Raw genomic sequence first — 136,497 nt, 5'->3', positions numbered from 1 at the left:
CAGCAGATATCTCTCACATTCAAATTAGCCAAATTTATTTAGCAAAATGTTAAAAGAACTTCGTTAACTAAGGCCTGCAAACCTTTCTTTAAATCAATTCTTGAAGAACAAGTGGCTACGGTGGAAATAAGTTTACCACTGTGAAAAAGGCTAGTGCTGCTTCCTGTGTAAGATCACTTTTTTAAGCTTAAAAAGTAGTTATGTCTCTGTTGACCCTCCCCCCCGCCCCTTTTTTTTTTTCCTTTTGCTTTTGGTGGAGCTTTCTGACTGTGACAGACACACCAACACTGGGGCTTTGCGCCTGCCTAGCCTCCCAAAAATCCAAACATTCCCTCCCTCGTCTGACTCATTTTTGCCGCAGACGGCCTCCAAAATTCAGAATGCCCAGGATTGCTCCCACACCAAAGCGGCCACCACTAAAAGCTCTCACTGGGCCTCAAATAAGGGATCAAAAATGGAGAATTGTGGTCACCGAGGACCCATATTGATATAACTGTTCCACCAGCCCCATCTGCGATTCCACCCTCATCCTCCTCCCAGTGCTGCGTTAGGACCAGGATGCACATTCTCTGCACAGCATCTCGAGTTCAGTAATTTATGATCTGCCAAAACTTCCAGGCTGAATTTTTCTCATGCCAACCCACTCCCATAATACATGGAATTAGCGTCAGCAGCACAGGCACAGGATAACTCTCCAAGATGCTTCAGTATCTTTGCCTTTCAAGATTTACCCCGAAGGAAAGTAGGGAACTCCTCAAGTTGCATACGGATGTATTGCAGGAGCTTGCATAGATCTCTAGGTGGAGGAACAAATCTCTGGGTGGAGGAACCATGGGCTGCTGGGACGCCTCTTTTTCACCGCTCTGTTTTGGCTCCTGTTCTCAGTGTGATGGTAACTAGCCAATCTTTTACCGTTTGCTTTGTGGATCCGAAGCTTTGAGAGAGAGGCTTATTTACAGTACTTCTTCAACAACTGTAAGCTGCCCCTCTCTGACTCATGGTAGAAAACTTGTAAACTCCTGGAGATAAAGAGAACGTGAAGGATGACCACTGACGTTTATGCCCTGTATGATATTAGGCTTTAATAATTTGCAGTGGCTCTGCTATCTTTCCTAGGTCCTGTGGAAGCACACACCTCACTCTCGCAGCAGTGCAGGAAAGAGCCGCTGAATGCTGATGCCTAAATCACTGTGGGTGATGTGTGATTCTACTACACTGGCAACACAGACCTCCACTAATATTGTGTAGTGTCTAATCTCACAACAAATGCACAAAATGCCTTCAGCAGGGAACATTCAACTGGTTGATGGTTCTCACGTGCACTGTGGGGATATTTTGGTGGGATCTGGACTGTGGCAGGATGGCAACAGAGCAGAGGGCTTTGTCAGCAGCGGCTCTCTCCTGCTTGTCAGCTTTCACAGTCTAACGTGCTTCCCTAATTCTCTTCTGCTCCTTGCTCTAGATGTCAGTTTTTCCCTTTCTCCAGGCTACTGGATTCAGTGCAGGATTGAGCAGAGAGGTGCAACATCTAGGGAACAAAAGGGTGATCTCTTTCACACTGAAAAAATCCCACATGCCAAGTCCCATGGTTACTTTATTGCTGAATTCTTCCTGGCTGGGGATCCTCTCTTCTATAAGGAGATGCCAATTTGGATTTCTAGGCTGTGCTTTAACAATACTGTGTAATAAATGCTTAGAAGCTGGTCTCCTGAAAAAAGACAGAAAAAACACCACCAACAACAAAAAAACCAAAACCCCAAGACTTAAACAGTGCATCAAATACAACTTGAGTATGACTGCATTATTTGTATAGTTCCACAGGGCATGAACACCTCTAACAGTTTTTCTTCCTTGAGAGCAATTAATTCACTTTAGAGGAAGACTAATTACAGGTAGTCGAGTTTCCCATTAGCGGAGCACCGACTTCTCCAGCTGCTGCCCCTAGCCAGGTACAGGGCTCTTGCTTGGCACCCCTTTTTCTCGCTGGCTTTTTTCTTCCCCCACTGTGTGCTGTTGTGCACAGGATAGTGCACTGAATGCTTAGGCCTGCTTGGCCAGAAGAGAGAGGAAAAAAAAGCAGAGATAACAGGCGCTAACCTGCATTTCAGGTTCCAAAGCCTTTCCTCCTTGTGTGTCAGCGGACATCTGAACAGTGAAGATGACAGCCTCCTCCTGGTGGACCATGTCCAAAGGAACATCTAGCAGGCCTGCTGTCTCTTTGGAGTAGGTAATGAAGAGTTATTTGCCAAGCTGAAGACTAGCTTCTTGCTCATATCGAGGTGTCCTTCATAAGTTTACAACAAATCTGAGTAATAATTGAAGTGGCTGATGCCAAATCTTCAGCTTGAGCACTGATGACAGCACAAGTAACCGCGGCTGTTGCTGCGTGGCTGGGGTGGCCCTGGTCCTCCCTCTGGTGCAGCTGGCTCTCCCAGGGAGTGTTTGATACCATCACATTAGCGGCTAGCGCTTAAGGGAACAGCTAGCAAGAGCAAAGCTTCAATAAAAAACAAAACATCCTCTCAAAGCCTACATTTCCAGACAGTCTTATATACAGTGTGTTTAATTTCCACCTACTAGAGGCTAGAAAGGAACCCATGCAGCAACCCATCTGAGGATTTAATAGAAAGGAGACAAGAACAATAAGTATTAAGAGTATAAAAAGACATAACCCTATGGAAGTTACAACTGGACTAGATATTGCCATTCTAGCTGAAAATATTCCCTGATAAGGGAAGTTCATGCTGGGACAGAGTCACCTAAGGCGGTGGGAGTGTAGGATCTGGATTCAGTTCCTGCCTCAGCCTGAATGGGTAACCTTGGACAGAATATTTAATCTCAGTTTTCCATGTATGAAGATAAGGCTAATGAATACTCTTTTTCCACCATTTTTTAATTTGTTCTGTTCCAGCTTTGGAAGCCAGTGGGTGATTTGCAAGAGGATCTGTGAAGGATGATTAAACAACTTTATAAATCTATAAGTAAGTTTATAAAGTCTATACCACTACCGACAGATGCAGAACATACAAGAGTGGCCACAAGCACACAGGGATATCCTTAAGGACTGGTTTATCTGGTCCCAAGCAGATGTTGTAGGAGAGGACCTGTTTTCAGAGAGCCCAGTTCTGGAACTAAAACACCAAGAGGTTTCTTCCTCACGCAGACAATGAAGGAACAGACAGCTTGCTTCAGGCCGGGGAAGGGGCTGAGCGCCATTTCTCAGCCGGTGCTTATCCCACCCCAGCCCTTATGTCCCCACCCCAATGCTGATGGGAGGACCCCTCCTTGCTGAGCACCTGTGCAGTGCCTGCAAGCTGCACATTGCAGAGCAGTTGGAAACACATGCTCAAACGCCAACACTTCTTCAAAATATTACAGAATCCATACTTCAGCATTCCCTTAAACTTCTGGGGTTTAGTGCATCTTCGGTCATACCACACAGTTAGTCAGGCTCTCCAAAGCCAGAGAAACCTGGGACCTTTGCTACAGAAATCAGGGTCACTGAGGATGGTGGTTATCCCTGGGTTAATCAAAAAGCAGTTGTACAGCCCAGCCCAGAGGCTGGCCATACAGTCTAACCCACAAACCTTCCACCAGTAGCACCCAAGTGGGCTTGGGCTCTCTCTCCCCCCTGCCAACCCCCCAGCACAGCTGCCTGCCGCTGAGCAGGGGTCCCTGGGCTGCAGCCAGCCTCCCCTCCCCCAAGCCAGGGGCCTGCTGCCGCTGCTTTGGGCAAGGCCTGGGTCTCCTTTCCTCTCCCGGGCCCAGGAAAGACAAAAGACTCTCCCATTTCTCTGCTCCCTCAGCCAAAACCAGGGCTTGAGCACTTCTAAGCTTGAAGCACTCGTGCAGCTGAGCACCAAGGAATGACAGCAGGGAGCACTCCGAGGACCCCCACCCTCTGCCCTGCCACTCACAGGGGAAGGGGGAGCGAGAACTGCAGCATTGGGCCTCCCAGGGACTCAGCAGCTGCTTCCCCTGCTCTGTGGCAGCTCTGAAACCCACCGACCTGGCTGTGCTGCAAGCCCAGCTGCTCCAGTGGCTGCCTAGGCAGGTAGGACTGGGAGTAACTGGCATTGGGTTTGGGCTTTGGGGAGGGGAAGTTTTTCGAAAGCTTGAATTGTGGCCATTGTATTTTGTTCTTTGAGTCCTGTGGGAAGAAGGTGCTACTTGTTCCCCTGATTTTTACTTCTTTTTAAATGACCAGAGTAGTCCAGAGATGAGCGAATAAAAAAATTGATTTGTTCCTTGTGAGGGTCCCCAGTGCCCACCTCTGCACGGGGAGCACAGAGGAAGAGGCACCCTAGCATCTGTGTTTGGTTCTGCCTCCTGCCAGCCAGCCCCCTTCCCTCTGTGCTTAACCCCTGCCTTGCCATACACCACCTATCCGTGCTTTCCAGTCTGCTACCTTTTATTTTCTTTTCAGTTTGAGAAACATATTTCTGTATTGCTCCCATGAGGAAGAGTCAGTGGAGCCTTCGTCCAAGGCACAGCCATGCTGCAGCACAGCACTGGCTTCAGGTGAGCCTGCACAGTGGCCACCTGGTGCAGTGGACAAACTTGGGGGGCTCAGACCCTGCACCCAGGCACTCCCTGGCCTTTGCTGCCAACCACTCTGGGCTGGGTCCAGGTGAAACACCAAGTGATGGTTTGGCATCTACTCTGTGTACCTCCAGATGAGCAAGGGGTAAACACTATGTCACTGGCTTTCCATGCCGGTGTGCATCTCAGCTGTCTCCAGAAGCAGAAAAGTGGAGGTTTATAGCTCAGAGCGTGGTGCAGTGACACAGCCAGGTCAAACCCCGTTCAGAGAGGACTCGTAAAATCCTGAGCCCTGGCTGTGGAAGAGACAAGAACAGGGAAACCAGGAGGCTGATACCCAACTAGGATGTATCAGAATTTCAAACTGGGAAAACTTTGGATGAAATCATTCTACCTGAGTTCCCAAATGACAAAAAGAAACTACTTCTCTGGGCAATAGTGGATTTCCAGCTACTCACAGAGAGGAGTTGCTCATCACCTGTTGGAACAGCACAACATGGGTGCAAAGGCCAGCAACCACCTGCTTCTTCATCTTTTTCTTTGTGACTGTTGCAAGTAGTCTTTGACTAAAAGTATCCTTAATCAGTTGAATTAACTAATGGAGGCAGGTAGCTGGGAAATTGCGAGACCTATGAAGGACATGCCTGTTTTTTAGATGAACTCCCCACAGCAGGCAGGTCCTTTCTTAATTATTTCCTCTTGTAGCTTCTTCAGAGTATTTTTCCACTGTGGGCATTGTACAGTTCTCCCTTTTTACGGTCCTTGCCATGGCCACTAGCATCCCACTTTCTGGGGTATTGTAAGTTGTGTGGGAAATGGGACAGCTAAAGGAAGACTTAACTAAACTTTGCTGCAAAATGGGCAGGTCAAAACTTATCAAAAAGCAAACTTTGTTTTCTACCCATGCACCTATCCCCCTGTGAAGGGTCCTGAGCCCAAAGCCCATGAAAGAGCAAGCAGAAGAGCTGATGGTTTCATCATGATCATCATCATAAGAGATGAGGCACCTGCCTCAGAGCATGGGGATTTCCATGCAGAAGTGTACCTCTGGGGAGGTAGAGAGCATTAACATCAGCTTTGGACCTCAGCCAGGAAAGAAAGCAGATATGAGAGAATGTTTTTCAGTGAGATGGGCACCACAGAGGTCTGGAGGAGGCAGATCTTCAGGCATCCTTCAGGCATCGTCACGGAGAAGAATCCTACAGTAAGGCTAGAGATGAGGGGTAGGTTAATAACAGACAAATAAGAACTGTCATGTCCTGCCCGTAGTGACATGTCTCTCAAACACATTTCTTGTTGCTCCACTGTGACATGAGGAGCAAACCAGCAGCTCCTTTCCCCTACCCTGTGTTCGGAAACGCGCTGATGGTCCGTAGCAATTAGGACTCATCCTTCCAGCAGGAGACAGCAGGAGTGAGTGAGGGAGCATGGCTGTGATTTCAGTTACTGCCTAGCACTTCATGTGTCACTGGGGGCAAGATGCAGCCTTTGCCTGTCTGTGCAGGACCAAACTCTGCTCCAGCCTGGATTCAACCTCTGTTCTTTTTTAAAAGACATTTTTGGCTTTTTCTTGACCAGAACATCTGATGACAGCTGTCCTTTAAGGAATAGGTGCAGTTTATGTAAACACCTGTGACAACTGTTAGTCTGCAGAAACACAGGTGCTGCAAAGGGAAGGGAAGATGAGGATGGGAGAAGGAATGTATCCCACCACTCACTTCCTGGAAACAACTGCAGCTTTTCTGGGTCACTAGAGCAATAGTCTGGGAAGTGTAGCAAAACAAAATGTAGTATTTATTATGTTCTTTTCAAACAAAACTGGTGAGGTTCAGCCATCCTAAGCAGAGGGGTTTTATATATATAAAGTGTAGTAACCCTCCAAACGGCAATGCTCAGTTCCAAGACCCCATTGCCTGGAGTAATCACTGTTAGAGAGTCACCTCACTTCTGTTTGTCCCTCCCCTGCCACAAAAAAAAAGCACTGAACAATATTTTTAAACAGCGAGCTTTGAGGGTGACACAGGTGTTACCCTCTTTAAAAAAAATTTTAAAAAACCAAAACAACAACAAAAAATCCAAATTACCAAATGCCCCCTTTGAGACAGTTTCAGTCTGTCTCTCTACCCAGACAGTCCGTGTTACCCCAAGGATGAGCTGGGCCGGGTTGGCAGAGGATGAGCAGAACAGGTCTGATGGCTTCCCACCTCTGCGCTTTGTCTCCCGAGTTGAGACACTGTTTTGCTCTGTGGCTTCTGCACTCTGTTCAGGTCCTGCCTTAGGTGATGTTAAGCAAAACTGCTGACACTCAAAGCATTTAAGATATCCTTTTTGTAAGGTGTGTATTTTCACATGAATAAAACCCATTCCCTGTGTTAAATATTTTTTTTTTTTGCAGAAGGCTGAGGAAGCAGGGAAGTTTCTCAGGAGTGGTCTGTGTGTCAGCTGAGTGCTGCGAAGGTGCTGTTGCTACCTTCACAAGTTTGGAAACATGGTTGTTACTTGCAGGTGAATTGAGTACAGGAGTTCCCCTTTAGTAACATCATAGCAAAGTTTGCAGTCTTACAGGAACCGTGTGGTTCCCATGTGTAACCGGGACAGTTTATGAGCACAAAGTTACTCAGGTGTCTGATGGACAGGAAAATTATGTATACCCCAAGGACACCAGAAAAAAAACCTCTCCAGCTTCTCTAAGAGCTTGTTCCCTTTTGGGAACTGGTCTGGGTGAATTTTCCTGCAACACCTTCTGCTTTCTTACCCTTTCTCCCCTTGTCCTGTAAAGCAGACAGAGGGAGGGAGCTCAGGGAAAGCATCCCTGGAAGCACTGCTGATAGCTCGTGTCTCCTGCACTGCTGGGCTCCCTGTTTACCTGGGACAGACCTACAGCTGCAACCCTCCAGTGCCTGTTGTGTGTGTCGCAGTGATCCCTGTCCTGCTCAGGACTACCATCTGGCTTCTGCCCCCTGCCCTCCCAGCTTGTCCGGTGCCGAGAAAGGGGCAGCACTCCCTGCCAGCACAAGCTTGTAAACTACATCCATGTGTCACCCTGAGATTTACATGGGCTACAGGTGATAAAGTGATGGCAGTCTCTGGCAAAGTCTGGGTCCCAAAGATGAAATCCACTCCCTTCTACAGATTCTGAAAGAAAAAGTAACTCCTGGCTGCTGCTTCTGTCACAGCACACAGCACAAGGAAGCTTAGCAAACCCGAGGGAGAGGGCTGTTACTGTCTTTAATTGAACCGAGAGCAGCTGTCGATGGATCCAGCTCTAGGCTTCACCACCCGCTTACCCCACTGAGACTGGTGAAACAGATATGGGGAGGTAACCAGGGTCTAAAAGCAGCATCTCTGCTTATCTCCCGCTGAGCCTCGTGAGTGGCAGAGAGGTTTTCCACTCAAATACCTACCCAAATAGCTAAAATCATCCTCTGCGGCATGTGGAAATATAAACCTTTATTTTCCCGCCTCCTAAAGCCACCTGCTGTTGTCTCCTCCTGTTTTCTACTTTTAGCTCATTAGATCCCTGCAACTACACTGTGCTGTCTTACTGCCTTTTACCGAAGGCACGTCAGAGGCAACTAAATGCATCTGAGCAGCTGTTTGACCCGTTTGCTACTGAAAAGCAGGGCGATGAGTGTCCAGTCCCTGTTGAATAACAGCCCCAGGGAAGAAGCAGCCCCAAAACTCTGACGGCTCCAAAAGGTCTTTTTGTCACAGTCTCCTAACTTCTGGGTGAGAAAGATGAGCCTCCGTGGCTATAGTGATAATTTTATGAGTTGGCTTCTTAAAGATCATCACGACAACTGCTTACTGAAGGACGCTGCCAGCTTACTTTCTTGATGGTGATATCCATGCAAAAACTTCCTATAATCTTCTACTAATCATGAGGAATGTGAGTGAGACTCTGAAGAGCTACCCAAGGGCTACCAAAATTTCACCATGTGCAATAGATCAGGCTTAATCAGGGAAGGCTCCACTTTGATCCCCTTCCTTTGCTGGGAAGGTGGTGTTCCTCTCTAACAAGAGTGTTATCTAAATCAGCATCACCTTTATACTCAAAATACAGTTCCCCCTTTGCAAAGATGGAAGAGAAAAAGTGTCATGGAGATGGGATAGAGTTAGACAGGCAGGATTTACTGGTTGTCTGGGAGCATGGCAAAAGCCGAATGGCATTCATGAGCCTCAGCGACAGGAAGAATAGTGAATACACCAGAAGCAAAGAGAGAAAGGAGGTGTAAGGAAGGAATTTCTCATTGCTTTGCTAAACCATACTGGAACATGGGTAAGGAGAGGGGAAAACAAGCTGCAAGGCTGAAGACAGCAGTGTAAACCAGAAAATTCAGAAGTAGCTCAGGAAGTTACTGAAGAAGCAGGAAGGAAAAAGGAAAGGAAAGGTATGCAGTGGGTGCAGGGAACACATGAATCTGGAGAACAACAGTTTGTGGAGAGATAAAATTCAGGGACTCACCAGGGGATGTTCACCCTGCAGTGAGAGCAGGTGGCTGTGGAAATTTTGTGACTGCTGTCTATGGAGGAGAGTGGCACTGAGCAGGACGAAGATGCAGAAGATATTATGCTTGCCCTGGAAGTCACCTCTGGCAGTGGATGACACTACCTGGACCTTTCTGCTTCGTCCACTTTCCACAACCAGTGCTAAGACTTTCCCTGCCTGCCAAGCCCTCCAGTGTCCCCTCGACTCTCTGCAGCTCAGAACTAAGTCACCTCCTCACCTCCAGCTACAGTAAAGTTTCTTATTACAGAAAGTAGTTTTGTGATGAATCCATTTGTATGGTATTCTGCTGAGTACAAACTATTAACATTTGAATCAATAACCATGGAACTTGTGAAATTTAAAAACAACAGGAAGATTTGCAGAGAGGAGAGGTGATGTTTATAGTTCTAAAGGGTTAGCAATAATGAAGAAGCAAAACTTTGGTTTCAGAGAACACTACAGAAATAGTCTTATTTTTCTTCTTGCAACTAATACATTGTTTTTCTTCTGGAGTCAGACAACTCTTTAGTTACTGAGTGAACAATATGGATTTTTCACGACTGCCCTCCTCCTCTTTTTCTTTCCTTTATGCTGGCATGAATTCGCTCTTCCTGTCAGACATCGGTTACTGCAAACCCACAAAGATCTCATCTGCTTTTAACTTCCTCCTCTCGGCTCAGGGTCTGCATTGCTTCTTCTCCAGCATAGTGCCAATTTCTTGCCAGAAACCAGCTCTGCTGAAGCTAGCATCTGCTGGAGCTGGAGAGCACGCTGACCCCAGCTTTTCCATCAGCAGCAGCTCCCCAAGCCCACAGCTGTTCCACCCAAACCTCTGGTGAGACATTACTGCCACTGGAGTGCTGCTCACAGGAGATCAGTCATCAAAACAGACCTGTAAAATATCCAAGAGCTGTCTTAGAAGAAGAATTCCCTGAAGGGACTGCTCAAGCATGTTATATTGAACTGGTCCTTCGCTGCCCCTTGGTGCTGCTTCTTCTCTGCCCTCTCCAAAACCTGACTTGAACACACTGGGTTTCCCCAGAGCGGCAGTAAGGCTCCGGCAAACCCTGACTTTCACCAGATCTGTTCTCAGAGGCAAGTGGGAGCCCTGCAAACAAGGACACCTGCAGAGGCACAAGCAGTGCTTTTCCCCAGTAGTTCATTGCCTAAACCACAATCATATTGTGTTGATGGGAACAAGTGTTGCACCAGGTACTGTGCAGGAAAGTCTAAAACCAGGGTGCAGCTAGAAGGCAGTGCCCTGCACAGGGGTCCTCAGGCACAAATCTTCTATACAAATCTTGATAAAAGACTTCACTTTCTGACTCTATCCCTCTGGCATGAATCAGGATGGCAATAGGATAAAACTCCTGCCACAGGACATGGGTACCAAACCACAACAGGATGGAAATAAAGCCCCCTTAAGGAGCAGAGAGACAGAGGCACAAAATACTGTTTAGTAAAGAGAAGAGGGGAGGGATGCAGGTAGGGAGAATGGGAGATAGGGGATAGCAGCTGAGGAAAGAAAATGGGGTGGGAGCTTAAGGTCAGTTGGTGAAAAGGGAAGCAGTGTGGAAAAAACCCATGAAACAGGAAAGACATGACTACGAGTTGAGCAAAGGGGAGTAGAGGCTAGGTATGAAAATAAGCAGTACTGGAGGTTTGTCTTGCTTTTTCTGTGTAAATACACATCAAACTTCACAACTAGGCACCCGTGTTGAACAGCAAGGACCCTGTTGCCCTGAAAACACCAATGTGAAGCCATTAGGAAGGATAGGGCTGCATTCTATGAAAAAAAGAGCTGCCGGACAGATCTGCTGTGACTGTGACTGTGACAATACCCTCGGTGTGTTGAATCCTACCTGTTTGTGGAGTACAGGTCTCACAAGGTGACTTGCTCTCTGTTTTAGTGCTTGCCACCCTTTTCCCTTTAGCTTTTGCTGAAGGAAAAGGAAACACTCTGAAAATCATTGCCTAGAACATCAGTCTTTCTAGGATCAGATTTACCTATAGCACTTGGGAAGGATGGTGTGCTTTATCTATGCAGGGATGTAAAATCCACTTTCTTGGGAACACCACACATGTACACGCTTTTCCTCTGGCTCCGCTATCTTCTCTTCAAGACCACAGCCAAAGAAAATAAGAGAAGCCAGCACCCCTGCTAGGGGCATATGTCTGAATAGGCACAAGCTTAATAATGTCCCGATTTAAATATGTATAGACCCAATTGTGAATTGTTGATGTAAAGCACGCACAGACTAAAGCATTTTGGGGTGGTTCGGCTTTCCCTTGTTGGTGAGGTTAGGGCACCTTCCATGAGGTCAACGCAAAGGAAAATATTGGTGTCTTATCTTCCCCCGCTGCTTTGAAACCAGGATCTCTGCTGGTTTTATGCCTGGTCTTTTGTGGCTACTGCAAAGGAGCATCGTCCAGAAGGCACCGTGTGCTTGTTCTCCGGCGGCTGCCGCCCTCCCGGCCCTTTTCCAGCCGGGGGCCCCCCGCCGCAATCTGCCAGCCCTCCCCGGCCCCGGGGCGTGGGCAGGGGCTGCGGGCGGGGGTGGGGCAGGGGCTGGGGAAGGATTTCGGTGGGGTGTGAAGGGACCCCGGGCGGCGGAGGCGGGGGGGATGGGAGAGCAGCAGGCAGCTGGGGAAGGAGGGGCGGCGGGGGGCCTCGGGGGGCCACGCTGGCGAGTCCCGGGGGGGGCCTCCCCGTGCCCACGCTCGCGCCGCCGCCCCACGACAGGACCGGCCGGGCAGCCGCCCCCGGCCCGCCCGCAGCCCGCGGGGGGACGCGCGAAGCCCCACCGGCCATTTTTTGGAGGGAGAGCTCCCTGGGCTTTGTCTGGGTGGCTGGCGGGGAGGGTGGCGCGCCCCGCGCTCCGCCACCATGTGGGGCTGGAGGCTGGGAGCGGGCCAGCCCTAGGGGGGACCAGGGGGGCGCGGGGGGGAGGGGGGCTCCCGCACCGCCCCTGGCTTTTCTGCACATCCACGCCTGCGGGCTGAACCTCACACGGTATTTCAGTGCATGAAAACCCGCGTTTCCTCCCCCCGCCATAAATCCTCTGACTGTTGTTGGAGGGGAAGGGAGCCCGGAGGTGATCCCACGAAGTGTCCGACAACCCTAAAGCCACCTTTGCCCCCAGCAGCCCCACTCCCTGCTTCTCCTCACCCACCACTCCTGCTTTGCCAAGGTGTCCAAAGTGATGTCAACCCTTGGCATCTGCTGGTGCAGCTCTGGTGTAGCTCTCCCTCAGCCAGCCCTTCCCTTCCCCAGGCAGAAAGATATCTTCCCTGCTCAACCTCCCCAAGTTCGATGGTCGCCATATGCTTTGGCAGGCTCAAAGGGGGAAAAGAGAGGGGAAAGAGCCATCTATTCATTTGAAAAGCTTTCCCACTCGTTTTTTGGGTGCGTTGTAGGGTTGTCGCAGTCAACATCCCGCTCAGTCAACCGGACATAGGTGAACTCAATACACCCCAAAGAGTTTTCTGTTCAAACGCCCGGCTGTGGGAGGATGGTGCCTCTGTAAACCCAAGCTCCACCGCTGCCCTTCAATTATCTGTCAGGTTGGACATGTGTCTGCGGAACCTGTTTTATGGGCTTGTAAATGCCATTAAATCTGCTGGGTTTTAGCAGGTAGTGCACATTTCTGGCCAGCCTCTATTCAGAGTCTTCCACAGTAAAACAGGAATATAGAAAATTTACATTTCGGAATTAAGATGGTATATCTGGAGCCACCTATCACCCCACAGTACCAGTGTAGATTTCACTCCATTGGTGGGGCATGGCTGTTCTTTCTGAAAAAATGCTACGTGATGAGTGGGAAAAGGATGGTTTCCCCCATTCCCAAAGAGCAGTTCTCCATGCCTACAGGCAGGTGTTTTGGGATGTGTCAAAGGAAAGGCAGCATTTAATCTGTGATGCTAATGAGCTGCACTGGCCACTATTGCTCTATTTTAACTCTATAACTTGGTGGCTCCAGTCAAAGGCAGCCCCACCACCTCTATCCAGGATATTTCTTACAACACTACACTGTTGAGCTTTTTTCCTGAGTATTGTTGAACTTCTTCAAAAAAGAATTTTGCAAGACAGGAACCCATTCTTATTTTAGGTCAGCTCCTTACGGTTATGAGATAACATTGACCACAGCTGAAAGGGGTTTAAGATTTTGCATTTATATAGTCTCTCCTGGTGCTGTTTTCTGTTTAATTTAGTTACGTATAGATCAGAGTTTAAAATGGCAACTAAGCGTAATGTGGGTTCTCACTCCAAGGCAAGGAAAGGTTTTCATCTGTCACTTGATTAGTCACTGTCAGGGATTTCTAATGCAGTCAGGAGTACAGTGTTTTGCCATATCTCAAACTTAGTCCCCATTTATTTCAGGGATCATGTAAAAAAGGTTATGGAAAAGAATGTGTTTCCTGGAAAGACTAAGTGCTGTTTTCAGTATTGAACTGTGAGAAAGGCTTCACTCCTCCTACAAAACAACAAAGCACCCCCTTTGTTTTACTCTGTTGTTACTCGTTTTTTTTTTTTTTTTTTTTAAGATTTCTTAATTTTAGATGTACTTAGATGTATTTAGGAATGTTTGTGTCCTTAAAGTGTACAATAAAGATACAGTCAATGAAGTTGGTTTTGACATTACAAGATTTTTTTTTAAAAAACCTCTTTTTACTAACCGATTTCCTGATTAATAAATTAACACTTTCACAACAACAAATTAATACAGGAGAAAAACTATACATACAAAATGTAAGGCAGATGCAAAAGAAAATATTAGCTTTATTAATTTAGAAATTCAACAGTTTTGAAAATAAACCCTGGATTTAGTATATATTCTTAAATTTCATGAATGGGTTCTGTATGTACGGTGTTTACAGCCAGAAACAGTCATTTGATAATCAGATCTCAAAGGTGTTCAGAGTTTTCCACTGCTTGACCTACAACTTCAGAACTGCAGAGCAAGTCCTGGCTTGTTTTGCCTCTCCACCAGGCTCTGCAGAATTTTTGAGATGAGACTATCCGTGCGCAGATAGGATGGCTTATCCTATGTGTTTGCAACAAGATGTCCAACATTTAAGAAAAAACCCAACCCCCAACATTTTGTATAGGAATAAAACTAATCAATTGCAACTTTATTTGCAGCAGATGGAAACAGTGCGTGTCTGCACAATAGGGTTCTTGTGGGGATTTCAGGTATAAAACCCCATATCTTTTTCAATCCTTTTTTCACTCATAATTTATAGAGAAAACAAAATCTTCCCTTAGGCTACAGTTTGTCAAGTTCTTTTTTTTTTTTTTCTTCCTGCTCAAAACAGTTTCTAAGCTGTCTGGAAGGATGTATGGGGCAACACGCATTTTTCTTATTGGAAAAGAAAGGGTTGTTCTCTCTTTCCTAATTATTAAGACAACTGAACTTTGAAACTTGACATTTCGCTGCTTCTTGTTGGAATACACCCATGAACCACTTCGAAGTTGGTTTTGAACCTCTGCAAGTTACTTACAGGACATGGGGAAAACCATAAATTAGGCTGACAGTATTTGCATCCAGAAAGCTGATCTGGTTTGTTCTTTCTTCAAAAGCCAGCATTTGAAATTCCCATTTGCAGCTCACAAGCATAACCTTTTAGCCAGGCCAGGGAGCGATTTCCTAAGAAACCGAGTGGGCACCTGTTGGCCTTTGACTTAGCAGAGCCAGGAAACATTTTTGTCTTATTCTTTCCACTGCTTAACTCCCTCTGCCCGCACTTTTCTCTTTCTTAAAGTAAATAACCACTTGCTGAAAACATGCACGTTCAAAACTAGGGGTATTTGGGCCAGTTTAACTTCCTAAATCTTGAGGCAGCACTAAAAGTGTACAATTAAAATTAAAAAGTCAGGACACAAAACAGTTACATTAAATCAAATAATTAGCCTTTACTACTGATATGAAATATCCCCATTTATTCTTATCACCTTAGAAATACATATTCAATTATTTTGATTTTTTGTTTCTTTTTTTTTTTCCTTTAAGAGAGAAAGGTCTTGATTTTTAGTAACTTGCTAGTGTTGCAGGAAATTTAACTAGAATTTCCTGAATTTCAGGGTTGAATTAAGCATCCTGGACACTCAGTTACTCAATTTAATTAAGCTACTTTACATCTATGTTTCGTTATCACCAGAACTGATATTTGGATTTTTTTGTTTTGAAAAAAAATTAAGATAATATTTTGGCTAGAACCATATTTCAGTTCAAAATTAGGATTTCAGCATTCAGTATTAATATTAGAAACCCCCACAAAGCTAAAACAAAGGGGTATGAACACTACTGAATTTTCCTGGATTCATTATTTCATGTAAGAGAGTAGATTAAAGCAAGCAATTAACTTTTTTTTTTTTTACCCAAAGAACAAAAATAAACAAATTTTGGCATTTCTTTGCCAACACAACTTTGACTATTTTTTTTTTTTTACATTGTTAACTTATGGCAAATAAGGCAGGTATTAGCCTTGCTGTTGCCTATGAGAATGTTTCACTGACTGTTTACATATAGGCTAGGGCTTTATCACAGGTCTGATGCAAGAAAGCTGAATTTTTTCTCTGGCCTCTGTGACCCCATTATGGTACTTTGTTAGTGTGTGTTCTGCAGGCTCAGCCTCACTCCTACAGCACGACTATACATTCAGACAATGGGCTCAAAACAGGCTTGCAAAAAAAATAGCTTCAAACTAGACTTACAGACTTAGGTTTACCCAAATATAGAATTTGTTTCATGTTTTCCTACTTGATTTTTTTAAACTTTGGTTTAAGTGGTACTTTAAAAGCTCAGATAAACTGTTTACTGTGGCAAAACTTTACAGAAACCAAAAATATTTCTTGAAGAAAAACTTGAATCTGAAATCTGTAGAAACTACTGCTTAGTCTAAGATATGTTTTTGTGCCTCCAGTTGTATTAAGGATTGCCCAATTGAGATGTAAATCGAGCTTTAAAACAGGAATTAATTAGCATGAAAGTAACACTATATGTATGCACTTTAATATTGTCAGACTAAGACTTGTATTTATTTTCACAGGCTGTGCCTTATGGGGATGCAGGGGATTTTTGTTTTACAGATCTCTCTTCTACTTAAATACTTACTTTTGCAGAAGTTTTAGTTACTTGACTTAGCTACTTTTGGCAATAACTGGGCTGTACATAAAATGTTTTAGAAAAAATAAGGTCAAACTTCATTGACTAATTATCTGTCAAAGAACCATAACTTGGGGAGGGGGAAATATAGGTATTTCCTTTTATAAGAAGATTGTGCCAGCCATTTTATACTGACAATACCTACCCAAACAGACCTCTTGTAACCGAAGTTCCCCAACATTTTATACCTAAAAATATGTGCAATATAGGAAGGTAACCCGTTGCAAAGGAAACAGTTATATGGTATGGCTTTCATGAGAAACACAAAAGACTTAGCCTAATTTATTTTAAACCAGATAAAACTAACTGAAACAACCTAATGAAATTATTCAGATATAAGCACTAATGTCTGCAGGAGGAGCCAACAATCCTACAGCTCAGCCTTCAACCTCACAGGTAGTTTAAAATTGCCATATACTCTATAATTCACGGACTCAACTATTCAGTCTGTTTAAGAAACAGAGCAGAAACAAAAACCAGACTGTGTTTAACATGAGGTTGCTTTCTGATCTTGAGAAAAATAATAAGTAGCAAATGATAAAATATATACTGTGCTGGGAAAACACATTTTAAATACAAACATTCCTGACCACATTCTTCAAAGGATACATGTATTAATGGCCAATTTAAACAGCTATTTTCATGAATGTAACATCAAAATTGAAACACTTATTCCTGGTGAAATTTGTAAGAGTCATAACCAAAATCTAAACCAAATTATTGCCTGAACTGGAAGGCAATGAATTCTTACCAGCCTCAGGCAACGGAATAAATACATTTTAAGATATTCAACCAAATGTAAACAAAAAAATTTGTAAACTATGAAATGTTGCGGCTAACACCTTCTATTTTGCTTTAATATGACAAAATAACAAAATTATATCCAAAATATGACTTTTAAAAAAATATTAAAACCAAAATGTTTCAGAGTTTCTTCAAAGGCCAGCATTGCACCAGAATTTTTAGAGAAAAAAAAGAAATGGAGATTTTTTTTCTTATTAATAAATAATGGCTATTTGGAAGGAAATCTGGACATCAAAATCTAATCAGTACCAGGTATAAAAAGCAAATTTAACACTCCTTCCCTGTAACTTTAAGATATGGAGGGTCCTGGGGCTGAATTCACCATAGACCTATGATACTGCTAGCTGAAAACACCACTATCGTACCAGTAAGGCAAAACAGATTCTGGAGAGGAGGGTCTCATTGTTCTCGCCAAAGGGATTTCATGCTTGGGTTGCTGCCCCATTTTATTCCCTTACTTGATATTTTTTTCCCCCTTGGTAAAAGATCTCCTTGATCAAAGGAAGAGCAAACAAGAAATATATTCTGATTTCTCTAAAATGTACAAAACTAAAACAAAACAAAACCAGAACAGAAGAACCATCTGAACCAAGTTAAAATACACTTATCGGGTGAGAAACACTTTTGCTTCTGAAATACCATCTTCATTTGCAGTTCTCCACTCCTTGTAAAAGCCCCACAAAATATTTTGTAGCTAGAGGAAGCCATATTGGCAATTCTTCCTGTCACTTGATCAAATAAACTTCTGAATTTGTCTGGCTGCGTTGTACATGATATATTTATATTTTCTCTACGTTCTCTTTCCACCACAATTGCAAAGATCTCAGGTTTCAGATATCAAACTGAAATATGATAAGTTCTATTTTGAAAGTCCCATTTTGAATCCAGCTGTGCCAAGCAAAGTGAACACTGATGAAAAGTTTATGTATATACATTGTCAGAAAAGACTGTAAGCTATTTTCATGTAATTTAAATGTACACGGTCAGATTCTTGTTTTGCAATATCTGCAAGTGTTTGAAAGCTAAAAAAGAAGATAAACTGAGCAATCAGTACGTGAATAGAGAGATCCCCAGACAAAATGGAAAAAATAAAATACTCACTTTCAAATCAGCGTGCAGAGAGTCACAAGGTTTTAGATACCAGAATACTTATTTAGAAATTGTTTGTATTATTTTAATACAATAATACCGCGATACCACTGCATAACAAAATAAAGAAATCCTGTAAGTTTCTGGTAGGCAAAACAGCACAGGCAGCTAACCTCTTTAGAATTCTTATTTTTTATTGAAAAAAAACCAACAACAAACCAACCAGCCCAAACACAAAAACGCTCGAACAGAGCCGGCTACAATGTTTTACCTCAAGCTCTAAAACTTCCGATGCAACCGTGTAATTTATTTGTTTCACTTCGCATCCCGCGCAGCCAGCCGCCGCGCTCCCGCTTGCTAATTCACCGGGTTTTGCAGGGTGTGGGGGGTTGATCAAAACTTTCCGGTGGGGGAGCGCAGATCCCCGTGCTCCAGCAGGCACCGTGCACAGCGCCTTCCCCGCCCCGGCAGCCTCGGCGGCGACGGGGGAGCCGAGCTGAGCCCGCGCCCAGCCCCGGGAGGCGAACCGGCCGCCGGCAGCAAGCGGCCGCCGCCTCCCCGGGCTGCCCGGGCGGTGCGCGCTGGGGGACGGGCGGCCGGACCCGCCGGTAGCACCGCTCCAGCGCCCGGGGACACCGACCCCACCGGCTGCGGGGGGCCGTCGCCGCCGCCCCCCGGAGACCCGCCGCCACCCCACGGCTCCCCGGTCCGGGCACCCCGCGGGGCCGTTCAGCCGCACTCTCCGTTCCTGTAAGACGCCGCCGCCGCTTCTTTGTTCGCCGCCCATCCCGGCACAGCTGCGGCGCGGCGCACGGGCCCACCGCGGAACCGGAGGCCCCCGGAACCGACACCTCTGCGGCGTGGCACCCACTTACCGCCTTACAAAGCCCCGGCCCGCCGCCGGGAGGGAGCGGGCTGACTCTCCCGTCCCTGCCCTCCCCTGGCCGGTGGCGCCGCGCCCCCCTCCCTCCCTCCCTCCCTCCCGCCGCGGCCGCCGCCGCCCCCTCCCCTCGCCCCGCCCCGTCGCCGAGCGAGCAGCCGCCCCCACCGCCCCCGCCGCGCGCCCGCCACCGCCGCTTTCGCGCCACGCGCCGCAGTGGGCCGGGCGCGAAAGCCAATGGGCGGCCGCGCGCACCCGCCCGGCAGCCAGTAGCGCCCTCGCCTCGGCGGCGGGCGGCGCTGGTAGGCGCAGGGCGCAGCCAATGGGAGCCGGCGCCGCGCCACGCCCCGCGCCGCTTACTACGAGTTACTATGGCCGCCCGCGGCCGGGCGCGCGGGGCGGCTCCGCGCCCCCGGGGTGGCGGCGCCTCGCGGCCGCGGGGTGAGGGGGGAAGGATGGAGGGAAGGGGGGAACGGCTGTCCAGTTTTCCCCATCCCCCCGTCCCGTCGGCGGCCGCCCCGCGAGGAGCGGCGTCTCCGCGCCCGCGGCGCAGTGCGGGGCGGCGGTAGGAGGCAGGACCGGCGGCAACGGCGTCGCCCCCCGCGCCGTAACGGCGGGTGGAGGCCGGCAGCCCCCGGCGGGTGCTCGCCTGGCGGCCGTTAGGCCCCGCGGCAGCGCGGGAGGCGCCCATCGCCCCTGCGCCCCGCGGCGGCTGCCCGGCCCCCCCCCACACCCCCCGCCCGCGGCGTGGGCGGCCGCGCCTCAGCCGCCAACCCACGGGGGGAGCCTTCTGCAGCAGCCCACCCCCCCACCCCCCAAGAAAAGAGAGAAGACATTTAATGCTAAATATCGAAGCTGCGGACGATCCAACGTGCCACTCGCCCACTGCGCGCGGAGGGGGGAACCTCGCGGGAGCGGGGGGGCTGCTGGCATCGGGGCGCGGGGTGGTGGGGAGCGCCCTGCCCACCCGCGACCGTGGAAGAGCAGGGGTGGGTGGGTGGAGGGGGTGTGGATGGACACGGCGGCGGCTTTCGGTGTCTCACCCCGGAGGTGGGAAGAAGCACATGGTTGAGTTTTAATTCTAAATGGCAGACTGTCGTAAAAGCCCTCGCTAATTGAAGATGGGCTTTGCTTCCTTGTGTAGAATGTCCATGTAAGTATTTCAACCTCTTCTTGGTTTGTGTGGGTGATAACCATAAACATTTAAAATACGGGGGGGGGGGGGGGGGGGGGAAGGAAAAAATTTATGATGCTTTTTCTTACAGAGGTGGCTCAAAAAACACGTTACCTGTGAGAACACACTGATGTGTGCTCGTGCATTTGATTTCTGACTGCCAAAATAAATTACATCTCAAATTGTAAAACTATGTTCTCAATAACGTTAAGATTGGGGAGTGCCCAACTGCTCTGAACCGTGCTCATCTGTACAGGGAAGCGGAGATTTGTCAGGCAGCATGAGCAAGTTTTTGTTGTTGACTTGCCTTTTTTGGCATTCAAGATTTGGATTTACTCTTGAAACCACTAACCAACCAACTTACACTTCTTGAGGAAAAAACCTATACATTATTTAGCTTTACAGAAAGCTTGTTAGCAAGATGTTTTCCGAGTATCAAACAAAAAAGATAAAGGGGGGTGGTTTGCTAATAAGCAAGGGTTTTTTCCCAAACAGCTGATTACAAAGTGGTTTATGAGGTTATTGGACAACTGATGCATATTGTTATCATGAACTCTCAATCATCATTTCTTTAAAAAAAACCACCAACCCCAAACTTCCAACAAAATAGATGATCAAACCAGAATATTAAATGAAAGACATACACCCTGTTTAGCAGTTTTAAGAGGAAATACCAGATAATGCTATAGACCAACCATGTAGAAATGAGCACATGCAAACTGCATCATAGATTCAGTAGAAATCAAATTTATAAAGAATGCAATTAATCTGCAAGAACAGCTACTAATTCCTTTCACAAGTTTAACTAAGAATTCAGTAGTTTGGAGGGGGCTGTTTTTAACTTGGGCAGGCAATTGTTTGTTTTAGCCAGACTCCACAGGATGGGCTTATAAAATACAAATTCATTTAGGAAAAAATGCCACATCCAGCACCGTAAAGTCATAAACAGGTTAAGACTAAAAAAAAAAAATATATCTATGTATTCCCAAGATAATTATTTGCTAATTTTCTACAAAATGGAAGTTGTGATTAAATTCTGATGAGCGGAACACAAACCACTCGCTTTCCTCAATCACAAGCTGACAATTAAAAGTTCATAAAAATGACACCAAGATTAAACAATGGCTTGAAATCACAAATATTAGCTTCTCGGTATGCCAAGCGCTTGGATGCGTGCAACAAAAGGGCCGCATTTCCAACTTACTGCAACATTCACCCATCTCCTGGTAATTTCACAATGGTCTGGGGTTCCAACCCTCATGGTAAGACATGTCTCCTTGCATCATACCACCACGAGCAAAATCTTCAGCCTTGCCCCGCGTCCCCTCCCAGCCCTTCGTACCAACACCACCACCGCCGCAGCCGAGCTGCAGCGGCCGGAGCGTGGGTGACAAAAGCTCCTGCCTTGCCTTGGGTACACGGTTTCCCAGAGGATTTAAATCGCCCCTCTTTAATTGTACACTTGGTAGAAGTTAGGCACAAAACTGTGAAGCGTTCCTCTTCACTACGGATTTCCAGACGTACCACAGGACATGGGGAAATCCATTCGCTGCTCGCTAATAAAAGTATTTAACCATTTTCCATGGATATACCTATTAAAACGTACCGCAAGAAGCCTACCGCGGAATAAATGAAACCTTCGGCTAAAGTGCGTGGAATTATTAAACAAAACCTACTAGATCGCTACATTAAACACAGTGCTGGCTTTCATTTCCGTATCCTTTCTTCATCTTCAGGCAACATTTTGTTTGCACTGGAAAGGCTCCACACCCCCAAACCCCTCCCCCACAAGCCCACCATTGTATCCGTACGAATGTGGAGAATTATGAATGGTTCCTTAAACCGGGCCGGGGGAGGGGGGGTGGGGGGGGAGAGGAGGGGGGTCGCCAAATCCCTTTGTGTGCCGTTACCAGCCGAGGGCAACGGTGCCTTCGCCTTTCCCCCCCGCGCCGTCCACCATTACCCAGCTGGGGAAGGGAGCGCTGTCCCCCCGCCCCTCCCGGGCCAGGCAGCGCCGGAGCGCGGCTCCCTCGCCCCAGGACTCTCTCCTTCCCCATCATCCCCCAACTCTCCTCCACCCCTTTGTCTTTTCTTTTTTTTTTTTTTTTTTTTTCCCCATACGCCCCCCCCCCCCTTCCTCCTCCTCTCCGTAAGGCTCAGAGCAAGGGGCACTGCGAGTAATGCAGAAACATTACCATATGGGGCTCCTCCGAGGTTGGAGAGACCCTCCGTCCTCGCCCCGCGCAGCCCCCCAGCACGCAGCCGCGGCCACGCTGCGCGGGAGCGGATCCCCGCTCCCCCCCGCCGCCGCCTCCCCCCACACCCGCGCCCCCTCCCCCCTCTTCCTCCTCCTCCCGCCCCCCTCCCTGGCCCACGGTGCCGGGGAGCGGGATCGCCCAGGCACGACCCCAATGAATAATCCCCACAGCCTGGCACGGCGGGGGAGGAGCGGAGCGGGGCGGGGCGGGGGGGGGCGGGCATTGCGGTGCATTTTCCCCTCCCTCCCCGGGATCACACCCCACTCGCACGGGGGGAGGTGCGGCCGCCCAGCCGTTTTTGGGCGGCGGGGGCGCACGGAGCGGACTCCCCCGGCGGAAGGGCAGAGGCGGCGCCCACCCAACTCCGGTTTCCCTTTCCCCCGCCCTCCGGCCCTCTCTAAACTTGTCCTGTCCTGTCCAGCCTCTCTCCACTCCTCCCCCCCCCCCGTCCTTCACCCCGGCCCTCCTCCTCCTCGGTGAGTGTGTGTGCGCCCCATCCACTCGCTAATTGAAGAGCTGGGATTCCTCACGTGAGAAGTTGATTTGTAGTTTGAACACGTGGCTCATTCAAAAAGCCGGAATATTCAAGTAATTTTTTTTTTCTCTCTCCCTCCCTCCTTCCCTCCCCCTTCCCCTTCTCTGTTTTTTTTTTTTTCATATTGAGAGGCGGCGCCTGCACGCACGTAGTGTGACATTTTCATAGTCCGCCTGCTGCTGCCAAAGGGGCTTGGGGGCAAGACAAAAAAAGTAGTTGTTTTTTTTTTTTTTTCCCCTCCTCCTTTTCCTCTCCTCAGCCCGCCATCCACGGCCCCGGCGCTGGGTGTTTCCCCCGCGCCCCCCATGCGCCCGGGTAGCACGGCAGGCACTTAGGGCTCCCGTTTGGCTACGCTTTTTTTTTTTTTTTTTTTACCCCTTGAGAGGGAGGGAGGGAGGGACACAAGCTGCAGATCTGATTTTTTTTTTCCCCTGTCCTCTCTCTCTCTCTCTCCCTCCTTCCTCCATTGCATTTCGTTTTATTTCCCCCCTTCCTCCCCACCTCCTCTCGCAAGACGAGGGTTGCAGCCCGCGGTGCGCGCCTCCCCGAGCCGCCAGGAAGATGAACAAGCTCTACATCGGCAACCTCGGCGAGAACGTCAGCCCCCTCGATCTGGAAAGTCTCTTTAAGGACTCCAAGATCCCCTTCTCGGGCCAGTTCCTGGTGAAGACGGGGTACGCCTTCGTGGACTGCCCCGACGAGAGCTGGGCCATGAAGGCCATCGAGGCACTTTCAGGTGAGCGGCCCCTTCCACCTCCCCCACCCCCCCTTCCCCGTGGCCCCGACGGCTCCCGCCGCCCGCGCTCCTCCGCGGTCGCGGAGCTGCTGCAACGGCGGGCTGGGCCGCGCTGCCGGCCTCGGAGGGAGGGGGGGGGGGGTCCATGCTACCCTGCCCCCCACCCCCAAACCCCCCAGGTGAGGTGCAAAGTGTTGTTTTCCTAACGCGGCCGGAGCCGCCCGGCCTTCCCGCGGAGGCTTTGCGCGGGGTCTTGCGCGGCGGCGGTCCCCCGGGAGGGGCCGGCCCGGCGTGGCGGGGGAGTGGGGCCGGGGAGGGGCGGGAGCCTGGGCCCACGGACCCGCGGAGCGGCGGCTCCCATGTTTTTCCACACCCCACGGCCAGCCCTGCCTGGCCGGGGGCTTTCGCTGCGTGGTGGGGTGGTGGGTGCAGTGAGGGGGGGGCGCGCTGCGCTCCGCGGGGCAGCGGCTGCACACCCGCCCTAACCCCCCCTCCGCGTTGGGCACAGCTGGACCACCCCCCCCCGGCAGTCCCACACAGGGGCCGCCTCTCCCCGGAGCGGGTTGAGACTCCCCGCGGCTTGGCGCAGGCCGCAGGGCTGAGGGCGAGCCGCCGAATTGCCCTAAACTTGGGAGGGAGGGGAGCCCTGCCTGCCCCCCCCCCCGCGCTGCTCTGATATTTATTTCGGTTTCTCTTCGCCGCTCTCACGCACCCATCACCGCCTCCAGCAGCGCGCCGGCTCCTGGCGCCGACATCCTGTTTTTGTGTGCTTTAAAAAAAAAAAATTAAAAAATTAAATTTTTTTCGCGTGAAGCGGCTTTGCGGAGGTCTGCTGGGAGAGGCTCCCTCGGAAAAGATGGGCTCGGGCCGTGCTCGGTGTCTCGTTTCGGCTCCTTTCCCGCCCGCTTCCGCGCACAAACCGCCCCAAGTTGGAGGCCCGGCGGCGGCGTGGGGGGCGGCGAAGCCCCCGCTCTCCCTCCCCGAGCCCGGGCCGAGCCTGGTTCCCGCACTCGGCGTCTCACGGGTCGCTTTGAGCTCGGGGCGGAGGAAGGGGCGCCGCCGAGGGCAGCCCCGGCTCCCCTGCGGCAGCGGCTCGGCCCCGGGAGCCGGGGCTGCGCCGCCTTCCCGGGCGGCGGGTCCCCGCTCCTCCGGTGCCCGGGTTGCTGGTGAATGGGCTAACGTGTTGCGCTCCCGTTCCCTGCTCTACATCCCTGCAAACCCGCTCCGGGAGACGGGGACGCGGGGGACGCACAGCCGCGCTCAAATATTTTTCCGCTTTCTGTTTTATCTCTGCAGGTAAAGTGGAGCTGCATGGGAAACTCATAGAAGTTGAACATTCAGTCCCTAAAAGACAAAGGTAATTTTTTTCCCTCCGCTTTGCTCTCAGTAACCAAGTGAGAAGCAATTTGAAAAATGCTTAGGTTTGTGTTTCTCTTCCTTGTAGATAAATGGACCGCTTTCTTAAACCCACAGGCGTGCACTCTGTGCTATCTTCGAGGTTTTCTAGAATCACCCCATGTATTTCTAATGTAGTGTCTTGGCCGGGCAACAGTGGTAGTATTTAATTTATTTTTTTTAAAAAAAAGCCTTTTTGTGGGAGAAGCAAGTTGTTATAGTCTGATGGCAAACGATTGTGAAGATTTTTAAAATTTAAAGTTCCGTGAGAAGAGTTAAAATCTGGGTGTTAGCAGGAAATGAAATGTGGTGTTGTGAACTGTATAACGGGCAAGCACATAAGCTTTACTCCAGCAACAAAAAGCATCGTGTAAATATAGTGGTATACATGCTTGATTTTTTTTTTTTTTTTAACCCTGCCATGTTGGAGTCTGCAGCATTTTGTAGGCACGTAGGAGAAGTCTCATCTGTATTTGAGAGGATTTTTTCATCACTATTTTGAGCTGGTCTATAGAAGCAGCAAGAGAATGACTTCTTCCCAATAAGGACAGGATTTATGCATCCTTAATTTCTAAATGTATGTTTAATTTCTGCAAGGTAGTAATTTTTTGGGGCCTCATGTAAAGAAGCAATACCTGTAATAAAGCAGGGTGGTATTTTTATGCTGCCTATAGCAATTCAGCCTGCTTCTTTTGCAAATATTTAGATTACAGAAAACCTGGCGTGCACTAGAGAGTAAAAGCAAAATAGATCAAACTTTCCACGTGCTTGTTCCTGTACTCCATTATTCAATCTGGGAAGTATGTCTGTCTCTAACTTTGTTAAAAGGGGCTTCTAATATTTCAGGGTTATTTTTAAAACTGCAGTCGTTTTTAAAGGAGTTGATCTGAAAAGGTGAATTAGCTGTCTTGATGGGCATTATATCTTGGTATTTTGAGAAATAGAAGTGTAATCGCTGTTTAGTGTTGAAGGAAGGCTTCACTTGAGGAAGTATGGAGGATTTTTGCTTTAGTTAAGGGAGGGGGTGACTCCTCTCTGAACCAATTTACAGCGTGCCAAGCTTTTATGGTTATATTTATTTGATACTTTTCTTTGGAAATTAATATGCTGCATGTGCTCTCTCATTTATTATGCAAGGTATATGGCTTTGATTTACAGTAGCCTATATTTCAGATGTTTTGTGTATATAAAAATACTGTTGTAGAGGGAATATGTATTTTTAGATTTAAGGAGAAAATTCCATGGGCCATAAGAAATGATAATTTCCTATTAGCCTCTGTAATAAATTTATTTATTACAATGCTGATTAATCTTAAGCTTGCACAAGTAGTATTCTATTTATGCTGTTGAAAACAAAATCATTTCACTTATAAAAAGGTAAATTTTAAATCACTGGTGGCCCCCTCAACTTTTTTTTAGTCATTGTTCAACGTGTTTAAAAGTATTTTCCTATTCTTTCAGCTGACAGCTGAATTGGTGTAAAAGTCCATTCTTCATATTGCGTAGCATGTCGTCATATTTGCCTGTGAATTAGCAATTATCAGAAAGGTGCATCAGTCTGTAACTTGTTGAAAAGGTTTTTGCACTGAATTTGAGCACTTTTCTAGCCATGCGTTGCCCGCATATAGGCATAATGAAAAAAATTGCAAGTGTAATTGTATCTGCATACCCATATTGTTTTTCCCAAAGCCCTTATTTGTTAAACCATTGTTTGATCGTGCAGTATCATGTTGGAATGTATCAAATATAGTTCAGATTTATATTGCTGTTTAACAGAAAACTAAATTGCATTTCTCGTAACTGCACTTCCTTCCCCTTTGTTTCTGCTCCCCTCTCCCAAAATCAAATATAGAAAGCCAGTTAAAATTCATTCAGTGGCTTCCATATGTAAGAGTGACCCTCTTATTCCTTTTATAGATGTCTAACACTTTTCTTTTTTTGGGGAGTGCGTGTGTCAAAAAGTTGGAGATTTTTTCTATGTCTCTAAACATTGCTTACTAGGCGTATATTTAGAGTTGTTAAATACGTGTAAAACAACAGTTTTTAAACATGGAGCCTTTTGGTGAAAATGGTTATTGAGGTGCTTTCAAAGTAACTTATCTGAAGTCTTTGTATCCCTTTACCCAGGGGAAAGGTGTCAGATGCAGTCGGGGTGGTGGGGGTGTGTGTGTTGCTCACCAGGCCCACCCAGTGTGTTTGCGCGCTGCAAGGCTGGGGAACGTTTTCCAGAGAGCCCTGGGCACTCCAGTGTGTGAGATACGGTTAGAGCAGTGACGCCATTTATTAAAAAAAAAAAAGTGAATGTGTCAAGTCTGTCTTTCAGAATGAGCGTACAATTAATGGTTTGGTCAAATGACTACTTCATAAGAGCAAAAGTTTTGTAGCGCACTGAAATTATTCAATACATTGTATTGACCTCTGCTGCTGTGAGACTGCTTCATAGAGAGTCCTAGCTCCCCTCCCTAAATATTTTGGGTTTCTATTTTTTTTTTTAGCAGAGTGTGTATGTTATCACTTGCAAAGGTAGTTTGTGGGTATCTTTCTCCAGAGGAGGTGGAGGTGCATGGGAGGAAAGGGTAAGGGTTTGGTAATCCATATCCTTGTCGTATAAAGGAAGGTCAAGAGGTGGTGTCAGCTAGGGTTGCCATAAAGATGAGCTGAATCCAGAAAACAGTGGAGTGTGCCTGGCTTGTTATTTAGGGTGAAATTCTTGGGCCCGGTAGTCACTGCATTCCAACCCTTGCTGGATCTCCAGATTTGAAGTAGGCACACCCAGGTTTGCAAAATTACCTTCCTACCTGCTGAGGAAGGAAGGAGAGATAGCCTGTGTGTGGCTTTCTCCTTCCCCTCCCCCTTGGAAACATTTAAAAACAGACAAGGGGATATGCTGCAGTTGAAAGAAGGGGCCTGGTCAAGGTTTCCTTGATGGAAGGGTGGAGAATTATTTTGGGGGAGGTGCAAAGTATTTAATAAGCTCGGAGTAGATTCCTGACTTACTACTGAAATCTCAAGGGAATGCCAAAGGAATGCAGTATTTCTGCATTCAGACCCCTTGTTGTGGAGGAAGGCTATTGCAATATTTAAAGGTTTAGGTCACTTTATGCAAAAGTTGGAGGAGGCGTTGCAATAATTGACTGCTAGTCACGCTCTGCGAGAGAAGGCAGGGCACTGTTAGTTGTGATTGCTACTTGGATGGGTTTTCTTCTTGCAAAGCAGTGATGCAGGAGGAGGATGGTGGCAGCCCATAGCATATGTGTGCCTGGGCCCATGAAACTTGTGTCGCAAGGCTTTGGGTACTACCTCGCTGCAATCCAAGAGCAGCTGGTATCTCACAAGGCGATGTACGCTGCAATCTGATTATTCAAATGGCCCTGATGTCACTTGTGTGTGATGAGGGGGGAGGGTAGGCACTAACTCTGGGCACCTGGGGATGTGCCTGGCACAGCCTCCTGGCCCTGAATCCCACCTTAAGGTGGGCTTCCCACCCAGACCTGGACCACCACACCTGCTCCTGGGGCCTTCAGGTGCCCAAAATGATCACAGTACCACAACTGTGGTAATGACAAGGTGGTTTTCCAATCAGAAGGTTAATTTTCTGCCCCCACCCTCCCACCCCTGCCTTGAGGGCTCTTTGAGAAAATAAATTCACTACTTCTTCTGGGGGGTTTGTTTGGGAGAGGAGGAGGAGAGGAAGGTGTGCCTTGTAGGTAGTGCTGTCTTGTAACAAGCTGTGCTATGGGGAGTGCAATGACTTGCCATCTGTGCTTCACCTCTAATGCTGAAATATATGAAGGATGATTTAAGGAAAACAGGCCCGAAATGCTCATGTAACCATCTCTGTTCCAGGGGTGAGTGTTACGCTGTTGGATGAGCATCGGACTGTGTTGCTAATTTTCAGTACAATAAGGGTTTGTATCTTGTGCCTGTAAGACAGTGGAGAGCAGCTATGTGAGGCTAAAGTATGTATGGTGGCTACAATGGCCACAGTTATTAAAAGAAATAATTTAGTAGCGTTGATTTTTTTTTTTTAGTTTTGCTTCTGTAAATATCAAGCAGGGAGAAACATGCTGAATGTAAGAACACATGATAGAAAATGTAGTTTATTAGCTGTATTCATGCTCTTTTCTGCGGAAAGAGGCGGAGGACCACGCCTGGGTCCAACTAGGATGTTTTCGAGAGTGAAGGGCCAAAACTTTGCACAGGGATTTCGGGTTTTGATTCTCTGTTTCCACAATTGTCTTTGCAGATGTGAGTAGGAAATGAATTTTTTTCTTTTTTATTTATCTTTGAAAGCTTACAATTAGAGTGGGAACAAACCTGGATAATTGTGGTGATTCCTACATAAACAATGAGTTGTTATGGCAAGAACAGATAATTCTTCACTAACCGTGTTAACTGTTATGTTGCTGGAAGTTTAATTTTTATAACTCTGCATACTGTTTGATAATTAAAAAAAATCATTCTTGCTGCAGTTTTTTTAAAAAATAAGCTGGAGTGTATGAAACACAGCTCTGAATGTATGTCCTGAAAGGTTGGTCCTGCTATTTTTCCTACCTTCCCTTACAGAAGGTGTCCTGACAACACATTTGCAGTAGACCTTAAATTGTGTGTAGATACAGTAAATGTTGAAGGGGTGGAATAAAAAAAAATTATTTTGGAAGTGTAATTCAAGGGTAGTAAAATGTAATCAGGGAATGTTTAAATTTTTTTCTCCCATTTTTCCCCCTCAAGCATGGGGTAATAACATTTTCCACATTTTTGAGACCTTGAAGGTGGTATTTTTGTAAAATGGGGCTGTGTTAATTTCACTTGTTCTTTTAAGTGCAGAGCATAGGACTCTACAGTGCTGGAGTCCTGTTATGGCTTCTGGCTAGCTACTAGGTGGACTTTAAAAGCTTAGTTTTGACCTGAAAAATTCTTAAGTGGCCTGGGATTTACCTACCTAACAGAAAATGTGAAGCTTCCCATAATGGCCATGAGAGAGGGACCCAGGTGGAATTAAAATACACCTGACACTTAACCATGGGCAGGGCTAGCACTTCAGGGAACCTCGTAAAAAAAGATTTTTTTTTTTTTTGAATTCCTTAAACCTGATGCTGTCCCTAATGTTGTCTTAGCTTCTAGGGTTTTGTCCTCCTGGTATTTTAGTAACAAATACATCTTGCCATGGAGCACAGTTAAAGGCTCTTTTCTGGTGATTTCATCCTTACATGAGCTCAGGGAGATGGGCACAGGGCAATATTGATGTGGGATTTTTTTTTCTTGTAATTTAAGAGTAAAATTTATTATTGGAATTTGATTATTCAGAATCAGCAAATAGACGAATAGGTACAAAAGTTAAATGCTGTAAAATCTAAGTAAGGAGGATAACTTCATGTTTTATGGAGGGAGAGGGATAGGTGTAAAAGTTTGAATAGGGTTGATGCACTTAGCAATATTGAGGTGCTTTTTGTAGCTGTAGGGAGCTTCAATATGATTCTCTCAATGTGTGTTCTCTCATTTTGTTTTCATATGCGAAATGTTTATCTGCATGTTGGTCCATTCTTGAATGATGCAGAGTATAGCATTGTATGTTGAGTTATATGTTAATTATTGTTGAAAGCTGAGATAAAACCATAACTCTTATTTTATCTAGAAATGTGACATTGTTACCAGAAATAGGTGTGTGTTATTTTATAGTTTTAGTCTGAGGCTTGCATCCTTGCCTTTTTTTTTCCTGGGCATGTCAAGTATATGCCCTTGTATGTCTTTCCATCCTGCATCTTTGCTGTATGATTCTTATGTTTGCTGTCCAAATAAAGAAAATGATGTTGCATGTGCCATCCAAAATCTCCCCAGGTGTCCGGGTTTGGGGTGTGCTGGGGGGGAGATCAGTAAGCCCAGTGCTTACTGGTGCTACACAGCCTCTGTATATCCATGTGGGTACTTTGGTGGCAGTTGTTCCTTCTCATCACCTGCAATAATTAATCTGGCTTTGCAAAATTTCTGTATGGGAGCAAGAGCTCCTGTGTGTTTGGGCACATTTCAGGTAACTAACAAAAACCTATATTATATTCTTTCTGGGTTTTGCTTCTTCCCAGATCCGCAATGTTAATTTGTGAGTGTGTGTTGAAAGATGCAGATGTTTAACCAAGAAGAAAATCTTGATGTTTGTAGTTGGATACTTTGCAAATAAAGCATATTACTAGGGTCAGTATTAGGGTAAGTTTTAAAATATTGTATGTGTAGTGGCAATAAAAGTGGGGCCAAAAAAGGCGGTATTTTCCAGTTTTTCTTTTACTGCAAGTTCATTGGCATTTCAAAATGGAAGATTATATTAAAATATATTTTGCTGAAGTGTATTATCATGGCAGCTGGCACAAGAGAAACGTACAAAAAAAGCTGTCTCCTGTGCAAGGTAACCTTAGCAGCAATGTGCCCTCCCCTACTGCCTGCCTCTTCATGGTGCAGTGGAATCAGCACCAACTAAAACTGTCCTTTTGTAAATCTGGATGGAAAACTGCCTCTAACAGGTAAAATGAGGCGTTCTGTATTTATAATTAAGTTAAAATTTGGGTAAGAGCACAGATAACAATGAGTGAAAGAGGGATCTGACTCTTTTTGCATATGGGACTAAGTATTGAAACAAAACTGTCTTGAAATGAAAGGTCTTCAGCTGGGAAGTGCCTTACTCCATTTTAATTTTTTAATATCTTGATCATTTTGTGACTGTAGTCTGATTGGTAAGAAATAATGCAGAGAAGTGTATCAAAGAGAATATATATGTATACATATGTCTGTGTATATATACACAGGTATTAAAAGATTATATTACCATAAAACTTGTAGTTTAAGAAGGGATCAGCTAAAAATATCTGGAGAATTTATAAAAATAGTAATATTTTTTGTTAGTACTAGTACACTTGAACACAACTGGAGCTGAATGTTCACTTTTGAAAGATTAACTTTCATGGTCAGCTGAACTTTAGGAATGCTATTTTAAAATATGTAGTCTACACCATGTGTCTGATATATTTTTCCCCTTCGTGAAAATAGCAGTGCTTTATTGCTTTGGTAAGTTGATTTTATTTTTAAATGTTAAATGTACAGGTCCTGTATGTTTTCACTCAAAAATAGAGCTCGCTTCACCCTAATGGAGCCTTAAATATTGTAGTGCAGAAATCAAAATTCCAGTTAGAGGGAACTCTAGTCTGTGTGAACAAAAATTTCTGTTGGAAAAAAACCCCCAACCCATTTAAGTTACTATTTGGGCTCACAATTACTTATTTTCTTGAAGCTTCATGTTAAATAGTGGTTAAGGATGAAGTAAAAAGCTTGTTGTGTTTGGATTTGGAATTGTGTTAAACATCTAGCATGCATGGATCAAGGCGGGGCTCTAATTTTCTAGGAATAAGCAGGGCAGGATGGATGGCTGTGAGGAGGAGTGGAGAAAAACCCTCAAGTGAGTTGTACCATGCAGTTGCTCCACAGAGCTTTCTTCCTGGGGCCTGATCCTCTGTGCTCTCTGCCCTTCTCCCCTGCCCTCGGAGGAAGTGCTTGGAGTGCTGCGGGGAGGCTCCTGGGAAACTGAGTTTGAAAAACTGCCCCAGCTTTGACAAGGAAAATGCACATACTGTCTAGCAAAGGTAGAAGATTAGAAGATAAGTGTTTTTTTAAAGAAAAATTCAGTAGTTTTAAAACAGTTATGGAACAGTTCACCCAGAAATTTATTTTTTGGTGATAGTGTGGATTGTTTGGTTTATACACGTAAGGGAGATTCTCTATGTGATGCTGGATTCGTGGTTTTTGTGGAAGAATAGTTCAATTTTTCTTCCTACTTCTTGAGTAAAAATTTCAAAACAACGTCTCTTTAGGACAGTACTTGAAAACATAATCTGTAGGATGTTTGAGGAATTTAGGTGGTAGTTTAATCCAAGAAAATAGGCTACACTTGTAATGTAAACCATGTCTTGCCTTTTTCCTGATGTGAGTCAGAATTTTGATTAAAATGCTTTGAATTACTTTTTCCACTGAAAGTTTTGTGGCAACCTTAAGAAGGTAATGGTTAGTAAAAAAAATATTAAAATTTATTTGTCTGTCTTGGCATATTGCTACTAATTTTGAAATAGTTTTTCAGATGAGTTTGCTAATTGTGTAATGTACATAGGTTCCCCCCGCCGTCGAGGCGCTGGTCTGTTACAGATGTGTACTGCTGCGCTGTAAAGAGCATGTGGGTCTTTCCTACCGAGGTAGCTGGATCCCTGAATGCACCCCATCTTTCGTTGTGGAAAACCGGTACACCGGTGTGCAGAGGGAGCTATTTGCCTGGGTCAAGTGAGAGGGATTCAATACTGAGTGTCTCTTAGTGGTATTGATCACAGTGGGTGCTGGTGCTGGTCAACAGCAGTTCTTATATGGCGAGCTTTGTGTTGATAAAAGTTCTAGGTGGTGGTAGGCAGCAGCACAACTTGGTGACAGAGAGCTAAAAACTGCTGTTGCTAACCAGGAGGTACTCCTTTTGACCCTAACAGAAGTGCTGAAATGTCTTGTTACTTCTTTGTTACCTAATTGTATGAACTTTGCATGTGCACAGAAATTTTTAATGTAGGATGCTCTTCAGAAATGTACAACTTTCAGGGATGCTAGCTGTTTAAAACTATATAAATTCAGATTCTCTTTCAGTTTCAAATACATACTAAGAGATGGTAAGCATGTAGTTTAACATGTGGTCTGTAGATTTACTAACACTTAATGAAGGATCTGGAGGATCCCAGGGTACAGCACAGGTATCTAAGTTGATTCTAATAACCCGTACAAAATGAATCAGAAATGCTCTTAAAGTCAAAGCAAAGATTCTTTTTAATATTGTGTGCTCATCATTAAATTTCTTTGCAGAGTTTAATGCTGATGCCTGGTAGCAGCGGTGTAAAATTGTTCTCATACTGCTAATACTGGCCATTCAAAGATGTACCAGAATGCTTAAACTACTAAACTCTTTTTCTTAAAAACAAAAACACCCCATGTGAAGTTACAATAGTCAAAGAGTAGGTGACCCTTCATTTATTTATGAAATACTAAGTTTGGTTCTCAGTGGTGGTCTGAGTCCTAATAGCAAACGGTGAGGTCCTGTTCTAATCTGGTAACCTGTTTTGGGTCGCTTTCTATTCTGCTTGCATTAACAATGTGTTTGCTTAGAGTAAGTTATATATGTCTATTTATAAGTTTCCATTTTTTCTGTTATGTAGTTGAGAGAGCATTTTTATAAATAACGTGATTTCTAGCCCCTCTCCTACCCTGGCTGCTCTTTTAAAAAAAGTGACTGTCATGTAAATATAACCCAAATTCTGTGTTTAACATAGAACTGTAAACTTACCTAGAGTTGTGGAGTGTGCACCCTTTGTATAATTGGGCTTGATGGCAGCTGCTCAATTAAACTCAAATCATGAGCAGAATCATCCTCTCAGGTACATAGCATGTCCTTAACCCATATAGAGTTGGTGTTACACATCGCTCCTTGAAAGTCGTCCTGGGAAAAGTTTTAGAAGATTTATCATTATAATTTGTAGAGCCCTTCAAGCTTTTAAGATGAATTAAAGATTGTGTTGCCTTTGTGTTTGACTAGCTTCAGTAAAATCACAAAATTGCGTTCACTCACTGTGGTTGGCTTTTGCGTGCCTCTGTGGCAAATAATAAGCTTATGTACATTGCTTTTCTTCCTGGCCCTTTCACTCACATCACCTGGTCCACACAGTTCACTTGCCATGACTGTTACTGGTTTTGCATATGTTGGATTAAGTTCAGCATCTTAACATGAAAATGCTACTTCTGAATGCATGAACGGCAGTACAGATCCAGCATCGCACGTGTGGTTACGTCAGTCTCCTGCTGTATAGCAGGGCTGTGTTTTGTACTGCAGCTCTTCAAAATGGCTTTTCAAGTGAAAGTTCAGGCTATCTTAACTTTTTAGCTATAGAGTGTTGGTGGATAGCACGTGTGGTTCTGTATTCCGGAAAGCTGCTATGACTTGTGTCACTGGGTGTATCGTTTTGGGTGGTACCCTTTAAAAAAAAACAACGGTGGGGGGGTGGGGGGAAGGCAAGGCATGGAAAAGTCTGCCCAAAACTTAGCCATTTTTCACCACAACGAAGCCCTGCAAGTTCTTGAGGAAGAAATGATTGAGCTGTGATAGTTTTCTGGAGATGGCTGTGGAGATGAGTGCTCCACCTGATGAGACTTGGGCTAGATGAGGAAAGCTTCACCTGGTTCTGGGGTGGGGAGGTGGCTGAGCAGGTGCCCTGACCTGTTTCTTTTCCCTCTAACACCCAGCTCTGTGAACTTTCTTTGCACTCTGTGGATAATGTGCATATGGTTACAAACTATTAAGGCATGTCTTTGAGGTTTGGGGGAGGAGAGGGAGGGAGCGATTGCTTTGTTTTGAGGCTTTTGGTAGCTCCAGTTCTGGTTGATACCGGTAGTTGTCTCTTATTGTGTAGTCTGGTACTAGGCACGAAGCTGGTGCCAGTGTAGTTTGAAACGAGCTGAATTTTTGGGGGGGTGATGGTGGGGGAGGTGAATGGAGAAGACCATACAAAAAGTAGTGCTAGCAGAAAATGATTGGTAACTCCTAAAGGATGATTTCTTTGTGGTTGAATATTTATCTTATAACATCATAGTCTTCCTTATCCTGATTTTTAAATTATTTTTTTGCAATTCAGTGTTTTTAACTTTCTCCTGCTCTTCATTTCTTTAAAACGTTCTTAAATCCTTTGTTGGGCATATCTATATGCAGATGGAACAGCTGAATTTCAGACCTTTGAAAGGTGTATTTAAACTATGCTAAGCTATGCTCAGGTAAAAGCAACTTGATCTACCAATGCTGGCAGTTACTGCCTAATTTAGGTATCTCTGTTAACAAATCAGTCTGATCAACTGTAAAAAGATAGTAATTACTGTCTTGGTGTGATAAGTTTGCACATCTGTATAAAAACTAAATTTGAAGTAATTAACTGCTAAATAATTTATTAAACTTGGTCAAAATGATAATAATTATTCATATGAACTTTGTTCCTAATTTTAATTTAAATATCTAGCAAAATGCTATGCATTTGAAAACTATGAGTTACTAAATGCAAATAACCTTGATATTAATGATGATTAACTTGTAGATTACACTTACTAATTAACTGGTTAGCTGTAGAATGATATAGGACTTTTGTGTGCTTTGAAACTAACTGATCCAAATTTACGATTTTGCTCAGTTTAATACAAAGTGAACTAGTGTAAATGTGAAATAGAGTAAATGTTAAATGCTACCTTATGTAAAAAGTACCGCTTTCAGTGCAGAAATGTAAACTCTATTTTCGTTCTCTGATCGGAACAGTGTATTCAAATCTACAGTGACTGTAAAAAAAGTCAATGTTTGCTGTGATCCTCATCCTCAAAACATGCACTATATTCTGTTTTCTGTGAAAAAGGAAATGAAAAATAATGGAATTATTTAAAAGGTGATAGTTTCTATCCCATAATTGCTTTATATGCCACTTAAGGTCATGGCAGGTTTTTTATACCATTATGAAAGCAGGGGGAAATTATTAAAAACTGTAAAGGTTACAGAAGAAAATACTTACACCTCTGATATACAAGGGAGTTTTCAACATAACTTGCCTTTGAAAGAAGTTGTAAAACCAAAATGTTGCAAAATTTTAAACTTCGAACAATTGAATTTTAGTTGTTGACTCTTCAGTTGAACAGAACAAAATGATACTCTAAGGCTTTCATCAAAGACTGGTATGAGAGCTGAGGCATTGGTTTCATATATTATACTATGTAAGCCTCTGTGTGCTAATCAAAGCTGCTATGACAAAAGCACAGAAGATTGTTTTGGTAATTCTTAGAAATGAAGTTTAATGAAAGATAAAATTAACAATATTTCTATAAAGTAAATATAAAAAAAATTGTGAGAGACTTTACACACAAGCTGTGATGCTTTAACTGTGCCGGTACAAAATATTTACTGTGAATGTGGATTTACTAGTGTAGATGGACTTACCCTGATCAAAATTATTGCCCTATTAAAAAAAAGAAAATAAGCTCTGTAGACAACACAACTTTGTGTGGTTGTTATTACTTAAAAAATATAACTCCTTAAAACTTGTTAATCAAAAAGTTACATTTTTCCACTAACCTGTCTTTTGATCAAAACTTAATGTAGAAAATAATTTGTATGTGTGCAAAGTGTGTATATTATTTAGCTCTACAGCCCAACTGAAAGATGATGTATTCTACACTTGAAGGGTGTAACATTTTTTGAGGGGAGAGTACGCGGTTGTTCTAAACGTGTAACTTCTTGCTCTAAATACAGCTATAAAATTTTCTTTTCTGATGTTCTGTCCACACAATTTTTGTCTAATTGGATAAGATTTCATTTTTGGGGCGAACTCTTTCAGAGAAAATTACTTTAAAAAGGCAATAATATCTGACAACCATAAACCTGATTTGTTTCTCTTTGTAAGTAATTTAAATATAGAAGAAGCAATGGTGCTTTATTTTCAAATTTTACATCTGGTGACATTCAGCATAAAAATGACAAAGCCAAGCAGCAGAGTGGTCACTTCCTAAGACTTTTGGGTTTTGACAAGCAAGAGAAAGGAAGGAAAAATACTTGATGGTGATAGTGCAAACCCCACACATTCTAGCATTCCTCCAGTAATGGTGTTGTCTCATCTGCTTTAGGTCATTTCATCAGTTTAAGGCCATGTGGAATCACCAGTAGTAAGGGCCAGCACCTGAGTGCTATTTCTTTATGGTATTTAATTAGTTCAACAAGGTGTGCTAGGAAAACAATTACTAGAGCACCAAAGTGGTAATTGGTATCTGTGTGGTGTCTTAGTTATTGTGGTTATTGTTTGCATGAGTGTATACTTAAAAAGTTTTACACTTTTCACTTGTGTGAATAAGGTTTATTACACTGAATCCTTTGAGATGGAAGAATGTATTTATTTTAAAGCAATAATATTAGGAAAGGTACAGTAAATTTGATATTTCTGTTGTAAAACTGGTGAAGTATTCTATTTAATCAATTACTGTTAGTGTGGTCTAGAAGATCTAAAAGTTATGTCTTGCCAGTGCTTTTAAAACTTTTCTTGGTTTGTCTTGAGATTGATGGGTGGAAAGTAGTAATGAGGAAAGATTTTTTTTTAAAATAAATTTTAAAAAAAGCCCTTAGCCATGTGAGCAGGGTAACCTCAGGCTTTGGAACATCAGTTGATGAGCATAGTATACTCTTAACTGCTCAGTTATGATGTCAGTATAAAGCTGCCCTGTTGCAAAGTTGAGTAATGTATGTATTTATGAAAAAAGTAATAAAAATTGAATTTTTGGCCAGATTGGATGCAGAGGCAAAGCCATGCCTGCATGCGTGTGTACACACACTACATTCTTTGAGTGATTTTAAACACTGGAAAGAGCCTGAAACGTGTGGCACTGCATTTGAAAGTGTTGATTTACTTTGTGCTCTTGTTAACTCTGCTCTTAGTTTATTTTGTTCTTTTAAGCCCTAGGGCTTTATTAATATTTTTAGATATTATTATATAGACAGTTGTCTAAATGAAGTAGTTTGCCCTTGTTAATATCCTTTTATATCATGGAAGAGACTTGAAAATGCTAGCGAGCCTGTGTGTTAGCTGAAGTTTACATATACACTTAAAAATCAGACTAAGCAAGATTTCTCATTTATTCTAGTTGTAGCACGTAAGCCTTTTGAAGTTAGATGGTGCTTTCCACAGCACGAGTGTTTCACTGTATTTCCATTTCCCAGACTCCACAGGAATCTTTATTTACCAAGATCATTTTAGGAACTGGACATTAATTTTCGTCATTTTTTGTGAAGCAGCCTGAGAAGCAGCAAACAGGCTTTTCTTTAAAAAGTCTGTGTGTGGGGTAAAGCAGTGGGGTAGCAGAGAAGTGTGTGCTGGGATGGGTCTCTGAACTACCCGAACACCTTGCTCAGTTTAAGCTCTAAAGTGGCTTGCTCTCAACCTGAAAGGTTTAAAGTGGATGTTTAATAGCCAAAAAAGTAGCAAATTAGAGGCTCCTGGCTCTCTGAGCCTATGTCACAGAGTTCTTGCAATTACATGCTCTAAGCGTATAGGCAGAGTGACTCTAGCTATTTTACTTCAAGCCTTATTTTGCTTCCCCTCCACCCCCCAAACCAGAACTGATTTTGAATGGTTAATCGGGAGTTTAGAGTGAAGTTAACTGAAGTACGAACAAACTTAGTTTCACTTGGGTCTGACCTAAAAGAGACGAAAATGTGTTAGACTAGCCGTCTGTAGCTGTGGTGTAAGGTACCTGGAAAGCATTTCCAATGTTCTCTGCAAGAACAGGCTCATGGTTGAGCAAGTGGGTCTCAGCAGCATGGTGGCTACTGAGTCGATCTATAAATGCTGCTAATTTTGTTTAGATACCTCAGTCTGAGGGTGAATCACTGAGCTGCTGTTAAGATGTAATCTGGTGCCATACCTCCCATACAAAAAAAAAGCTGCCAAAGGTTTTACATTGTACGTGATATCTGTGTCACTTGTTTCCATCACGTTTCTAAGTGATGTGCAAACTTCTGTGGAGTAAGTGGTGGTAGTAGGGAAGACAAGCAAAATAAAAGCACTGTGAGGGTGTATCCAGCAGCTGTTTCATGGAACAAAGTATTTTCTTGGCTTTTTTAAATTATTCAAGTCTTGGTACCCTTTTTTGCTTCAGAAATGACACCAAAGAATCCTACAATATTTCTTTCTCCTCCTTGGGCTCTTTAAAATGGGCTGAATTCACTGAAAATTAAAACAAACCACCACCAACAATCCTTTTCCTTTCCCTTTCTAGAGCTCCCAGCCCCTAACTTGGCCATGTATTGTGGGGACACCATGTGCAAGTTTCAGTTCGGAGCTGCTGCTTACAGCTGATGTAAAATATCTAGTTAGTCTGTGTGGAAATATTGACGGTTTCAACCAGCAGCCCCCTGTGGGCATTAGGAAAACAGGTGAAGGGAGAGAAGAAGCCTTTTAGCTATTTTAGTGGCTGAAGGAAAGGAGAGACAGGGAAGGGAAAGATAAAAGATGAGCATTGTGTTCCATCATTAGGGGATTACTAGTTCATACCAGTTAGGATTTTAACAGACTCTTTTTGCATGTTTAGAAGTACTTTTGCATTTAAAGATGTTATTTTCAGTCCTTCATATACCTCCTGAGTGTTTTCACTGTTATCCACATCCCAGTTAATTGCACGTTAGTGGTGGGGTAGGAGAATAAATGGCAAGTGACCATAGCTCTAAACTGTTTGGTCAACAAAATCAGCTCAGTTGCACAATTATTTGAGGAATAGACCCTTGCTCTGAGAAGGAGGAGGGAAAGAAGAGCTGTGGCTTTAAAAACCCAAACACCCAAAAACCCTACCCACAAAAATTCCTGAACCCCAACCCCACCAAACAAACAGAAGGGGGGAGGGAAGGTGGCCTGAATGAGAGAACCCCTTTCAGTTTCTCCAAAGGGGTGAGGGGTGGAGAGGAAAGAAAATGCCTGAAATGTCAGAAGCCCCAAGGGTAGATGAAAGCCCATTTTCCTAAAGGATACTGGAACTTCCCATTAAATTTAAAGCAGTGCTTAATTCTTTAATTAAAAAAATCTTAACAGCCTTCCCTCATTAACAACACCTGGAAAATGAAAGTTTTTTCAAATGAGAAATTCAGCATTAATATGGTAATGGCAGAATCTTTAGAATTTTCTTTTTAAAATGTCTTTATGGACCACTCATGGGAATTTACAAATAATGAATATAAGCTTTTAGTCTAATTAGTGATGTGAAGAATTGTTGAATTGAAATCCTGTTGGAAATGGTAACAGGTGAAAGCCTACTACCCAGCTAATCTACATAAACGTAGGAACTACAGTCAGTCTTATGGTGGTTGATTTACCTATTTTGTATGATGTAAACTTGATGTGCCAATATAAACCTTCTGGTTGCGCTTCTTGGGTTATCATAGCCTGTCCACAAATGTCCAGTCTCTTTCAAAGTATTTGAGTTTATCCTGCAGTGATAGCGCAGCCCTGAGCCCAGTCATTTGACTGGTGCCTTCAGAGAGGGGAGCTGCATGGTGTACTGGTGCTGTGGACAGCTTTCTGGTACTTTGTCCTGGTAGACAGTAGTACGCAAATCTGATATTTCGTGGGCACTGGTAGGCAATCTGATCTTCAGCACAGAGGGATCAGTGAGGTAATCCAAGAGCCAGATTTTCATCTTGAATGCCGAGATAATATACCTCTCTGAAGCGTTTACTTTGGTGGGCTGTATGTGCAAGGTGAAAGGGGAAAAGTGTAGTTATGAGACAACCATTGTGTCTTGCATGGGCTTTTTCTTTAAACTTTTTGGAAAAACCTTATTCTGAGTGGTAGTATGGAGTGTTTTTAAATCCAGGTCTGGGATTAAATAATGAGGCAACACAAAGAGAAGTATTACTGCAGTTTGCCTGTGGCTTAGCCAAGCTTTGTCTGCTTGAATTGCTGAATTGGGTCTGAAACTGGAGCAAGAACATTTCCTCTTCAAGTGTTCTGCTGCCCAGATCAGTGTGTGTCAAAAAAAAAGTAATGTTTGTTAACAAAGTTAGTAGTTGAAACATTCTTCTTTCTTTCTTCTGTAGGAAAGGCATCAGGATGAACTTTCTGGTTCGCAAGCTAATGGCTTGATTTGATAACATACAGTAACTGTGTTGTCAGTGTGCCTTGTAATGTACACTAGAAATTAATTACCTTTTAGCAGAAGTGATATAAAAACCGCTGTTACTTCACTGAACCTGGGTGGGTCTTTACCAGAAATTTAGTATACCTTCTTTTGAGGAGGGAGTGCAACCCATTGCTTTTGTGTGTGTCAGAACTACTTGTTAGGAATAAGCAAGACGAGATATATAATTGTGTGTATATACATATAGAATTATATATAAAAGGATGGCTTAGCATGCACATTCAATAAGCTTTATTTGGATGGACTTATTACTACTTTGTTAGGTGCTTTCACAACTCAAATATGAACAATTTAAAAAGACTGAAAAGATTGCTTGACCCACTGAGTTTCAGTGTGAAGTTGAGAGGCAGGCAGCAGCACCTCTTACAGGACAAGCTACTCCAGTGACTTAATTTATATTGTTACCTACGTGTGCCATGAAGAAAATGAGAGCCCTGCTCTCTCCCCTTGTAACTAAAAAAACCTGCTTCTGCTTTTTTCCCCAACCACACTAATATGAATAGACAGTTAAGGATTTTTTCATTTTGTCCTGTAAACCTGCTTCCTCTCCCTGCCCCACTAGCAGATCATTAAAAACACTGATTCACTCTGTTGTGATCAAGCATCAGCTACTTGAAGCAACCTGAGGGGGAGATAGGAGTAAACTCTGTGTGGGGGGGGTAGCTTTTTGTGCTGGGTTTTTCTTGCCTGTTTTTATTTTGCTGGCTGCAGAGTAAACAATAAGACACCTCTTCCCCTTCCCTCATAAATTCAGCTGATTACCAGCAGTTTTCCATTTGCCTGTAGGAGTTGCTGACTTTGTTCCTATGGCTGTTCATGTTGGGACTTTTTACGCAGAAGTTGTTTCTTACTTTGGGGCACTAGCCATAGTTTATAGTGGGTTTTTTTGGTTGTATGCGTTGTGTCTTTTTAATATTCCCTCTCAATCTATGTTAAGTTAGTGCGGTCAGTGAAGTAAGCTTGAGAAATGGTCTTTGTCCTTGTGCTGCTCTTTGGAGCTCAGGGGGGAAAAAAGGGTGGTTTTGGCGCACGAGTCTGGGTTTTCAGGGGGATCGTGCATAGCTGTTGGAACCGGGGGACCATTAACTTGGAGGCAGTGTGGGGAGTTGTGGCACTCAGTGCTGATGGGTATTGGCATACTCTGCATCTGTGCTGTTGGTGTGAGGTGCCAAGACTTTTTCCAGGTAACCAGTATAGCAGTGCCTAACTAGAATGCATGAAATAAATAAGCACTTGCTTTTTGCATGTTCCTATGAGTGGAAAAGGTAGACTATTTACTTTCTATCCTACAGGTATTGAGTTCAAACAATTGAATGGACTAACACTGGTGTTCACTTGATCACCTTTCAAATATGTTTAACTCTTTTTCCGTAGACTCTTGTTTAAAAAGAGCAGGTTGTGTGTAGTTCATATGGCGGCTGAAATAAGAGATTATTACGTGGCATTGTTGAGAAATGGGAATTAATGAGCAGGAGGCAGCAGGTCTCTGGGGGGAGGGAGGGAGGGAGGATGGTGAGAAGGGTCTGGTAAGAGCATGGGTATGATAGTGTGGATGTGCAGTTACTTCGACACTTGTTTGTGTATGCTCCCCTCTGAAAGAGTTAAATTTTGACACACCTATGAGATGATATAAAAAATTCAGGACTGAGCAAAAGCATGATACTTTATTGTTCTTTATTTTATAACTGTCTATCTTCAATGTTTTAAAATTATTGTCTATTAAGGGGTTGTTTGTGTGTTCTGTGATTTGCTTTTGCTAAATGTCACATAAAGCACACAGTGAGATTATATTAGTGAGTGGGAGTGTACAGTGAGATTTTATTTAATGTAGGGATGCAAAAATAGACAACTTTTGAGACCTTTTTAATCCAAGAGGATTTTGATAGCTTGAAGGAAAAAAGTGATGTATATAGGGAGGGCAGAGAGAGAAGGAAAGAGTATGTATAAAGGAACGAGAACACTGAAATTTTGAGTTTTCTTCCCTCCTTCCACCACCTTTTCCCTAAGACATGTCTAGTATTGCTTCATATGTGGGGGGGTTTCTCTTGGGTCGGGAGCACTGGGTGTCCCTGCATATGTACTCTCTGTATTTACACGAGAGAGATTACCCCTTCAGGAACCACAGAGATGGCTTTTAGTAAATTATCCATCTCTATGGTACTTTGCCCTTTCTGTCTCTGCACGCATATGTAGCAAAAATACGCTGCTTTCCTTGAGGAGCACAATGATGTCGTCTTGTTTTACCTGCTTTCAGTGTTGCAGATACTCATGTCCCCCAAACACAATGCTCCATATTTCAGACTTGGTATGTTGAATGTGGCCAACAGCAGTGCCTTGAAGTAACCAAATCCAGTTACTTGTATAATACATAATACCTGAAACAAAGAATTAGAATGTGTGCAATTCCTCTTAAGAAAAGTAAATTATTGCCAAATAATTGCTTATGGACTAACCTTATACAGAAACCAGATAAGTTTGTTTTCTTCTTACCCAATAAAAAGTGTTTTGGGTGTGTTTGAAAAAGAGAAAGAAATGTGAATACCTGTTCACATGCTGTGTACTAAAGGTAGCTTTCAGAAACCTTCCTATGATACAGAGCACCGATGTAATTTGCCCAGGCTTTTCTCTCAGTTGATGTCTATTTGCAATGGCTATTTAGAATGGAAGAAATGAATTAGAAAATCTGCTTAAACTGGAAAAAGTGCACACACAAGGCTTTTATGAGTCACACTGAGATACGCTGGCAGTGTTTTACTAAGGATTTATTAAGATTAGTTGAGCTATATATTAAACTAAACTATTGTAGTAAAATACCTTCATGGAATTTGAAAGCATGATTTCTGGTTGTACACACCTGGTATAACTACAAGTAGGTTTAAAGTAACAAAACTTAAGATTATTTCAAAATAAAACAAAACCCCCGCGTGGGATTATGCTTCTTGGGATGTGATAGCTGTAACAGCTTTGCATGTACCGTACTTTGCTGAAGAAAATAGAGTTATGAGGAAGATGGAAAGCACCCTAAAAGAGCTGACGCTGTGTGAGATGGCAGCATGTTCCTGGAAATATTCTTCCATATTTTTCTCTTTCCTTTCCCTACCCATTGTGTAGAGTTTTGTCCCTATGAAAAAGCATGCTTTCTAAAGTCAGAACCCATCCTTGTGGATGTTGTTGCTCTCTAGCAAATTTAGTCAGACCCAGCTTTGTCCCTTACTCTTTGCCATACCTTTGCATTTGGTTTGGGATTTTTCTTGAGGAAACCGAGAGCTGATCCTCCATGGGTTCAAGTACATGCAGTAGAGGTGACTGCAGATCGCTAATGCTGCCCTGCAGCAAGGAGCTGTATGGGGCTGCCAAGGCACAGGAGATGAGCGGGAGGAGTGATCCTTCTGAGCAGGAGCCATGTAGGTTATCACAGTTTATGGGGGATTTGGTCTCTGCTGGCTGCTTGTTCTGGGCCTGGGGACACAAAACCACCTTTCTTATTTCTATCTATTCTTTGTGGGAAGAAGGGCAGAGAGGGAAAGGGGTTACAAGCTTTGTGTATTTTTAGGTAATTTTAAGAAATATATTTAGACTTTTTTAATAGGAGCTGATAGTAACTAAAATGGAGAAGTCTCAAAGGTGCTTATGATCTCTTCATCTTACCCTGGTTCTATGTGATTTCTCTGTTGACCATGCTAAGCTTTATTACTTTTTTTCCTATGGCTAATTTTGATATAGCAATAATGTAAAAAAAAAATTTAAATTTTCACATGCATCAATAAACACCAGACATCAAACTTATGCATTGGGTGACAAGCTCAAATTACTTGCAGTGCAGCAAAGCAACTGATAGTGTAAAGAGTTTCAAATTAAATGGTTCGTATAGCTGTTCTTGTGTTTTTGAAGTGACCTTTCAGTTTTGTACAATAGGTGTCTCACTATTGCCATAAATTGAGGTGCACAGTGGGACTGTACCCGTTTTGTACTTGGCTTGCCATTTCCTTTAGCTCTTTATGAACATGGTAGAGGAACTGGTAATTTTAAGGTGGCATTTCTTTTTTGCTCCTCTCCCTTCCTCCTCTTCCCTTTCAGGATACTGAAGTTATTTTTGCGTTACAAATGTTGGTTGGCAAAGCTTTAAATTGCATCAAACTTTTCAGTCTCTCAAAGCCCCGTGGGAAGAGGGAAAAAAAGAAGAAAAAAACCCAACCAAACAACACCACCCCCACAACAAACAAACGAGAACCCTAAAAACCCCAAGCATTGTGTTATGTCCTTTACTGCTGAGTAAATGTAGAGATTGCCTTTTCTTGGTCCATCTTTCAGGTGTTGGGCAGTAAAGGAGAACAGATGATATTTTCTTTCTGAAATGAAATGTGAGGTGGCAGTTGTGTGTATGAAAGTTGTGTAAGTGCATCTGGAAAGGATGTTCCCCTCCTTCTCACCGATGGATATACACTGCCCAGTGAGAGCATTTGCTGCTTAACTTGGCATGGAGCTGGGGTGAGACCTGTTGTTGGTGTGTTGGCTGGGCTGTTGCATGCTCAGATCCTTCTGTGAGTGGCACTCCTTGCTACGAAACTCATGAATTTTAATTTGAATCTATAAGTGTGAGACACTAATGGCATGACACAGTTTGACGCACATTGAATAGTGTATTGGCTGCCAATTTTGTGGTTTGGGATTTTTCTGCATTAAAATTTCCCAGTATTTTTAATACTGAATGAACAGCCCCTTTTTTGTTTTATTTTAGGACCTAACTTCAAAGTTTCAGGTTGCTGTATTTTCACATTTCAGAGCAGTATATTGCTACTTTAGGGTAATTGTTTTGTAGCAGTATCGCTAGCTGAGATGAGTTCAAGGAAATTTTTGCAGTCTTCAAGGAAATTTTCCCCCATTCCTATTACAGTGAGGCAGCTCCTGATTCTCTTTGCTTTACTGAAAATGGAAGCTTAAACGGGGTTCTGTGAGGTTTGGGTTTTTGTTCTCCCTTCCTTGCCTATTTATACGATCAGATGCTGAAATCAGCGCTTGCTTGAGGGAGTGAAAACAGCTGAGAAATGCCACACAACCAAGACCTGTTCATCTTTTCTGGGCAAAGCATGCTTGTTGCTTGATCTCATGGTTGCTGTAGTGTTGGGGGTGACACATCTGTGTGAGAAGTTTGGGCAAGGTGGATTTGCACTGTAAGCTCCGGCTGTGCCCTGAACAAAGCCTGTGGAGGAGAGCATTTCAAGATGCAAAACACTCACTGCAGGCCTGTGTGGGTGGGTGGTGGTGGTGGTGTTAAGGAAAGGAGTATATTTTAAAAGGATCTGAGGAGGAAAATGAAAGCTTTCGATTTTATTGCTAGACGGGAACATCTCTAAAACTTGTGTTGCAAGATTTTACTGGTCTACAGAAGTTTAACAAACTTTTATTCTGTTATAAAAAGCCCTTAAATTGTGAAGCGTTTTTCTGTGAGAGGTCAGTATTAAGCAATTAAAACACTAAGTAAAACTGTTTGAACACAGGATGCTTCTTTGAGCTGCTCTGGTGAACAAAAATATAGTGGAGACCTTCTAAGCTAGACTGCTCTGTGTTGTCCCCATCCCTTCCCCAGATATTCCTAAACCAGCCAGACTGACCCAACCAGCATGTCCTACCTGAGCCCAGCTGAAACTGTGTTAATCTACACATTCTTGTAAATCCCAAGGGGTTTGTGGCATCTCTGGCATTTATTTGTTCTCTCACTTTGGGGGAAGGGAGGAGACAAAGGACTTGGCTGTGAAGGCAGCCAGTACACTGCCAGGCTTTGCAGTAGCACTTCAAAGTGAATGTTTTGTTTACCAGATAAGCGAAAACTGATGTAAATTTGGGGTGCAAATACAATGAATTTACTGATTCTTATCCCCTCCTCCTGATCAGGGCTGGAGAACATCACCCATATAAATGTTAGAATATAGTCTGTCATTGGCTAATGAAAAGCTTATCAAATGTATTTATTCGAATTTGTATTTTATTCCTTGAAGGAATGTAGAACCCTGAAGTATCTTCCTGATGAACTTTAAAAAAAAGTTTCTTGAGGTCTGTGGAGGGTAATCCAGTAAAAATACAGGGGATTATGACATCCATTTATAATGGAGAGAGTTACATACTGAAGACCTTAAAGTTGAAATAGAAATAGTCTTCAGGAAAAGTGGAGACTTCATGAAATGTAACAGCTGTCAAATGTGTAACAAGTATTTCTGTAACAGTTCTTTGGACTTGAAATTGTTTTGACCTGACATTCCCTCCCAGTGATCTGTTGGGGTTTTGAGTTGTGTATTTGGTTTTGCCCATCTTAGTATGATACGTGTTTAAATGCAGACAGTGCTATACATAGTCTATCTTGCAATATTGTCTTTTTTTCTGGTGTGTGTTTTTTTTAAAAACTATTTTCTTTAATTTATCTGCAGGAGTCGGAAGCTTCAGATCAGAAATATCCCGCCTCACTTGCAGTGGGAGGTAGGAAGTTACTTTAAAAATTTATATCTCTGCTTAAAACTGTGTTTCTGTTTCTCTCTTTATCCACAAGACTTTTCCCCTTCCCCCACCTTTCACTTGCTTTGCACACACCACCCATTCTGTTCTGGGGAAAAATCCTTTGGAAGAGGGAACAATAGAGCCTTCTAAGCAATTCAGATAACTGCCTTCATTTCTGCTCTCCAAGTTAACCATAAAAAATGTCGAAATGGATTCTTTGAATGCTGACTTCCTGATGCAGTCTCTTTGACTGAAAGCTTGTCCATTTTGGACCTTGCTGGTGTGCGAGTTCAGTAAACTTAATACAAGTTCATACTTAAATACTTGGCCAAAACCTTTACAAAAGCAGAAATTTAATGCTGATCCTTTTTCTTTGATGTTTTCCCTCCCCTCCCCCCTTTCTCCTCTATGGTGGTGACACTATGGCAAATTGTTTGCTCGTGCTATTATGGTTATTGGCTCTCACCAAGATATTGTATACTTGCTGTTTACACTCCACAAATAGTGTTGTAATTTTTGCAGTAGGTGGGCTACTGTGAGAACGGATCTGTTTTCTTTACTGTTTCTCTACATTGCATGTGTTTAAAATGTTGTTTTCACGTTTTACTAGTAGTAAGTCATCCTTTTGCCTGAGGGAGATTGGAAGGTAGATGATTGGAGGATAAAGCTCTGGTAGTGTTGTTCTCTGAGCAGGTTTGGTCTGACTTCCCACCTTCAGCTACTTCTTTGTTTGCACTGCCTGATTGCTTCCTAGCTTTGGAGAAAAACGGAGGCATCGGTCTGTCCAGCCTAGGCTGTCAACGGCAGGGTTTCTGCAAGATACCTTCACATACCACTTCTCATTGCTTCAGTCTGTCCTTCTGTACTCTCTATATAAGTATTTCCTCTGTACTTACTGACCTTTGTGTTCAACCCTCAGTTGAACTGTATTCACCTGATAGCTTTTATTTCAAATTCATAAATGCTTTTTTGTTAAGCAGAGTAGTAATAGAAATGGTTGAGGGATGACTGATCTGAGGATTAATTTATTTTTTGGTACAAATTTGCTCTGAGGATTTTTTGTAGGAATAGTGTCAGAGCAGAAGCATATGATTTGGAAAAATGTGAATAAATGTGGACGTAAGCACTGTCGAACAGTGTATGCCAGAATGCTTCTACATGCTCATCCCTCCTTACGTGTATGTAGCTATTGCTGCTAATACGTTACACATCTACCGTATTTCCCATCTGCTTCTTGATTTTTTTTTTTTTAAAAAGGATTTCCCACCCCTTTTCATTGCTGCAGTTTCTGTGGTGGCATCTGGTCTCAGACAGATGTTCCCTCTGCCCCCCACCTTTTTAAAACATATTGTCTTAATAAAAGTTCCCAAGGAAGAGTTAAAATTGCCCCTACTAACATCACCCTAACCGTGCCTAGATGTCCTGATGCTTCTTGTACAGACCTGACCCTTTGGGCACAGAATTTAGGGGGGTGAGGCCCCAAAATAACTTCTACAATACTCTTGCATTCTCTTACAACATAAGGGCTGCTTGACAAGTATGGCTTGTCCAGAAACTTTAGGAAGTTTTCCTTTGCGAGTCCTGGTGGTCTGTTACTTCTGCACTAAGCAGGTAAGTTTTGTATGGTCTCAAAAGAATGCTGATGACAAAATTCAGCGACTGGTGATTAAATTCATCAGGGAATTGTCTTATGTCAAATTTACCTTGGGCTCTGGTATCTTTTTTTGGTGCTAAAAGACCTAACAAAAACTTCCTCTGAGCTGTGTAAGACAGTTTTGGATGATTCCTTCTTAAAACAAATCTTTCTTGCAAACATTTGCCTGGTAGGGAGAGTAAAAGTTTATACAAACAGAGAGGTATTTATATCAAAGCAATGTTCCTCCATAATGTTTTCTGAGGGGATGGTGTGTGTGTGTGCAAGTGTGTCAGCTGGAGCAATTTTACTTAAATTGTTTCTTATAGTCCCTCTGTGCCAATCTGCTTGCCTCATCACTCCTTTGTTAATTGCTTGAATCAAGACTGACTTCTTCTAATGGGTGTGAGATCCTTAAAACCAAACCAAAAAACAACTGATGAAAGAGGTCTCTAGGTTAGTTCAGTCTATCATCCCTCATGTATGTTCGATATTGAAATAGAAAACACAGTACCCTAAAACAGCTTTCTTTATACAGTGGCATAGGGATATGTAAAAAGAATGGAAGAAAGATTAATGTTCTTGTGATTTTTTCCCACGTATAACCATTATTAGGAAGGTTACCTTGTCATTCTTTGCAACAATATTTTGTTAAGATTATTTCAACAGAGCTTGTTTTAATTTTGTTCTTTATAGAAAGCAAGCATTATACATGGGAAGCCTACCAGTGTGCCCCTAGCAGTCAGTGTGCATGCTTCTAGTTCAGTGCTTTGCAGGTGTTCTTATTGCCAGTGTGTCACACAGTGGTACATGTAAGTCCTGGGCCATGTGATACTATGACCCAGCAAGGGTCTCTGTGCATACTCGCACCCATCAGAGAAGGTCCTTGACTTATAACAAATCCCCCACAAAGTGAAGTGTAACATTGTTTGATAGTAGCTCCTGCTCTTGAGCACCCCAGAGAATAGATTTGCCTTCTGCTTTTCAAAGCCAGAAAACATTCAGGGATAAGTTGAAGCTTAATCAGAATTGAGAAATCTTTTGTGATACATCAGCAGAGGAAGGTGCCTCCTATCGTTGATATGGGTGCTTTGCTCTCCATGCAGATGGAAGCTAGCTCTTAAGTTTCATGAAATGGAGTAAATGAGTTTCCTGTTTTGTTTTTTAAAAAAACCCAACCAAACAAAAACAAACAAAACGCAACAAAAAAACCACCTTGAAACCGTTACACTGGTGTACCTTTTTATCTTTAAGAGGCATGTGTGCCTATTTAGTAAAATCTAGTGCCTTTAGTAGCATGGAAGAGAGAAAACATTGAACTTCAGTGTTAAGGAAACCTTGACTTCCACTAGGAAGAAACTGGGTATCCTGAAGACTCACGTGAGGTAGGATACTTGACCTGTAGTTATTCTATATAGATTGGGAAATAAACAGTGGGTATAAATGGCCACATAGTAACAAGCATTTATTAATAAAACTTTTCATAAACCAAGTATACAAATTGAGGTTAACTAGTTACTTTTCTGGCTGCCTTTTTGGAGAAAAATGTTCCAATTAGTTTTCTCCTTCACATAGGTTGAAGTTACCAAACAAAATACTGACTCTTGGAACCAGCCATAGCAATTGAACTTGTAGCTGCTTCCTTTGGGTAATGTAAGAGTTCACTGTGTACTTATCAGACTATCATGGTATAAGTAAAAAAGGTAAGATAACCTTTTTAGACCATATTCAGGGCTAAGTGGTAGAAGAAAGGCAGATAACGACCTGCTATAATCTGCTGAGTTACTACATTGAAACAAAACCACAAGGCTGTTATCCTGAGGAGCTCACTTTAAGTGCAGCTGTAAAAGATAAAATTCTAATGTATTCCAAGGCATTCAAGGTTAAGTTTGCACAAAACTTGACTGGTAATTAATTTGAACTTCACAAGAAATTTTTTTGGCAAGGTTCTGCAGGTTTATGTACTTGTGGGTTGGGTATTCTTGTACTCCTTGCCCAGCCAGGAGAAAACAGAGGTGGAAGGAAAGCAGCATCTCTGTCAGCACTAAGAAAATTTAGGACTTGCCTCAGGCTGAAATTAGAGTCTGGACTGGCAGGGGCTTATCCAGGATCATGTCCTTCACTCATCTGGGAGGTCATCTGCATTTTCCCCCCCTTCCCTCACTGGACTGTCTGGGTTTGAGGACTCTGGCTCTGTGCCCCTGTTCCATAAAAGCATCATCACTTCCGGAATGCATCTTCTTCCTTTTATCCTGCTTGCATATAAATTGCACATAGAGGTTATTGTATCAATTTAGTAATTTGAAGGACATGTTCATGACCAGATTTTATTTTTTAAATTAGTTTCATTTGTTACAAAGTTTGTTTGGTGAAGCAAACACTGAAACTAGTGCACCTTTTAGTGATAGTAGTTGGGTATAATTCCCGCCCCCCCTTTCCTCTCCTTACTCATAAAACACAAAGTCCAGACTGATGCTAAGAATCATGACAGGCGAAGGATTTGGCACACCACCTTTACTCATTCTCCACACATGCTGGTCTCATCTCTTTCTCATTGGAAACAAGCACCCTGGTTCTATTGTCTCTGCAGAAAAGCAAATAGATCTCTCTTACTCTTTCCTAAACTGCAGTATGTAACATACTGTTTTGACTCCTAATTTGTTACCACAAGTAATCTCTCACTTAGCTTGTGAGTATTCAGCACTGGAGGTGTAGCTTCAAGCAAAAAACGATATGCTTTCTAGAAGGTCTAGGTGTGGTGATTTAAAGCTGAAGTACCTAGAGTTTTTCTGATTCAACATGATGGGGATCCAAGTAGAGTTCTTCTGAGAAGGAAGTTATGTGAGATGTCACTTTTTTGTTTCTTTCTTTCTTTAAAAAAAAAAACAAACTAGCTTCCTTGGTGTAGAAGGTGCTTCAAGAGATTTTTCTTTCCAAATATTTTCCCCATGTTTAGTGAGTAAAGCACTAGAGAACAGACTTTCAGGATACAGATGGTGCCAGAAACAGCACTTGCTGGCTCAGCAGGAAGATAGCTGTTGAAGAGTTCCCACTTATCTTCTGTGGGCTTATTTCCTTATCAGTTTGTATGGAGCAGATAAACAGATAAACACAGAGTGTTGATGAACTTTAGTAACAAAAAGGTAGACTAAAAGCCCAGCCTGTGGAGTGTGAACCTGTTGAGTGAGCAGAGAGGCAAGAAAAATATTGTGAATGTGTATTCCTAGCTTTGCTGTGAGACTTGTAGGTTGCTTTTGGGGACAGAAATGTGTGGGTAGGGAGGTCTGATTTAGCTCTTCCAAAGGCAAAAGTATGTTTAAACAGGGTTTGCTTTTCCTTGCTTTTTCATGGAAATGAAAAACAAAGTCTCACAGTTATGCTGGGACTTCTGATGTTTTAGATTCTCCAAGCAGAAAAAGTAATAGAAAAGGATTTCTGCATCAGAGTTGAAATGTGAGTGCGGGCTCCACATTGAGAATTCTGTCAATGCAAGAAAGGTTTGGGCCATCTTCACCCATCTGCATATTTTGTAAGACAACTTCCAGTTTCTTTAAAACAATCCAGGCTGATTCTGATTGTAAGTGTTAGTAGATCATCTTACAATGCACATAACTGTTTGTCCTGAGTGTCTGTAGTAGCTTGTGTTGCTTCTTTGATTAAAATAGTTAAGCTGTGTGGGCCAGGATGTTGGTGTTTTTGGTGTTGCTTTTTTTTAAATCTAGAGGTGCAGTGTAAAAACTAATCTTGGTGAATGGTACCTGCTTGGATGTAGCTTATTCTAGAATACCAAGGCTATGAAGAGGACAGGTGGGGAACTTTTGGGTTTTAAAGGAAAAGAAAAACATGAAACCATTGCAATTAAGAATAAATTAGGATTATACAAAACAGGTATTTCTCATAATACTAGAGGTAAAGGGGAGATGCAGGAATGAGATGAACAACAATGAAAAGAATTATAGAAGTAAAGAGGTTTAAAATGTATTGAAACATGATCTTTCACCTCAAACCTCCTCCAAGAATCCTAACTTAAAGTAGTGCTGTAAAAATACTGTATAGCTATAAAAATGCTAGCAGAATGCTAAGCATGCACAAATTATCTGCTGTTGCCTGCTAGGTGTGGGAATCTCTGGTTAAGGATCTTTTTTCTGTTTCCTCCTCAGTGCGTTACATCAGGCACTAAGCTGTACCTTTTGCCAATTACTACTAGTTCTACTCAGCAGGATAACGGAGAACATGTTAGTCTGTTCTCTGCACCAGTCTTTTACATATTTGAAGACCTATGATGTTTAGGGAGGGTTAAGGAGACAAGTTCTTTCAATCTCCATTAATTCTGCTATAATGAGAAACTGGTGAGATTTATCAAGAATTATGCACATCAAACAGGTTGAATTTTGATCATCTGCTTATTCCGATTCTTAACAAAAGGATAGGGGGTAAAGCAGCCCCTGGGGCAATGTGGAGCCCTTGGGCAGCACTGCCCGCTCCTGGTCTTGGATCTATACCCAGAGAAGCATGGGGACTGCCTTTCCTCTGCTCTTACTAAACAGAAAAGAGGATGGTGGTCTTTCTGTTCTGCTATCTGACCTGGGCCTTATACTTTGAACCAACTGTTTTGCCTGAGCTGCACATATTTCCCATCGTCTAGCTGGGCTCAGCAGCATGTAAGGCAACCTGATATAAGAAAGTGACTGTATCTGTGGCAGACCACCCAGTTTTGCACTTAAGACAACATACTGGATTATGTTGGGATTTTAATTGCCTGACTTAATTATAGGGGGTGATATTTAGAGGAATAAGTGAGGTAATAAACACCTTTTGCAGGTGTTTAAAATATAGGGTATAGGAGTAAAGGTCCTTGGATAAACACGCAATAAGCATATTTCTCACTTGGAATGATTTATTCAAAAGAGTGTGTTGGCTACAGTGGTGCTGATAACCATCTTACAGTTGTTATAAACAAGGGGAAAAATCTATTGGGGAAAGTAACTTTGAGAATTGGACTGCAGCATTTTTACTTAAATACATCAGGATCTTATTAAAAATAATTTATAGTGATGTTTTTATCAATCTGCCCCCATTTAAGAGTTAATATCCAAGATGCCATCACTGAAGATACTTTGCTGTGCTTTTATTATAGTTGAAGGCTTAGAAAAGTAGCATTGTGTTAGTTAACACAACTTTTTTCTTTAGGAAACTTGTATTGCAGGACCTTAAGTAATAGAGAGGTTAGAGGTGAGGTCAGGGCTCTGTTGTGCGAAGCACCTAGAAGATATGGAAGGTGGTCTTCTTACCACAAGAACTAGATGTAATCTTCAAAGAAATCAGAAGACTCACCAGGTCAGAACTGGCTTGATTGACACAGTTTGGAGGTGTAAAAGTTGCTCTTCCTCCAGATGGCCAAAGAAATAAGTTGAAAGAATAGGAAGCAGAAGGTTTTGGGGCTTGTGCTGCAGGAAATGTGGTGTTGGCTGGTCGTTCAGGCAACCACTTTGATTCATGTGGCAGAGGCAGGAAGGTTGGCTGAGCAACTTTTGAAGAAGGTACTGAATTGCCACAGCTTTTGGATCAGAATATTAAGCAAGCTGGAATAACTGCTGGCTTCTCTGAACATGCTGAGTAGTAAGATGTAGTGACTTCAGGGTATGGTTTGTGAGTCTTAACCCTGCTGTGGAGGAGGCAGGACCAAGGAGTAGAGGGAAGCATCCATTTGGACCCGAGACTTTTAATCTACTGTCTCATCCAAGTCACACAACTTTAACTCGGCGGGTTGTCTGGATTTCCCTGTTGGAGTATGAACTGCTTTTGGCTGCAATGGGCTCTAATGTCAAAGCATAGAAAACCAATGAATTTTAAGTGTTAAATGCAGCCATTCCAACTAATATATGCAGAAGCTTTGTCTTTGCAGATTCCATTTATGGGCCTATATCTTATTTTCCTTCCAACATTCAGTGGGAGAAATAGCTAAGTAAAGGGCTTTAAAAAAAGCTTCAGTGTGACTGTTTGATCAGTGCAACTGTTTTGATCAAAACTTTTCTCCCATCCAAATTTGTTCCATTGTAATGTGTCTGGGATGAGAAAAACTTTGTTTTCATTATTAGTTTTTGATCTTCTAGGATAAAGGAAGGCACAACCTGTGATGCCTTAACGTTTCAGAAATGTTCTAATACTTAAAACAGCTGTTAGTGTGCAAGAAATTTGGCATTGTCACCATGGGGTTGCTTGGCGCTGTTAAAACAATGTGTTGCTCACAAGCCTAGAATAATATGGTTACTTGTTTACCCTGTCACTAACAGTGACTCCAAAACTTGAGAAATCTTAAGACACAAACTTGCTTGGTTCAAAATGCTTTTTGGGAAACCGGCCACCAAATCTTACTCTTTATTTGCAGTTCTAGAAAGGTGTCTGTGAAGACCTTTGTTCAAGGGCTCAGTTGCCAAAGTCTTGTACCCATTAGCTAAAATTTTTACTTAAGGAGTCACTTTAATCATGGTGCAACCTCTTTATCCAGTGTTGTGACATGTCCCTTCATAGAACTGCAAAACCATTCAGGTTGGAGGGGATCTCAGGAGGTATACAGTCCAACTTGAGGCCCAAAGCAAGGTCTGTATTGAATTCAAACCACACTTTTTAGGGTTTTGTCCAGTCTTGGAAACCTCTGGGAATGCAGTTTGTGCAACCTCTCTGGGTGACCACTTCTAAGGATTAATTATTCTATTAATGAAAATTGTTTTCCTTCTACCTGTTGAGGACATCTGTTGTGTCAATTTAAACCTGTTGACTCTTGTCTTCCCACCCTGCACCTCTGGGAAGAGTCTGGCTGTATATTTTCAATGACCTCTGGGGCAGGCTGCTGCTATGCTGTTTGTTTTTGGGCTCAACAAGTCCGGTTCCCTCAGCCTTCTCTCACTGGAGAGGTATTCCAGCCTGCAACTATCTTGATGACCCTTCACTGAACTTGTTCCCGGTTCTCAATGCCTTTCTTGTACTGGAGGTGCCAAAACTGGATATAGTATCTGCATGTGATTATCCCCTTTTACTCAGCATTAACTTTCCTCCATTCATCGCCTGTGCTCCTATTAATACAGCTCAAGCTGTTGTTGACCATCTTTGCCAGGACACAGACCTGGCTCATGTTCAGCTTGCTGTCCACCAACACTCCACATGGTCTTTTCAGCAAAGCTGCTCTCCAACCTAGCAGTCCTTAGCCTGTACTGATGTGCAGGGGATTGTTCCTTCCCCAGTGCAGGATTTTGCATTTTTCCTTGTTAAATTTAATCAGGTTGCTGTTGGCCCATTCTTCTGCCCTGGCTAGGTATATCTGGGTGGCAGCCCTACTCTCTGGTGTGTTGACTGTTCCCCTCAGTTTGGTTTAATTTCCAAACCTGAGGAGGGTGTGCTGCAACACCTCCTCTAGGTCATTGACAAAGATATTAAGCAGGACATACCCTAGGACAAACTACTTTTTACTGTCCTCTGAGCTGAACTGTTATTCATAATAGCATTATTACTGTAAATTAAGCTGGATGTGGAATCTCTGCATGTCTGTCACCTGCATGCATAGGAAGCAAAACATGTCTGGGTATAGTATTGCATCTCTGCAGATAGAACTTGGTCTGCATGCCATTGCTGGCTAAATTTCCTTAAACACAGTGATAAATTAACCCATTGTTCAAATGACCCTTAAGTGAGACAGCCCAGATGTGAAGAAATAAGCAGCACCAACACACTGCTGCTTTCTTCATTTCACATGTAATTGCATGATCTTGTTTCTCACTGGTACTCTAATAGCATAAAAACCAAACCACCAAGGGACTACTTGATGAAAATTGTAGCTTCGGAGAACTTTTTCCATTTTGAATGCAACCTCAGTTTAGCAAGTTGCAACCAAAGTCCCAAAGTATGCTTTTGACTTATAAAAGAATATTCCTTTTGACAAGAAAAATGTACTCTTATCCCTGTCAAAGCTATTGATGTAGCTTTTCTGTGCCTTTCGCATGTAAACTTAGTCTCTCCTAATTAATTATTCATGCTGCTTGATATCTTAAATCTTGTTTGCTTTAGTTTTCCTATGAAATGAGGAACCAGTAGTTCTTACTGGTGTTGGCTCTTCTGTGGAAGTGTTGGTTTTAGATGCTGGGAGTGCATCCCAAAAATTGCTGATGAAATTGTATGTCAGTACCTTTTTTGTTGGTGTGTATGAAGCTGCTGGAAAAGCTACATGCTTTTATAAACATAGGTGCCCTTCAAGTGTTGTAAAACTACTGTGATTATGTAGTTACTCACTCTTGTCCTGCTCTTGGAGAAGTTCTGAACTAATTTCAGTTACCTGCCTTAAAAGAAGATGTCACTAGTAGGGATTGTCTCTTCGGGCTTACCAGTTGTATAAGTTGAAAAGAATTGAGGGAAATGCATAAATGAGTTGTTCCTTAGGCAATAATAGGAGAAATGTTATGACCTCTTGCTCATGGTAGCCAAAGGAATGAAAAATATTAGCTTCAAGTGGTGTCAAAGATACTTTTCTTAATCCACTTACTCAATTTGTGAATTAAGAACATAAAACCAGCAACACTTGGTCAGAAAAAAAGGTTTATGTGTAGTCCTGTATGCTACCTTTGTTATACTTTGGGAGGGATACAAGAATAAGGGCAAGGATATAGTGATATCTCACCAGAGCAGTGTCCTGGCTTTTGGTGTTTTGCAGCCCTGAAACCCACTGACCCAGAAATGATGTCTTTGTATGTGAGAAATTAATCTAGAGCTTCTGAGAACAAGTTCTTAAACAAATGCAAACACAGCATCCACAATATACTACAATGAAGGGTTGCGTGGTTTTAGGGTATGTTGCAGGAAGAACAGTCTCATCTCACCTCATTGCTTCTGAACTTCCATCTGCCTCAGAGCACCTGTATTGGAAAGAACAGTCAATATAGTACCTCTGTGACCTTTTTCTCCTTCTCTACTTCCCTCATTATTTTAAGGACCTTTGTTTTTCAGCCACACTTCTATTTTTTACCAGGCTGAAATCGATAGCCTGCTTAGTAGTTTTTGAGTGGAAGCTGTTCCCTATCCTTTGATTATCTTTGTCCCATTCTTGGAAATTCTAAGTGATTTGGAGTTGAGGGACCAAATCTGCACACAGTTATGTCATTCATTTTAGGTTATTTCACTTTACGAAGGTAGCTGCTTTCAGACACCTGTGTGCCTTGGGTTTTGTTCCTTTTCTTTAAAAAAAAAAAAAAACAACAACAAAAAAACCCCAACCCATCAGTGGAATGGGGTTTGCTGCTTATGTCTCAAGAGATCAGCAGACTTCTCTTTTTAATGACAGCCATGGGAAAAGTTGACATTATCAGTAGTGTGGATCCTCCTCTGGGCTTGCTGCTGGTTGCCAGAAAATGTTACATTTGAATCATACGTGCACCACATGTTGACCTAACTTGATGGAACTGGCACTTGTGTGGAGGGAGGGAAACAAAATGTGCATACTTCCAAGGGGCTGGCTAGTTCCAGCCCAGCTGATTGTGTAAAGCAATGGTAGTCAGCATGTCTTCTCATGCTTGTGCTTAGGTGTGTGGGGGTCTTTTTCTTGTTCAGTAGACAAGTAGAAAGTGGCTTGTAGGCTACCTTTCTGATGAACAAGTCTGCTGAGACTGTCACAAAGGCTGTGGTACTGCTACAAGCCTTCTGCTTCATTTCTACTTGTAAAAGCACACTGCTTCCTTGCCACTGCATTCTCTTTCCACAGTGACTGTTTTGGTTGCAGTCTTGAACTTGGCCATTCAAGACTGGGGCCTCATCCATGTCTTTTCTCACAGCTCCCACTTGCTTTCATCTAGTGCTACAGAAAAATCTTGAGTTATTTCTTGGATGCGTGGGTAAAAGGAGCAACATGATCTCAGTTGCAGAATCTAGAGAAAGAGGGAGACACGTGACAAAAGCAAGCAGTGAAGCTGTTGTACCAAGCAATGGGAAATGCCACAGGCTAATGGGAAAGATAAGAGATGTCAATACAATCTGCACCTGCATGCTGCCATTTCATCCAGCAGCTAGCACTCACTGCAAGAATCTGGATGCTGCGGTGGGTCAGGTACTGGCTGCTGGGTTGAGGCCTTGGGAAGTGGCAGTGAGATCTCCTACCCATTCTTCATCTCCTTTAAGATCTAGGTGAACACCAACAGACCCAAAAGCTGCTGAGCAGGGAGAAGGGAGAAGAAGTTGTGTTAGTGTTTTTTTTTTTTAAAGTTTTTGTGGTGTTCTAAAGCCTGAAGCTCCCTCTGATCCTGTGTCTCGAACTGGTAGCCAAGTACATGTGGGCAGGGAAGGAAGGGAATGTAACTTGAAATAGCTGCCTTATTTTCAGACGCTTTGGATGTTGTGGCAATCAAAGGGGGGATGTGACTAAAAGCCATCAAAACCACTTCCAAGCACATGCTTTTTAGTGGAGCAAATGTGCAGGATTTTTAGAATATAATGCAAACAGGAAATCACTCTGAAAACTGTAGCCCACCATTAACTTGAGGGGACGGAAGATATATTAAAACTATCTTTGCAAACAGCTGCCTTGCTATAAAGCCTAATAGTGGATTGAATGCATGTGTAAGAAACGAATCCAAATCAACATTTCTTGGGACAACTTTTATTGGGTGTTGGGGTTTTTTTGTTGCTCTTAGTAATAGTGTCAGGCTGTTATGTGAGTAGTAGATAGCTAGCTATTCATGTAACACTTCCACTTATTTGCTCATGTAGTTCCTTTACTGAACTCAGTTACCCAGTGTGAGCAGCAACAAGGAGGCCAACCTCAATTATGTACTCTGAAGTGGAGGGTTATAATGATGTGCTGGTGGCTTCTAGGTTGGCATTCCTCGGTTCCTTGTTGCATTGGGCGTATAAATAAATCTGTAGCCTTCATCTGATTGCATATAGCAGCTGTTGCCCTTGTGGATGTTGTCTGAGTTGCAAATCTGCTATTGATGTTAGTGTGTACTATTGTCCTTGTGTAGATTCCTTTTTTCAGTAAGAATACTTGATTTGCTGAGATCATGGATACATTAATATACCTATGTGTCAGCAATTCTCATTAATTTGGCAGAAACAACATGTTTAGTGGCCATTCCTCAGTTTGCTTGCCCGTGTTTCCATTGTGAAGTTGCTATTAACGTCTCCGCCATTCAGACATTCAGCTGCATTAATGTGGCTTCACAGAGGTGAGTCAAGCAAGCGGTCATAGAGATTATAATGTGTAAGGGATGTCAGAGCTGCAGCCTCCAGTATCCTTGGGCTGCACTTGACTGCTCTGCATTGCTCCCTATCCTTCTGCGTGGTATTAGCTTCTGAGCTTTGTGGGATTGAAAGTGTTGCCCTATTATATGTACCATGTTGGATGTCTGCCTGCTGCTTGATAAAGAAGGTACAATGTTGTCTCTTGCATTTTTGTTGCAGTAAGTGTAGTAATTGATGGGAGCCTCACAAATGAGAAGAGACCTTCTTCTGGTCTTGAGATTAGGCAAGTGGAGCTCATCAGGTCTGTCTGGCCCATATGTTCTTTTCTGTGCTGGGGTAGCGGTGAATCTGAAAATTTGCCACTGGTGATGCCAGGCTGCTGATGCAAAGCTGCTTGGAGCTGACTGCACGCTTCTGCAAGGCAGGAGGTGTTGTCCTGGGCTGAGGGGCAAGAGGTTTATGATGGTAGAGCACAGAAGTGCCTGGGGTGCTCCCCTGCTAGGGGTTGCTGCTCCTGCAAGCCATCCCTCGCAGTGCCTTGTGCCAGGAAGTGTTGCCATGTGCATTCCCCAGTTAGTGTGGTCACAGACATGCACTTCTGCAGCATCTGCATATCTCCAAATACTTTTAAAGCCTTTTAAAATGTTTTTAATAAACATGAGCACCACTGGATCAAATATATGAAAAGAAAAGATCTTCTCACTTTCAGCAGAATTTGCCCCTTTCAGAGAAGCAGGTGGTGGTACAGGTTCTGTGAATGGTGGAGCAGAAGTAGTTATGTGCTGTCTTCTGTACTGACACAATGAAAAAAATTGCATTTGGGGAGCGAGCAGATTGTAGACTCCACCATAACTAGTGGAGTGACAAATCTTCTGGCTGCAGTGACATTTGACACTTTTGCTCTTTGGATTTCTTAGTTTAGTGGAAGTAAATGCAACCAGAAGTGGTCAACAGCTGTTCCAGCAGCACTCGGATTACTTCCTAGTGTATATGTGGTAGAAAATACGGTCTCTTCAGCCTTCTTACATCAAATCAAACTCAGGTGGTTGGGTTCGAGACAGAGGAATTTTCCATTTTGCATGTAATAGAAAAGGTTGCCTTCAGTATCAATGGGAAATTTTCAATGAGTAATGATAAAGCTAGTGCATAAAGTGTAAGAGTGGGCACTGCTGACTTTTCTGCCAGAGGGCTGCGTGTGTGTGTGCAGGGAAACCCCTTAAAAACCCTACTGACTTCTGCAGAATATCATCTTGATTTACTGTTTCTCCTTTGGATCATGACAAATGCACTTTAGTTGTAAAAGTGAAGAATTTTTGAAGTTTTTAGAAGTGTTGGGAAAGAAATACTTCTTGAGAGTATTTCTTTTGTGATCTAATTGGCGCAAATGAAGGTCCCAACTTACTTTCTCATGTGTTCTCTCATTCAGGCAACGGTAAATTTATAACCAAGTGGGGAATCATTTTAATAATAGGTTTCAGGACAGTGATACCATCACATTCAAATTGTGACTAACAAGTTAATTATAGATACTGTATATTAGTTCCGCTTTTCTTTTTGATATCTTAAACTTGGCAAAAGAAAAATGTGGATTATAAAAAGATTGAAAATTAAAGTCTCTAGTTGAGTTCCAACATTTCATGCGCAGTTACTTAAACTTTAAAAAATGCTTCTAAATAGATCTTCCCAGACTGTTGGCCTGATGCCAGATGAACAGTTAAGGGGTATTTCTATAAATCAGCAAAAGAAAATTTTACCATGAGATGAATTCCAAATTTTGTCTGTAAAGAAAAAAAAACTTAAAACCAACTTGTGCCCTCTCTGCCTGTCTGTAAGCCTGCTAATAAGCATTTTCATAACACTATCTGAAACAACAGTTGTGCTTGTCCATGAATTACTCTCTCATTCGTAGCCCCATCTTCCTCCTTGCAAAGTATTTGCTATTTACTGGTTCAGTTTCTTTCTCTGAGCTGAGCAAAAAGTGAGCCAAATAATAAGTTTCCATTAGCTTCCCTGTTTTCTAACCTTTCTGATATTGATGTTAGTAGAAAAGCAAGTGTAGGTGATGCACATAGTCCTGTTGCACACTGGAGTGTTTTTTCAGCAGGCAATTTGGACTATGGCTTCTAGGCTTTCAAACTGACTCAGACTATTGGGTGAGACTTAATACCTGAAGGCTTACTGCCCCAAAATAAAACTCCTAGCCTGGGAGAGAAGGTCTTCTCCTTTTTGGTGGATAAGAGTGCTCTGTTAATTCCCACTTTGCTTTCATTTCAACTCACTGTTAGAGGAAGCTGCTTTCTCCTTTTTCCTCTCTATTCTCTAATCACAGCAGCTACATGGTAACATCTTTCTGCTGTATTCCCTGGATGCTAGACAGCCTCCTGGGATTTGTAGGGCATGCACCTTTCTTGGGGCTCTTGCTTCGATCAAAGACCAGGGAAAGGTTGGGGGCAGATGGCATCTCTTACCCTCGCCCTCTTTTCTGGGGACCAGTGTCCAGTAACATTAGTATTGGGAAGCTATTTTATGAGCTCGAACTAAATGGTTTTGGATCTGTGCACATGGATTTTCTAGTTCTTGTGATATCCTGATGCCAAAGATGTAGTGCTTTCCAAATAATCTGATAGCAAAAAGCTGGAGGATACAGAGACTGCTACCGTACTAGCAGTGCTTGAAGTTGCATATAGCATGGGGTGGGGAATCTTAAACCTACTCTTCTTTTGGGAGTATGGGGAATTAGTAGCTGGAACTATATAACTACAAGTCTTTACTCCACAAAAATAGGTAGTTTTTCAGATACCTTTGGTATCTCTTGTTCTATTAAGGATATGACTTTAAAAAGTTATAGAAATGCCATAGCTGGTTGTAGGTGTAAGAAATACAATGTTGCAAACATTACTTTAGACCTAATAGACAACTACTTCACTAGCAACTTTGTGGATGCTTTCTGTGAATAAAATTCCTGCCTCTGTTTTGTTTTAAGGAAAACTGGAATTAAGTTTCTAAATACAAAAAAATATTTTCTGTATAGCCAGAACTGCAAGGAGATTTTATATTGGGCTGGTCAAAGGAGGTATTCTTAATACAAAGCCTGTACATTCTGTACTAATCCACAACAGGAATCTTTGCCCCTTTGATAAATGCCAGCATGTATATCAGTTGCACACAAGATCCTAAATTAACACTTGATATGTTGTGGCTGTTTTGTGACTAAAGCTAAAACCTATGTAATACTCAGCCTCCGTCAACTGCTTGTGGTATGTTAAGAACACAGAAACCTACAAAACCGAATACAGAGGAGGGAAGTGACCATAAGTAAGCTTATACCTCCTAATTCCCTGTCCTTTACTATCAAGCCACATTGTCCCATGGTTTTAGAAGAATATGAATTGAATTCAGGGGAGGGGGGAAGGGCGAGATAAAATAAAAATATCAGTGCTACAGATGCTTCCTACAGAACTGATTGTGGGTTACATTGTTCTGCAAATTCCAGCAGAATTTCTTGCAGTTCTGCAGATTACCTGTCTGTTCAGAAAAATCATGAGCAACACCTTGTTTAGGCTTTTCAAGGTCCACCTTACCTTGTGGTGTTCATAAAACCACTTTTCTCACCTTACTGCAAGTGCTGCTTAACTAACCACCAGCTGATCATAACTAAGTTCTAGTGATTAGTGCAGTGATGCTTGTGCTTTTTCTTGCCAAGGTATGGTTATCACCTAAACAGAGGTAACTGTTGTGGTAATGTGTATTAACTTCTCATCTCCTTTATTTCTGCTAGCAGTTTAATTCATTTCATAGCTGCGTCTTGCATGCTTTTGTGGCTTTGGCATATCTAACAGTATATCTTGCTAAAGTGTTTCTTTTCATTTCCCTCTGAGAGGGATCCAGGTGTATCAATCCTGCCTAAGGAAATCCTGCTGCTTGACACCTGCTGCAGATATAAGGGGGTCATTAATGTGGTCTTTACTCCTCTCTGCTGCCCAGTGCTATTGTAGTTGTCTCTGTGTATCTGTCAAGCAGCCTGCTTCCATCACAACTTACCAGTGAGAAGAGCTTTATGCCTGGGAGCAAAAAGACAAAAAATTGGAGAGGAACTGTGAAAAACTAACATATAGCTTTCCCCTTTCTGTTTTCTTGGTAATAGGAGATACACAGTAACTTTGGGGTGCACAAGAATGTTAAACTTGTTTTTTATTCCTCATGGTTACCTCATCAAAATGATCAGAGTACTGGGAAGTACCTGTGCCGCCACCAAAATGCATGACCTACAGAGCCAGCACTCTGTAGGCTGCAGATACTATGGTACGTGCAGCTTGCGCTAAGGCGGTGTGATCCGCATGAAGTCTGTTTTGGGATCATCAGAGTCATTTGAATGAGCAGGGCATTTGCTCATAAACGGGTGTCCTGCTAAAGACTGACACCAGGGATTTTAGTGGAATCTGGGGTTGTGTGTCCGATGCAAGGCTCACGTAAGTAAAGGTATTTGTCATTGTGGCTTTCTAGTTTGGTTTAGTTGAGGAGTACAATTTTTTTTTCACGTTCCTGAAGTGTGGCATGCATTTAGAGATTCTTGGCAGTGTCTCCTGTTGCTCATGAAGAGCCCACTTCATGTTTTGCAGCTCTTCATAGCTCCTTCTACAATACTGTAATATATCTGTGCTCCTCATGTTGTAACCTGTGATACCTCACTAAAAAGGTCATCCACGTCACCCTCCCCTGCATTCTCTGGGCTGTGCTGCAGTTGGTGGGGTTTGCCAGGGTAGTAGAGATGTGGTTTCCATCTTGCAGGAGTCCTCTGGGTGAGTCCTGAAGCACGCAGCTCTCCCCAACACGGGCAGGCTCCCCTAGGTTCAGCTGAGGCAGAGATGTTCCTAGAGTGCGAATGCTGTATTTTTGTGTGATTTGGACTGAGAGACTGTTTGGCTACACCCCTCCCTTCCTCGGTGACAGCCCAAAATAAATACTGTGCAAATTGTGTCTCTCTCAAACAAGCAATCAGTGAAAATTGCTGTGCTTCCACTAAGATTAAGATTTATCGAAGTGGGCAGTGATTGCAGGAGTCGGTCTTTGCTTGCAGTTTGTTCTAATGAAGTCTTTGCTGGCCCATGAAGGGGCAGAAAGGGTATGAAATGACACAACCTACAAAAACTTTACCAGTAATTGCTTTTTATGTTCTGCTACACCATGATCTCTCTTGGTCTCTTATTTTGGTGGAAAGCCCTTCTGGTAGAGAGGAAAGTTTTGTGTAGGCTAAATAAGTAGGAGACATTAAGTTTTTGTTGCCAGGCGAAACAAAATATCTATGGTAAATGTACTTTAAAATTGCCATTAGTGAGCAAATCTTTTTTTTAAAAAAGAATTTAAATTAGTGTATTCCTGTGTGACTCTAGTTTAAGGGAAAAAATGGTTTGTATTAGAAATGCAGAGTTGCACAGTTTCATTTTATGAAGTTTAGTTTACTGTGTGAATAATTCCTTATAAATATAGCTAGTGATTTCAGAGATGACTCATTAATGGTTTAAAAGCAGTATAGTAAAAATGAAACTTGGTTGTGTGTGAGAGCTATTTTTGAGTTTTTTGAAAGTTATGTTGGGAGTTACTTCCAGTGGAATCCTTATAACTGTTCTCTCTGGTGTAACCGTGATTGCCTACCTTGCTAACTTTCTCTTTGCCTATAATACAGTAGCAGCAAACCGGAAAGTGTTGATGTCATAAAAATAAAGTATGGGCAAATGTACAGCTTAAAGGAAGGGCTAGAATGAAGCTGGTCCTAAAATTATGGTAACTTTTGGTATTTGTTGTGATACTAGATCGTATCCTGTTACTGTATTGAAGTCACGATTAAAAGCCAGTATAATTCTAACTTCTTGTATGTTATCTGAGTAAGTGAGGTTGTTGGCTTGCCTGACTTAAAGGGAGGGAAAACTGTATATTATGTTTGTGATCTTTTGACCAATTCCACTAGATGCAGGAAAACTTTACTTCTTGAACATTGCAAGAAATTTTAACAAGAAAAAAAAAGCTCAGCTGTCATTAAGCTTGAGAAGAGTTAAAGCTCTGCATCTCTTATGTGCTGTAATACCAGTTCTTCAGAGTGAAGCTTCTTTTTATGATTAGTTATATAAATCACTTTTATTTGGCACTTTACTGAGAGTATTGGACTTAAAATTGCATCAGTATAGGAACTGAGTTACACTGATAAAAAAAAATCAATGTATTAAAATTTCAGAGAAGTGTCTCTACCTGTTCATTCTTCTACAAAGGCTTGCCTATGCATGGAGTTGCAGGAAAAACAATTAATGGAGGCTGGGTTCTGCATTCAAGCAACGTGTCTCTTAAGAACATTGTTGCCTTCACATCTTCCAATTAGCAGAACTTAATTCTAAAGATAGGCATTTAGGCTGGGCTTAAAGTAACAGGAACTCCAAATTCAGTGACTCGTGGGAGGTTCTAAACCAGTCTGCTTTTCTCAGCCTTGCCTCTTCATCTGTGTATAATCAGGTCTTGAAATCCATAGTGCTTTTCCATTATCTAAAAAATGTAAACGGTTTTGGGTGGAACTTCTGTCAGACCCTCTGCTCATCTGAAAAAAAGCCCCCACATTTTCAGAACACTTCCAATTAAGATTTAGAGTATTAACTGAAGCTTTAAAATAAAACACTTGCCTTGTGTAACACTAATATTTTACTGCTGTTGGATTAGAATCACTGAGCCACAATTTATAAGTAAACTATTGACTTGTTGGACACATGGTCTGTTTGACACAGTTTTAACAGATGCCACTGAAAAGTTGGTGCATTTCATAATAAGACAGGTGGTCCTTTTAAATCAATACTTGCTTTTTCTAAGCGAATTAATTCAGAATTTGCTTTTTGAATTACTTGTAGTTTGAGGCAAAGTAGAAGAAAAACAACTGTGGCATATAGTTGCATAAAGTTGTAAGGCTCAAGATTATGCTCAATTTCCCCTTAGTTTTTGTACTTTGCTGCTGCTTTTCTTCCCTGAATCTCACCTGTTTTCCCTGGTCCCCTTCCCAGTAGAATGCAGCACTGACCAGCTTGGCTCCCATGTGCAAACTCCCCTCTCAAAGGGGTCCTAGAGGGTCAGGGCTGGAGGGCCAGCAGTGCTGGCAGGCTTTGCTGCTGGCAGCAGGTAGCTGTGAGGTTGGAGCTGAGGGTTAAAGGTGGTCTGGGGTGAGATGATTTGTGCTTTGCATGATTGAGGGGGGCAGGGGGGTGGGGTAGAAGGGCAAAGGTAACCACATGCAATGCTCGAGATCAAGGCTTTTAGGTCACTGTGCAGCAATGTAATTAGTAGCAGCTTGGGTGAGGAGGGCAGATTACCCGTGCCTCTCACCCCTGGGTTGTGGGTTTTAGCTGGGTGTTTTTTCAGGACTAGTACATCCAAAAGCTTAAGAGTTCAACTCTCCAAACTGCAGCCACAGGGGTGCTCGCAAAGTGGCCATGCTGGAGTAGTTTGTTAAAATATAACTTACGATTTGTACAGATGGCCTGAGTAATGGCACAGGACTACGACTACATTTAGGTGTCTCAGGAGAGAAGCTGTAGTGTGGGGGTTAGGCCTGCGTCCCACTTTGTTTAAACAGGCACTGAAATGTCTTGTAACCTGGTACTGTTTTCCTTTATTCTTTTAGCAGTATGTTCTGTGTAATGTGTTCTCTACGAATGAGCGTTGAAACTGAGGTGGTAGTAGGCAAACATCTGTTCCTATGGAAAATTAATGAGATTTTTGTTGCTTAGCAGCTTATTTACTAATGCAGCCAAAAAGGAGACGCAAATATCTCCCTGCTATTTTTTTTTGCCCCTCCCTCCAGTTGTCTTTGCTTGCTTTGCTGGCAACAGTAATTTTACACACTGGTTCCTGTGCTGTCCATATTTACTGTCTGAAGAATAACACAGTACGCAGGTAAGTCATAGTAGACAAGGCCATATGAAGCTGTTAAAGCAACAGTGTTGTTCTGGTAGCCCTCTAGAGCCATGTCTGTCCACACCTTGCTGTCTGCTCCTGCCTTCCAACCTGTTTGGTGGTTGATCTTGTCTTTCCTAGTCTTTAGATGCAGTTGTCACAGGTATCTGCTCTCGGGGTATCTATAGTCTGGGGACCATGCTGGTCAGCACACAACACTTAAATGATCCATTAACTACTCAAGTTTAAAAAGAAAAAAAGTAAAGGTATTCTTGGAAGTCCTGTGTAAAGTTTACTAAAAGAAAAGTTAAGGCAATATCAAACTGGTGAAAACAGATGATGAAGTCAGTGTAGTTGTGTAGAGTTTCTATACAAGTAGAAAACTTAAGTAAACTGACTAGATAAGTGGGGTTTTTTCTTCAAAAATTTGTCTTCTGATTTCAGCCCTCATAACAGCTGAACAACTTCTTCCTTTAGGGCTCTGGAGAATGTGTGGCAGCTAATTTTAATAGTTGCTAACTTGATCTTTGTGTTCAGAATAAGCACAGTATACCATGGGCTATTAATTATTATCTGTGATGGTATTTCTGTTCCTTCCAAACATGTTGAGGATGCTGCAAAACATATACTTACTAAATTGTAAGGTTCCTTGGTGGAATAGGCACTGATGTAACTTTAAATAACTGACCTACTTTTGGGTACAGAAACCCTTTAGTACCCTTAGGTAGAGTGCTACTTCTCTAGCTTGTACCTTTGTCCTATTAAAATCTTATTTTGTATTTATTGTTGTTTATTGCCATGTTTCAGGTGACTTAGTGCTTCATAGTTGTTCTGGTCATTTATATATGACATATCCTTTTGCTATTTTTCCAACTCAAACTGAGTTTTGGCTATCTGACCTTGCCTCTAGCCAAAGCATTTGTTTAACTGCTTGTAGATGGACTAAGCACAGCTCTTCTGGCACCCCTGTGCCACTAGGATGGAGGAAGAAAGAATTTATATTCAATTCTCTGTACTTTCATAGCAGCCTTGCGCATCTTTTAGTTAGTCCTTGGTGTCTTCCTCATTGTTTAGCTTATTAGCTAAGCATAAGGATACTCAGTGAGTCTGCCAGTGCTGCACAGTAAAGAATTTGCTTGAAACTATTCAAATGATATTTCAAATAGAGGACACTTGGTAATGAAAAACGCTGCAAGCTTGCTGGGGTAAGTGATTAGAGATGGTTGCAGGTGTGTAACCTTTTACTTTCAAGTAATATTTAAGCGTTGCATGTATTGATAACACCTTTGTTTGATAACTATTTCTATTAACAGATGAGAGCTACCAGATAATGCATGACTTTACGGTATTAGGCACTGTGGTCTAGTTTTGGAAGTATTGAATAATAGTAGAAATGGTGGCCAAGATAAGACTTCTTGCTTCCTTTAGATGACTTTCTTCCATAGATGAAAGATTTTTCTGGGTTTTTTTGAACAGCTGATGCCAGAGGTACTGAAAAGTTTGAAAAACAGTTACATGGAACTTGAAATAGAAAACAAGTGGGGAATACAAGGGTTTTAGAATGGTTGACTTTTCTTTGTAGACCCTTTATCATTCTTGCCTATCTGAAATATTTACTTTTCACTTGAAAGCAATTAAGTCCATTTTCTTTTAGTTTGTACTGCCCCAGCCCTCTTATGCTGCCTCAGGATTTTGAGTGCTATGCAGCCGTTTCCTTCCGATACCATTGGAGTAGCATTGAGCTCCAGGGCTGTGTAGGGAGCACTGATGCTGCTCTGGTGAGTCACCCAGCAAAATAGAAACAGACCCATGTGATTATTCACAGACAAGATCCAGGCTCATCTATCTGTAAATAAGCATGTGCTTGTCTACCTTGTTTTTCCTGTAAACTGCTGAAGCAGTGAAAGCGCTTTCTAGGCATGTGCCCTTGACACACAATGCTAAAAATAGGGCAGTTTGACATTGCTACAAACTCACAGGCTTCCTAGTTGTCTAAAAAGATGCTCCCCTATTTAAGCAATCATTTGAACGGCCACCCCTTTATTCTGAAAGTGAGTAGATGCTCTAAAGTACTCAGATGTTTTGGGGTGGATTTTTTTATTTGGCTCTAATACATAGAACGCCCTAATTTATTTCTTCAATACATGGACAAAGTTACTTGGTATATCTGTTCAAAATGTTCTCAGTAACTTCTCATAATCTTACCGGGAGAGAGCAGAGATGGGTTTCAGTCTTTGAGGCATCTGTGCCTCTTTATGATATTAGTGATTTTTCTAAGCATTTTTAAGCACTGTGTTTCTGCCCATGAAGTCACACTGTTGTCTTTCACTCTGGATATTGTCACTATTACTGAAACTACTTCAGATGCAGTTGAGACCTCGTTAAAAGAATAATCAGTTACACTAGCCAAAGCTTGTCTATTTTTGACTGTACTTTTGTCATGCTGTTCTTCTAAGAGCTGAGCTAGTTAAGCTAGAAAGCAGTTCATGCTGTTTTTACTGGTGTGACACTCTGTGTAACACTTGAAGGTTGCCATATCTCCCTCATATGTTCCTCAAAACTTGTGCTTCTGACCCATGAGGGTGTGTTACCAAACAGAGTTTCCCCTGATCGTGCAGGAAGCAATCCCTCAAAGCACAGACCAGGACTGATTTAAGTACAAAGCCTGTGTTGGAGCCTGAACCAGAGAGGCGGCTTGCTGTGCTCAGAGTGGGAAGGGGGATGTCTGGAGCTGGGTGTATGAGGCCTGGGGGAAGGGGAGGGGAAGAGAGATTTATTTTAACTAACTGTAAGCTTTATGTAGCTTCCTTCCTTGCTTGCTTCCTTTGCCCCCTGCTTTACCTTTATGGTAAGAGCATACAAGAGTCTGTGGCTTTTAAGAAAGTTATTGCTGCTGCCCAAAAGGAATGGATGTGTTGTTTTCCCCAGATCATTCCCAAGGTGCCTGTGACACGTGGTGTGGCAGTGGTGTCTGGATGGCACATGCATGGGCAGCCTCTGGGCAGGGGACACTGCTGGGGCTGCGGCCCAGCCTGCTGCTGTTGGGGCGGTCACCATGCAAGGAGTGAGTGAGGACTCTTGTGTTCACCCCCCCAGGCTGGGGCCAGAGGAACTGTGGTGGTCTGGCAGCCATGAAACCTTGAAGGCAGTGGAAACATGGTGTGTGGGGAGGGGGGCAGGCCGAGCAGCAGTGTCTGTGGGCCAGGCTGTGAAAGCCCAGGGAGACAAAAGCAAGCACTTGTTTTGGCAGGGCTTTGATTTGCTAGGTCGGCACCGTTGTTGCTGATGAGAGAGCAGTGGCAGGAATCTCGTGGCCTCCTCACATTGCCCCACTGTTCAATGTCCCGTTTCCTCGGTGCAGGTATAGCCTGTTTACTGCTTAACAGATCGCTGCTGAGGTGGAGAAATTCCCTGTGCCCCCTCTCTTGACTCCCTCACTTGTATCTGCAGACTTGAGACTTCCCTCAGGCTTCTCTTTTGTAGCTGGTATGACTGCAAGTCTTTTGTTTCTTGGAGGTCATGTTTTGTCGGCTTCGGAGGGCTCTCGCTCTTGTGCTGCAGGTGCCTTCAAAGCAGTTTGTGTGTCTTCAAGTGGTGGCATGTGGTGAGCAACCAGGGCTGTGGGGAAAGACCTGATAGGATGAGTTGGGGAGAGGGAAGAGCCATTGTAGATTCAGTGCTGGGAAACAGCATTTGTAGAACCTTGTCTCTGCAATATAATCTGGCTTATTCCAAACTGATTGCCCTTGCAAACGAAATAGCTGTCAGTGCTTGCACTGTATCCTGCCTTATACCAACTGTTAGAGTTGCACGGGATTCCTTGACACCTATATTCATCAAACTCTTGAGTGAATTTCACTTTAAAATAATCCAAGATCCTTGAGAAAATGAATGTTTAGTCTCTGCACTTCATCATTCTCTATTGCTTTAGAAGCAGAACTGAGGAGTTTGCAAGCTGTGCTTAGTTTCCTTCCCAGCTTGAGCCAATGTAAAGTACAAGTTACACGGCATTAAAAGACAGAGACCAGGCTGTAAAGCAGCCCAAATTAAGCTGTGCATTTTCCAAATCATGAATAATTCCGAAACTCTGTTGTACGAGAGAAACGTGTGTCCCTGTTTTGGCATTTTTGAATCACAAGCAACAGCGCATGGCTGGGACAAAGAAAAGAGGAAGAAGAACGTGACTCATGGTGTATGGAAAACATATATTTTGCTGCACTGTTCCACAGCTCATAAGCAACAATCTAAAAGGAGAAGAAACATAGCTTTTAAAAGAAATCCATAGGCAAAAGGCCTTCCTCTGTTGGGAGTCAACAGGTTGACACCGTTGCTGGGCTGGCTGCACGGCTGCTTTGTAAGTGGTGGCAGGACTTACCTGATGAGACTTGGGGCCAGCTGACCACTCCAGTCGCTTGCCCCAAGTTTGTCTGCAATGGCTCTTGGGATCAGCCGCTGCGGGCTTGGCCGGAGCCACAGCGTGCAGCCGTGGCGCAGGAGTGTGGGCTGCTGCCAGCGGACCTCTAGGTGCACACCTGGCTCCCACCTCAGCCATTCCTCCCTCCTGTGTCCTGGTTGCAAAGCAGCCTCTCCTTTATTATTGCTCATGTGCCAGTGGCAGCTTTGCTCCAAGGTGTGCGGGCAAAATGAAACTCTGCCTGTTGCAGCTGCTGCTACCAGGAGATTGTGCATGGGAAGCCTTGAGGTCGGTTCTTGCACTCATGTGTTGCAAGCCCAGCGTCTTCGGCATGGACAAATGTTGCAGGGCATGAGCTTATTTTCACGATACTTCACACAGCTGCATGAGTCTCAACTGTTGTATCTTGTCGCCAGCTTTGCAGCCTTTCTAGCTTTTCTGGGGAAGTTATTGTTGTAAACAGGCATGTGCTTCACATAAATGGTTTTGTGCTGGTGTTTCTAATGAGGGAAGAACATTACATGCTACACCAGTAATGTGCATTGCAGTCGTTATACAGATGGCTGTATCCTCACGTGGTCTGTTTCATACCAGCTTTACAACTGTGCTCAATATTAGACTCGGAGCTGTGCGCAAGTGGTGTTGGTGTAGTTGCCTCTGTATTTAAGGGCTAAACAGATACAGTTCTTGGTAGTAGAGAGCAGCTTGCTTTATCTAGCATCTGACACTTGGAAAAAAACCCCAAACCCCAAATGTACCTGGGGGGGATTTGGTTTTCTAAAGCCAAATAAATAAGATTGGATACACTTTTGATGATCTGGAATATTTACTGTTTCTGCTGAGAAGCACAGGGGTGCTGAGCTCTTCTGCTGACTTTTTCTGGATGAAGAAATTTAAGTTTTGACAACGAAGTTGGAAAACTATGCTTTGTTTTTTGTCTGATAGTTTGGTGGATCGTAACCACTGTTACAGCACAACTTATACTTGCATGCGGTAGTTTAAAACTATACACAATGGAGCATGTATTCAGTTTTTATTATTATTGGCCAGTTTGAAGATGTGATCGTATTTTAGAAGAGAAAATATATCTTATCCCCTCCACGCATAATTTGAGTTGGAATTTTGTAATTATGGTTCTAGTTAAGTTTGCAGTTGGCAGCTCCAGAACTTGAACCATTTGTCTTCTCTCTAATGGCTAGAAAATGAGTGTTTAATTGAATGGTTTACAGTGACTGGTGTCCGCTCTTTCCTCATGGTGTAACAAATGAAGGACATAGTTTCTTGCCTGGTATGCTCCTAGCACTTCTTGGGGGTGATGGGCTGGTGATGTGTGCTTATATATTGCAGCTTTTTGTAGCTTTAAAGCTGGAATTGCAAGTTTCCCCCCAACTTTTCTAAGCAAATTTAATAACAAACTTATTCAAAGCTGATTACTGTTAAGCGTAAGGAATTTCGTAGTCCCTGCTAGCGCACCTCAGTGCATCTCTGTTACAAACTTGGGTTGTCTTCTGTTGCGTTCATGGCATTGCTGCAAGTGGTGAGGTGTTCTTATGTTGTTACTTGTTGTTCTGCAGTACTCTGAGTGCTAAGCTTTTAATGGTCAATTCTCATTGCCATATTTATAGACTTAAAAATCATTAGCAAAAAATTAATATAAATGTAAAAAACCCACCCCCAAACCCACCAACCTCTAAACCCCTAATTGAAACCTTCAGTATCCTTTCCCATTTACAGCTGTGATAAGTTCCGTGTAACCTTAGCATTCACTAAATCTTGAGCTTTTGTTTTCCCTTTTTCTTCAAACCACTGCACACGTACTTGATAATTTTTCTACAATGTTTTTCATCTCCATTTAAGAGCACAACAGAAAGTAGATTAAAAAAAAAAGGGAGGAAAATGTCTGACTTGTAACATCATTTTTTCTTCCCTATTTTAACTGCAAGTGTGTTTACATAGCTGTCTACATTAATGTACACATCTGCTCCCCAGTATGTGAACTGTGTAATAGATGCAGAATAATGTTTTGTGCTTATGCACTCACATACAGATTTATATTATCAAATAATGTTTTGCTTTACATCCCAGTTTCTGTGTTTTAATGCTGCTTAACTTGCACTTCATAGTTGGCTCAAACTCAGAATGAAACTAAGGAGCTTGCAAACACCTTAGTATTGTTTCTAAAGCAATAGAGAATGATGAAGTGCAGAGTCTAAACATTCACTTTCTGAAGTATCTTGGATGATTTTAAAGTGAAATTTATTCAAGGATTTGATGGATATAGGCTTACTCCAAACCAGTTACTGATACATCAGATTATATTTGTAGAGACAAGAGTTTTAGCAGATAATATTTTCCTAATGCTGAATGGAATGGCTGTATTTCCCTTTGCTTTACACTGCCACGTCCTTTGAGATTAACGTCCTCCTCTCAGCTAGTCCAGACACGCCTTTAGCCACGTGTCTCTGGAGCTCTGGGTTTGCTCTTTGTGTGCCATTGTAAGAAGTATGTGGACTGCTTTGAGGGTGTCTCCAGCAGGGGAAGGAAAACCCAACTAAAACATGACCTCTGAGGAAGACCTGAGGTCATTAAGTCTTTCCACCATCTTCTGTGAAGATAAATCTTCACGTGCATTAAATGTTTTAATATCTTTTGTCTACAAATGAAATGGTAGAGAAGTCTTAAGTATAAAATCTGCAGTGATATGAGAAGGGCATCTCTAGTGGTGTCTAAAAGTCATCCATACTTAAATCTCCAGTGGTACAGATTCAAAATTTGGCTTGAAATGACTGGTGTAACTGATTGTACCTTACACTGGCAAAATTACTTGTTTAGATCTTGCATAGCTCTAGTGGCAGTGATTCATATAGCTGTCTGTTTTCAGAATTTGAGGGGACACACCAAAAGTCAAAACCAACTTCAGTCACCGATCTAATTCATCAGACCAATCTTGGTTCTGAAACCGGGCAGCTGTGGCTGTCCTGGGACAAGTTCTATACCTGGTCTTCGAGCTGCAGTCTTACTGTGGAGTGAACGCTGGTGGTTGGATTGACTGGACTTCAGCAGATACAGGTGGTCATTAAAAGCACTTGAATTTCAAGTCAATGCTCTTTGCATGCTATTTTCAGTGTGTCCATACTGACATTGTCCTCTTTGAAGTAGTGCGAGGGAAAAACCACCCCAGGTGCCTCAATATTAGGATAAGGGGAACACATGTACAGGGTTTGTATATGTACAGAGTTCAGGTCTCAGAGTAGAGTTTCTGCGTCTTATGGTAAGATGCACGTTAAGCCTGCCAGTGCATGGGGCTATTGTACATCTGTTTCTAAATTAGTCATTTTGGTGTTTCTATCATGTTGTAAAACTTTTCCTGGTAGACCTGCTCTCAACTGCTGACGTGAGTTCTAGTCATGTGTTTTCCACTTTGGCTGAGGAGTACTTAATTTTGAATATCCTTAGGTGGCCAGCTTGAGCTGTATTTGTCAAATAGTTTAAGCCTGTGACAAGATGCTGAATTCAGTAAACAATATTCCATATGTCCTACCAGGCCTTGAGATTCACTTTTTAAATGAGCCAATTGAGTGAAGTGAACATTATTCATCTTACGCTAATGCTACGCAGAGTTCTTGGAGATGTGTGTGCTGTGCACACATCCCACAACATATATTTTTATGCCTGAAGCAGCTCTCATATCAGATTGCTCTTCAATGCTCCGAGTCCTGCTATCCTGCAAGTGGGTGGTGTATGAATGAATATGTATAATATGTTGTGTGTGTATATGCATATATACACAGAAATATATGTAAAAGAAAGGTATTTAAACTTAAAAAAAAGTAGTAGCCATCTGCACATATTCAAGCACAAGCAGCTATAATCCACATCTGTAACAGTAGTAGTGAAGACCTATGCGGGAGTGTGGAGAGAAATGGGGGGCTGGACCACCTTTGAAGAAATCTTAAATCATCCTGAGGATGGATTTGCTAAGACTTCTGTCTGTCAACTGCAGAAACCAGCTTGAATGTTTTTCAAAGTGGTTTCTAAGAGAATGTACTAACATGGTTTATATGACAACTATATTTGTACTTGTAAAGTATTTCTGCTTTCATTCTCACGCGGTACAGCTGGAGGTGAGTGAACCACCATCTTCATATTCTTCTTGTTAAAGCCTGCTTTTAGCATTTCTCTTGTGATTAAAAATCCAGCTGAAGGCATTGGTACCTGCATCTTAATGTGAAGCAGATGAAAGGAAGTGGGTAATACTTATTTGTTGGCTTTTTAAAAATTAAGGACAGATTATTTATGTAACACATAGTCACAGATGTAGTCAAAGAGCAGATAAATCAGGCTTCCTTTCTCCAGAATTGGAATGGAGATCTCTTTGAGTTATTGTTTCCTGATTTCTTGTCTGAAGGTATAAAAATACCACAAGCACTGAAGCTTTGAATGAATGGTAGTTTTAATGCAGCCAAAACAGTGAGGAACACAATCTCATACAGGAATCATTGTTCAGATACTTAAGTTCTCTGTGCCCCCTGCCCCGGAAAGCCCATTCCTGCTTTTGAGCTGCTCGTTATGGCTTGGTTATCTCATATTAGATCCCTGCAAGTACTATTCCCTGTTCTTGTAAGTGTCCTGAGGAAGAAGCTTGTGTCCTTAAGTTTTAGGCAAGACTCACAGAAAGAAAATAAACAAAAACTATAAACAAACAGTTACTATTGAGGTGAGTTCAAGGGAATGATTGCTAGAGTGGAGCAGTTGGTCCGTCAGTCACCAGAAGGCTGGTCTTTTTCCCATCTAGATTTAGGTTGCTGCCATTTTTGTGTCCACCCCTGTGATGAGCCTTCTGAAAGGGACAAGGAAAAGAACCCAGGCAAACTGAAAGTGAAACCTGTTTGTATATGAGCACACAGAAACAAACATAAAATGAACCCTTTTTATAAGTTTAACCTCAGAAGACTCCAATTGACTGAAATTGGATATCAAAGACTGCGTATCCAAATGGCTGCCAGAAAAAGGAGGGCCCAAGCTAATTTTTAAAAGTTAAGTTTATCTGTGATACTGTTTGCGCACTTCAGGAGCGGCTCTGAAATAGCTACTGCTCATCCAGGTCAAGGGATACCCTGCATTGTATTGGTGAGAGACAACACAAGGAACAAAGTTGATATGTCTCCTTGTCACCATCTATTCATATTTTCAGAGCGTTAACCCTGGGGCAATTCCTTTATCGTATTGGAAAGCATGAGAGCCTTTATTAAACATAGAGGACACACCCTGTGCATGTTGTAGTGTGCAGAGGCAAAGCATGTCTGCCTTAATTGTGCTTTTGCTCCTGAACACCCCAGAACCTGGGCTGGAGGGTTACAAAAGGAATGTGTGTGCTTCCCCCCCACCTCCTTCTAGGAAAAACGTGTATCATCAAAATATATTTAACTATCTGCTTTTTTCTTGTGAAAGCCCACCGTTGCAGATAAGGTTACATGCAGAAGTCTTCTCGCATGCCAGTTGGGAGTAGCAGCAGATAACTTGGAGCCTGCAGCTAAGATGAACATGTTGGAGTGTCTGTTTACAAATCAAATATCAGCCTGGCATGGCCTGCCCTGGCAGCAGAGCTGTGTGCACGCTAAAATTAAAGAGGAGGCTGGAAAGGGAGACATTCCTCATGTTCTGGGCTGGTCTCATTGGTTCAACAGCATGTACCACTACTGCGCTGCTGGCATGGTAGCCAGCACAACTACAGTAGCACATTGTGCGCTGGTGGGTAAGAGCTCAACAATAAGGGACTGGAAAAGACTGCTTTCCATAGAGAGGTTTTTAGAAGGCTGAATATTACCAAAATAATTTCACAAAGCTATATAATCTGAAAAGCAACTGAAGCAACTGCCCTTGATCTGCTGCCAGACCTCATAGGGGTATTACTTTCCACAGGCTGCTGCAGCACGCTCGGCCTTGTTACCCCATCCCTTAAAATTTTTTTTCCCCCTCTGCCTTAGCTGAGCTTACTATTTATGCTAGTTTGGAAGTTAAGCATGCTCTTAAGCAACCAGAGAGAAAAGTGATTTTACCATTTCTATATGAAAGAACAGTCAAATGCCTGCATTTACACTTTGGGGTGGTACAGTGTGTTTAGACTTCAAATTCTAGCAAAGGGTGTTCAGGTTTCAAACCCAGCCTCCAGGGCTGGCAGCAGCTCTTCTAGTGTTGTCGTCGCTGCTGCCAGGGATGTTGTGATGTCCTGGAGGGGACAATATAGCAGCCTCTTAATCTTGAACCTCTCAAATCCATTTAAAGTCAAAGACCTTAAAAAATGTTGGTAAAAGGTCCCCAAAGCAGCGGGACTTTTTCTCTTTTCCAGATGCTTTTTCTACTTTAAATGGGAAGTCCTCAGCTTCTCCCGCCTTGCAGTTAGGAGCAGTGAGTCTGCAGAAAGGTGCTGTTTGTAGTGCTTTCAGGAGCTGTGCTGGTGCAAAGGCTTGTTCTTCACGTTCAGTGGCCAGATTCTGTTAAAGCTACTGATACGTTCTCATTGCTTTTTGGGAAGTTTGCTTCTAGCTTTATGGGGGGAGAGGGTGGTTTGGGGTTTCATGTTTGCTTTCTTGGCATTTTAAATATTTGTCGTCTCCTCTGGGATGCTTTGCTTTATGCATCGTGTGCTCATTATTCATGTTAAGAACCTGTCTTTATAGTAGAACATGTGCAACGGGCCCATCTTTATTCAGCTGACTGTCTGAAGAGCACCTTGGACTATCTCTTCTTGGACTATCTCTGTGCTGACCACGGCTCTGCCATGTTTTATATAAGTCTCATCTGTCATGGTTCCAACTTTTTTTACTCCTTTTGAGTATCTGGTGATGAAAATGTCATCAGTGTTTTGACTTGTGCTTTCCAGCTTTAAGGCTTCTTATGTGTCTGCTTCTGCATGCTGAGCTGTTTCCATCTCCCTGAAAACTGAACATTGGTGTGTGTGATAGTATGTGGTTATAATAGAGCATGTTTTAGTTGATTTGAGGATCCTGCTACTGCTTGTCTCCATCTTTTATTTGTGTTTGCCCTACATTCGCTTACACCCAGAAGCTGCTCTTGTGTGGTCACCGACCTAGGATCCTGATCTTCCTAACTGGTCCCTTCTCTGACCTGGTTTTGATGCAGCTCATCCCTGAACTCTGTCCATATTTTTCGAGATCTTTATTTGATAATGCCCCTCATTTTAGAAGCACCCCCAGTACTTATTATTCCCAAAGTAGCTGGTTGCTTCCCATAGGTTCTTTCCTATACAGCATAGATCCAGTTCCCTGTAAAATCTCTCCTGGATGATCCTGCCTCATTCTTTGCATTCTTCCCCAGAAGGCCAGTCAGCAGCTGGGCCACCAGTCCTGGGTCACTGCTGTGACCTCCCTGCCCTCCTAGACAGGCTATGCTTTTTTCAGCACTCAGGCTGCCTATTCTTCATTTCTCTGACTAAGCAGTAAGAAGAGCCTGCTCCACACTTTTCCTCAGCCAGCCTGACCTGCTCCAAAATCTTGAATTTCAACCAAGAGATCGGATGGATGTTTCCATTCCCCTGCCGCCCCCCCCCAGTATTCCCCCATGTAGCTGTTGCATCTGTTGCCAACACCTTGCAAGCCCTTTGAGGCAAGGGCCACCCTGGCTTGTTGCTGCTTTTGTCATGAACAGCTGCTGTTTAATGCAAGAGGTGTGTGCTGCTAATGGTTTGAAATTTTTCCTCTGCTTTAGCAGTCCTCTACTATGGCTCGCTACATCTTCTTGCTATGCTCAGCTCTGAATAGCACATGTTGCCATGAGCAGGGATTTAAGAGCTATGGCTCCCTAAATATTCAGCGGGCGAATAACCAAGATTTCTTAGTTCCTCTTACACCGCCTCCTCTTTCTTCTCATGTCAATAGCAAAGCACTGAAGTACTCTTTCCCTCTATGCCTAAAAATCTAGTTCCCCTTCTGTTGGGCTGAGAATTCGCTATGAATCAGTGAAAAATCAGAATGAAGTGTACATTCATACAGGCGTATACTGGGGATTTACACTCCCACTTCCTTTATTTTAAACAGTGCTGGCTTTTTAAATGTCAAAAATTTAAATTTTAAGCTTTTAAGGAGAACGAGTTGTTTTGACAAGAGGAGGTAGTTTATTGTATAGTAAACGTGAAACTGGTAAATGGCACACAACTTCTTGGTGCCCAGCAGCATTGTTCACTTTTATTCTTAATTTATTACTGCTACGGATGTTTTTGATTCCTGTTCAGGGGAATATTGCTGTAGAGAGTTAAAGTACTTTTAGTGGAGGATAGCTTGTGGAGCTACTTATGGAGCAGCTGTGAAACAGGACTGGAGCCACTTTAACTGAATGCTTGCAGTGCCTGTTTCAGAGCATAAGAGAGAAGTTGCCTAGAAATTGAGTGTCCAGGTTTCTGGAAAATAACTTTTTTAAAAAATAAAACCAAAGTGTATCAGACTAGCACCTGGTGTAACCAAACTGCTCAAATGCTTGCACAGGAGTGACTTTTGCAAAGGATGGCTCTAATGGCTTTTTTAGTTGCTAAAGTCTGGTGTCTTGGGCTGAGTTGATTATCTAGTTGAACTGAAAACTTGGCTATAAAATATAAGGTAGAGACCTACGTCTAAACTTTCCTGTGGGGCCATTGGAACCAGTAAGAATAGAGAAGACCTCTGCTGTGTTGTTTGATTTCTTGTGCTTTTCATAAGTAGGCCTGAGGAACAGCAGGAGATTTAACTATGTTCCAGGCAAGAAAGTCTCTTTGAATAAAAGAACAACAAACAACCCCAAAACATACACCATCCATGTTAGTTGGTAGTCCCTTTTTCCTCTATGAATACCAGTGCTTGTGAAAAATAAGGGTATTTCAGTTTCCAGGTCTGTGCAATTATAGGCTATTAATTACTGCAAAGTGAGTGGAACAGTGTAAACTTGCCTCCTTCATGACTGTATCTCTTGTTTTCCTTTTGTAAGAAGGAAAAACATTCTAATTTTATTAATAATGAGGCTACACAATAAACTTCAGAGTCAAGAGCTTGCTGGTGAGTGATTACATTCTGCAAGGCTGTGAATGGAAAATTCTTCCCCCTCTGTCTGTAGAAGGCTCTGGAGGCAAACAGGTGGATGCAGAGATTGCTCTTGAACCATGTTAGGTATAGTTAACTCATTTAACTATGGCCATTTTCCTTGAGCTGTTCCAGTTGTCTTACCTATCATTCGATTGCTCCTTCAAAATTGACACTTAAAAGTAATATATAGTCTGCAAGCTGTCAGCTAGTGCTCAACATTCACACTCTCAATTGTTTTGTTTGGGTGTAGATATAGGTCAGATGGTATTAGCATAGTGCATCTCTTGCAATCTTAATTTCTAGTTCAGATAACTGCATTCAAAAGTTTGTGGGTTTTTGTAAACATCCTCTTCACCTTTCAGATTAGTGCATGAGTGGGCCATAATGCCGGAATACTTTACATTAGACTGGGAAGTCTCATAGGTCTTGGTAAACGTGTGTTGAAGAATTTAATGATAATATATTTTTAACTAGTTAACTAATCTAAACTAATCATTCAGATAGTCATAAAAGTATGCATATTAAAACACTCAAAAACAAGTGAATGTGTTTTACCACAGAAATTTCCTACACTCAAAAATCCTGTGATTCCCATTTGCTCTGAGGTTCAAGTTTCTGCAGCTTTGAAGGCTTTGGCAGCACTTAATTGTTTGCAAAGCTGTCATCTCTGCGTTAGCACTGTAGAGACCTTCACTGTAGATTTTGTTTTAATCTGATCCTGCAGGTCAAAGTAATTCAAATACTTGAAGGTGGTGTCCTTGTTCTACCAAGATATCTCCTCCTTGCTGTAAAGTTTATATAGCTTGTATTTTTGTCTGACCCCAGGCTTGAATTCTTGAGTCCTGCTCCACCCTCCTCTAATTCTTTCAGTACCCAGTCCCCACAGCAAGGACTTAGATAAGGTGGTCCCTTTTCCTCCCCTCTCCCTGAAAACAGCCATACAAAACAGGAGAGGTGGGTTAAGAAAAACTTGTCTTCCAGCTGTTGGGATGACTTCAGCAATTTCAGGTGTAGCTGTTAAAACTACTCAAGTGACTGAGCTACCCCACGGGTTATGAGACTGCTACTGAAGATCTGCATTCAAGTACAGGAGTGTTGACATGCCAGCAAAATAACTAGGGAGGTGAGGTAGGCAACATGCACTGACAGCTCGAGGGAAAGTTTTCTATGAGAATACCCAGCAACCCAGCTGTGTGTCTGTAAGCCTCTGTAAATGCAGATAACTCCTTCCCTTCGGTAGTCTCCTGTATTTCAGACTCATTGTTTAGTGGCCAAGCCTTCTCTTAAATGTCTCATCTACAGCAGTGCTGTCCCTTTGTAGGACTGCTGGGAAGCCAAAGGTGTGGCATGTACCTTATGGATGATCAATTTAAAAAGGGGGAAGGGGAATCCTGTAAATATAACTCAAGTAAAATGCTTCAATCTTTTTATAGTTTTTCTTGGTTATAAAGAGATCTTAATATATTCATGAAATGGTTGTTAAAGACTTATCTTTTTCCTGAAAGCTTGTCATCTTGACTCTTGTGCACAATAGAGGGAACATCTCAGATGTGATCTCCATCTGACTTCTAATATACTTTTTTATCTCTGCTAATCTGAACTAAATCCATTTTACAAGATTTTCCTCTATGGATTCCTTCTATCATTTTTAGATAGGTATAAACAGATCCTAGAGAAAATGTTTAATGTTTGAGTATGGGACAATCTTCCCAGGAAATATTTCACTAGTATCAAGTAGTGACTTGACTCTGTTTCTACAATGTAGATGGTAGTATACCTGGACCAGAAGGAATGTTTTTTGTAAGTGTGTCCTCTTCATGAAATTATTCCTGTGATCTTGTCAAAAGATTTCTTGGAACTTGTAATTGTTGAAAGGTTCCAAAAGATGATTCAAAAAATTGATTTTTAGTCTCAGTTTTCTGTCATAGTTGCAGGTTTCCAACTTACAGAAGGCTTGCTTTATTTTAAATGAACGAACTATTATTATGCTGAAACTAAAAATATCAGACTAGCACCAGCCTTGTAGAGCATTAATGAAGTGGCCTCAAGACTTCTTAATAGCTACAGCAAATAGCTTTCAAAACTGCCTTGTGCACACACAGAGAAAAGAGTAAAGTGTATAGAAGAAATACAATTCTCCCTGATAAATCTTCCAAATAAAAAGAACACATTTTCTGTAACTATATGGAGTTAACAAAATTTGGAGGATGGAAAGGTGGATGGGGGAAAGGGGGAAAAAAAAAAGTAACTGCTTCCTTTCTGGTGTTCACGGCACTGAGCAGGACATGGCATCTTGCACTGTGGGGCTGAGCAGCAGTCTTCCTGACAGAGACCAGTGCTGGGTGCCTCCACAGGAAGGTATTGAAACTGCCAATAAAGCACCAATTTTATTTCAATGTAGTGTTGTGAGTAAAGCAGAAAATTTGTCCTTAATCCAAGTGTATTTTCCAAACGTTCTTTTAAAGTTTGCTGGTTCCTTTGCTTTTGTGTAGTCTATCATTTAATCAAAGTTGGGCAATGGATGCTCACTGGATAGTGATGCTTTTATAGCTGCCTTTTTTTTTCCCCTTCCCTTTGGCAAACTACAAATGAGATCGTAGAAGTAGTGGAGAGTGTTTCCACTTAAACTGTCCGCCTTGATGCGAGAGGAGGCAGATGAACATGAGCTAGTGTTGCTGCTGCTTCCCACTACGTTTCACAACACCCATCTGCCAGCCCGGCATGTGATCCTTCCCTCACGCCCAGCCGCAGAAATGTCCTGGTAGCCCGTCTGTTGGGGGAGGAGGAGGGGGGCCCCAGCAGTGCCCACAAAGAGATCCTGGGAATGGGGACTAGCTGCATAAAACAGCAGTTGCTGCCTTTAAGGACCAACCTGTGTGATGGTGCTTTTTAATTTTGTAGAAATCAGGATGAGGACCGAATCAGGAGTGTTTGCATTAGTGCTACCTGGTTCATAAATGCTGACATTATCTGAAACTGCTCTTGAAGTTACACCTTTAGCATGAGGAGAGGGGAGAGTAATAAAGTATTATAGCAGATACTGTGCAGTGCTTAATTGCATTCAGATAATGTTGCATAAATACTTATTTCTCTGTGTTTTCAGACTTGTTTTCATTAAATTTAGATGAAGGGTGAATAGAAGCTGCCAATTTGGCCATCTCTACATGATTCGTTATTTCATAATACCTGTATCATATTCCCTCTTGCTCCTTTCCAAACTGAATTATCCTGCTCCCTTTAATCTTTTTGTGAAGGAGGCCACCCATGCATCTAATAAGGTTTCTTCCTGTCTCTAAACATTTCTCAAGTACTTTTTTTAACCTTGGAGACCATTTAATGCCATTTGTCAGCCTTGATAGTATGATCTTTTTTTCTCTCATCCCATACCTCCTTAGTGTAATACACACTAATCTTTCTTCCCTATCACACATTCAAGAGACTATTTCCAGCTTAGGGTGTTATGTGGGAACATGAAAGCACACAAGAACTTTTTTCCTGCTGCATCCGGTACCTGGCCAATTTTTTGTATTTTCAGAGCTTCATTAGAATACTCTCTCAGCGAATTTTTCCATTGTATGAATTTTTATTTAAAAGGAGGGAGAGGGAGTTCTGATGCTGATCTTAATCTGTAATGGTTTATAATGTTGCTTACACTTGTAGGATTCCTCTTAATTTTTCCTTTAGAAGCTAACCTTCTTCCATCTGTAAATTATGCTAATTATACTTCCTGTGATTTGCTTTTTGATTTAGTAGTTTTAAGGCAGGTCCTTTTAAATGTCATTCTTGAATACTAGTGTGGTTTTAAAGCATTTAGCCATCTCCATTACCTTTTAATTTTATATACATAGGGGTGTGCGTGCATGTGTATATACACACGCACAAGAATTTAAATGATCCAGCAGTATTATCTGGAAACACTTATAAACACATGTAGTATGTGGAGTAGGTTACAATAGTTGTAGCCACGGTTGCATGTGATGTTCTACCTGACACCTATTTTCAGTTGCTTTATATCTTTTGCTTAATTTGAAACACCAAAGGTGAATAGTCCACATCTTCTCTTACCTCCTTATTTTTTTAATTGAGCTTTTCAGATGTTCCATAATGGGAGCAAGATGAATAGGGACCTAGTGTTTGCTCTTTAGAACTTGTAGGGAGGGACATTGGCTGGGGTCGGAGGATGGCTCTGCTGTCAACTAATAAGTCCAGCGTGTGCAGTGAAGATGACTTGTCTGCAATAGTTGTGTCCCAGTTACTCACCACACGCTTTCTTAATTTTGCAGCAAGTCAAGGACTTTCAGGAGGACAAACCCCTTTGGTTAGGGGAATCGAATACTGCCATGGCAAATTGAATTCTGCACGTTCTGGTATCTGGTGCTGTGCAAACTGTGTAAGCAAAAGTTGCTATTACTTGCTAACAGTGTGCCATGTCATCTTCAGTTCGTCTTGTGACGAGCCTAAGGTCTGTCTTGCCGAAGTGCCATCTTCTCCTTGCTACCGAAAGTGGCTTTGAAGCTGCACTTTGAAAGCACAGACGTGCTGAGCACTGTGGAAAATCGAGCCCTTGGTGTCCAAATTGGCCACTCAATTAGTAGTTCCTTTGACAATTTTGGCTTTGTTCTTTGTGGTTCAGCTTTACATTCTTAAAACCCTGGTAATACCACCTAAACAGAATTGTATTATAGGGTAAACTTATTAATAGTTTTGAACATTTGGATATAACTGTAAGTTCCCAGGAGAAGAATTCACTCCAGGGTTTGTATGGGATGTGGTAAATAAGCCAGAGTTATTGTTTTCAGGCGCTGCCTTTCTGGTGTGTGCAAACAATGACTTCAGCAGCTTCCAGACTTATTTTTCTGATTCTTCCAGACTATGGTCATGGTTTCATGAGACAGTAAACTGGGTATTGGAGGGCCTACAAGATGAAAAACACCATCACCACATGCTGCAATGTGTTGAGCCATTGCAAATTGTCTTTGCCTATTCAAATGCCTTCACAAGGTTTTGGAGGAATAACTTTGTCCCAGTAGATCATGTGTTGGTTTAGGTACTCCATGTCAATGCTGCACTGCCTTTACAAGGGACCAACGTGCTCTGACCTTGTTTTTGGTGAAAATGGGTAAAGTTGCCATGTTGAGGCTCTGGCTGACAGCAGTGGTCCAGAGAAGTTTCTCAGGCTAGGAGGTGTGCTGGGTGGCCTGGAACCAAGCTCACCTGTCCACCATGGTCTCCACGTAGGTGATGTAGCCTTTTTACATCCTCCAATTACACCTTTCAAAAATGACTGCTTCCTCAGGGATTTATTAGGGGTTTCATATTTAATCTTCCCTGTAAAGCCATGCTAGCTGGGCCCCCTCTGGGGATACGTGTTTTACCAATGAAAAGGTTAAGACAAACTGAAGGTGCTTTGAAGACCCTTTTTGCAGCTAGCGGGGCTGCAAGAGCAATGGTGGCACTGCTGAGGTCCTGTTTCACGCATCGAAGTCACAAAATGCTGTCTCTGCTCGTGCTGTGTTGCAAATATTAGCACACCAGGGCCTGGTAGGTGTTGCATCGTAGTAGTTGTGCTGCATTAAGATAATCTAAAATAGCTTTTTTGTGTGTGTGGACTTAAATATACCAACAGAGATTGGAAGTGTGTGGTTCAGCTAGGCTTGGTATCTGGAACGATATCAGTATTCCTCTGTACACTCATCCCATCCCTTCCTTACCCGGTTCTTCTGTTTTCTTTCACCCCACCTCTCTACTGTTAAATCAAAAGCCACTTGCAGTAGCAACTTCTCCCTGTTTGTATTGTTGCCTGACTCTCTTTTTTTTTTTTTCCTTCCCCCCCTTTTTTAAAATCACCTGGAACACTCAAAGTCTGCAGCTAAAATTTTCCATGTGGTCTTTTATCGGATAACCTTAACCATCCTGTGTCTTTTTCTGCCTCTGTTATTTGTAATTTCAGTTGTGTTGTCTAATTTTAACTCCCAACCAACATGACAGGAGTCATGGGAGCAAGGGTGATGGTCTAATGGATTTGCTCTACGCAAGTGGAGAAAGTAACTTCAGGTTCTGCAGCGCCACTGGGAAGTTCCCATTGCTAAATGTGTGTGTGAGAGAAACAATATGGACAACTGTGTTTATGGACCAGATGTCTTGAGACTAATTTGCTTATGGCATAGGGCAGAAATCCTACAGCACCATAAGACTATGTGTATGGAATAGTCTGTTCTGAAAGTGCAGAAAACAACTGCTCTGGTTTGTTCAAAGGTGCTACTTGTAAACCTGTGAAATCTGCATGAGAACCAGGATATTTTAATGTGTGCTTTGAGCTCTCAGCTCTACTGAAGAGTAACGTTTCCTTGTTTCTCTTGTAAAGCAGCCTCGATTTGTGGGCTTGGTGTAGGGTAATGCTGTTTATAATGAAGTCAGAATTGGCTTTTAGAGCCTGATGAATGAAAGTCCACAGTATAAGACTGCAGCTTTTTGTGAGAGAGACATCTGTGCTATAACAAGAGCAGGAGACCCAATTTAGACAAATGCTAGAAGGAGAGCTCAAGAAAAGGAAAGACTTTTTTCCTAGCTTAGATTAAATATTTGTACAAATAAACTTTTCTTTTCAGCTGCTCATCAGAATTGCTGCTGCACCACCAACTTGGCTTTGAATTTTGCTCTGATTGCCCAACAAGGCTGTACACGAGGAGTGTTACGGAAGAGCAGCTTAAACAAAACATGTTTGTTTTGCAGCAGAACTAGAGGCTTTGGGCTAGAGAGAAAAAAATTTGGGGAGAGGGAAAAGACAGTGTGAAGAGAAGTATGAAAAACTGAAGGATGTGAATAGAAACTGGCTGTTGCAGTAAATACATGTGAAGCAAGGAACACATGCAGAAGTTGTTTTGTGTTTTGAAAGTGAGTTATGATAGAGGATCTGGCTTTGAACACAGTGGCAATGACTTCTCCCAACTAGATCAGCTGGTTCAGTTAAAATTTTTCTTACCCACGAAGCTTGCTCCTCACACGCACACACATATATACCCTGACCACTGCAGAAACTTTTTTACTAGTGCATTTTAAATACAGCCTGGTTAAAAGTCTAGCCCTGTGGTGTTTAGCACACTTAGAATCTTGCTGCTGCACAAGACTGGTGGTGATGAAAATACAAGTGTCTACTGAGGACAGTGCCGCAGAGAGCAGTGTCTTTTGATCCAAGAGGATTGTTTCTCATTTCAGTTAAAGCTCCAATCCTTTGAGGAAACTTCTTATAAATTCTTATAAATCTGTTTGGTAAAGCAACTCTCTTAAGAACATAGGAACTCAAATCACCTGGATTAAAGCCCAGATGGACACTGTCTCTGACTGAGACAGCTCACAAGAGGATTAAGGAGCAGTATAAGTGGAGAACTGGTGAGGACGAGTGGGATGCTGTGTGCGCTGTCCTGGGCTATTCCTCAGCACTAACAGCAAAGGAGCCTTTTGGTTCTTAGTCTTCTTGGAGCAGACTCAAGGCTAGGGTGTTGAGAGGTTTTTGATGGCTGATCAGAAACATGTTGGAAGTAGTAGCTCTTAGAGAATGTAGTATCTTCTACAGAGTTGTGTGGAGTCAGTTTTAAAGCATTCCTCTTCTTGGTGAAGCTGGTGACTTTAGTATGTGGGTCTTCATGTAAAGGTATGCTTAGCCCAGATTATAAATTTAATATGGAAATAGTTTACAAAATATCAATTAACTATTATCCAGCAAAGTCTGGTACCTCTGGCATTCCAGCTTTGCTCTTTTCCTGTAAGTTAAAGGATGAAAATTAAATCCTGTGACTTAAGTGATGCAGCTTTGGGCCAGGGTGGGCACGAGCTGCTGGTCTGCATAGTTCAAATGTAATAAAAATTTGTCTTAACTAACTGAAGACGTTAGCTCACATTGTAGTATGGTCTGCTGTGTAATGAGGCATGGGTGTTGACATACTGTAGGGACAAAGAAATTGCTTTACCAGACTAATGAACTCTTCAGTATCCTGTTTCAAATAAACATCTCAAAATGGGTCTCTGAGCCAGGGACTTACTCTGCTTTTCTTGTTTTAAAACCCTGACCCCACCTGAGATTCTGTACACCCCGCTGATTTCAGTGGAGGCACAATTACCATTGAAGCTGTCTATGGTAGAAGGCTTTCCTCTAATCCCATTCAGTGACTCTCCTGGCTTGTATGGAAGTATGGCAACAGACCCGCAAGACCTTGCAACTCTCCCACTCAACCGTGCCAAGGTTTCAGTTGTCTTAAAATGATCTTCCATAGACTTTTTATTTTAATCCCCATGAGCACCTTTGCTTCAGTAATATTTAGGAAAAGTTTACTCTGAAATTTGCTTAGTTTCAAATTGCCAGATCTTAGGAGTGTCAGAAAAAATGGTTTTTTAGGGGATTGAAAAGGCAAACTCTCAGAATAGGCTAATCTCTGCTTGTAGGAGGAAAGGACAATTAACAACTTGTCTAAGAAAACAAAACTGTTGCCAAGAAATCTTACTGGACCTTATACAAGAAGGAGGGGGAAATTCTGCAGTTAAAAGTAGTAATGCATGGCTCAGTCTTGGCGAGCAGTGCATCACCTTTTAATTACCTATTTTGAAACATTACCTTTGAAATGTCTGCATGCAATTCCAATTTTAATAGGTGGTAAAGATTGGAAATTATACTGATGTAAGTTGTCATTAAGTTTGGGCATATAAACTGCAATTTATCTTAAAAATGTCCTTTATATTTGTAGTAAAAGTATACAGTACATCAATGTAATTTTGAATTCTTAATCTCATGCGGATGTAGACTCTGAATTTTACATTTTTAGGGGCTGGGGTTTTGTGCACACTCAGTTGTTGGTTATACCAAGTAGAAGTGTACTTAAACACGCATCTGTGCAGCTTCTTGTTGATGCCTGTTACTTTCCTCACTTCTACCTTTTCATTCTGACATTTTGCCTTAAGAGACTAACTGATGTGAAGAATGGCACTTTGGTCACAGAAGAGGTTGCAAGTTTACTTCTTTACTTCTTGGTGTAAATTGTGAACTTTTCCAGCATTGTCTTATTTCTTGAGACAAAATATTAGGATACAACAAACCACAATGGTGTACTTGTGTTCTGCGTTAGTTACTGCTGCAGACACTGTTTTCTGGAATGTTATTTCCCACCAGGAAGAAAATAAAGTATATACCATGTGATTTTTTGGAAGCAATACAACTGTGGGTAATTCAGTGTGTTTACTGGAATATTCTGACACCTTGACTTTCCTAAAAGTCTCATTGTATCTTGCCCCTTTTCATCCTCCATTGGACTGGAATAAAACAAATTATGCCAAATAAAACTACTTTATTCAGATTTCCTTTGCCCCTTGTCATGTGTTTTTACCTGTTCTTCCCCAGCTTTCTACCAAATGACAAATTAATTGTGACTTTCAAATAATTGTGACGATGTTCTTGCTAGTGTTTCTTCTGGAATGAGTCTTTGGGAAAACTGTCAAAGTAATTGTGGAACAGCTTTTGATGTGCTGTTGTTCTGGTTAACGTCTCTATGTAGACAAGTCCCCTCTAAGTAAGATGAGAACATTTTTATGCATGACCTAAGTGTACTGGGAGGAAAAAAAACAAAACCCAAACAGTGGCAAAGTTACATATATGTGCCTGGGATAAATTGAAAGATTTTATTCCAGATTTGGTCTTCTCTAATTCTTCTTGCCTCTGTTTTAGCACACTTGGAGAACAGGTGATTTGGAGGTTTATTTTTAAAGTTTGGGACTTGCAGTGCAGTGTGACTTCTTGGAGTTATGTTCTGCCTTCACATTTGTGAGGTTTTAAATGCAGATTTTTTTCAAGTGAGGAAAAAAGAGCTATATGTGCTTGTTTTTCCCAAAATGGTTAACATTTCTTCCTCATTGGAGTGGATGTCTTGAATGCTGTATGTTCTTATAAAATTATTACAAATTTTAGTGGCTTTGCAGGCTTTTTTGTTGTTAATGTTTTGAAATTGAAATCTGTAATTTCTCTTACCCCTTGATAGGTGCTGGATAGTTTGTTAGCTCAATATGGAACAGTGGAGAACTGTGAGCAAGGTATGGCTCTACTCTCAAATTGCTTTTAAATTTGTAGTGGGAAGGGAGTGCACACTGATCTTATTTCTTTTCATTGTGTTTTCCTCTCTAGTGAACACTGACACGGAGACTGCAGTTGTAAATGTAACATATGGCAATAAGGACCAGGCTAGACAGTAAGTATCTTATTTACTTGTTACTGTTGGCTAACTTGCATTTTGGAATTGATGTTGTTGCAATTTTATATGTAACTTCACTTCTGATTAATTTATCAATAAAATTAAAATGTAAGCATTAACTTTCAAGAAAGCCTCTTGTCTTCCCCTCACCAAGACTTGTGTGCTTTACCTTAATTTGCTATTTTGTCATAAATTTTCCTGCCCTTTGATTAAAAATAAATCAATTTCAAAAGTTGAAAATTTGGGTAAAACTATTTGACTGGCGAGGGCATAAAGTTAGTGATTTGCCACTGACAGAGGACAGGAGTTATTGCTTAATGATTTTTAGCCATGTTTTAAAAAAGCTGTGGGATACCCTTTTACAGTGTTGGTTGTTCTGTGTCTGTCTTCTGGTAGTACCTGCACTCTTCTCCTCTTTGTTTCTGTTTTGCGATCACTTTTCCCTTAAATTATATTTTTTTGAATTAGAAAATGTAATTCTTCTTCCAAACACACAAAAGGTCATAATCCAAATATCCAAAATAATTTATTTGGACTCTCTGACCTTTAGGCCATGTATTTTATGCTTGCTTGTATCTTCAGTAATTGATAACTTTATTTTTAAATGTTAATATCTATATTATAATGCTTTACCTAATAAATGGTTGTATATCCTTTTCCATTTTAAACATCCATATTATATATTACACCATAGGTTTAATTTTGATTTTCCACCACAAGTAGAAAAAGGACTTGTGTGTTCCTTAATTTTCAACGTGGTGACATAAACATATTTTCTCTTCTTTCTAGTGGTAGCAGGTTAAACAAAACCAAACCCATGGAATAGCCTACAATATTTTTATTTTAACTTGGAAATTTCTGCCACCTTGTGGCTAACTAAAATCAGCAGTTAAGATGCAGAGTATGCTTATGGTATGCATTAATTCAAAATTACAAATGAAATAATATTTGTACATATAATTAAGTAATTACGACTTCTGTGTAATTTGAATGCAACACATGTATTTAATCTTTCAAAGTGTTAGGTTACTTGTTAGTGTATTCTAAACAACTGTGATGGGAAACTTGTGTCAGTGGTGTCTCCTTTGTACACTGGAGCTGAAGGAAACAATGCTTTTCTTGAATTCACTATTCAACTTTTCTCAAAACCTGAATTGTTTGACAAGTTCTTTTTCAGGTTCTTCTGTTGTTTTTAATTCTGTTGCACAGTAAATAAGAAAACCACTGAATTTCTAGTTCTATGGTGCAATGTTAAAAATTAATGCTACATGTACCGGTTCCTTCTTTGAAAATGCAAGAAGGAAGTACCTAAAATACCATGGAAAGAAGCATGAGGTATATTTTTGAGCTGTCTGTCATCTGTGATATGGGTTCCTGGATTTGTGCAGTTCTTCAATTTCAGCCTTCTGTAGTTGAAAACAAGAACATATAGCTTCTTCCCCCCCCCCCACCTGTACTTATTAAAATTTAAGGTTAATCCTGAGGAAATGTTGAGGCAAGCCAAGACTGTGAAGAAGTGTCTGAGATTAAAGTATTAAAATATTGTTTTGCGTGAGAAATCACATGATGATAACTGAATTTCCTGAGTTTGAAAGCAGGTGAATTAGTGTCTACCATGAATGTTGGAGGAGGACCTGAAGGGATACAGCTTGAATGATGACAGAGTTTGGTTGCCTTGAACAGATAGAGCAAGTGCAGGAGCCTTGGTTTACTTTTGTGAATGGTTTGATTCAGACACAGCGGTTTCTAAGGGGATAAATCAATCTTCTGTACAGAAAATGTTAGCTCAGATGGGCTGGCTCCAGGATGCAACCTTGCAGCCATTTAGAAACCCCTAAGAGAAGTGGCCAGATAGAGGTTTTTCTAGAAAAAAACCTGTGAGGAATTACAATGAAGAATCACTATCAGACCTGTATGTGCGTGCTTTTCTGTAGTGGCTGTGGTGGTGTTTCAATTGAATGGTTTTCCCAGACGTGGCCTAGCTTTGCTTCTTGGAACTGGCTGTGGTGGACAGCAGTGGCTGCGGAGGGGGAGTGGTATATGAGTGCGGATAGCTGATAAGAGGCTCTGTTGGTCAGCCTATGCAGTACAAGGGGTAACAAAAACTGACTTTAAGAAAAGCTGTTTAGAGTTGTTGAGAATCAGCAGCTGATAAGCTTTTGTTTTGAAACTTAGCTGTTTAGGGTAAATGATTGCTCTTAGCCGTGACTTTTGGAGCAAACACTGATGTGAAGTTTTCTATGCTGCTGTATACAGTGGGTCCCCAGTTCTAATTGTGCCTTTTCTGCACTTTTTGCAACACACATGCTAACTTCGCAGTTAGTAGTGCTGGCTGACAAAACATGCAAAGTTGGCTACTTCCCCACTGGATAGACTGTATGGCATTGCTGTGCTTGTTGGAGTGTGCGCCGGCAACGCTGCGCGGTGAAGGTGCTGTAACACAAGCTGGAGATATTTTTGATAAGCAGTTCTAAACAAGTGTGGTATGCATTGCTTGGAGGATGTTACCTTTCAACAAAATTTTTCGTTCCACCCAGATAGGAAACTGAACCTTTTTCTGTCTTGCAAGTTGAAGTGTTGCAGCAGAGGCTTTTTCTCTAGGCTGGTACTGCAGTTGTGGCACATTCAATATAGGGCTGCATCCAAAACTAACTTGGAAACTGAAATCAGTGAAGAATGTTGCAGTCCTTTTGAGAAACAAGTCCTGGACAGTGCACACAGCATTCAAAATCTGAGACATGCACAGTTACTGATTTCTAGTTGGAATGGAGGTCTGCGGCTTTGACCTGTTGTAGTGACACCTTTCTTTCCTAGCTGGATAGGCATGAGGCTGTCTTGGCAGAAAAAGCAGGATGCTGCCCCTTGTCTTTTGTGGCCAGAGCAGGGGAGCCAGTGTGGCAGATCAGGTACTTGTGGGAAGCCCGGTAGGTTTGTGGAGCAGTGTACAACAAGCACAAAGCCATGCACAGGTCTGGGAAAACCACCCTTTGCTCTCCAGGACTGTGGGTAGCAAAGAGAAGGCTGGGACTGCCAAGGCATCTCTCTGACCCCATCCTTCCCCTCTTCTCTTGCAAGCACTTGGGAGGAGGAGGTAGTTGTTCCAACCTGGAAACTTCCCCTGCTGCAATCCTTCCCGGAAACTGGAGAGGGCCTTACAAAACATGTGCACATTGCTGTGGCTCGCAGTTATTGAACATTGTGGTGGGTTATGGAATATTTGGAAAAGAGGGGTTCAGAGGGTGAGCGGCAGAGCCTGGAGCCTGTGGTTCAGTTTGAACAACCCAACCCAGCTGTAGGTAGGTATCAAGTCAGCTTGGGAGCTGCTTGCTGAAGGGTGGCACTCCTTCTCCTCCCAATATTGATCCCTGACTGCAACCAGCAGGATGTGCTGACCATGTCCTTGTGATATACTGCCACTTAAATTATGGCTGTTATCTTCAAAAGTTACACCACCTCCTCTTTTCCTCCCCGAAATGTTCCAGTGTGTAGGCGTCTAGTGTATGCTACAGGATTTAGCTGTGCACAAGATTTTGGAAGGGAAATCTTGTGCAAAGTTGGCCTCACATATATGGAGTGGGTATATATTGTTTTGGTATGGGGCTAGGTGTTTATTTTTGATCTTATTTTTTAGCTCAGGATTCAGGTATGTGTGTTGGTTGTGCCTTGTAACTGATGGTGTATTTTAAATGTGGACTGCAATGTAAGGAGCTCAGGATCTGTGTCTTTGCAAACATAAGTAGGTGTATTTGAGCATTAAGACATTAATGGTCACCTTTTAATTGGAATACTTGCAAAAAGAAACACATTTTTTACCCTTTCAATGAAGCACAAAGCTCTGTGTGTGTGCACAACATGTATCCTTGATGAATGAATAAGAGTTCATGTATCTATACTTTTACATGCCATCACAGGTCAGTGCTAATGTTGCCATAGGAACGATAATACTGAAAATTCAGTGGTGTATTATTATAAGCTTAGATTTATTCTTTGCCTTGTTTTTATTTTCAGAAATATTAATGAAAACTATATTTTTATTTAATGTAAAAAAATCATTATGCCAAAGAAAAATTTCCATGTAATCTGTCTTCTCAGTATGCAAATATATCAGTTCAAGGAGGGGAAAAAGAAAGGTGGTATACATAGAAGCTGCATGTGGGAGTGAAATATCTTCTCCATCTAGTGCTTAGAGTCATTGTGCTATCAATGGATGAATGATTTCCAGCACAAGACTTGGTACTTTTACAGTATTCATTTATCTAGGATGTTTAACCTCCACTAGCATCAGAAGGGAGAACGCTGGGAGGACAGTGGTGAGATGTCGTTTTGATGGGAAAAACCTCAGGTGACTTAATTACAAAATATTTGTTTAAAGGTTTCATTTTTATGTAGGGACCTTCTTCTGAGCAGATGTCATGTGAACACAACCCAGGCTGCTACACATCTTAGTAGGGCATAGGCAGTAGTCACTGCAGTCTCTTAATGAATTTTTTTAATAAAATTCTGAACTACGCTAAGAGTCCTGTGTGCCAGCTCTTGCTGTTATACGAAATGGAAACATTTTCCATTTCCACTAAACAGTAATTTTAAAAGAAAATTTAGGGGAGGAGGGTACCTCATAATGAGGAAGTTTACTGAAATTTTCTCCATCTTTGTCCTCATTAAGTGACTCTAAGGCTTTTAGCCCTTGCATAAAATGGTTTTTGGGTTGTTTCAGTAGGTACCAGTAGTGCCCTCTGACAGAGGTAACTGGCATGGCCTTTATTAACTTGCAGTCATGGAAGGAGGCCCCCAGCCCTGTTTGGGAAGGCAGCGGTCTTTGTGGAAAGGTAGAGGCAGTGTTGCTGTAGTTTGGACTTCAGTTTCTGAGGTGGTCAATCGATGTCAGTATATCTTTTACACAAGAAGCTGGAGTTAATGTGTATTTGACGGACTGCAACAATGATGATAGCCTTGACTGAAACAGGTGTCACTAGTGCTGTGAAGAACCAGTCACTCGTTTTCCTCTGAGGCTCAGGCTTTCCCAGGGAGCAGGGATGGCTCTTCTGATAGCAAGTGCTGGCCTAGATGCTGTTTTACAGGGATTTTGCATCCATCTAAAAGATGGTTCTTAATCACTCATCTCTGTTCTTGGTTTCCTTTTCTTTTTAATTTCTTCCCCCTGCCCCCTGAAGCAGTGCCTAGATGCCTCTAAAATGTTAGGCATGTCATGGTGGTGAAAGACTGCTGACCCATCACCATGCCTGATTCCAGTTGTTTTGTGCCACAGAATTGATTAAAATGAGTGTCACATGTTTGAATGAAGGCCAAGCTCAACAGCCCAAGTGACTTCTCAAAAGCTGTGGGTTTGTGTCTTCTGTCAGAAATGCACCAGAACTGTGCATTTGCTGCATCACTGAAAGTTAGTTATCTTTGCATTCTCCTGCGTGTGCTCAAATCAGTGCAGAGTGTGGGACCACCTGCCTGGGAAATGTCAGTTGCACAAAAGGCTTGGGAGAGCAATGTTTAATTACTGACTCTTCTTCTGACTTCTTGTTCCAGTGACAAGTCAAATTATAAAACAAGTCAGCCTATAAAATATGAAGAACGCACTGACTCAGAAGGTGTACTAGTAACTTTAAAGTATTCTCTATAAATATCTAGACTAATTTAAACAAGCAATACTGCTGTAGTGTCTCTAGTATACTAGAGAATCTAGTATAGAGTACTACAGATACTGTAGTATCTTTAGTATCTAACTAGAGAAGTAAACTTAAACAGGTTTGCCTTCAAATACTTGCTCAAAAACAAGCCATCCAATTTTTTCAGTCTGTTATTTTTCCATGTCATTGTATGGCTTTGGTCAGGGACTGTTCACTGCTGACATAATTGATTTTCCACAACAGCAAATGAACTTTTCTCGGTTTGCTTTGAATTTAGGGTACTTATAGTCGTATAGAATTATTCAGCAATTTATAAATTGTTCTTAAGTAGAAAAAAATCCAACTTTCTTTTCCTGAAAAGAATGCCACATATATATATCTCTCTATATGGCAGTTGTTGCTGTATGTTTGTTGTGAAAACATGATAGGTATGTAGCCTGGTTGCAAACAAAAAGCCTAGTCTTTTCCTCCCCTATAGCTTCTGAGGGAGAGTGAGAAGTCTCATGCACTGATTTAATCCAAGGTTTTTGTATTAGTGCTGGGATTGTCTAAGATATTTTAAAGCCAGAGGAGCTTGAAGCATTTTGGGAAAGAAACAATGTCTAAACTTGTCAAATGAATGCACGGAAGGGAATGAGTTGGAATGGATGTCAATCTGGAGCCTACCAGCATGTTCGTGGAATTGTTGGTGCTCATCTCTCCAACATCTTGAGGTTTGATTCCAAAAGAAACAGGGCTTGTGCAGCTGCAATGTCTGGTGGTGTGTCTCCCTCCCTGGTAGCAATTCAACTTTTTGGCTGATTTCAGAAAAACTCAACCCAAAACCGGAGGTCTCGGATATTTGCAACCAACAAGAACATAGTATATTCAGGTTGCATAAAAAGGAAAGACTCCGGACCCCTTCTCCAGATAGGATCTCCATGGAGGGAGAGACTTTAGCAAAATGCCTTTTGGGCATTGGAAATCTATGCAGAAACTAAATCTTGAGACAAATCCATAGGAACACAAGTTTCATTAGTCCAGCTGCTCACTGCCCTTACTGTTTTGTAAACATGACTTTCTGTGTAATAAAATGCTTTTCAAAGTTCACGGAGTAAAAGTTAAGAAATGTCAGCTTTGAAATAGCCTCAGCAAATTTTAATCCAGCTTTTCTTTGCCATATGCTGTAAGACATTCTTCTGTTATGGGAGCAATTACTTCCCCCCCCATTCCCAAAGGACTTGTGTCTCATTTGGCGAACAGAAGTACTTAATGAGCAGTGATCAGTTATTCAATATTTTGCTTTCCTTCTTGTTTGCTGGCATTGCCTTGGGCCTTTTTTGTTACTGGACCTTATTAAACACTGCCCCAAAGACACAAATTAGTTGTTTTCTCATAAGCTCTTTACTGTCTGACTGGAGTATTTCAAGGATGCTGGTTCAACCCCTGGGAGATGAGTGTGTTATCCTCATACTCATGTACCACTGCTTACCTGCAAAGATGCTGCCCAGCTTCAACAGCTACTTGAGAACCAGACTGTCAAGTGGGACATCTGGGAGATACGTAGTGTTTTTTACCGGTTACCCTCAAAAATTTAGGTGATTGGCTACCATTGTCCTTCATCTCTGTAGCAGAGGCAGGAGTAAAAGTGTTGTTGAGGGTAGCATTTGCTAAACTGGCAGCAACCTCCTGCAAATGTGTGTGAATGGAGGGACTGGGTTAAGTTTCTGAATTTCAGAGGACTTGCTCCAGAGCATACGGTTATTGGCGCTTTTTAATGAAAATGTTGGTGCGTTCTTTGATATGAGATGGAAACCTCCCTCCGTCCCACTACTGTTTTTTAATTTAGATTTTGTTTAAAGACAAATTTTATCAGTAATCGTTGGTCCAAGATTAAGCCTGGCATTTATAAACTACCCCAAATCAATGCATGTTTCAGTGATATCAGTAGATTGTACTGCTGATGATATGAATAATTTACCTTCTGTAGTGAAAATTGAAATGTCTTGGGCAAACATGTTAATTTTGTACCACTAGCTTACCAGTGTGCTGCGTGTAGCTTAGTTATTCCTACTCTTTCCTGGATCTTTAATTGTACTGACTCTATTACGTTTGTGAGTGGAAGATCTTCTACTATCCAGGAATGTGGCATTTTTAAGTTTAGGGTTGTGTTCCCATTGCAAAGAGATGACGGCCAGGAGGTCAGGTTGACTTGCAAACTTGTCCCCACTTTGGTTAGAAAGAAGGGCTAGGCAGAGGGAGAGCTGAGCGACTGGGTGGTTATTCAGTGTGATGGACCACAGCGTGAGTGCATTGCGTGCATTTGGGCAGTATCCCTCTGTGATATTTAAGAGAGGTCTGTTTTGCCTAAAAACACAAGAGAACTTAAAACACTCTTTAAATGCCTTCTAACACCTTTGGCGTCTATGGAGAATTTAACATGCATTGGCTTTAATTTCCTGGTTAACTTTTTAAAACTCGCTTACAACATGACTAGCTCTAAGTATTGTTTCAAATGCCATTGACTGGCTTTGAATGCTTTCTTTCCTGCTGAGAATGAACCGATGAATCAGGAGCTGTCTTTTCTTTTTTCCTCTCCTTCCCCCCCCCCTGCCCCCGTCATAGCTATGTCAGTTATTGCAAAACTCCAGCCAAATAGCTGTGCTGGCAAAAACCCTAATGAAGGTGCTGTGATAGCAGCTAAAAAGTTTTCCCTCTGGTGCAGCTTTAATTTAAATCACTTTCCCAAATAGAATTAAATCAGGCAAAAGAATGCTTTTGAGTATATAAGCTCTGTCTCCTGTGAGGTTTTGCTGATAGGGTTGCACCAGCAAAACCTTTAAAGCATACAGAAGCCCAAAGCAAACAAGAACTAACTTGTAGCCAGTAATATGGTGACTTAAAAAAGAAAGGAAAAAGTTGTGTAATCAAAATCTTGACTGAAGAATTTTGAATGTAACTTTTTGTCTTGGAACTAGTTTTTAGCTTTGTCATGTGATTTAGAAAGAGCAGAAGTCTATATCTGAATGACTTGTCATTTCACAAGGCCCAGCATGTGATTATGTTTCTTTTCCTTGTCTCTCCTCCCCATTGCAAATAGAGCAATAGAAAAACTGAATGGGTTTCAGCTTGAAAACTATTCCTTGAAAGTTGCGTACATCCCTGATGAAATGGCAGCCCAGCAACCTCCACAACAGCATCCCCAGGGAAGACGTGGATTTGGACAGAGGGGCCCTCCAAGACAAGGGTCACCTGGTGCAACCACAAGGCAGAAACCACAGTCGGATGTTCCTCTACGGATGCTGGTTCCCACGCAGTTTGTAGGAGCCATTATTGGGAAAGAAGGAGCAACAATCAGAAACATTACAAAGCAGACACAGTCCAAGTAAGTTATTTTACAAAACTGTAATTGTAAGCTTTAATGTTATGTCCTCATCTCCCATGTAAAGGGAAACTTGTAAAACTTCACAGCTAACCTGTGTGGTCAGAGAGCAAATGTAGGTAACAGTGAATAGGAAATCTCTTGCAAGGTTTATTTAAGGACTGGATTCTGCCCTTGACATGTGTTCAAATAGTAGCTGACTTGTTTCTCCCTCTTTAAAAAAAACGAAACTAGGCAGTGCTAGTAGGATGGTGCTTGATGCCAGAGAGTTTGCTTACAGGTGTGCTAATATGGTTCTGGCACAAACAGTGAAACCGAAGGAGCTGTAATATGTCTGTGGGACATATAGTCAGTGTGGTGACATATCCAAGTCTTTAAGTGTTTTAGCTTTAGTTTAATTTAGGGCATTCTTAGGATTTATAAATGTTTTCAGTTCAAGAGGGGGGGAGACAAATTAAAAATAACCTTCCTATCTCCCCTCGCTGCTTCTTGCACTTCACCCCCATGTGTTTCTGGTGAATACCTTCGCTGCTGTCAAGTTGCAGACCACACCAAAACACAGATTAAGGAAATGCACAGGAGGCAAAAAGCAAGCTGCTCAGTGACCTTAAGAAGCTTAGAGCGCTAGGGTCTAGAGATGATGGAGGAGATTGTTTTCAGTGTGTGTTAAATCCCTACCCACAAGGAAGAGCTCTGCTTAGATGCAGAGGGAGGTGGGGATCATACTCAAAGTATTCTTCCAGGATACCCCTAAGACTGAAGAGCGAAAGATGCTGTCTTCAGCAGTACACTGGTACGAGTGCCCAGCTCTGTAGTTACAGTAGGCAGGACCTATAAATGAGCAGTGTGTGAGGGTGGGTGGCTTCAGTTTTGAGTAGTTAATGAGGATAAGGGAGTCCTCTCTAATTACACCCCCCACAAACAGGCTCCCCCTCCCCCCTCAAACCCAGGATTATCATGATGCTCCTTTCAACCTCTCATTAGTGTATTGTAACCCGGGAGACTATTTGCTGTGTTTAACAACACTGATTTAAGAGATTTGTGGTGTCCTGACAAGCACTTGGTTGTAGTTTGCCTATGGGCAACCAATTTTTCAGGTGATATCTAAATGTCTAATTTACTGACTATAAAAATCCTGGAAGACTGGCATAAGGAAAGCTTTTATCTCTTAAAAGAAGCCTGGGTAGAGCAGAAATAATCACAGGTTGCTAACTTTACAGATACGTGAATCCAAGAATGGTCTTTTCGTTGTTTTGGGGATAAAAAAAGAAATGTAATCTACTTCCAGTTGCACGAAAGATTGCCATGGGCTTCTTAGAAAACATTGGAACATGAAACAAAATGAATTTTCAATAACAGAAGGGGAAAAATAGAGATGTATTGAAAAACACCATGGTTGGTTAAGTTTGGAAGCAGCTATGACTTTGGGGGAAAGAGCAGGGGAAGGAAGCAAAAAGCAGAGATGGAAAGAGTATGTGACCTGCAGTTATTGGCAGAGGGCAGATAATATCCAAGGCATTTTGTTGGTGCAGGTCATAATTAGCTAAATTCCTACAGTTACACAAACCATGGTGTAGACTAAGGCTAGTAGTTTTAAGGTGGTAGAGAAAAGGTAATGTTAGGAAAAAATTTTAGGCTTAATCCTAGCAAAGCAATCCTGAGGATGAATGCAAGTTCTGTGATGTTACTTGATAGCAGAGAAGTGCTAGGAAACTCTGCTGCTGAGGTCATTAAAAAAAGACAGTGGGACAAAGCCTGTCCTGCACTGTACCTACACAGTCGTCATCAGTTGAGTTACTGGACTGGTGATAGAGTATTGGGGAGAGCTTGATGAAATGCTGTCTTCAGTGGTTTACCACAGATTGCCTATCTAACAACTCCCCTCAGTATCTTGATGGGAGTTTAATGAGGAAAGGACATCCCAGTGCCCACAAAGATGGGGTTTATCTAGTAAAATCAGGTTAGGAGAGGCTCTTGATAACACACAAAAAACCACTATTTAGGAGATGTTTTAGCTGTATGCTTTGCAGAATTAAACCACTTAAATGTAGTCAGCATTAGCTCAAACTATTTTTGAGAGTTGGAAATATGCAAGGCTTACCATACAGTACCTAGTTACAATGAATGTTTTCCTTTCAAGAATTGATATTCATCGTAAAGAGAATGCAGGTGCTGCTGAGAAACCAATTACCATCCACTCAACTCCTGAAGGCTGCTCAACGGCTTGTAAAATTATTATGGAGATCATGCAAAAGGAAGCTCAAGATACTAAATTGTGAGTAAAAGGCATTTCATTGTGGAGACATTAAAAATTCTGAATTCTTGACTCCATTTAAAGATGTAGTCTTTAAAAACTGTTAACAAGTGAATCTTGCCATTATCCATACGTAAGTAGGTAGAGGAACAAAGGCTTTTTCCCTTTCAGGACAGTACTTGCTTAATTAGCACCACCACACATCTACATTTTTCAGCCATTGTCTGGCTGTGATTTTGAGGTGAACTGGGGCAAATATCGGAGTTTCCTGAGCAATTAATAGCTTTTAATCAGAGTGAGCATAACAAGTTGTGAGTTCTCACTAAAAGCTTTAAGGTATATTTTTTGCTTCCCAACAGCTCTTGCTACTTCAGTCTAACTTTTATTTAGCAGGCATGTTACAATGGAGCTATAGATGATAGTGCTGAAATATGCATTCCACTTGGACTTGTTCTCTATCTAGTGTAAACATGTGTATGTGAGCGGGAGCTGTAGACATTTCTATGAAAATAAAATTTATCCATGACATGCATAAAAATTTGCACTCTGGTCTCAAAGTCTCACTGGGTGTAACCTCCATTACAGTACAGAAGAAATTCCCTTGAAGATATTGGCACATAACAACTTTGTTGGTCGACTTATCGGCAAGGAAGGAAGAAACCTGAAGAAAATTGAACAGGACACAGATACTAAAATCACGATATCTCCGTAAGTTTTCCATGGCCTTAGTCTTTTGGTGAGATGCCTCAAACAGCAGCAATGTCGCTGTGGTACATTCAGGTACAGAGTTCTTACAAGAATATTATGTATGTTTTGAAGGCTGAGATAACAGCCTTTTGGAGGCCTTTCCATAATATGGAAGAAACTGTTACTTAAGCTCAGTTAAATTTAATGTAAACAGTGAGTCTTCATTGTAAACTTAGTCAAGAGCAAGCCTAAAAATAACATAGTCTATGTGGAGCTTGTGTTAGACTGTATTTCAAGCATTGGTTGTTTTAACGTATTATACCATATGTAATGACGACTGTTTTAAACTATAAGCCTGGATCAGTTCTGAGCTATGTGTGAAAAAGAGTGAAATTAGTAATGGTTTAGTTTCTGGTATAGATTACATTTTTGGGCAAGAGGGAAGGAAATAAATGAATACTGAAAAGAGTATTCTTGGTAGCAGATCTGTCCCTCTTGGCCACTAGCAGCTGAACTGGGATACACTGACTAGTCTGCTTCAAAGTAATAGCTTTTGGTCTGCAAGTTTGTGAAGGTTAACTAAGACCTGTTCAAATTTAGGTGATGTTAAACAGGAGTTTTCACCGTCACTGGAAATCTGCAAGTCACTGATTAGATCAACATCTCTGTAGAAGCGTGGCTGTTAATACTACTTTCACCCTGGAGCAATATTTTCAGAGAACCTCCTGTTCTGAATAGCTAATACTCTGGTGTGAACTTCCAAGCATTTGAGGGCATCTTGGATTTAGGCTTTAGCCAGAAAGGGTGAGAATAAGGCTTATAGGCTGTAGGAAGGGAGAAAGTTTGGAAGACACATGAAGAGGTGTGAATACGTCCAGGAGGGGGAAAAAAATGTGCTGCAAAAAATAGCTCAAACAAGGAAGTTAGGAGTGAATGAGTTTCCTCAAAAAGAGGAAACTCAAAACTGGGTGAAAGAATCTGAGACCTTCTTTGAAGGTATGTAAAGGTTTATGGAATTAGTCTGAGGAAGAGAAGCAAATCAATCAGAGAAAAAGCAGAGAGATAAGTGTGTTTCAAGAATAGGTTTTGTAAGGCCAGCATGCTCTTAATTATGTTGGCTTAAACATTTTGTTTGCAAACAATACACAGGCTGTTAATGCTATTTCTTAAAGGGAAAAGTTATGTACAGGGGAAAAGGGACAATGGTCTTCATTCCGTGAAACCAACTTGTCTTTTCTTGATGATGACACAAACAATGCATTATCTGTAAACACAGAGTATTTTTAATTTAACAAGTTAATAGTTTATTTGCATTAAAATCTTGGCCTCAAGATTATGCTTGTCATGCTATGCCTGAAACAGGTCCATGAAGTTGCCTGGTTTAATCGGTACATAAAATAGAGCCCACTGATTCTGCTTTGTCTAATTAGTCTTTCTCCTGATCTCTTCATTTAGGCTTTTTGGTAAGCTTGTCCCTAAAGTAAGGCAGATGATTTGGGAAAGCGTTCCCTCTCTTTGGGGTGTTTTTCACCACTTTCCTCCTTGAGGCAGTAACTTGGTGCTCGCACACTGGAAACTTAAAAGATTGCTTTGTGGATGCATTTCGTGCTTGCTACTGCTTAACTGAGATGCGCAGGTCGCCACGATGCCTGCTTTGCAAGAAAACAAGCCTTGCATGCTTCTTCCTCTCTCCTTCCTGTCATGGGCTTTCTCACTTCTCCTGCATCCTGCTCTGACTCCCTCCCTGCCTCCTTCACCCCTTCAATTCACTTTTTCTTAGTACATGGATATGCCATGGCTTCCCAGTTGATGTCTTCCATTTTACCTTAGTAGGTCAGCATTTGTTACTAATTTAATGCTGTAACCCTTTCATTTTTCCTGAGGAGTTACCAGTGTTTCGCAGCAAATGTTGACTTGCAGACAGCTTTTGGTTTTCCCATTATGAGGATTTGGAGGCTCTCATGCAGTTTCACTGAGGGTTGGGCTTTTTCCCCCTCCTTCCTTAAGGAATCCACTATTGTTCTCAAGGAAAGAAACTTTCTTACAGTCTGTGTTTCTGGGATATCTAAAATATCTGAAGCCCTCTCTCTGCTGGTAGGGCTGGTGTGGAGTATGAATCTGAACTGTGCTCTACTGCACAGCAGCTCATGTTCCTACAGAGCGTGATGGTTTCCATCTTGTGTTGCACCTAAGCACACCTCAACCATCTGATGCTGAACCTCGCTGTGGTGGTTTTTGTTGCCTTTGCTGCGAGGACAGAGTTTCTCCAGATTCTCTGAGAACTGTTTGAGCCCTGTTATGAATTGATACCGTGCTCTTTGGAGGGGAAACTGGACATGCTCGGAATTCATCGCGCTTGAATGACAAACCTGGATTACCCTCAGCTGTTTGCTAATTAACTGTACTTCTGTTTCATTTGCAGATTGCAGGACTTGACACTCTATAATCCGGAAAGGACAATTACAGTTAAAGGCAGTATTGAAACTTGTGCCAAGGCTGAGGAAGAAATTATGAAGAAAATCAGGGAGTCCTATGAAAATGATATTGCTGCTATGAATGTGAGTTGTCTTATGGCATGGGCCATTTCTGGAACTTTCTGGAACATGGAAAGATTTAGGTGCGAGGGACCTCTGGAGGTTGCCTGGCCCAGCAGGGGGGTTGCTCAAAATAGGGCCTGCCTCAAAGTTAAATGAGGTTGTATAGGGACTTGTCCCCTCTTGATCCCCTCCATGGGTAGAAAGTCCACAGTCTCTCTGTGCAGCCTGTGCCCTGTCTCGCTGCTCTATAGGGGAAATTTCTTTCCTAATATCCCATCAGAATTTTCCTCTTGCAACCTCTCTCTGTTGCTTCTTGTATTAATTCATGGGGCTTGGGTGAGGTTTTTATTTATTTATGTTTGTATACTATTTTAATGAAGGTTTTTCCTGGTTTGTTTTGGGTAGGGGAACTGAGAAATTGTGTTAGATTAAGGAAATGAATGAGCTTTTCATTTTTTATTGCAAAAACCTAAAGGAATGTATATTTACGTACAGTTGTGGTTTATGTGCTCTAGTTTGTGTATGTTTCTTTAAGAGACTGGGAATCACTACTTTGTTAAAAGCATAACAACATACAGAAGAAGGATCTCTCCTGCTTTCAATTATTTAATTTAAGAAGGCTTTATTAAGGTTTTTCTTGATATAGATGATAAAGACATTTAGTTATTCAAAGATGATTGGTGATTATATAACAATAAAGAACACCTCAGTAGTTTGACAAAGTATTACTTATGCATATTGAGAAAAGACTGAATTTTTATAACCTATGAAGAGCTTTTTGTGTGTGTATCCAAATCTTATGGTCTAGAATCAGACTGGAAATATTTTTCAGTTTACAGTAGTCTCTGATTTTCTAGAAATGGCTGTTCTTCATGGTTTTCCTACCATATGGAGAGAATATTCTCCCTAGTTTTGTCCTCCTTCCCCATACTATAAGCAAATTGCAGGACACAAACTACACACAAGGACAAAACGAAGTATTTTATAGTAGTGCATTTTTGCTTCATATAGCGAGCAGGAACATAGGAGTCGCTTGAGGCTGCTCTGCTATTTGGCAAAGGTGTGGTAAGCAGAAAATGACCTCTGTTACTAGATGGCTTTCAAGTTTAGTTTGTAGTGATTATTGGGATAGGTTTTTTTAGATGAAGTTTTCAGGGGATTTGTGATATCTTGACGGCCTGCAATGGTGTCTGTCTCTAGCTGAGGTATTTCCAAAGCACAGTCGTATTTCTGGGGAATAACCCAGAAAACTGAAAGAGGGTGCTGACAAATTTTGTATTATGGGCAACAAATGTTTCCTACTACATGATGTTGCCACTTCTCAGATGTGGTCATACAAGGGACATTCAACTTTATAGTTGATGCTTTCCCAACAAACGTGGGGGTATCTTACTTCATCTTCTACGAGGCATGGGAGGGAAAGGATATGGGAAGGAGGATGGGGTTATAGTGTGGCATATACCCCTGGTGTATGAAAAGTTAGATCTTGTGCGTAGGCTTTTTCTGTTTTTAGAGGGGTGCCTTTTAGTATAAAGCCAAGATTATATTATTTCTCTGATAATTTTTGTTTACTCTGAAAGTAAATTGTACTATTGCCTGAATTTCTTGCTATAAAGTTTGTCATATGTTTCACTGATTAAGTAGTAGCAAGTGATTCCCAGCTGCTTTTCTTACTATGTGTGTTTAATGTTACTGGTCTGTGTATGTATCTCGGAAATATGTTTGAAGCAGAGTCCTTGGGGTAACGGAGGAGATTTTTTTTTTAAAATAACATACTGACATCATCTCAAAACATTAATAGTATCTGCCAATGAGGATTTTGTTTAAAGTTAACCAGGATTGTAAATCTTAAATAACTCTTCTGCCATTGCAGCTTCAAGCACATTTAATTCCTGGATTAAATCTGAATGCCTTGGGTCTGTTCCCACCTTCTTCTTCAGGAATACCACCTCCCGCAGTGAGTGTTGCCTCCGCTGCTGCTGCTGCTTCATATCCACCATTTGGGGTAAGGAAAGTCTCTGATTTTGGATGGTTAGTGGATGGTGATACTAATCTGTACAATGCTACTGTTCAAAACTAATCAGTCTGCTGTATTTTTGCCAAATTATTTCAAAGAGCTGGGAATGGCGTTTTAGTAGCTGTGTTCTGTCAGTTTTCTAAATGTCTGTCTTCCTGCTTGTGTACTGAAAGTGTTTCTGTGGCCGTGGCTGGGAGCAGGCATTTGTTGGTCATGTAGTCAGATGTTCAGTGAAACCAGAAAATGTTGTTTCTTAGAAAATTGTTAGATCCTATTTTCTAGACAACTTGAATTATTACAGAAAGAAATCTCATATAAAACAAAATTTAAAAATTGCTCGAATTTGCAATTAATCATGCTAGTCTGCAATTGTATTCCTATTGATACGGAAAGAAAAGAATCTCGTCATAAAGCAAGTATCTATAAGTAGGTAAAAATGTTTGTTTGAATGTAGAAGTTTTATAAATGTACAAGCTCTGTTGAAATGCAGTATTGCTAAATATATAGGATTTAAATTACATGGATTAACCTCCAGAAAGCTGTGATTTACTTGCCATATTGCTCTCTAAGAAACATGTGAAAAAGTTCACTAGAATCTTATTCAAATCCAGTGCTGATTAGTAATCATAAATGAGGTCATCTGCTAAGGAGCAGAATTTGTTGTATCAGAAAGCTGCAGAGTCTTTCTGGAAAGAGATGGTGCCCTGCTGGTCATGAAAAGACAACCTCATTACAGGGAGAAGGTGATTTTTTCATATCTTCCCTGTTTCTGGTGGTGGTTGTTGTTAGCAACTCAATGGAAGATGAATTTTCAAAATTAACTCCAAGTGGATGACAGAGCTTTGCAAACTCTGATGTGGCTGACTTGGCCCTGTTCTTTGCTCAACAGTAACATCTAGAGAGCTAAGTATGAGACTTCTCGTGAGCTAGAAAAGTGAAAAAGCAGCACAGCATGCTGAACTTCATCAAATAACTCAAATGGGTCTGCATATACTGCACTAAAGGGAAGTTGTTTCCGAAATATTTTTCCCAGAGGAAGAAGCCAAGAAAATGTCACTGCAAAGAACAGGGAAAATTCCCACTCGTAGCATTGTTTGTGGGAATGAACAACTTGGGTGTTATGAATGTATTATAAACTATATTGAGTATAATAGTGGCTTTATCAGGAAAAAGTGCTCCAATGAAAACTAAAACGGGAATGTGTTTCTGCTTGGTTATTTTACTGCTAATAACAGTACCTCTATTTATGACAAACAATCTTTCTTGCCCCAGTCCCTCTGCACTTTGATTAGAGCAGCAGACTGAAATAAAAAATTCAGGTTTCTGGTTCATTGTATTGTATAAAATGCCTTATGTGGTAACGGATTGCCTCAATTTATTTATTTTTCAAGAGAAACTAGAGGTGATTTCTTAGCGGTATATAACTTTCTTTACTTCAGTGGTAATGAAAAGTGTAGCTTTTTCTTTCTTTTTACTACAGGTTTGCAAACTACTTTGCTATTCTTGAGGTTCGTACTGTAAGCATACAGTTATGTTCCTCGCTTAGTTTATTTTAATTTCTTTCCCACTTTTTCCTTTTGTTGTGGTTCTTGCTTTTGCTTTAAATATGCATCTAAACAGTGCTGAATTTGGTGATTTTGGTCTTATTTCTGTCTGTCCCTCTGTTGCTAGTGCACCTTTATCCCCCCCAGATGCAGGCTTTTTTTGGCCTGTTTAGGATCTCTGGCAGTTTCCAGGTTTCTGGAAATAGGATAGTGGCAACATCTGGAAAAAGGCATCAAGAAATAAGTGTCATTGTGTAGAAGTGTGGAAACTTTGCAGCTGGAAGGACCATACTGTCTGAACTCTCTCTTGATCCTGTTTGTGCTGTTTGCTCAGTCCTCTGAACAAGCTCTCATTCCAGATAGTCTAGGTGTGTGACGACCTAACATGCAAAAAGAAGGGATATAAACTCACAGATTTAGAGGATAAACTCTTGATGACTTCTGTGGAGATTAGGGGTGGTACCAAGACAGCCCATAACCTGATATTTAGGGCTTCTGAAACAAATGCATGAACAATTGAAATGATCTCAGCTTTTCTTTCTTTTATATGACCTTATCTGGAAAAGAGCAGGTGGTTTTGTGGGCTTCAGGCAAGTCAGCCCCTGAGAATACTTGGCGTAGCTGTCCCTCTGTGGGGAGAGGAAATCAAGGAAAAGTATTTTATCTCTTAATGGGTACAGTTTTCCAGGAAACAAAGTTTCCATTTTTAATTTTTTTACTTTATTGGACAATGACTTAAATCTTGTTTGTATATGAAGTTAGTTTCTGTAACTTCTGAGTTTTATTCCTCTCAATTTTTCTCTAGTAGAATAATTAAGGCACTAATTAAATAGGGTATTGGGGCATGTAGAAGTAGAAAGAGCAAAATAAAAGGGCTGCCTATATTTTTGAAGAAGAAATTGAAACAATTTAAAGGCTAAAGGTAACTGCAGAAGGGGATCTAGGAGAGCTCATAAGGGATTTAAAAAAATAAAAATCTGTGTGAGTAAAAGAGGCTTCAGGGAAAGAAAGCCTTAGAAGCATTAATGAAGAAATCACAGGGAGGCTTTATGTCCATTTACCTATGAGCTTTTTGTTAGAGATGCTTCTTTTGGCAAAGGCGTTTGGGCAACCCGAGGCCCTTAAGCTTGTTTTGAGTGGATGTCCTTGTACTCTTGGGAGCACTGGTTAGCTAGCATTAAGGATATCCCTTTCAGGCAGCTGAAAATCCTTTCTAAAAACACTGCTGGCATCAGGGTATAAGAAGTGTACCCTGCTGCTCTCTTGTTTATTTTTGTCAGTGCAAATTTTGCCTTCTGCCCAGGGCTGGACATGGGTGGTTCTTCCCTATGATTCCTGTTTGCTTGACTGAGCAAAGGTGTATTTCTCAGCAATTTCAGCCACACCATCATCATCAGGGGCCTCTTGACACCTAATGTCATTGAAGTCCTTTGTCAATGTGTGCTTACAAACCATATAATGAGCCTTGGGACCCCACTATGATGTGCCTGAGGTTTATGAAGCATTTGTTTAAATATATTTGAATGCATGGATCCTTTCTTCACCTTGTTGTGGGGATGGGCTTGCAAGTGGCTCTCCTTTGGGTCAGAAGAGGTAGGTGGGTGAGCTTTGGGCACCTGCTGGAGAGTTTCCATATGGAGCTGATCCTTCATATGTACTACTTCTAGCGACAAGGTGTTGCTGTGACCTTGTGTAGGACTTGTTCCCAAAGAAATCAAGGTGTCATCTTAATTATTGAAACAAGTGTTTGTCACATTCATGGTGCTGCTTCTTTATACAGGTGGAAAGAGAAAAATCTCAATAGTAAACAGAGCTAGGAATTTGTTACATTGCCAAAGCCTGAAGTGACAGGTCTGAACACCCGTATATACAGCTGTAGCCAAGTATTTCTAAAACTGAGGATTCAGGGGGATGGATTAATTCAGATGTAACTGAGTAGTTAGGTTTAGCTCTGTTAACATGAGCTAAGTGATGCTTCATCCTCTCCCTCTTCATACAAAACTTCAAGGCATGTTTGAGAAGAGCATAAACACTGTTCTTCAGCTGATTCAGGAATAGTCCGGTGTCACAAACTTAGGGGATGGCGGTGTTACCAAACACTGGTTTGCATTTAGCTCCTTGCACTGGGTTGCGTTCAGGAGAACAACTTCCACATGACTGAGACCTCATTCTGTGATGCGTCTCCATGATGGTTCACACTGGTGTATAACACCAAAGTCTTAACTAATTTAATCTAATGAGCTGCAGTTTCTGTCTCACCAAGAATCTGGTTGTTGCTTTACCCTTTGTCCTGGCAGTAGAGTCCAATACAGGAAGGTACAGCCTGTCCTTGGTACTTGTCTGTTCAGATATAAACATGCATGTATGTGCACATGTCTACTGCACGTGGCTAACAGTGTCTGAGCACCACATCTAGTGCAGGCTAACCATTCTTTTTTATATATATTTGCCTATGACTAGAAACAATTCTTGATATTGCAACTGTATAATTTATTTGCCAAGTCCAAGCTCTGTTTGCCTGTTTAAAGCACTCATTTTGTGTAGCCATTTAAAAGGGATGCAATTAACTGCATATTGTGTTTTGATTCCTGAATTTTCCTGTCTCTTTTTGCAAAAATCCAAGACTTGTATACTTTCCTCTGACCTCCTAAAAGACAAGCAAATCGGAACATGTGGGAATTACTGAAAAGTTTTAAGGTGTGAGGAAAAAGGAGGATTTAAGAAATGCCTTAAATCAGGAGTTAAAAAATTCTTTTTGCTGTCAAATGGGCATGATTTTACTCTTATTGTATCACGAGGATCATAAAACTAATGGGTTTTTTGATGAATTTGTGGCCTTGACTGACCCTACTAAGGACCATTAGCCTTTCTGTGCCTATTTGTAGCTGATGTTCCATCCAGCTGCTTTTGGGCCTGGAGAATCACAACTTTGTTTACCCTTAAATCTTTCTCTTTACCTCTGCACTTAAATGCTTGTGTTACAGTTCTGACACAATTGCAAATAGTTTAGTCTGCCCACTATCGCTCATAATGAATGTCATGAGCTGAGCACCTGCACAAAGAATTGGGATCTCTATGAGGAAGAGAGTAAGATTCTGCAAAAGTAAATATGCCCCATGCTTATTTTTTTTCCAGAAGATATGTTGCCACAAAAAAATGGTTTAGAAAGTATCCCAGCCAAACTGCTTCAGATGTAGTGTTGTACTGCTCAAAGCTGTTTTGATGAAGTTGTTGCTTCTGTCTTCTGAACTTTGGGGAGAATACGCACATACTTGTCTCTCAAGAATAGAATTTTTTCTCATGCAACACTGAAGATTTTAAAGCTCCAAACAAACAAGAAATCCTTGCCTTAGTGTTCAGCTGTGTACAGTAATGTAATTAAATACGCCTAGCCCATCTACTGGCGTTAAGCGGGTTGCACCCTTCCTGTTATAATTGAAACCTTGCATGTTTAATTGTACATCTGACTGCATTTCTTTTGTAGCCTTTGGGTCTGAATGAAATTTGGCATCCCAAGGGTATGGGAGAAGGAGGGCTAACCTGTGGAGAGCTCATCCTGCCCTTGAAAGTCTTGGAACAGAGCAGTAGAATTAAATCTCTGTTGCATGGCAGATGTACTCAAACATATAAGAAGGTGAGAAGTAGACAGCTTTCCTCCACAAAAGGAGTCCGTGCCAGCTGCTCTCCTGCATCTGTAAGGTCCTGCAAGAGACAGCTGAACTGCTGGGTGAAAGTTAGCTAAGGTGAAGAGATGCTTCCCTGCTCACAGTAGGACTGCTTTCTCTACTGGTCTCTGCACACCTGTTGTAGCTTCTTGAAGCTCTGCCCTCAAAATGCACTCTTTCTAACCTTTTCTTTGGCCTCACGGTTAATTTTCAGTTTATGTGATAAGCGTAGAAGTTTCTCGGAAGGAAGGAAAAAAAGGGCAAACAGGCAAAAGGTAGTGGTGTGGTTTAACCTGTCAGGCAGCTACAGTAAATAAAATCAAGAAATCAAACCACCTTTTTCTGATGACAAAAAAGTCTTGTACAGCTAGGCTGATAGGTTGCTTTCCTTCTTTCCTTTTGCCATCTCTTGAAGCTTTTTGTTGCAGGTGAGGAACACGCCAATGGAAAACTTTCTCCTTAGAAGATGTTGTGGTCAAGAGAGATTCCTTTATTCTCCAATGATTTTCTTTAATAATAGTAAAGAAGAGTCTTCTATATCGCATAGATGTAAGAGAAGAAATAACTGTATTGTGCTTTTGGCAGGAAAGAAAAGTAATTTAAAATGAAAAATTGCTTCATTGAGGGCCTTCATTTGATGCCCTGAGCATAGATGAGAGACAAGGAAGAGGAAAAACTGTCCTATGTTTCCAGGTACTTTGACTCTTACTTGGTGGAGTTGGGCTCCTTTGGATGTCTGGGTTTGGTAGGATTAGCTCGTGCAACTGTTATGTCCAAACTACCCAGGGGTAGTAATGTATGTACATCTATAATGTGTGTAGTTGTAAGTGGCTCTGCCCTAATTTGCCTAGCTTGTTAAGCAGCAGATGATTTTGTGAGGAGCTGTCCTACAGCCAAAAGAGGATGTGGTTCTGGGGGGTGAAGAAGGATTTGCCTGTGTTCTTACAAAATGGTTTTATATCAGCAAAATGAAAACCATACATGTGCAGCACATGGTGTTGAGGAAGGCACTATAGGACAACAGCATTGCCTGAAAAAAAAGCACTGCCAGCTAATTGGACTTCTTTTGAAGACTGTAACCTCGGTGCCTTGAACATACCTTTCCTGCTGCTTAGTTTCTTAAATTCATTAATAATACATTTTTGACAACTAAGAAACTTGCTCTATGGTGCGTAACATTGGAGGATTGCTCTGCCCTGTGGAGAAAATGGTTGGTCCTCCCACTGCCTCAGTCTTATGCTCCTACCATGCTGTGTTGGCAGGGATCCATGTCCGGAGTAATCAGAAACTATTTTGCCTCTGGAGATGAACTGGCCCCCGGTGAGGGAAGCAAAATGCAATTGGCACTGTATGATGTACAAAGATCTAGCAAGTTGACAGCTGGTATTTTTTCCAAGGTGTTGAAGCCTCCAGTTATTCTTAATAGTTCTTTTTACAGTTCTGAGATTGTTGTAATGCAAATAGCATCACTCACTAACTAGTAGTGCACACTCTTTAAAATACAAATGGCTGCTGCTTTGCTGCAGGTTTGAATACTTGTAGTGATATTTGTAGTTCCTTGGGACAGGAGATAAGAATTTGTGTTGGTCCCCTGCTCCCAGATTCTTGTCATGAGAAGATTTAATCGATGTTCCTTTGAACGTCTCAGACTCCCAAGCTCAAAGTACTAGGCTCAGCATCTTCTGAAAGTTAAACTAAATGGGAAATTTAATTCCTTAAGGTGCCAAATAAAATTTTGTTACTAGAGAGTGCTGAGCTCCTTCAGGCCAGAAACAAAAATAGGTCAAGTCCTCATTCTGATGTAGCTAGCTCTATCTCTGGTTTGTTGGTTTGTTAAATATGATGGAAAAATAAGTGACCTTTCTGTGTTTTCACAACCTGTTTTTCTTGCAGCTGTCAAGGAATCTGAGAGCAGTGTCTTTGTAAATGAGAGCTGATGAATGCCTGTATCTTTCAAAGCCACAGATTTCATGGGCAAGTTCTAGGACTCTGGAGTACCCAAGTGGCCGGTGTGTCACAGCCATGATTTTTGAAGTGGAAGTGTTTCTATACATAAGCACTTTTGTTTTGGTGGTTATGCAGTGTTACAACACCAAATACCTATGTTTGTTGTTTGTGAATGACCACCAAAATTCCTGCTTGCGTAGTTTCACAATCTGTTCCTTATGTGGATTTCTGCTTTTTGGCTGTCTATTCAGAATCAGAGGTGGCAGATTGCTTTTTTTGGCATTGTGGCCAATCAGATTTTGCAAAAACAAAAAGTTCATGCCATGTTCAGAAATATGTCAGACCTGTTCCTGCTCGTGAAATGCCTTATAACCAGCCTGCCAGAAAATGTTCTTTCTCTGCTTCTGTGATTTCCAGCCCCTCGTTCCTGGCCAGGTTTTCATGTTGGAAACACTTCTGATAGGTGTGGTCCTGTTAGTGACTTCTAGTAGTCTGAGGAGATCCCCATGGCTTGCCAGGTAGAAGATGATGGTGATGAAAAGTACTGAAGTTGAGAGCCAAGAAGTGGAGCGAGTAGTACTAAGTGAGATGATTTTAGTAGCATCTCACTTAAGGTACTGACCAGTGTGGAATAACCAGCTGTGTTTGAGTTTCAGGTGTTGAAATGCAGTAATCCCCAAATCGGAAGTGCAGGCAGGGGTTATTGCTTAGGTTTTTTAACCAAGAGGAGAGGAGCAGCTCAGCTAGCAGGACAGTGGGCTCCCACCTGCATGGCGTACTTTCTGGGTGTGCAGGACTGATGGGAGGGAGAGGTAGAGCTGCATGGCCTTGCTTGTGGGCTGATTGCCTCAGAAAGGCAATCTTGGCTCATCTAGTGACATGAGTGTTCCTTACATATGATGTAGAAGTAATGCTTGCAGGGTAAGGGGGAAGCAGCTCTGCTCTGAACACAGCAGGTTGCCAGCCCAGAGACCCAGACGGTGGAGGGAGGTGGTGTGATGAGCTCCTGGCCACACTAGAAGGTTGCTGCAAGTGTGATGTTGGAGCTGCTGTGGGGGAGTTCCTTGTTGTATTTGGAAATCCTTCCCACCACTCCTGTCTCTTGCATCAATCTGGGGTTCATATGAAGATGGAGCCCTGGGTGGATGGTGGCAGTACAGTTTGTGCATGGGAAAACGGGTGATGCTTCAGGGTGTCTGGAGCAAAGTTAAAATTACACTTTGCTTCTTTTAAATTATGTTTTGCTAGCTCTTCACTGCTGAATTCAGTCAGTCAAGAACACTGTTAACTTCTGAGTGTAGTCCTGGATTTTCAGGTAGTGAATATGGCAGGTTTTAGACTCGCAGCATGGGCTTAATCTGTTCTAAATAAACCAGGAAAGCTTGGAGGGTGGGGGGAGCTCAGGCTTCAGTTTAACCTATGTTGGCAGCACAACTTTAGCTGTTGTACGAGATGGTGACCCAAGAGGTATTTTCAAGGATGTTATAAAACTGTGGATCATGTTAGACCTATCTATGAAGACTTTAAATAAGTTTTCCTTAATGACACTCTTGTTTCCAACTTTTAGCACTAGTATTGGAAAATGAATACACTAGGATTTCTTTCACCAGTGTCAAAAGCTTATTTTTTATTAATGCATTGAATGCTACTGGAATGTCTTCAAGTATACTTGGCTTAATGGTGGTTTCCCCTTGCTGCAAGTTTTTATTACTAAATAAATAAGACCATTTAGTATAGCTGTAGGCCAGGATAATTCTTCACAGTGCATTGCAAAAACACGGTTTAAATTTTGGCTTTTAGTCTGGTAGAGGGTTTGAATAAAATGATACCTCACTTCCTGACAAAGCCTAGGGTATTCTGAAGACCAAATGAGTCATCTGTAAATCTGCCTTGCCTTGGTGATGGTGATCATGGCAGCTGGGAAGGGGGAGAATGGCAGAAGAGAACTTTTTAATGCAGTCATCCACTATTTGTATTTTTTTTGCTTTACAGAGTGGATTTGTTTACTATTTAAAAACAAAAATAAAAACCACCAATAACCCATTAGGATAGATGGTAACCAAACATTGGCTGAGGCTGTTCCATGCAGTCTTAAAATAGTTTTTAATTATTTCCCTCACAGCTAAAAAAACTGCTGGCTAGAAATGGGTAACATGATTCTGTGACTTAAAATAAATGTCTCATCCTAAGGTAATTCATTTACAACATATTTAGAGTAAATGAAAACATGTACCGGAGATGCATAATGGGCTTAGAAACCGGCAAAGATCTGATTCTGCTCCCATTGATGTCTGGCACAAAATCATATTTACTTCAGTGGGTATAATATTTTTAAAGATTTACAACCTTATTCCAAATGTTGCCATGGATTTACCAACCACATACATCTGATGGAGCAAGGGGTCTGTGGAGACACTTAAAAACATGACTGGAAAAAAAAATTGTAGTGTTGGCAGACTTGCAGAAAAAGACTGAAATTAATACTCAAGTTAACACAAGGGACATAAATAACAAACATGGTTCCTTATTAGCCCTGCAATGGGTGGAATCACATGTTCCTTCTGACTGAGGGAGCCATGGACTGACCTAGCAGCAGCATTAGCTGAAAGCAATAGAGGGGGGTTCATCTTGGGGAAGAACCAAGGAGGCAAAACTATTTTGGTGGTGTGTTGTGTTTTTTTTTGTGTGCTGGTTTGTTTTGTGGTTGTTTTTTTTTTTTTTTTAAAATAACAGTCCCCAAATGCGATGTCCACTCCCCTAACTCTGGTGGTTTGAGACCTACTTTTTTAGCTATCACCATCTATCTGAAGAATCACAGCTTTTACTTTTCTGAGTTTTCATCCATGCCTGGCCATGCTTTGGCTGATATGCAAGTGTGAGATGAGGAGGAATGCTTTTTCTTCAGATGATCTGTCAGGTAAGGCAAGAGTTCTTATCGTGTGTGATTTTGGGCAGTTTGTAGGACTGATGTGTTAGGCCTTGGCGGAATTAGTGTTACAGTAAGCTCAGCCCAAGGGCAGTCTGTTGGGCTCTACAGATCTTTCTAACTCTGCAAGCAAGAGTTGCAGAAAGAAGAGTGAATCTGCAAATTTTCCTAGCGGGAAGTCCTTAGCTTCAGCTCTGGTCTGGAGCAGTAGCCCTTGTGCTGAAGGGCTTGGGGCATTATCACAAAAAGAGGAAGAGCCTCACCCCAGCTGAGGCTCTGGAAACTAAGAAATAACTGCTCTGCTAAGCCAGTTTGCTAGACTAAATATAACATGGTAGGGATGGGAACAGAGAAGTGATTCTCCTGAGAAAACTTTCTGTAGAGCTGCAGAGTCTGGTTGGAGTGAAGGGGACGGTGCTGACAGTATCTGCAGTGGAGGCACTCTAGGCAAGCCCAGTGTAATGGGGAAGTAGCCAGGGATTACAGGATTTAGGAACAGATTAGGCTAGATCTTGGATAAAGGGGGTGGGAAACTTAAGTATTTTTTTAAAATTTTATTTTATTAAAATAAGTAGTTGGTATGGTTTCTTAGGCTAGGGGCACATGGCTGATGTTCAGGGGCTTGCAGGAGGTATGGAAGAAGGTGTATCTAAGTTCTTCCAGGAAAGAGTTGAACTAATCTCAAATGTTAAAGCCACTGGTGTGCAGAAGCAGTTGCTTATCTTCATCCAATGGGATAGATTAATTTGTCTCCATGTTAGACCACTGTTATCAACCATGATTTAAGTGAGCAAGTAAGGAATTATTATTTAAATTGACTTACCAAGGTTTAAGTTTTACATCTGTACTTCAGTTACCTTTCTGAAAGCCTTAGTGTAGTCTCTATCACCACAGCTACCCTTTGCTAACATAGTGAATATAATTTTCTATTTAAACAATTATGTGGTTTACAATTTCCTTCAGTTAATATATCTTTTCCATTGTCTGTTTAAAAAATGATGAATGGTGCTTTTCTTATTTGCTTGATTAATTTTTAACTTCTGATTTCATCATGCTACATTTGGATGGAAATTGGAATCCAATTAATGAACAAAAAAGCATTTGAAATTGTTTTCATTAGTTAAATGTGCTGGATATAGATGAAAATTCCTTATCAGGCTTGTTTTGTGTTTAAAGCATACTGATTTTTGTAGAAACAAAGCAAGTATTATCAGCTGTTTATGAACTGAATTAATTGTTTCTGGTCACCATGCTCTTCAAGAATCTGTTTCTTAGAACTAAGAAATCTCAGTTTCTGCATCTCTTTCTGGAGTGCTCTATCATTTTTTTTTTTTTTAATTATAAGAAATTCAGTTCTCCAAATAAGTGAATATCCTGGTGTTGTCTAACGGTGCGGCACAGCTACACAAGACAAACTTCTTTTCCCAAAGCCTTATTCCTCAAGTGTATGCAAGCCTCCTGCCCCACTACCCGGAAGAGTATGTAGGTTGCTTTATACTGTTTGTACCTGTTCAACATTAGGGTGGGCTAGTCCTGAGCCCATCAAAATATTGCTAGGGCAGAAGTAGTGGTCTATGTGTCACAGACCTCTGAGACAGTTACCTCACAAAATAGGGTGGACATATGGACCATACAACTTGGAGAACCTAAGTTACGATTTTAAAAGATTTTTTCCATATTTCTGTCAGTTCCCAGTGCTGGGCTGATCTTGAGTAAACTATCTTTTTTAGGGGAAAATAAAGTGAATGGGAAAGAAGAGAGAATTGCACAGAATCCTCCGTGTACAGCAGACCTTATTTTTGTCAAAAACTAGTTGATGACTAATTCCATGACTTAATGAACTTTACAACTTCAGTAACGAATCCACACTACTTAGACTGAAAAGTATTTAAATTTATAGCTATACCATTAAGGCCTTTAAAATTATAAAGTAAAAAAGATGAACTGCATGATGCTCTCTAGAGCCATTATAGGCAGATATTCTGCAAGATAGTTTTTAAATTTTAAGTATATGTTTAAGCAAACATGGCCTTGTTAAGGGAGTGAACATTGAAGCTCAGATTCCACACAGTGGGAAATTAGTTCTCTAAATTTAGTGCTTCTAACATATGTTTAAGATCTAGGAATCTATTTCTGATATAACTCATGCTAGAAGTTCCTGGAAAGCTCTATGACTTATGTGGCATGGCACGGGGAAGATGAAATTATAGTTGATTTTCTTCCATCCTGAGATCCCCAGAAGCATCTAAGATTGATGGGTGGTGTAGTCATTGCATTACTTTTCAATGTGTTTCTTTTGGAGGATAGTCTTCCAGTAAATACAAAAGGATTTTAAAATTATTGTGGGCAAGGAGGTGGACAGATAATTAATTGAACTTGGTGTTATGATATGTTCTTAAAAGCCTTAGCTAGACTTGATTTCTGCCAGAAGGAAAAATAAAGAGCTGTTGTTTTTTATGTTCAGGCTTTAAAACAAATCAAACAGTATGGTTTTTTGGGTGGTTAAAGAAATCAGTGTGGGTAAGGAAATGGACATAATTTCTCTAAATCCTGCATCCTTTTATACTGGAGATTAATTTGGTTATACGTATGTGCCAATGTGCTTCTGCAGACAAGAATTTGAAAAACGACAATGTATAAACAGTTCCGTATCGACAGATTCTCCACTGTTAATGAGCGTATATCACTATTACACCAAAATGGAACTTTAATATCGAAGAACTACACTCACTTGCACAAAAAAAATAAAAACAGTCCTTTAGGAAAAAGTTGAAATGTATCAACAAGTCAAAATTCTGAGGAGGGATGGGCGGAGAGCGCTACAGTGAGCTGACCGTACAGTTGGAAAGACATGTGTACATCTTCTGTGTTTCACTGCCTTTGCTGCCCATGTTTCATGTTTAAGGGTGAGGCAGCAGAAAGGAATTTCAGTGGTGAATTGAATCTAGCCAAGTAGTGGCTTGAAATCAAGCTTTGGGAAGAAGAGGGGAAAACTGCTGCAGGCAGATGGGCAACAGAGGGAAGGCAGGAAATGTGCAAACAAAAGTAATGAAGTTTGATTTATTTCTATGGTACAGAAATGTGTCTGGAGGTGCGTTTAGGTAGAAGCTGTGTAAGTTCCTGAAAACCAGGTCAGGTTGTGTGTTTGATTCGTAGCAGCATTGTATGAATTAGCTGGGAAGTTTGTGTGCATTAGCTCGAAGTTTAGCTGGAAGAGGGTGGCTGGAGTTGTGTGTGGGAGGGAAAACTTTGGCAGCGGACTTTTGCAGGAGCTGGAGCATGTGTGGACAATTGAAGGTGTAGGGGTCAAGGAAATGAGTGAGCAAGGGGTAGCTAAGCTGTCTGCACCTGGATTGGAAGGAGAGGTTGTGCCTACACCCAGTGCAGTTAGTATGGGTCCTTGCAACAAAACTGTAAGAAACCAAATGCCTCATGAATGTGTATCCATTAAGAAAGTTTTCCAAAGTAGTGAGATCAACCAAGTACCTACAGTATCATTTCCAAATTACTGGAAATATTGCTGGATGCACAATGAATATGTAAAAGGACTTACTATGAGTACACTTACAGGATGCTTGTAATAATAGGAGGAGAAAATGAGTAATCTTTTGGAAAGTGGTTTAACATATATACTGAAGTGACTGGTATCTTTCATTACAAATATGTAGTTTCAGGGCGTAGTTTTGAGATAGTTTTAAACTGATCTGTAGGCAGATTAAAAGGGGTGTTCCCACCTTTTCCCATGCCCTGACCTAATTGTTGATTCCCTTGTTCCAGGACTACCGCTTGTGTGGCTCTCCAGTTATTCAGATCAGGGACCTGCTGCCTGCCATAAAATCAGGTGGATCTGCAATCCTGCTGGCTACAAAGCATGCAGGGCAGTGGGGAGGCTGGGTGTGGAGGGCTGTAACCTGTGTCCAGAGAAAACGTGGGCTTAAACCAGCATAAACTGGCTGTGAATCCTGTTGCCCTGTACATGTGAAAACACAGGGTAAATTGTGCAACTGTTGTGATCACTTAAAGCGACCAGCAGAATGTGTTTCTATTCTCAATATCCTATTTTGGGGCTTCTTCACCTGGTACATGGAGCTGTGCCTGGAATTTATTTCCCCTGAGGTTACAGTTGACTTGTGTTTACCAAAAATAAAGTGGTAAAGCTTGGAAACAAGCATTTTTGTTCTGATTTGTTTATGGTTAATGCACTGAGACTTTGCTTCCCTCTGAAAGGAGTTAATGAAATTTAAAAATAAGTGGAGATAGCTTTTTTTAGGATTGCAGCTGCTTTTCTGCTTTGTGTTGCATATAGCATATCTTTTTCTAAAAATATCCCAGAAAAAGCTGCTTCAGTGAGCTTCCGTATGTGGGTCTGTATCACTACCAAAATATTCAGGTGAGCAAAGCTAAATGAGCACAGTTGGTCCCAAATGCTCTGCTCGCTGGTGCTCAGTCTCATCTGCATGGTGGGCACGAAGCAAGCGAGGATGAGGATGGCTGCATTGTCTTCAATACCTCTATGGGAAAAGGGCTTGTTGACTTTGTCTTGTTGAGGATAAGTAACACAAGTTTTGAAAATGAGGGCTACGTACAGGAAGGAATGCTTTAAAGGGGGTGTGTGTTTGTGTCTTAAATACCTCCTAGTTCAAAGAAAGGCTTTTGTGAAACGCTTTTGAGACATAATCCATCCACTTACACCAGGGTTAATGGTACAGTGGCATACTGGGTACTTGGCAGTGCTCTGCTAGTCCAAGACGAGCTCTTCTGAAGCTGGTAAAATAGTTATGGCTTATTCTGGCATATGTAAGCCTGCAGGTTTGATCATTGCTATGCAGCACGTAGAGAGGATCTCAAGTGTTACGTTGTGCTCTCCAGCTGGGGCATCTGCTTGAAAGCAATAGGAAGCTGCAGTGGTGCCTGATATCCAGTGGGCACAATGTTAGGGTCCTCTCACTTTTAAGGACACCTAATCTGGTGTTTAATTTACTAGCCTGCTTGAGGCCTGCTGCCAAGGCTCCAACTGTTGCGTAATGTTACACAGGAGGAATCACTGGCAGTTCTAAAGCTGGCTATCATTCCAGATCACTCCCACACAAAGGAAATTGTAGCATATATGTAATTCTGAGGCTTTTTGTGCCGCTCTCAGCACAATCTAAAATTAAAAAAATAACTAGGAAAACTAGAAAGAGTTTGCCTGCTTAGGCTGTAGCCCCTCTGCTTGTAGCAGCTTCATCTGCAGAGTCTTGCATGTGGAAGAGAATCCAGACAGTGACAGGTAAGAACAAAAGCCTCACAAAGAAGCAACGCCTCAATCGTTTTTTAAAATTCTAAGCATTAAAATTGCAAGTATTTTATAAAAAAAGAATCCTCTTTTGGCTCAAACTGTTCTTTCATGTTCTGTAAACTTCGTGATTCCTAGAAAAAGCAAGACCCTTAATATTCAGACATCACAGGGCATCATAAGATTTTCCCCTCATTTCCATGCATGCCTGTTCTGTACCCATTTTCCTGTCAGTCTGATTCGTAATGTTCAAAAACATTCACTGCATATTTCCTTCTTCCCCACAGCAACAGCCCGAGTCTGAGACTGTTCATCTGTTCATCCCAGCCTTGGCAGTTGGAGCTATTATTGGCAAGCAGGGACAGCACATCAAACAGCTTTCTCGTTTTGCAGGCGCATCTATTAAGGTATTATTACACTGACTAACTTTCTGTCTATTCTACATGACACTTTCAGCAAGTTTGCACAAGCCATGTTTTCGTGAATGTCCTCCCCCACTCCGTGCTTAGAATGCGATGTGATAAATGGTACATTTGTTTATAAATCATCTTTTAATCTTCCTTGAGACAAGATAATTAGAAGCATGTTTTCAAACGTCTCCTGAGGTGTGAAATATAAGCTACAGAGAAAACTACTTTGGTGGTCTCGATTTCTTAGAAACAGGCTTAAGTCTTAATGATGCAGTGCTTAAAGGCTTTCTTCTTACTTTTGGTAAAGTGAAAATTGGTGAGGTAAATTCCCCTTCTAAAAACAGCAGCACAGGTGAAGTCTGTTCCAGATTGATTGGTCTGGACTGTCAAGCTTAGATGGCTCCATGCTAAAGTGTTCGTGTTTTGAAATCACCCATGGTGTCCAAGCTCCTGGATCCAGTCTGTTCTTTAACATCATTTGCGTGTTGACCACCTCAATGTAGCTAAGAACAAGATGGTTTGCAGAGGTTGACCTAATGGAAGCGTAAGTTTGAATTTTAGTCAAATTGGTGAAATCTTCCTTGTCTGCATATGGGGTTAGTGCCAGTTGCAGGAAGGCCTTGGGATTCTGCTACTAATGCCATTGTAACTAAAAGTATCGCCTCTACATGCCTGTAAATAGCCAGTTCTGCTATTCTGTGCTGTAAAGATAATGTTTTGGCCTAAGTTAAGCAAGAAAGTGTAAAAAAAAAAAAAGTACAGCGTGTAGCTTTTATGTGCTGTTAGATTGGCATTTTCCTGCACAGATGAAGCAGTTTTCTCCTCAATTCTCTTTTTGCTTGGGAGATGTGGCGTGTTTAGTGAGTGCTATGGCAGGGATCTACCAAAGGTCAGGGGCAGAGGAGCTGGCTATGCTGAGTTGATCTTGGTGAAGCCAGTAAGGCTGGGCTTGGCTTGGAAGGTGTTCATCTAAGCATGCAGAGCAAAATAATTGGGGAACCCTGATGAATGAGTCTTGCGTGTGGTTTGCCAAATGCCGCTCCATTTACTGGCCAGCCAACCAACTGGCTCGCTGCCCGATTACATCCCTTATTGAGCAGTACATTAAATAGTTGTTATACTACCCAGATGGTTTACATTAGTAGAACACTAATAATCATATTTTGGGGGGGAAATGGAATGGAAGAAAGTGAGAGATGTTGATTTTTTTCTTTATCAAATCTGTCTTGCATGAAGGCGTGATGTATCACATGTATTTCCTCTTTCTCCATTCCCATAGCTTGTATCTAAAGATTATGTAGTATATGGAAGGTACTGCTATGTGGAGAGAGAAATGTGAAATAACCCGGTCCTCCAAGAACCCTCCAAACTAGTTCTTCAGTAGGGTCTTGGAAGACAGTTTAGTGGAAAGGGAGTTTCCCGTGTTTCTCACGCATCTGGCTAACAGGCCTCAGGCTTCCTCTACTGGCTGGCACCCCTCTACCCAATGCATTTAACATATCTGTATTAATCAAAATTCAGTTACAAGTTTGTTAAAGTTCTGGTCTTTTGTTCCTTCAGTAGGAATAAAATAAAAATTTTTGTGGAAATAGGATTAAATCTTACCCTGTAGCTGTACAGTTCTGTTATGCTTGTTAAATTGGGGAGTTGCACGTATGCTTATCAATTAAAATAAAAATGCAACTTTATCTGTAATTTGACAGAACAATATGGAGCAGCACGCTTGCTTCTGTGTGGAAGTGTTAAGTTACTACTGTCATACTTAGGCAAAACTTCTGAAATTTCCTTGTGTTGACCACCTGCCCTTTATTGTAACTTCTGAGCAAAATATTAAATTGTGAATGATCAAGGAATCTGTGCTTTTACCTAAGAGTTGGAGAGAGCGGTACATCAGTAACTTCTAACTTGCCAAACTGCAGTAATCGCACTTTGTGGAGGAAATAAGTCTTTGTGCATGACACACTGAATTTGTTTTGAGTTGTGCTGTAGATTGTTACCAATGAAAACACTTAACATCCCCATGCATCGTCTTTGTGCTTGTGCTGAGCTTTTGTAGATCTGATGAAACTTCTTAGCCGCAATATAAGGCTAAATAAACTGCAGGTGCACAGGGGTTCTGCATAAGGCTGCAGTGTCCAGCCAGACACTTCAGAGGTGCACGTGGCTGTTGATGAGCTCAGGTTGTGTCCCTAGGCTGAGGTTCATTGCTTGGTAGTGCAGGCTTGGTGTGGGGCTCCAGCAGACTGAATTATTCAGCAAAGGAGCCAGGCAGAGATTTTGGGGCTGTCTGCCCACCCTTAACTACGGTGCTAGGACGAGTTGGGAACCATTGGCATCTCCTTGGTTATAAATTATTCCCAGAGCAGCCCTTCCTGCCTCTGAAGGAGTTGGGATGAGCGTTATAGGTTTTGGGTGCATGAAGTTGTCAGCTTGCGACTTGGTATATGGAAGACTAGTTGTTTTCTGGTTAGGAATGCAAAACTGTTTCTCTTAGCAGTTAAAAATTCACCACTTGGATACTTTTTGTATGTATATAACTTATCCTTTCAAGAGCAGACAGACAAAATTAACACTTAAGTCTTTGCAATGTCTGAAGGAGCAACCGATGTTAGTTGGTACATGTTTCTTTCACATCCCTTAACACATGTTTTACTCCAGCTGCTGAGAACAGGACCTTCTAAGGTAAAAGCAAAGCAAGAAATGTCCCAGAACATTTAAACACGTGTAAGATGTAATGAAGGCTTGATGAAAAATATTCTTCCTAAAATTTCAGTAAGGGCGCTGCTGTTCGCTAAGAAAACGTGAGGGGCCTGAGAGGCAAACTATACTGCCCGTTTTTCGTGAATGGCAATTATCAGGCTGAGGTCTGTTCAGTCAGCTACCTCCAAGTGTGCCTTGAAATGTTGCCCCTCTAAAATCTTGTGTTACAAAGAATGAATGGATTTAGTCTGTGCTTGCCCTTACCACAGCATCATGTCATATAAAAGTACCGCTGTAAAATGAATGTGTATTTTTAGATATAGCCAATTGGAATGCAGAAATTGTATGAAAAATAAATATGCAAACCAGATAACTAGTATGTAATGTCTTCTCCATCTTAGGGTACAATATGAATAATTATATAAACTTTGGTTAGCAAAATTCTTTAGTAAAAATGATGCATGGTGACTGGTAATTTGTCTGAAATAAACTACAGCTGTTAAATATGAATAACATCCCTATGCCAACAGCTAAGATGAAATCCTGTAGTGTTTAATATATTGCCCATTCAACAGCAGCTATGTAACACTAGATGCAACAATGGAAATGTCAGTTGTGATAAACAAAAGATTCATCCAGAATGTCAGAGGCTAGTTTGAATTATTTAATGCCACTAGAGTCTGAGAACAACACCCACAGAAATCTTACTTTTGTGGTGACATGAACTGCTAAAGACCCTACAGGCGTCTCTGTCTCAGCTCTGGTGGAGCTTAATTTTTATTTGGGTCACAAATAAATGTCTGTAGATACAAACCCCTTGGAAACTGCGAATTCATTGTCCGGTATAGAGGAATGTTTTGGATCTGATTTGTTACAACAGTAAAGTTGATCTTCTGTTCTCAGGGGGACGGACGCAAACTTTTGCTAATGAGCAAAACTTGTTCGAAAGACTGTTTAAGTTAGTGGGCAGGGATGAGAATCTCGGTCTATTAACCATACTTGTCTTTTTGAAGGCTATATGTCTTACATCACTCATAGCCACATGAAAATGGCTTGTGGGATTTTGCCATATGTGGATGAGTAGCTATGCCTTTAATTTTCAGAAGTAAATTTGCTTATGGTTTAGCCAATTTCTCCATATTTCATTATAGCTAATTAATGCACTTCAAAGAGAACAAACCCATCATGACTGAAGTGTAATGCTGCTGCTGTAACGAATAATTTTTCACTCTTGAACAGAATGTGAGACTGAAATGGGGAGGAGGTGGCTTTAAACTATACCTTCAAAAGACAGCCACCAAAAGCTATGTTTATCCATTCCAGATTGCCCCTGCTGAAGGACCAGATGCCAAGCTGAGAATGGTTATCATCACTGGACCTCCAGAAGCTCAGTTCAAGGTACAACATATAAAAACTTGTCAGTCTGTAGTGGCCTTTGGAGTCTAAGGGACAATATTGAAAACAAAACACTTGATTCCAAGCAACATTTTATTGAGAATTACTTGATTTTTGCTTCCCTTTTGCCAAAAGGTATTACAGTACTCTCAGAGGCCATGTTCTGGTCACCTGAAAACTGGTGGGAGTTTCATGCAAGTTAGAATCAAGTCTAGCATGAAAATATGGCCATATTACAGTCCTAATTTTCCCTTTTATCTACAAGCACAATAGTTCAGTCTTTCTAGCCTGTCTTAATACACACAATGGTCTAGTGTGTTTAATTGAAATAAAGGTGATGAGACGAGAGACTGAGTCTTTCCAGGTTACTGTTGTGTGCCAAATGGAAAATGCTTTTTGGGTAGCTCTACAGATAAAGACTTCTAATTGCATTTCCACTACAACTACAAGGAGATACTCAAACTGATCATCCCATTTGTGTCCCAACGGAGTTCTGGAGTGGCCTTCTGCTTTAAGTGCCAAGGGATAAATCTAGCCCAAAAGGAGGTGACCACTTCAGGAGCGATGCAGACAGCTCAGTGCAGCAGCCTGGCCTCATCTGTGATGAGGCCCGCAGCAGGTAGAAAGTCACTTGAGAGTTCATGTCCTGGCATCTTTCTCTTGCCCGTTCTCATTTTTGTCTTTGTATTTTTGCTTCAGGGCATCTTGCAAGGAGGTGCACAAACTTCAGGCATATCTAGAATCAGTTTCATTAATGCCTTTAGGAGCTTTGGAGAAGTATCAGGGCAGGTATTTCGCAGACTCTTAGGTATTTGGTATTAGGCTTTGGTATTGGCAAACTAGATACATTTAGGATTACTACTCAGTTACCATATATGTTTGAGAAGTTATTGAAAGCAAAGCATAATTTAGAAGATCTGCCTCCTTGAGGTTTTCTATATGTATGTGGGCTTGGCCACATGGCATGTTCCACTTATGGGGTGCTCTTATGTTCTGGGATCAGTACAAGGTCAGATTCTGGCTACATTTTTCTTTCTATGAGAGATCAGTGAGCTTACCCTCAAGCAGTAGCAGGCCAAAGTAGATTTGGGCATCTCTTATTCTGACTTTTGAGGTAGGCAAAGGCTTGTCCTCAGGCCTCCTCCCTGAGATAAACTTGGAAGTCCCACAGAGTTCTTTTGCCAGATCTTCTCCCCAACCTGGATCACACAAGGAGGAAAGTATCTCTTTTCTGCACCCCATATCTTGGGTAAAACAACATCAGTCAGTCACTTCTCTGCACTTGGGCTTCTGCTTGCAAAGAGGGATCAATGTACTAGCACAGCCGATGCTCCTCAGTATGCTGGCCTTGTGAGTAGAGGGGTTATCCCTTGGGGCTTCCTTCAGCTCCAGCCCTCATAGTCTTTTACTACTCTGAGCAAGGCCCTCTTGACTGAGATGGGCAGAGGCAGAGTTCAGTCCTTTCTTTTATCTCCACTGTTAACCTGAAGCATGCCTTACAGTCAGGGCCAAGCTTCATTAATGCTGTCCTTAAGCTCTGTTTAAGAAGTCTTCTCTATCTTTGAGCATAGGCTATTGCTTGTTAGGCACCCAGAATGTAATCTGGGTGCACAACAACTTGAAGAGGGAATAGCTGTTGCTCAGATGAGTTACCAGCTCTTGGAGAGGCGGCGTCATCCCAGAGCCTGTGAGTTTGGCATCCTTTCCCTACTACATTGTGTTCTGCTGTCTGTGATTCATGTCTGTGGTAGCTGCAGTGGCTGCACCCCTTTCTTCCTCAGCTGCAGTAGCCTGAGGATGTTGTGGTATGCAGGGCTATTTATTAGCAAGGCAACAGGAAGAGAATATGCCACTGTTTACAGCCTCTGCTGCAGTGCTCTCTAGAGTTTAGGCATACCTGTGACACCAATATTCAGAGATGATCATGTTGCCTTGGATCTGGGACACGTGGAAGCGAAGCAGAATCTAGTGTAGACAACGTATTTCAGCCACTATTTTACTGTGAAGGAGCTGCAGCCCAGTTAGGTTGTTTCCTTTCCTTAAAGTCTTTTCCAAGAGCTGAAAAGAAAGATTTGGCATGTTGGAAATATATCTACTATCCTTTAAAAAGTCAACATCCCACCTTGCTTTATAATTCAGCAGTAATTTATGCTGTTTTCCTGTAGTACCTCTCCCACTGAGCCCTGCAGCCTATGCAGGTTGTCAAGGTTATGTACATGAAAAGCATTGTGATTGAAATAAAAAGGGCTATGCTGGCTACGGTCTGTCTCTAATAAATTTGGTAGTATTTTCAAAATCTCCAGTTCAAGATGATGGCCGGAAGTAGTATTTTATCTGCTCTTGGCAAACTCTTCTGAAGTTTTTCCTGGAGCAGGAATCTCTGAATCTAGGGCCTGTTGATGGTGCCAGAACGTGGTGGTTGTAATGAGTTTTTGCATGGCTTTCTTGTGTAGTCCTGTCTCACTGGAAAGATGATAGCTTTTGTCCTCTGTGACAGGGTCCCATGACCTACAGTATCCCATCTTGGTCAAAGCTATGTGCTACAGATTTTTCCATAGTCTTCATGTGGAGTCTGACTCAGCCCAAATACTGAGTACTTTCCAAGGTCACAAAATGTCTTTCATCCTACACATTCCAGTGTAGCATGAACTTGAGTAGGTTTCTAGGACATGGGCTAGAAATAAGACAGAATAAGCTGCCATTATTTAAAATAATTATCACATCATGCAATCTCTCTGGACTTTTCATATTCCATTGCAGTGGTGGCCTGCAAGAAGGTTGGATTTAGCATGTATGTGGTGAACAGGACTGGTGAGTGTGATTTCAAGAAGGTGATAAATCTGAACAGGAAAGTTTTTGTGGTGCTAGGTTTATGGTCTTTACAGAGTATCTCTTTCAGTATCTCAATAGAAATGTTCTTTTGATGCCTCTAGGAGATGCAGAGTAGAAGATCTGGTTACTATTTCTTAAGAATTCACTGATGAATGGGAGGGAAAACAAATAAATGTGTTAAAAAATCAGCAAGATTCATGAGCTTAGTCTCAGTGGACTTTCTTCTTGCTACCTGGCACTTCTGTGTTCCCCAGTAAAGGGAACTGTGTGTTGGTCGGAGTAATACTGTTCCCATGGTGCTATTTAAATCTAGGCAGTTTGATTTTTCACTTTAGAAAACTGAGCAAGCTCAGATTCATTTATTTTTAAACAATATATTGTAATAGATTGTAAAAGCAAGCTGTTTGCTCTGCAGTCTTTATCCCATGACTTGTTTGGGAGGGGTGGGGGTGTGGAGATATTTTTTTTAGTTTAGCATCCTTAAATGAATGGGTTTCTGAGCCAATTAATTGCGTTCTGTGCTTCTGGGTGTAATAAAAAAATGCTTCAGACAGACCGTTCTTCTCTCCACCATGCTTTACCTCTACAGAGATGCAATAGTTTCTTTAAAAAGCAATATTTCTACTGAAAAGCAGAATAATAATGATCTCTCTTAAATTGCTCTATGATTCCCTGTTTTGTCATGTAATCTTTAAAGTTGGATGGAAGTGCTTCCTAGTTTGGTACAAAGAATTCTTTTAGAAAAATAGTTATTGTATTTATTAGGGAAAATGCCTTGTCAGGGTTGTGTACTGAGAATTCTCCTTTCTGTGGAATTTCCAAGTTAACTAGAATTCAATAAGCACATCCTGTAACTGAAAGCATTTTTGCAGGCTCAAGGGAGAATCTATGGAAAACTTAAAGAAGAAAATTTCTTTGGACCTAAAGAAGAAGTGAAACTTGAGGCTCATATAAAAGTGCCATCCTATGCTGCTGGTAGAGTTATTGGTAAAGGAGGCAAAACAGTAAGTAGCTGAAATGAAACATAACTGATCAACACTACAAGTTTTTTATTCTCTGTGTGTATATATGTAAAATGCTTAAACATTTAGCTAACTAACAGCTAGTCCTTTGAAGTTATGTTAAAGCAGGTGCTATTTTCTTAGCTGTCCTTGTTAAGCTTTCCTTTCTTCTAGCGTGGAGTCAAGAGAAGTCTATCTCATATAATGATTTATTTCATCTAAATAAAACCTGAAACAAAAGAAATAGTTTAACAAAAATCAATAGTCTCAGGCAGATCTGCAGGGCTTTCACTAGCAGAAATGTAGTTCTTCCATTTAGGATGAATATGTTCCCACTCAAGACCTGCTTCTGTGAACCTTAGCTTATGCTAGATTTTGCCAAAAGATTTCACTGATCTCATTTTATTAAAATCAAATCCACTGTGTCCAAAGGTGGCATTTCTGGCCAAAACTGAGTAAAAGCATAATTTCTAAATAAGCAGTAGGAAATTAAGACATGTTCACACATCAATATTAAAAAAAAAAAGCAGCTTCAACTTGATGGTGTTTCTTAGGCTCAGTTTGTTGCATAAAGTAACATCACTGAGATTTTTTCAATTCTGAAAAGGTGCTGGCACTCTAGTATTTTCATATGGCTGTAACTCAGGAGCCAGCTCATATTTGAAAATAAATGGTTCAGTCTTGGGTCTCCATCCTTGAGTGCAATGGGGTCTTGATGTTAAGTGTCAGGAGGCAACGCGGCCTCTCTCATTATTTGCAGCGGTAAGAGGTTTAAGGACAAACATCTCTGAAAAGTTGTTAATCTAAAACATTTTTTATTAAACAATGCTATGCATTTCTAAAAAAATGCAAATAAATGGGACAAAGACTCTACCTCTAAACACTATGGAAGATGATAGGCTTCTGAGAATAATTTGGACACTTCTCATTGTTCTGTTTGGAGTTCTCCATCTTGTGGAGGTTTTCTAAGGAAAAATGTATAAATACTTTGACATTCTTTTTCTTCCCAGCATTATACTCTATATGAGTTTTCTGACCTTAAAACTTGTAAACTCAACTGTAAACACTGCGACATCTATTTGCATTTTTCAGTCATGTATTTAGCACCTTCTGTGTGTTGTACTTAGTCTTTAAAACACTTCTACAAACCTAGAGAATTGGTGCTAATTTATGTTAGAGACACAAGAGGCTCATCTGGCAAAGTGCACACTGCTGCACAAAGATCACAGAATCACAGAATGGCAGGGGTTGGAAGGGGCCTCTGGAGATCATCTTGTCCAACCCCCCTGCTTGAGCAGGCACACCTAGAGCAGGGGGCACAGGAACGCATCCGGGTGGGGGTTTTGAATGTTTCCAGGGAAGGAGAGACCACAACCTCCCGGGGCAGCCTGTGCCACTGCTCTGGCACCCTCACAGGAAAGACCTTTTTTTTCCTCATATTTAAGTGGAACTTCCTGTGTTCCAACTTGAGACCATTGCCCCTTGTCCTGTCATTGGGCAAATGAAAGGTGCTTTCTGTTAGTGGGTTTCTTTTTTTTAAACATAACTTAGAGGATGATGTTTCTGTGGTCAGCAGTATCTTTGAGGCTTGGTGGGATATTTGGTTAAGATTTTCTGTCTTCTGCTATCCATTTATAGGTAAATGAACTTCAAAACTTGACAAGCGCAGAAGTTGTAGTCCCTCGTGACCAGACACCTGATGAAAATGATCAGGTGGTTGTGAAAATAACTGGTCACTTCTATGCATGCCAGGTAGGAGGACTGGAATGAATGTCTAAATTACCTTGATGTTTCCATGGTCTGTCTTTTATATCCATGTGCAGAGCCAAGGGAAGGAAGACACTCACGATACAGAAAGCAGTGCTTGCCAGGCTCCGCTAATTGTCTTGCTGTGATAAACTTTCTTCATGCCTGTGGGAGAGATTTATAACAATACTGCATTTTTAGATATGTAGAACAATCTTCCTAAATTCTTCTACCAATATATGTAGGCTCTGGCACTGCTAAAACTTCCAAAGCAAAAGAAAGCCCAAGTTGTGATCGGACAAAAATTCAGATGGAATGGAGATACAAGCTGTTTCATAGTACCTGGCAAAAGCTGCACGTATATATGTAACTTGTCCACATTGCCCAATCTGATTTAATATCATAAAGGATCACAACATTCCTTCCCTCACTTAGCTCTTAGTTCAGACCAATTCCTTTTGATACCTTGCTACAGGTGACTTGTAGTTCAGAAAGGAGATGGGGAAGGCTGGTAAGTCCTGTAAGCCTGACCTTCTGGATTCCCTGATATATAAAAAAAATTGTCTACTCTCTATTAGAACAGCGATTCTTATAAAACATTCATTTTACTCCTCTGGAGGTACTTAAGTAGCCTGTTTAAGAGGGGTTTTCCTAAAGTTAACTAGTTAAAAGTAAGCAACAGTCTTACTGTTGGTAGTCGTAAAAAGCATGAGCACAGGAAGAAATTACAGATGTAAAAACTGACCATGTGGGTAGCTGTGGTAGGTGGAAGAAGAAGAAAAATTTAAGTTGTACATCATGACCAACCCAAGTGTATTTAACTAACGAGTAATCTTGTCAGTACTGGGAATTTAGTTATTCCAGACCTTCTTAATCCCATTAGCGTCTATAGTCAGTTGTAAACTGCAGACGCTGCGGCATGGCATCATGATGGGTTGTTTCTTCTTTATCTCCTTCAGCTTGCTCAGAGAAAAATTCAGGAAATACTGGCTCAGGTAAGAAGGCAGCAGCAACAGCAAAAAACATTGCAAAGCGGACAGCCTCAGCCAAGACGAAAATAAAGGTTTAGGAAATGGCCCATCAGAGACAGATGCCAGACCAAAGACAGACTGTGCGACAGAGAGACGGGTGGTGAGCACCTGTTGAAGTTATATGCAGAAGATCCACCAAGCCAATCACCTGTTCGAGGACCAGGCAACCGTTGAACGCTGTCTCTGAGAATGTATTCTTTAGGCTCTCTCAAACTTTTGAAACCCAGCTTTAAAATAAGGACCCCTTCACTTCCCTTTTGTTCTATTCTCACAATTTAACATAAACTCGTTAGTCTTTTTTATTGTTCTTATTATTCCCCAACAATTTTAGAACTTGGTTTAATGAAGCTTTCTCTTCTGAGTTCACTGGTTTGAAAAAAAAAAAAAAAGAAAAGAAAAAAAGACAAAAAAAAGGCATTGCTCTTACAGGTCCAGTTGTAAAAGAAACAACACATTTGGAGGGTGGGATTGCGGGTGGGCAGGGATTAGAACAAGGGTATCGACAAGAGTTTAAGTGTTAGTCCCAACGTTGAAACAAGTGGCATTTTTTAAAAAGAATTTGGTTGCATTTTTACATAACACTGCCATGAATAACCTAAGGGAAGTGTTGAATGGTGTTGGCCAGGGCATAAAAAGATAAATATGCATTTTACTAAACTACCTCAGGCATTTAGTACCTCAATGAGAAATTGTTCCTTTTTTGCTTTTTTTTT

The 136,497-nt window shown here is 41.8% G+C and overlaps 1 protein-coding gene across 2 annotated transcripts; it reads left to right on the top strand.

The window, feature by feature from the left end:
- Nucleotides 1–22,682: 22,682 nt before the first annotated feature.
- IGF2BP3 (insulin like growth factor 2 mRNA binding protein 3) lies at nt 22,683–136,082 on the top strand. 2 transcript variants are annotated; one of them, XM_075083032.1, is made up of 16 exons: nt 22,683–22,990; nt 23,452–23,673; nt 24,970–25,030; nt 48,255–48,303; nt 92,608–92,659; nt 92,751–92,814; nt 101,536–101,820; nt 103,958–104,092; nt 104,657–104,779; nt 107,181–107,316; nt 109,169–109,300; nt 124,957–125,076; nt 129,103–129,177; nt 132,879–133,010; nt 134,646–134,759; nt 135,713–136,082. In XM_075083032.1, exons 2-16 carry the CDS (start codon nt 23,499–23,501, stop codon nt 135,812–135,814), a joined length of 1,755 nt encoding a protein of 584 aa, XP_074939133.1. In that variant the 5' UTR covers nt 22,683–22,990; nt 23,452–23,498; the 3' UTR covers nt 135,815–136,082. The 2 variants fall into 2 exon arrangements, with proteins under 2 accessions (XP_074939133.1, XP_074939134.1); XM_075083033.1 differs by lacking the exon at nt 22,683–22,990 and adding an exon at nt 23,091–23,149.
- Nucleotides 136,083–136,497: the final 415 nt, after the last annotated feature.

The sequence above is a fragment of the Phalacrocorax aristotelis genome, chromosome 2 (assembly GCF_949628215.1).
Source record: "Phalacrocorax aristotelis chromosome 2, bGulAri2.1, whole genome shotgun sequence".
Taxonomy (NCBI): domain Eukaryota; kingdom Metazoa; phylum Chordata; class Aves; order Suliformes; family Phalacrocoracidae; genus Phalacrocorax; species Phalacrocorax aristotelis.
The sequence above is the reverse complement of the archived record's forward strand: the minus strand, read 5'-3'. Positions and strand labels throughout refer to the sequence as shown.

What these genes read in the sequence shown, in the direction of transcription:
- IGF2BP3 (XM_075083032.1), top strand. Translation starts at nt 23,499, where the DNA reads ATGAACAAGCTCTACATCGGCAACCTCGGCGAGAACGTCAGCCCCCTC. An exon ending in ACAAAGCAGACACAGTCCAA is followed by an intron (nt 101,821 to 103,957) that starts GTAAGTTATTTT and finishes TTTCCTTTCAAG; the next exon opens with AATTGATATTCATCGTAAAG. An exon ending in CTTCATATCCACCATTTGGG is followed by an intron (nt 109,301 to 124,956) that starts GTAAGGAAAGTC and finishes TCTTCCCCACAG; the next exon opens with CAACAGCCCGAGTCTGAGAC.